Source organism: Rhinolophus sinicus, linkage group LG05 (genome assembly GCF_036562045.2).
Source record: "Rhinolophus sinicus isolate RSC01 linkage group LG05, ASM3656204v1, whole genome shotgun sequence".
In the NCBI taxonomy this organism is placed as follows: Eukaryota; Metazoa; Chordata; class Mammalia; order Chiroptera; family Rhinolophidae; genus Rhinolophus; species Rhinolophus sinicus.
The window spans coordinates 116,247,373-116,391,551 of NC_133755.1; the positions used below are offsets into that span (position 1 = coordinate 116,247,373).

At 36.3% G+C, this 144,179-nt stretch overlaps 2 protein-coding genes and 1 pseudogene across 3 annotated transcripts; 2 read left to right on the forward strand and 1 right to left on the reverse strand.

Moving 5' to 3' along the window:
• Window positions 1-15,758: 15,758 nt before the first annotated feature.
• Window positions 15,759-46,961, reverse strand: ELOVL4 (ELOVL fatty acid elongase 4). Its single transcript, XM_019729570.2, has 6 exons — window positions 46,546-46,961; window positions 25,992-26,179; window positions 24,749-24,829; window positions 21,318-21,489; window positions 20,269-20,396; window positions 15,759-17,968 (listed from the first exon to the last, which is right to left on the reverse strand). The coding sequence occupies exons 1-6, from the start codon at window positions 46,643-46,645 to the stop codon at window positions 17,696-17,698; spliced, it is 942 nt and encodes a 313-aa protein (XP_019585129.1). The 5' UTR covers window positions 46,646-46,961; the 3' UTR covers window positions 15,759-17,695.
• Window positions 46,962-47,046: 85 nt separating this feature from the next.
• On the forward strand, window positions 47,047-115,174 carry TTK (TTK protein kinase). 2 transcript variants are annotated; one of them, XM_074333224.1, is made up of 22 exons: window positions 47,047-47,321; window positions 81,163-81,303; window positions 83,697-83,919; window positions 84,281-84,387; window positions 86,704-86,844; window positions 87,481-87,595; window positions 87,762-87,834; window positions 87,928-88,022; window positions 89,387-89,471; window positions 90,493-90,610; window positions 94,098-94,246; window positions 99,158-99,291; window positions 100,647-100,773; window positions 103,418-103,510; window positions 107,351-107,508; window positions 108,162-108,313; window positions 109,397-109,521; window positions 110,532-110,612; window positions 111,702-111,878; window positions 112,807-112,891; window positions 113,232-113,329; window positions 114,767-115,174. In XM_074333224.1, exons 2-22 carry the CDS (start codon window positions 81,165-81,167, stop codon window positions 114,848-114,850), a joined length of 2,559 nt encoding a protein of 852 aa, XP_074189325.1. In that variant the 5' UTR covers window positions 47,047-47,321; window positions 81,163-81,164; the 3' UTR covers window positions 114,851-115,174. The 2 variants fall into 2 exon arrangements, with proteins under 2 accessions (XP_074189325.1, XP_019585128.2); XM_019729569.2 differs by lacking the exon at window positions 47,047-47,321 and adding an exon at window positions 79,361-80,004.
• Window positions 50,066-51,267, forward strand: LOC141571677 (annexin A3 pseudogene; annotated as a pseudogene).
• Window positions 115,175-144,179: the final 29,005 nt, after the last annotated feature.

The following is a 144,179-nucleotide window of genomic DNA, read 5'->3' on the forward strand; positions in this document are numbered from 1 at the left end:
AAGTCATTAGTTTCTATTATTGTCACAGTGTCTCATCATGAGCCCTAAATCTGATTATCTCTCCTGCTATTCTAACCAGAGCACTCTAACACTGACTGTCTAATAACAAGTGCAAATTAATTCATAATATGAAACAATAAGAGGTGACATAGAAAGCTCTTTAAATTTATTGTGCTAGTAAATGAACTTTGAAGTGCTTCAGTACCTGATTAAGAAGTCATGCTAGTTCCTTTATTCTTTATCTGAATTCAAATTATTGCATATTAATCCACAAGCAACAGTATCAGGACAGCAGAGGTACAATTAATACCCCCCCAAAACTCTTTAATTGGAAAGTTTCCCTCAGCATTGGAGATTTTACTTGTATCTCATTATAAATATTTTCCAAAAGGAACCCAAATTCAGAGCATCACTGTAACTGGTTTGTGATAAATCATAATATGCTAGCTATGCTGTAGAAGTAAAAATGCACTGAATCCTTTTCTAAGCAATTAATAGATACAGTGTATTATGTTATCTCAATAATGTTTAATATAATCAATTCACAAGAAAGGCTCTACCGTTTCCTAACTATAGCAAAACCATTTTAGAAATAGCTCCAAATTAACCTTTGTCTTATGTCATGTTCAAATATAAATGGCAATCATGGATTACACACCTCTGAGATTGAAAGACCGACAGTACATGAAAATTTGACCCTAAAGGAAACAAAGGTAATTCAGGGAACAAAAATAATTTTGAAAAAGTCTCTAAATAAGAAGGTTAGAAATATGTGAGAATATGCTGCACCCATAAGTCAAAAATAAGATTCTATGGGGAAAATGAAAATCAGAGAATCTGAATGTCCTTAGAAAGTTAAAATGTGATTGATAAAAAAACAATGCAACAGATGCATTGGAATATATAGCGTCAAGGAAGTTTTCCAGATTGTGGAATTATGAAATAAAAGACAAACAAATATTAGTGCAAACATAAGGGATTCAGAGGACCAATTCAGGTACTATAATGTTCAAATAATGGTATTGTTGGAAAGAAAGGTCCAAGAAAATAAAAGGGGAAGGAATTGTAGGAATATAGAAGAGAATTAAAGAAAGACCTATTTTGTTAAATTAAAAGAGATTTCCATGTGTGTAGAAGAATACATGAAAAAATAACTACAGCTAGAGAAATCAATGTGAAATTTCAGAAACCTAAAGAAAACAGACAAGAGAAAACAGGTCACTAACAAAGGAATAAAATTCAGACTGGCATTCAATTTTTCCTAAACAACATTAGTCATGTGAAGATAATGACATTTTTCCCCCAAAATTTGTAAGAAGAAAATATTGATTTTAAACCTAAAACTGTGCCCTTAGCCAAATTATTAAGCACATGAATAGACAGTTTGAGTGTTGTAAATACTCAGAAAATATACCACCCATGTAACTCATCTTAGGAGAAGATATAATCCAGAAAAACTAGAGAATAAAGCAAGGAAGAAGAATCTAGTGACTAAAGTAGAAGTTACAATCGCTATGAAAAATGAAGGGAATTACTAGAATGACAGCTGTACAACAGGCCTAGAGAGCAACACACTCTTCATATTTGAAGGTGTGAGAAAAGGAGATTCCATAGATTTTATAGTATACTTGAGTCTTTGAAAAATAGAGAGAAAAATCAAGAAACAGAAAGACAATCCAAAAATCTAAGAAAAACAACAACTGTCCAAGAAAGGAAAAATCTGGGCACAGTACTTGGTTCTGAAGATCACAGAATTGACATAGTGTAAACAGTGCAAATGCCTTCTATTGATTTGTCAACGTTTAGAATAATCTTGAAAACAAAGTATAGATGACAATTATGATAACTGAATAGAATGTAACAGTATCACTATTTACAGGATTGAATTAAAAATACACATAAAGAATACAAACTGAAAGGAGGGATGGAAAGAAAAGAAATATGGGAGCATTTATATTAGCATCTTACAAAGTGTGAGATCAAAAGACACTTTCTGTAGCTCATGGGAAAAGTAGAGGTACAAGTATATCGTTTAGACTTAAGCAAGGTGGGTGTAGTGTAACTGAGTTGAATTCTCATTTATGGTAGCAGAATTCAACACATAATGCCTCCAGTTGGTAAATCTAGAAACAGCAAGAAACACATATTTATTATTTAGAAATATAAATAAGAGACTACCAGAAGATAGAAGATATTTAGAACTACAACTAAGAGACTAGCAGAAGAAATCAAACTGGAAAGAGTTAAAAATGGTTGCTTCTGGGGAACACAAATGAGGCTGGAGAAGAATGGGGTGAGAGAGACCGTTGATGATTTCTATTATAAGATTCTGGATACTTTTTTATTTTTATATGTACACGCTTATAACTTAGAAATTTTTAAGTATTCAATTCTACCAGATTACTACTCTTGACAAGAAACAAATTCTTATAAAAATTCTCTAAGCAATCAGCTAATCATAACATCACTATGTAACTCTAAAAAAGCACCCTGGATTACACAATGAATTGTGTGCCTAGAGAATATTGTGAACAACTATACATGGTAAAGTAATACTGTAAACAGAGAGTAATCTTTAAAAAGGGAAGGTTCTTGAGAGCCAAGTCATATGTACAAGTGTTTGTTGCTCAGAACCACATTCCCTCAACCTACCTCTCATTTCAGCGCTGTAACGGAGTCCCATGAAAACTGGCAGTGTCCCATTTCAAGTGCTTTTGCTGCTTCTCTTAGTCTTCTATCTCAGGGCTGTTTGGCCTAAGAACAGGAATATCCCAGAAGTCAGGGGTGGAAGGTGCAGATACAGTTAATACTCCCCAGGGTAACCAGTGAGAGACAGAAATCTTAGTTGGTTGCCTCAGTCTTCCATTTTCCAGACACAAAATTCTAGCATTTCTTTATGCTTTGTCAGTGTGGGGACAGAGCCCCAGAGAGTAGTTTACAGGCTCTCGGCCTCACGTGAAGGGGTACTGGCTCGGGTGGTGAATGGCCGTCGGCTGTGGCTGATTGGCCGTCGGCTGTGGCCGGTTAGCCGATTGGCCGCTGGTATAACTGCTGTGGCTACGAAGGATTGCCGAGGAGCCGAGCAGAGCCAAGCAGAGCCGAAGAGAGCGGAAGAGGAGGGCCGAGGACAGCGGAAGAGGAGAGCCGAGAGAGAGGAACAGGGGAGAGAGTGGAGGAGAGTCGTCGGTCGGTTGGCGGAAAGGCAGACGGCAGGTCACGCGTCCGGTGGGCCCAGCCTCCAGTGAGACCGTGGTGGTATGGCTTCCCTACCTATGGCTCCGTGGGTGTTTCTTTTCGGCCTCACCATATCCTGCATTCTTGTGTGGGGAGCGGGAGCAGAGACCCCGCAGGCCGCCCCGCCTGAAAGATGGCGCGGCGAGAAGGCCTCTACGCACGACAAATGGCGCAGCGAGCAGGGTCTCCCGCAGGACAGTCAGAGAGTTCCCAACAGAACTGTATTTCAGTTGCCCCCGTGGTAACTAAACTCAAATACACCCTTTATTGCCTTTCCTTCTTTCCCTACCTTACTCGCTTCCCATTTTTACTCCTGCTTCCTGGAATCAATGCTCAAATTAACTGCCTCCAAGACCTTGTCTTAGGATCTTAAAGAAACTCCCAAAATAAGGCACAAGAAGTCTACGAATCAGGGCTGTGCTGAGACATGTGTGTGCCCAAGTCAGACCAATTATTTAGTACCCCTTCAAGTATAGAGAAATGTTTCTTCAATATTTAGCTAGAAGAATACTTGGGCAAAGGAAGGGAAAAAAGCATATCAAAGATAAGAATGATCATATTAGAATGATAGAGCCATATGACATTTTACTGCCATTGCTTTCTTAGAATAATACTATTTTATATCATATTGTACTTAATTTAGGTGCTGTGGGGACAGAGCCCCAGAAAGCAGTTTCCAGGCTCTTGGCCTCACATAGAAAGGTGCTGGCTCAGGTAGTAAATGGCCATCAACTGTGATTGGATGGCCATCAGCTGTGGCTATTTGGCCGTCAGCTGTAACCAGTGAGCCATTGGCCACTACTATAATGGCTGTGGCTACGCTAGCAGAAAAATGGGGGCTAGCAAGAAGATGGTGGCTGAGCCAGCAAACGGCGGAGTGAGGGTTGCGGATCGTGTGGCTCCTGCTTCCTGTGTCTCCAACCCAGCCGCCAGCGAGACTATAGTAGTACGACTCCCCTACCTATGGCTCCATGGGTGTTCCTTTTTGGCCTCACCATGTCCTGTGTTCTTATGTGGGGAGCGGGAGCAGAGACCCCGCAGGCTGCCCCGCATGACAAATGGCGCAGCGAGCAGGGTCTCCCGCACGACAGGTGCCTGTGAAATTTCTTAGTATTCATCTGTACTGTTCAGGGTTCCATGCAGGAAACAGAAACTAATGTTTTCAAGCAGAAGGGTTTTAGTAGAGAAAGTTGTGTACTTACATAACGGTGTAGGTCTGGAGGAACAGAAATCAAGAAGCCACCAAATATTTTGTAATTTAAGGAACCACTACTGTGGCTGGGAGTCAGAGGTCAGGAAACTGCTTCTGCCATTGCTACCACCATCAATGACATCACAGCTACTCCACACTAAGGAGGCTGATGATAAATGATGGAACATGGAATCCAGCTGCTTTCATTGTTAATGCTGAGCTGTTTCAGCTGCCTTCTCTCTCCAAAAAACTCACTTAAATGCAATTCATTGGCATAATATGAGCCAGATCCAGGACTCTAGCTTCAAGGAAGTCTGGAAACGTGGCTTTTAGCACTCCAACCCGTGCAATCTGTGTTCTGGGAGATGGGATAAGAAAGGGTGCACATGACAATAGACAATATCAGGCACAGTCTGCTGTGTCTCTACCCAGGATCCATAATCTTCTGCCCGTGTTTATCTTCCAAACAAAAACCAGAGCAAAAATAACATGCTCCCAATCTTGCATAATACAATTGCCCTTCATATAAACAAAAATGTGTTCACTCTCTCCAAAAAGAGAAGGTTCAAAGTCTATTCACTGCATCTAGTGATACTGTTCATTCCTCTTCCAGTTCAATTATAATCCCACTTTGATACCCTTTAAAGAATAAATCATAAATTTCACCACCATTAATATGCTTTATATCAAATAGGAAGGGAAAAAGAAAGGGGGAAATTTTAGGTTAAGTCACACAAATATAAACAAAAAGCAAGAAAAATTATGCAAAATGATCTCAGATCTTGTTCCTGCAACCAGTCATAAAACCATAAATAGCATGGTTAACTTAATTTTCCACAGCTCATTCTGTGTTTTGCTTCAGTCATAACTTAAACTGCACAAGGTTCTTCACATGGTAGTGTAACCAGAACCTTCATTGCTGAAAGGTATAGTCCTGTCTCTTTGGGATTGCTAAAGGCATCCATTAAATTTTATCACTGGCTATGTGATACTTGGAGGCACCAAAGAGGGTCTAGGTTACAGACATATACCTATTTTCCTCCATTTTGCAGCAATAATTGCCCCAGCTAGTACTGTGTTGTTCTCTTCTTTGTCTATTTGTGCAATGGTATAACAATCCCCAAATTCCAGCTGACAGTATCAACTTTAACTTCAGTAAAACCATTATTGTATCCCCCAGTGGAAACTTTCCTTGTTTGGGAACTAACATCTCTAAACCAACACAGCACAAAGTTGCAAAAATAAAAACTTTTAAATGTTGCATATAGGCGTAATAATGAAAGGATCCACTTTCAAATCTATCACTTGGTTCCCAAACCCAAGTGTTCTGGCTAAACCCTAGTGCCATATATCTGTGACTGATTTCAGAGCACATACTGCACCTTGTAGGAAAGCACTACAGCTTCTCAAACTGTTGTCTCCATGCTAGGTTCATAACAGTGTTCATAGGACATTTTACTGGTTTAAAGGTCACATGCTTCAGAGAGATAGACAGAGTATATGGTATGTTGCAGATAATGACCAGACGCTCATAAATACATTTCTTCATTTCCTGGAAATACACTTAGATTACAATTCTCAGTGTCCCTTCCTCTTAAATGTTGCAATTGAATGAGTTCCTGCCAATGGAGTGTAGGTTGTATTTGATGACTGTCATCTCCAAACTTCGCTCAGTAACAACTAACCCCCTCCATAAAATTCTCTGAGCAATCTTTCCCTAACACCATCTATGTGACTAAATGCAGACCAGTTGAAGGAAAGAGACTTGGGATCCCTGAATTACTGCATGGAGCAAAGCCTTCCATTCTGCCCTGTGGACCTCTATTGAACTGTGAAGTGCATCTGAAGTAGAATTTTAAAAATTGTCAACTTATTGTGTTTATTACAGTAAACCATTTCTTTTTTTTTTTTTTTTTTTTTTTTTTTTTACAGTAGTTAGCCTATCCTCACTAATACATGGATATATAATTAAAACCCATGGGTGCAAGCCCATTGCCTCATTTCTTTTATTGTAAAATGATTTTCCAGATCAGAAGCAATGTTCTGTGGCATACCATGTTGTTTAATAAAGCATTCTGTAAGTCCACAAATGGATGGTGTTGCTGGAAAATTCATTTCAGAGTAAGTGTTACTCTAGTAGGAACAAACTAATACCCTCTTCATAACAGGAGTTGCCAAGTGACTAGCTGTTCCAAGTATGGTTCCATATTACAAGGTCAGCATTTGTTTCTGCTGTTGGCCTTAGCCAGATCAGCTTTGATGAGAAGTCTGTATTGTTTGAGCCCCTGTATAAACTCCCTCTCTGTGTATATTATTTTCCTGTGGCTGCTGGAACAAATGACCACAATGCTGTTAGCTTAAAACAACAAAAATTTTTTCTTTCAATTCTGAAATCAAGGTGTTGGCAGGGCCATTGTCCCTCTGGACGTTCTAGGGAAGAATCCATTCCTTGCCTCCATTTAGCTTCTAGTAGCTGTCATCATTCCTGACCTGTGTCACTCCAATCTCTGCTTCTGTCTTCACATCACGTTCTCCTCTTTGTGTGTCTTTTAGCTCCAAATTATTAGAACACTTGTAATGGCATTTAGGGCCCACCTAGATAATCCAGGGTTATCTTCTCAAGATCCTCAACTTAATTACATCTACAAAGACCCATTTTACAAATAGGGTAACATTTATAGGTTCAGGCATTAGGCCCTGATATCTTTGGGGCCACCATTCAACCCATTACATTCCATCTTGCTGATTTTGTTTATCAACCCATTGAGCAAACATGGGATGGTTAGGAAAAGAGTCTGACTAAGAACCACAGAATGGGTCATGCTGTTCCTCTGTTTATTGAAAGCCTCTTCTACAGTGGGTGCCTTTGGTGGACATTTTCATGGAACACAAAAATGTCATATTCAGAGCTTCTCAGAACTTCTTGTCACCAATCCTCTATTTCACTCCTTCCAAATCCTTGAACATCTGGCCAAACCATTATAAATTTCCAGTAAAAGTGGGCAACCAGATGTACTTCCCACAGCGCTTTCATTGGGAAGATTTGCCTTCCACACAGCTTTCAGGGCCACTCGTAAGGGAAGCTATAATGCTGCCACAGTCCATATCCAGCTTCTGTTTGCATATTATGTGAAATAGTTTGTAAACCAGGCTCAATTATTTTCTTTCAGGGTCCCAGTCATGGAATTAAAATTTTATCCCAGGTGATTTAAATGAAGAGCTTTTAATAAAAAGATTGTTTTTAGAAGTGTAGGTAAGGTTAAAGGAACAGAGGATGATGAGTTACCCAGATACCAACAAGAGTGCGATGCTCTTATCACCCCTAGAAGGGAAGATACAAGAGAAGAAAACAGTGTTCCTGGACTTCAATAAGAATTAAAACAATGGATGAAAGTCTTTCCAGCAGGGCCTGTGGTTGTGGAGGCAGATAGCTAGGGTCAGAGATGCAACACTGAAGCAGGGAGAGAGCATGAAAGAGACGTTGTACCCACTCTCTTCATCCACCTGTTGATCTCCTATTTATTAGACCCAACTGGAAGCCAGCTGGCAACAGAGCCAAGGCAATGCAGTGCTCAAGTGGGTCAAGATCCTAGGACACAAAACAAGGCACAGTGGATCAGAAGTGTACAGACACAATCGGCTAACAAGTCATAGGAACTTTCAAGAGATCAAAGATGTGGATTGAGGAAAAAGTGGCAATGCAGCAGGAGTGATGCAATGGTAGTCTGAAGTACTGCTCATGGCACTTAATTGTGCATTCATAGCCTTCCACTTGATAGAGGAGTGCTGCTGTGCACATCCTAGTTTATGATATGGTGGATCAGATAATACCGAGTCCATGGCAGGCAGATCAATTTACAGGATCATTTGATATTCCATGGTCAGAACATATATTTTGTGGGGACAGAGTCCCTGAGAGCAGTTTCCAGGCTCTCGGCCTCACGTGGAAAGGTGCTGGCTCAGGTAGTAGATGGTTATCAGCTGTGACTAGTTGGCCATCAGCTGTTACCAGTTAGCCATTAGCCACTGATATAACTGCCATGGCTAAGCTAGCAAGGGCGGTGGAGTGTGGATTGCGGATTGCAGAGAAGTGGATGGCAGGTTGTGGATAGTATGGCTCCTGCTTCCTGCATCTCCAACCCAGCCGCCAGCGAGACTATAGTGGTATGACTCCCCTACCTATGGCTCCGTGGGTGTTCCTTTTTGGCCTCACCATGTCCTGCATTCTTATGTGGGGAGCAGGACCAGAGACCCCACATGACACATTTCTACCATGGTGCAAAAGCAATCCAGGATCTGTTTCTTAAAAGAATAATTACTTGGAGACTATGTCATGTCTTTGCTCTAAAACCCTAGAGGACTGCACTGTAATTCTAAATCAAGGCTTACCAGAGGTCCCCTAAATGGATTACTTTTTGCTAGACACTTCAAGCACCATTTGATCTCTTGCATCTTAAGGTTCAAATAACAGAGTAACTTGCACTGCAGTCCATAGTAGTAACAAAACCTTCTTTTACTCTGGTCCCATTCAGAACTGGCAGCCTTATCAGCTACTTGGTGAGTGGGTCAGTATAGCACTGTCACATATATATATGTTGTTTCCAAAGTCCAGTGAGATTTACCAATCATTGACCTCTTTAATGATGGGTGACAAAAGGTAGCAATTGTCTTTCACTGAGGAGGAAAAATCGCAACCCATTGCAGACGACCGGACTACCAAGTCACAACCCTGGAATTTACATTGTTGTTTTTCCCTCCCACTCTTTGGCACACATGTTCCTTACCAAGGAATCTGTGGTACTTGCTACCTCCTACTCACCACATCCAATCAACATGATGGACCAAAGCAATGTTTTATGTCATGATGAGACAAACAAGATTCCTAGATCATTCCAGAATATTGCATAATTGACATTATCCTGAGGTAAGACTGAAGGAATACAGGTGAAAGAAACTGTTCTTTTATCCCTTTATTGGAAAGGAAAAGAAAAACATTTAACAGATTGATAGCTGAATTTCAAATACCAAAATTATGTTGATTTGCTTCAGTTAATTGAAAAAATCTGGAATGGCCATTAAAGTTGGAGTTACATGATTAAGTAAATGATAATCCACTGTCATTCTCCAAGACTCTCCAATTTCTGCTCAGGTCAAATAGGAGTTAAATGGGTATACTATCAAAAAAGGACATTATCCCTGAATCGTTCATGTTTTTCATGCTGGCATGAACCTCTGACATTCACCCAGAAATGTGACATTACTTTTGATCCACTGTTTCAAGAAGGAGGAGATATGTTAGGAGCTTTAACTTGGCCCTTCATATCATAGTAGCCCTCATTCTATGAGATAAGAAACCAATGCGGAGATTCAGCCAGACGCTGAGATTGTCTAATCGAACTCTACAATCAGGAATTGGAGAGGGTAGGTTTGGGGACCCACTGGGCTCACTGTGCAATGGACTCTGTCCAAACTGCATTTATCATCTAGCCGACATATGCACCCATTTTGAAGGTGACCACAATAGCAATTTGAGTGCCCAATGATGGGCATGAAATCAGCATCCCTTCGTAGTCTGCTTATGTTCCTTTCCTTTTGGTGAAAGCTAAGAGGAGGATTTATAGTAGATTCTTGTGATATTTTCCCAGGGAATTTCCTCAAGGGAGCCCAAGATTCCATTTATTTAAGTAGCTCTGTGTCTATGAACCGACTTCGATACGGAAATTGGTGAGGGGCTATGCTTCTCCATTGTGGTGACTCAAGCCAGGCCTGTGTGCACTAATTTTAGAGTCAGATCCAGTAGGACTTGAGTAAGTTGCCTATCCATTTCAGTCCTAGAGACGTCGTAATAAATTAGCCACCACCATAAAAACTCATGGATTAAGCCAATCTAATAACCACTCTGACTCTGCTGCTCATTACTGTAACCATATGCACTCTGTCTCTGGCATTTCAGCACTGCCCTTCGCCCTCTGGCAATCTGTAATACCATCGTTCCTACTGAAGTCAGGGAACCCATGTCAGAGACAGCATTCTTCTTCCCTCATCATCCTGAAGGGGGTCAGAATATGTCACCCCCAAATATGCCACTTTGACATAAAGACTACTTTGAGCTGAAGGCAATTGATAAAAAAGAGGCACAGGAAGAGCTCTCTGCCCTGCCTCTATCTGCCTAACAGAAGGGCATAAATTTCCCTTGTGGAGCTAGCTGTTTCCCTCCCTTGTCACTGGCAATGGAAATGGCACTGAGTCTGTATAAATCAAACTTGTGAAATAACCCTTATCTACTATTAGTTTCCCCCATATATTTCCTACTTACTTTCCCGCACTTTATCAGCCCTAGAAGCCCAGACTTCCTTTACTTTTGTCTGTAGTCACTCCTCCACAATTTATTGCCTTTTATTAAAATGGTATATATATATCCGTGAGTCTAACCACTTCTTTGTGTTTTCACTTCTTTTCCATGAAGCCGCCATGTATGTAAAAATAAAAATATTAACATCAATAAAGGTTACAAATTTTCTTCCTGTTAATCTGTATTTTATCAGTTTAATTCACAGGTTTCGGTTACAAACCTAAGACGGTAGAGAAAAATGCCTCTAGCATCCCCAACCTGCAGAAAATATCCACTACAGAATTTTTCAAAGATGAATTACCAATGTACATTCACCAATGTATTTCTCAAAACAGTGAGGGGCTCATCAAATGAGGTGCACATGATAAATCATCTCCAACATTCCTAACTCCCTAAGCCTTTGGATTTCTCCTCCCCATTATTTCAAGGAATTTCTAAATTATATCTCAATTTAATGTAGGTTGCCAGTGATTCCAGGTTTTAGTTGAACAACTGACAAATCAATAAGCTATTCCTCACTATAGTTCTATATCCTCAAATTAAGAATTTCTCGTAAGTGCACCTCTATCAATAATTTTAGTCCAACTAAAGATGTTTCTTTCTGCTTTCTTAGCACTTTTAGACTCTATTCCTACACATTTCTACAGGTAAAAATTAGTCAAATTCTATAATTCTAAGTTATGGCCGCTCAGGGCAGATTTTGCACTTGTTCCCCTGGGGCATGCTCTATTTCTCCTTACAGACTTGATGGTATTGTAAGAGTAGAAGGCAGGCATAAGGAAGACCAGAATCCCTTTGGAAGGTAGCTACCTTGATTGAAGTCATTACAGGATCTCAAGCAACGAAGGATTAATGCCATCTGACAAGGGAAGAGGGCTGCTTTTCTTGGCTAGGGATATTCAATAGGATTTAGAGATTCAGGTTCTCAGATTCGTCCAAATCTACCCAAAGTGTCCCCATTCCAATTCTTTGGCTCCCATCCTTTCCGAATTAATGCCACAACTTTCACTTAGGAAATTATTGAGGCTGTGAACTTAAGTTGTAATTCTGCAAGCCACTTTGGATCAAACTTTGGACCTTGTTTTCAGACATTTCAGATCGGAAGCAATGAGATAGAGCTGGGCCTCTTAGGGTAGCCAAGAATTTCAAACAGAAGCTAATTTTCTTTCTGTAAGCTCTGCGGGGCAACCAGAACCAGCCATCTCACTCGAGGCTTTATATTCCTCATTTCCATCGCAATACTATAATGCAGCAGCCACTTGATCTGTCAAAGGCTTTAATTTCAATACCTATAGTAGTCCCCCTTTATCCACGGTTTCACTTTCAGCCCTTTCAGTTACCCATTGTCAGCTATGGTCCAAAAATATCAAATGGAAAATTCCAGAAATAAACATTTCATAAATTTTAAATTGCACGCCATTCTGAGTAGCATAATGAAATCTCACACGGTCAACTCCGCCTGCCCAGAACGTGAACCATCCCTTTGTCCAGTGTATCCGTGCTGTACATGCTCCCCACCCTGTTAATCACATAGTAGCCCTCCCGATTATCAAACTGCCTGTCATGCTATCGGGGTCCTTATGTTCAAACAAATCTTATTTTACTTAATGATCGCAAAGTGATAGTAGTGAGGCTGGGCAATTTAGATATGGAAAAGCTGTAAGGTGATTCCTTTAAGTAAAAGGGTGAAAGTTCTCTAATTAAGGAAAGAAAAAAAAAAATCATACGCTGAGGTTGCTAAGATCGGTGGTAAAAATGAATCTTCCATCTGTGAAATTGGGAAGAAAAATAAATTCCTGCTAGTTTTGCTGTCACACGTCAAACTGCAAAAGTTATGGCCACAGTGAATAATAAGTGCTTAGTGAAGAAGCAAAAGGCATTAAATCTGTGGAAGACATGAATAGAAAACATGTTGTAACTGATGACAACGTGTTGAGCAAGAAAGCATTGAGCCTATAGGAAGACTTCAGCAAAGGATTCCCTGAAACGAGTGACACCAAGCCATTTACTTTAGGTAAAGCTAAGTTAGGTATAGGTTTGAACTGAAAAATAGAAAAGTTACAGGAGAAAGCACATTCACATAACTTTTATTACAGTATATTTCTATAATTGTTCTACTTTATTATTAGTTGTTGTTAATCTCTTATTGTGCCTAATCTATAAATTAAACTTTGTCATAGATATGTGTATATAGGAAAAAAACAGTATATATAGGGTTCAGTAGTACCTGTAGTTTCAAGCATTTATGTTGTTAAATATAGTTTTCATGAGCACTTATTTGTTCTTTTGTGACCATATGACATCTTTATTATTCACTAGGAGAACTGAACTCAGAAAATATTTGAAATCCAATTGTTTGTGTTCAGCTGATAAATCCTAACTATATAGTATGCTTATTAAAATGTAAATGTTGTATTTCATTCCCAGATTAATGAAATTAGAACACAAGCCACATTCAAAGCTGAGGCGTGAATGTCACTAACATAATGCTACCTGCCATGCAAGACTCATAACCTACCCACCCTCTCATTACCAAATAGCTAGGTAATCATTATTCTTGAAAGACTGGTTCGTAGGAGAGCTTCCTCACAGGGAGGAGAAACTCAGTTTAACTATAATGCATCAGGGATGACAAAGAAGGAATTTCAACTAGATGTTTTCCTGTTTCCCCCTGGCAAATTCAAAGAAAAATTTTATGACTAAGAAAAGGAACAACATAACTGGCTTCTCTAAAGTTGCAGAAGAGGATTCGGGGATACCTGGAGACGGACGGAGTATATGGACAGACAAAATACTCTTTAACTCACAGTCTTGTAGTTAAATTGGGAAATACCCAATAATTTCAAGACCCAATCTTTTTAGAAATGGCTGTATTATTTAAACCTTCCAAGATTTTTTATAGAATGTCTTTGAATTTAAACATAGGCTCTGTGTAGATGTTCGATTACAATGTGACTTTCTGAGAGCTCATTAGATTATCATAATTAGGTAGACCGATATCAAGTGGTGTGGGTTCAGTATGTATTTATTCTCAAAGGAGATACTACTTTAAGGACACGTTCCCTGGGAAAACCTCACCTATGAGAATGGGAAAAATAAAATTGTAGTTGAATTTCTATTTAAGATCAGATGGATCTCCAAAGAACAAAAGTATGAAGAAAAATTTGTTCACATGTGAATATGTAAATATGGCTTTATGTGGTAAAATGAAAAAGACAAAGAAAAAAAGAAGACTTAAGACCTGTTTTTGTTTTTTTGCTTTTTTTAACAGGTAGAAAAAACATTTAATTTCTCAAAGGATACAGCAAAACCTAGACCTGTAAATCTAAAAGAACTCCAAGGGATAACTCAGATCACTCCTTGCCTACCTAAAATTCCTGTTAATTAATCATCATCTAAAGAAAGTTTTGACCACCTTCTTCATAAAGTCACAATGCCCTTTTAGTGATATATTCTAGAATCTGTGTTATTCTGGTAGTGATTCTATGTATCAATTATGTATCAATCTCCTTAAGGAACGTTGAGTTATTTTAAAAACTTGAAAAATACTAAAAAGCTGTGTCTTTTTATTCACAGCTGTGCCTTCCCTTTGTACTTTATATTAGGAAAACCAACTTCTAATACTTACTTGATTTATAGAGTTTTGAAACAAGGAATTTGTGTCTATTTCCATTCCTTTTCACAGCTAACGTTCAGATGTCATCTGCCTAGTAAAATACCTAAGATGTAACATGGATTCCAAAACACACTATCAGGAACTTGCTTTCCATGGTTACTTGTCAAAATTGCCTGCATGCTGAGTGTCAGGTGACCAATCTCATTCCGCAGGTTTTGTGGTTACTGCTCAGGTGCTGGGCTCCTGTGTACGGAGATCAGCATCACCGTGCCTGTCAAGTCTGCAGCTCTATTTACCATCCAGCAAGATTTTACACCTAAGTCTCCCAGGTCTGTACTGGGCATCCACTGTACACTCCGTACATCTGCAATCGTCTTTTTCTCAGTAAGGACAGTGTTATGAACATGGCTGGCTGAAATTAAGGCTATAATGAGGAAAGAGCTGAGAGAGTGTGAACAGCTCAGCATGATGCTGCATTCTAATGATGATGAGATTCAAAAGTTCAGCCCCAATGGTCAATACATAATGCCTGAATTGTTAAGTTATCAAATGGATAAGATAGCAAAAATCACTTCCACCTCTAGGTTCTCTTTCTTATTTATAGGGTAACTGAGGTGCATATATGAAACAAAACTGCAAATAAAAGTATTCCTAATAATCTATAAAATACAGCTAGACTCTATGTTCTAAAATGTGAGTATAACAATCCATGTGAAAATACTTTTGAATACCTAGAGAGTGTGTGGAGAGAAAAAGAGAATGACTAAAGTAATAATGCTAATACTGACACTAGTCATCAGTCAGTGTCCATCAGCAAAACAGAGTCAAGAGTAACACAGAAAAGAGGAAAAAAAGAACAGTTACAGTCATTGATTCTATTGGAAAATGCACTGTTACATACCTTAGGTATTTCTGGTCATTGCAAATATTTAATGAAGTCCTAGTTTTCTATGTTAAGAAAATTTTTCTTTAGTGACAAAGTTTTATGAAAAAGTGGATGCCATCCTACTTCACTGAATTTTTAGGTCTGAGGCATGCAACTTAGTGTGATGATAGAGAAATTCTGAAAGCTACTAGAAAAGGCTACATTTATCATGTCTTAAAATCATCTTTGATAAAGCACCTTAGGTACAGTGAGGACTGAATGATTTAAACATAAGAACACAAGAGCTTCCCCACTTTATTTTTTAGAACAACAAAAAAAAGCACAACATTAAAAAGTGTTAAAGCTTACATTTGAAATGACAAATGTAAGAATAGAAGAAAATGATATGTTTTGTGTTTGGACTCAAAAGTTCTTCCAAAGGCAACTAATATTTGAAGTAAAAATATGCTACCATAAAAAAATAAATTTTTACCAGAAATTGTAGACACCCAAGTTCTTGTTTAATTTCTTTTCTATATTAGAAATTAGCAGCAGAATTTAGATTAACAACTGAATCAAATAAATAAGCATCTAGCAGATAATTTACATTATAATAAACTGATTAACAAAAATATCATTTTCCCACTGCAGTAGTATATTTATTGTGCTGAAATCAGGTAGCAGGGAATTAATAGTTCTGGGGAACTAGTACAGAATATTCACAAAGATTTACAAGTCTCTAGTCATTACACACTGAGCAGCAAAAACAAAGGTGCTGAATCCTCTTAGACCAAACCACATAGGTGTTGCAAATTTTCTGTAGGCCTCATGACTGCATGCCTTTGGGGGGAAGAGGGGGTGTGTAATTTTAATGCACAATAAATATTTTATAGTTTACAAAATATTCTGAAATAGTTGGTCTGCACAAACAGCATACATTCTGCACATGAAGATTTGACATGTTGGGATACTTAGAAATATTCATGCTTTTTTTTCTTTTTTGGTCACATTTTCTCTTTCCATAATGATCCCTGTGCAACATCCCCTAACAATTTAACTTATGTAATAAGACACAGTACAAGTTCTCTTCCCTAGTGAATTTCCAGTTGTTCATTTACATTACATGAAATACTTCATTTGTACATAGCAAATTTAACTTTCTGGTTCTGACTACTCTCACTTTTATTCATTTTGTGTCTTAACGGTTAACACCTTTTAACAACCAAGCACTGAATTTAGTGATCTTTAGCACCAAGGAGTCAAGAATATTGCACCAAGATGGGTTTACACTTCACATCTCATTAATAAATAAGGTCTTGCAACGTTGTCACAAGGAAAACATTAGTCCAAAATTAAACACATTGAAAGAGAAGGATAGTTTCACAGAAAAGTATGCTATTTGTAAAAAAGCAAAAAACAAAAACTAGTGAATTTGAAAGTTAATATCAAAATTTACATTAGAGGACTCCTTGATTTTTTAATTAAAATTTATTTAATTTTAAATGTTCTTTCCAACAGAAGAGGTAGGTATATTTCCACATATGAAAAATCGGTAACAGCCACAAATCAAAACAAGGAAAGTCTGATAAATATCAACATATTGTCTTCTAAAAGCACATTAATGTAACTATTTTATGATGTTACTAATAAGGACATGAGTTGTTTTATGTTCCAATCAGACAATAATCTTAATTTTCATAATGTTTCTGGTATTAATAGAAGTATTGAAAGGCTGCCTTTTCGTCAAAAAAATTGTTTCCCACAGTGATTTGTGCCATAAGTCATGGTGACCTTTGGGTCACCAGACAGGATTTTACCGTAATTCTTTCTTATTTTCACCAACACCATCATCATCAAGCCTCTAAAAGTCTACAGAGATCATCAGATTTTTAAAAATTGAATTACAACCAAAAGGGTATATTTAGACTAGAGGTGGAGAGATTCAACCATTCCAGTCAGCAAATGAATTCAAATGTGCAAATTTTAAATTACCTGCATTTCCAGCTTTGGACCAGAAAATGTAAGGTAATGGATTTTAATCAGTAGGCAATTAGTAACTCAGCCAAAAAACTCATAAAGACCATGTTTCTGTGATCATCAGACTGAAGAATGACTGCATATAAGATGCATGAAAAAGCTCATGCGCTAGACAAACGGATGTGAGCAGAGGGAGAGCATCCAAAGTCACATAATGATTGCTTTGGTCTGGACAACAAAGCTAATTTAAAAAAAAAAAAATGTTTAAAATAAAAACTTCATAAATAAAACATCCGGGTACCATACTTAACACTTTACTCAATCTAAAGGTTACTAATACATAGGAGCACATTTGCCTTTTTCTCCCCACTCCCAAACCCTCATCTGCTTGTTTTCCCTGAAATTGTATATGAAATGGGATCTTCCTCACTGTCAACAACAGTTAAGGCCCAGTTCAATTTACTCTCCTTTTGCTTTTCCATTTTTCTGCTTTTTTCCATTTTCTATCACTAGTTTTTCTGATTTGTTCACACCATTGGCTGAGATACCATTCACAGCCGTTTTTCCAGTTTTTGATTTCTTAGGCTCGTTGTATGTCCGAATATAGAAGTTAAGGAAGAGAAATATGAAGCTGATTGTGTAGGCAATTAGAGCCCAGTGCATCCATTTGGGGAAGGGGCAATCAGTGTACAGAGACATTGCTGTGTGTCCAATGGTCACGAAGAACTGAACCTGAAAAGCAAATGAACAAAAACGCAGGATGTGTTTATTGGGAATAGTAGACCACTTTTAACAACATCAGAATCTTCTATTTAGCTAAGATGGGCCCCAATTTTGCCACATTATCCAAAGTTTAATAGTTCTCTGGCTCCCACACCTGGCTCCTTCTCATTTCAGGTCGCTGCTCAAAAGCCATCTCCTCAGCCAGGGCTCCCTGATGACTAGAACTAAAGTACTTCCACCCAGTGGGTCCTCTCAATCCCATTAACCAAAGTGTCTTTGTGTTGTGTGGGTTTTTTGTGTTTTTTTTTCTTTATAAGAGTTACAACTATCTGAAATTGTCTTTTGCATTTGGTGAGTTCTGGATCACCCATCTCTCCACTAGAATGTAACTCCAAAGGGCAGGGCCCTGTGTTGTTCCGATGATTCTTGAGTCCTTGGGACAACGTCTGGACTCAGTGAATATTCGTTGGATAATACTGAATAATATCATCTAACAAGAGGGAATGTCAATGGCCTAAGAGAGTAAACAGTATTGTAGGGACTCTTGAATTTCTGTTTTCCTCCCATATTTTAGACTGATTTGTTTCCACAAAAATGTCAGTAAGCTGGTATACATACTTTTAAAAATAAACTTATCAAAATGGTTCACTATGTGTTTGTTACAGAATGGTAGACAGGTAATGTACATTTAAAGTAACACTATCCTTTAAAAATTAAGATTTGGGGTAAAATTTAGTAGGTATTTGAGAATAACTGCAAAAGGAGACAATCATTTTTAACTTTAAGAGTTTTTAAAGGACAAAAGCCAAAATTAAGATCTTTTAATTAATGAGGCAAATCAGTTTAAATTCTAATATGTCAATAAATGAATGAGGTTCAAAATAAATATTATGAATTCCATGGTGTTAACAAGGGTTACCTTTTCACAAGATTAATTTACATGATAAATTTGTGAGAACTTCTGGCTTGGCAAATACACTATCCTTCATAAAATTAACATTCTGTTTGGAATGAGCAATTCTGGTTTCTCTTTAGGATAGCATTATCAATATTAATTATTATATTAAAATAATTTATTCCATGTAAGCCCCAAATTTATATCTGACTAAACAACTTAAAATTTTCCATGGCAAAATCCAGATTTTAAGAACATTGGATTTCACAATGGTTCTTAGAACCTGCATCACCAAAACAGGGTGTGTATGTGGGTGTGATTGCGTATGGAATCGCTCAAGGAGTCAGGTGCAGGACACAACAAAATAGATATAAATAATTCACGTGACTTTTGTCATCTCTTCATTTTCTCAGAACCACTTATTAATTACTAAGAGAAAGGAATTACACAAACTACAAACAGCTTACACAAAAACTGGAGGAAGCTTTTTGTAACATTTTAGTTACAAATGAATTCTTCACAACTAGCATTCCCCAAAAGTTGTGTTTCCTGTCTGGTTAGCCAGCTGTTTAGCAACTTAAAGCAGAGATGAATATTTCCAAATGTGATTCCACTGATAAAATTATGTACACACTATGATTAAAGTAAATTATAATAAATTCCGAGGCTTAAAGAATAGCTACCAGGTTGGTTTTGGATTTCCAGTTTGATTACTGGGTTAGTGCCTAGCTCTGAATGTTACACTGATGCACCCAAATCCTACATGAAGTCCTTGCAGGGGTATGTACTGAACATCATCTGCTCTAAAGACTAGCAATTGAAAATACGTAGCTCTGCTCTTTAAGTACTGTGTGTTAGAGAATTAAGAGGCGTTCTCTGGTCCTTCTTCCCTTCCTTTACCCTACCCCTTTCTTGGCTCTAGGCCTTTTCTTCAACTTTTATTTTCTAAATGTATGGGATCTATTAACAAGGACTGAAAAATAAAACAGCAAACAGAAAATTTAAGCAAGGGCAGGATGAAGGGTGGTAACAATAATATTTTAAGTTAACAAAAAGAAATTACCTGAGAAAGAAGTTATATTATTTTTCTGATTATATCTGAGTCTGTGTAGTTTGTGACGTGCTTAGATCTTAGATCTTTACTCATCCACTTCACAGATATTTTTAAAGAATGTTTCTCTTAGACAAGACCTGTGTCTAGCTTCTTAAGGATGTTTAAAAAGCAAGTGGCCATGACAACTATGTCTATGAGCAGGTAGCTCAGAGCAAAGCAGCCTCAACTCCCACAGCTGGGGCACAGAAATAGTCGACTTTGTAATAGAAAATTGTCCAAAATGACTCAGAACTTCACAATTAATAAACTCAAACATTTTCAGTATTATACCATAAGAAATTTTAGAAGCATTTAACTCACTAGCTGCAACATGGTCAAGTATCGTTTCCACCAAAGATACTTCTGAATCCATGGACCAAACGCAGTCAACCCGTAGTATGAGTACATAATCACATGGATGAAAGAATTCATCTGGGCTCCAAAAAATGCTTTAGGAAAACAGAATTACAAGACACAGAAAACTTAATTAGGCAATAAACCATTTGGACATGAAATAAATGAATCCATATTATTTTCTAACAATTTTGAATACAGATTAGGAATACAAATTATAAAATAGTACTAAAGGAAAAGTCTTCTCTTCAGATCATGCTAGGTATGCTTAAAGTTCAGATTTAGTCTTTTAAACATAAATAAAAAGGGCGGTTCTTCAAATGCAAGGGAATTTCAAAGCAGCAAGTTTTTAAATGGGGTACTCCAGTGGTTTAAGTAGGCCCCAATACAGAAGTATTACTTTTTATTCTATCATTCTTGGGGGGAAATGTCACGGTACATATAATTGTTTAAGTACATTTGTAAATGTCTCATTGCCTTTAGATGTGCCAATATACATATCTACAACAAACCAGTACTCACTTCTTAGGCTTCTAAATAATTAAATGGAAAGTAGCAAGGTGAACTTAAAAGAATGAGCCTCAACTGTGAATTCAGATGATTTTGAACATCAACAAGGCTATATACAATTTCCTTTGAGTAAGAACAAACAGGCTGACATAAGGCCTATTTTAGAGCAGGGGTGGGCTCTGGGCTGGGGTTAGGGATAGAGCCTTCAGACTGAGAAGTTCTATCTTGGTATCCTTTGGATCAGAATCACTAGAAGAGCTCCCCATCAAAATATTACTCTCTGCATTTAGGATTAGTTTATGCTCATCTCTGGGGCATAAACTTTTAAAGTAGTCATAGATAAAAAGCTAAAGCTTTAGTTTCTTCAAAATGAAATGAATATGGAAATAATTAACCAGGAAAGCAAGTTAAATTATAAACCAAGTCAAATTCCCAGGTTCTCATTACTTTGCACATAACACAGTTACATAATTTAAACATGCAGATGTGTTCCTGAAAATGCTCACCTTGTCCCCCTGCGACCCACTTAATTCCAATCCACCACAACGTAAACATTGTGCAGTGATGGTATACATGAAGGAAAGAGACTTGGTTATTTTTCTTCCTCAGAATAAAAAACACCGTGTCCAAGTACTCAATCCCTTTAGATACAAAGTACCACCACAGAGCACCAGCTATCTGTAAAAAGAAAAGAAAAGCATGCTATAAACACCAGAACGACACTGTCATATAGTTTTTGACCCACTGTAAATAAATCCTAAATAATTTTCATTGCACAAAATGTATGAGTCATGGAATCATTTTTGCCTAAGTAGGTGTCAAACCTAGGCATCTATCCATGGGGAAAAATGAAAGAAAAGAGTAAGTCTATATCTACTCTGTACCAACAATTTAGAGAAAATTTTGGTCTGTCATACAGTCGGATTCCCGTGCAACCAAACTGCCGAATACAGAGCTGGAATCACATTCTCACTGCTGTTTTCCAATTTCATAGAGAACCTGAGGTACTTACTTTGTAAAGGTATTTCAGTTGTTCATGTTTAGCTTATATTATACTTCAGATATTCCTGCAACCATGTTTATGTGTGGCAACTGGTCTCTGTTAGGGACTCTGTGTCATTTCAATATGTGCAGCAAAGTAAGTACCTAATCACAGTAGTTTGTACTGTGTTTCTCGAAAATAAGACCTAGCTGGACAATCAGCTCTAATACGAATTTTGGAGCAAAAATTAATATAAGATCCGGTCTTATAGTATATTATGTTAGATAAGACCGGGTCTTATAGTAAAATAAGACTGAGTCTTATATTAATTTTTGTTCCAAAAGACGCATTAGAGCTGACTGTCCGCCTAGGTCTTATTTCCGGGAAACACAGTATTTATTAGGCAGTAAAATCTTTAAAATGATAGATTGAAACAAACAAAAACAACAAATTTTTCCTAGGTCGTAAATATAATCCTGCTTACATGAATAAGTCTTTTCTTTTCCTGGGCTCTAATTAAGACACCAGATGGTACAGAAAGATTACTTAGTATACGTGCTGAGATTAAGGATACAAGGATCCAGTGAGAGGTGCCCTCTGCATACATGTTTAAGATATTTTACGAGAATCTTACTGTAATAGTAAGCTAAACTGAACTTCTTTAAGTCAAGTATTTTCTATCATATATGTCCTATGTACAAATAACAAAGAAAGCAGTACACATCTGAAGAAATCTCTGTATGTCAGGGGTTTGAGAGATTCATTCAGAGACAGGCTTACATGTTTTAGAGCTGATAGATCCCTTCCTCATTTTATACTTGTATATGTTGGATACCACGGGGTTTTGTTCGTTTTGGTTTCGGTTTTTGCTTTAAAAAAGCAAAATTATATTAAGTATGGGCAAAGAGGAAAGAGAAAGGCCAAAGAAAAAAATAAAGTCTTGTATTTACAGGTTGAGAATTATTTACTGAATTTGCTTGGGTAATAATATTGTTGAAAATGATAAAATAAGTTGAAAATAGGCTTGAATTAGTTAACTACTCACAGCAACACTGTATTTAATATCCACTATTATGTTAGTACTTTAAAATAAAGTAACTATAACCATTTTGGCATAGTAAGCTTTATCTAGAAGGTAAGAGATGTCTTATGTTTTTCCCCGTCTGGGCCTCTAAATTAGTCATGATTCATGCATAGTAATAAATAATTCTTATCTTTTGTTTTTAAACTGCATTAGACATATCTAAATAGCTACATCAAAGTGAAAAGTGATACTTCTTGTTTATGACAATGAATACAAAAACGAGTCCTGAGTCATTTATTCTACTACATCTAATGTTAGAGAAGAGAAGACAAAGGGATGAAAATTTCAAATGCAATCTGTTGTGAATCTCTGGTTCTTTCTTCTCCTTGATTAGTTCTCACAATAGCTAATTTTTTAAAGAACTGACTGTTTATGCATGCCAGGAGGGTCGGTTCTCAATTACCAGAGTGGTGTTTTTAAAACTTTATCCTAAAAACATTAGTATGTTGTTTCACCCAAGGGATTTTTCTAAGAGCAGTTCCGTAAAAGAAAGCAAGTTAAACACGTTTTCCTTTTCCTCTCCCCAAACCAAGTGAGACCACAGAAATCAGTTCTCCACTGAGGAGGTTCTCGGACAATATGGTTATCAGAAGAAAATTTCTCCTAGCCAGAAAATCTAAATAAAGTAGTCCTCTCGTTCTCTCTCGGTCATATCACACATTTCATTTTCTTGTTAACCATTTGTTTACATGACTATTGTCTGCCTCTCCTACCCTTCACTAGAATGTTAGCTCCACAAAGGCAGGGATCTCCTGTCTTTTCACCTTTGTCCCCAGTGCCCCTCACGCTATCTGCTTATGACTGATGTTCAGTACATATACAGTGAATGAATAAAACCAATATGGCAACCAAAAGAGTGATTTTTCGTCAGCACATAAGCTAATAGGGAAGTGAAGACATACAATCTTAAGTACATTAAGGCAGGTTGTTGGTCTTGGGTTTTGATGAACATTGGTACCGTGTTTCCCCGAAACTGAGACCTAGCCGGACAATCAGCTCTAATGCGTCTTTTGGAGCAAAAATTAATATAAGATCCGGTCTTATATTATAGTGAAATAAGACCGAGTCTTATATTAATTTTTGCTCCAAAAGATGCATTGGAGCTGATTGTCTGGCTAGGTCTTATTTTCAGGGAAACACGGTATTTATATTGTCCAACCCAAAAGACTATTTTTTTTTCAAGGGTAGCTAATACATATTATATTATTACTATATGTATAGTACATGTAACAAAAGACATCTATATGTTTTTTATATGTATTTTATGTGTATATAATTTTTAATATGAACCACAGTACACAAGAGGAGTTCAATGCATACTTAATCAAATAAAGTAATTTATTATTTCTTCCACTTGAGTAAAATGGTAATTTTACTAATATAGGTGACTGGAAGGTAAAATATGATACCATTATGTTACTAGTGATTTCTTTTTCTGCAAATATAATAAAAATTGAGACTATATCTATACAAATTGTGCTATACTTAATTTAAGAAACATTATACAGTTTATAAAATGTGCTTTCCCTCAAACTTTCTTAACAAATGAATTAGACTCTTTATGAATTTCAGTTCTTGACCCAAAACAACAAAAATATAAAATATCATATTTACACTAAACATTGAACTTTTTTTTTAAGTACTGCATTCTAGTAATCCAACACATATTCACTCTCACACCATCACACGAAAGACAGATTTCATGTATGAAAACAGATTTTCAATTATGTGCTTTTAAAAAAAGCATAGCTTTACTGACTCAAAACAATCCAGTACACTCTAACCACTACATTAAAGTACATTTTTCACAGATTGGGGACCATAAAATTAAACCCACTTCGACTAATTAAGAGTATTTTTAATGTACTTACCCTGACTTCGTTGACATTATCAGAATAATCCACACTCTGACAAATATAGCTATATCCTGCTCTATATGATGCTGTGAATAACTGGAAAAAAAGGGAATAATATTTGGAGTAAAATAGATACAGCATTTAAAAACACTAAATATAATATGCAATCTTTCAGATTATTTTAAAAAGCAATATTATCTTCAAAAATTTCAAATGCATTAAACATTTAATGTGTTGGAATTTCTAAAATGTACTGTCAATTTATTTTAAAATCGAATCTAAATTAAAAATCACATTAAACTTTTGGACTGAGACATCAGCTCTATCTACTTCATAATATTAGGAGAAATTTTGATTGACCATGACTCAGATATAGGAGTTGCATTGATTTCTATTCTTGATCCAGAGTAGTTTGCATCTAACAAATTAGATAAAAGTTTCCAAATAAATAGAAGTCTTTGTTTGTTTGTTTGTTTGTTTGTTTTTACCAAGTTAAGATTCTGTAGGCTAAGATGACAATTAAAGAAAATAATTTTTTTTTAAAGGAGAGTACTATTTATTTTCCTGGCATCGTCAGTGCAGTTCTCTGGGTTCATATAGAATGTTAATGAGGAGTCTTTTGGGAAACAAATGCCTTTCATTCTTAACTTAAAAAATGGCTGTGTCAATCTAGCCTTAGGATTTCCTTACAAAATATCACGAAAATTTGCTGGTGCCCAGAAAACTATATGACAACTAGTAGCACCGGTTGTATAACAGTTAACTCATTTTACTTCCAACCCCAATACATTATGTAATAAGATTTAACTTGAAATTGCTATTTTACATCTGTATAATTAGATCATTTACAAACCTGAAACTTCTGAATAGGAATTATAAATAAATAGCTGCAACCTTTTACTGAGTACTTAATATGTGCTAAACACTAAGCGAAAATTATCTCACCTTTATCTTTGATACCCTAACAAGATAGGTATTATCCTGTTTTGTGGAGGGAAATGAGTCTCAGAAAAGTCAACTTCCAATGTCAGAACAGCTAAGCATTATTTTAGAATCCAATCTGTCTGCTTCAAATTCCATTTTACACTGTCCTATGCTTTATGTATATTTCATATTTTTGTTATCCAAAAATGAAAAATGTCAATAATATAAAATTTACTTTTAGAGTAGCTAACAGTTATCTTAGGGTACACTATTACATTGCTGGTTTTACATATTCTCATTTTTTAATTTCCAATAACCCTGGGGAATTACCTACCTCTCTGAAGATAAAAAGGTTAAGCAAAACCATCCCAAAATTATAGAGAATGAGCACTAAGCGTATCTGAAAAGCTTCTCGGGCCTTCATCCATTTTGGACCCAGCCATACGAACAGGAGATAAAGCGTACTTATACAAAGTGTAGGCCATGGAGACTGCATCAGAGGCCAATTTTCCACACGTTTATCTACAGAGAGAACAAAATAACATAAAATTTCATTAAACAATACATGTTTTACAAAATGAACATTTCAACTGAGTTTTCCTAGTTTGACCAAGTACAGATCATTGACTTTTGAGTCCCAACAAAAATACACGGCATAAAAACCAAAGAAATGAGACCAATTCTTGTGAGTAGTTTTTGAAAATGAAGTTTCATTACATATGGCACACATTATGTTTACAGAGAGCCCAGAGAGTAAAGACAAGAAATACAGCTCACTAAAACAACACAGGACAAGCTTGGGATGAAAGATTCCATAGATATTATTGTAAGGAGAAACCTGTCTTCCATATTAAGCATGTGAAATATTTCAGTGCAGCTTGGAAGCTGCTCCCTCCTACCTATGCCTAAAGCAGAAATGAATTAATACACTGAAAAGGGAGGGGCAATGGAAGCCATTTCCTGGGATATTTCTGGATACTGAAGACAAGAGCACAGTTATATTTCGGGGATTATATTAGAGATCATTACAGTTCTGTGATTTATTTAAATGGTAATCACCACATTCAACACATTTTTCTAACTTTTTCCTCAAGAACATGGGTCTATTTACTTTTTACCCAAGAATATAACCAATTAATGTGCTTTTTCTCTCAAGCATATATCCTTTACCTTACATATATGTAAATATATATATAGTAATACATTATTTCATTTAAAATAAATCAACTGTCTTTAATATTCAAATATGGAACCATGAATCAATTTTATAATAGAATTTTGTCACAAGTAAAACATTTCTAAGAGAAGCATGAAAATGAAATATGGGGATAACAAAAATACATTACAAAAAGATATTGAAATTAAATTTTATATCTCTAAAAGCTAATCAGCATTTAAAAGGTTGTGAATCTAATGTCTAGTTTATTCTTGGTAATATAAAACATTTCTATGTTCTATTTTGAGGACTATCATATATTTTTAAAATAGTAAAAGTAGAAAAAAATGTTCTACCTTTCAGCCAGTTCCTAAACCTAGCCTAAATAAATTTAACTTAATTGCTCATTACAATGTCTCCCTACTTAAACTGACACTTTTCCTAAAACTATAAATGCAAAATAGCTTTGGATTAGATAATTGTGTCTCAAAATACTTTACTTAAAAATAAACCAATCTGTTTCTGTATATTGTCAACAGAAAATAGAATCTAAAGACATGAAGCACAAGCAGAACAATATTTAATCACCTAATCTCCAAACTCAGGAAGTGACATAATAACTGATTTCTATGAAATCAGAGTTGTTAGAAAGGTGGGATAGTGACTTAAAACACGTAGGAGAACATGAAAAACAGAAAAACTGTCTTTATTTCATAGTTTACAGAGGAGGCCTGCTATCCATCTATCCATGGAAATTAAGGTTCTATCACTTAAATCAAAACATATTCCAAAGTTAAACTCAAATACTTAAAAGACAGGAGAGAGAGTAAACCTCTCACAAGGAGGGAGTGGCCGGCTTTTGTTGAAGGCATTGTGTCGCCATGATCCCATCAGTGACTGTTCACTTTTCTTTAATGTTGTCCTATTATACTTCTATGACCCTATTTTTCCACGCTGAAGGCCCCCTTAAAACATGGGTTATTTATCTACTTTATTTTTCTTTATTATAGGACAAAACAAGCTGATACATAACCCCCTAAACTTTAAGGCCCTACTCTACTTCAGGTCACTAAAAAAGGAGTTGCTTGGCATGCATTTCCTATCCACAAACCAAAGGGCAAGTACTGTTTTTTCCATGAGATTGATACAAAGAGCAAAAGGACTCTTTTAAGGGATCATCTATGCAACAAAAAAAAGGAAGATAAATTCATCTGTAAGGAGATTCTAATTTCTAACATCATGTAGGTATTTGTCACTCTTACTACATAAAGAATTACTATTAACTTCAACGGAAGTTCTGAGCAGAAAGTAGAAAAAAAATTGGAGAAACAAGTCCAAAAATTTCCCTGAAATCAAGAATAAATAAAAATGCATTATTTTTTATGTATAATGGAGGTAACCTGTGCCATTCTCTCATTCAACAGAGAAATTGAAAGAGAGAACTGACAAAGAAAGAGACATGAGTAACAAGCTAAAGATCTGACAATATGAAACACTAACAGAGACCAATAGGAGAATAAAAAAAGTGGAGGGGAATAGATAAAGTGGAGGGCAATATGGCACAAATATAAATTCATTCTAGTAGATCTGTTTGTCAAATTGTCAAATTATCAGAGAAATCATGCAAGACCACCAGTAAACAGATGGATTGAGTTTTAATGCCAGCTCTGCTACTGTGCATAGGGCACAGGCTGTCTTCGTCCCCTACAAAACCTGGTAGAGAGAAGGTGAATTATGTTAGTGCTTCTCCAACTCTAAGGAGAAGAAGAATCACTGGTGGGGCATAGTTAAAATGCAGGTTCTGACTCAGTAGGTCTAGGGTGCAGCCCATTTTTAAGAAGATTCTGCATTTTCTTGGAAGTTCCAACTGATGCTATGCAATATTCCATCCCTAAAGTTTCTTGTGTTGTTTTTTTTTAACTTCTGAAAATTGTTACTTTTTCAAATAATAATTAGTAGGAAGAATGGAATTGAAAATGAGGGAAACTGGATCCAAAAAACAGACAATTTTCACTGATCAAGGGACCCATTTTGTGTTGCCAGAGTACCTGCATAGGTTTCTATTCCATTGCAGCACCAATCACACTGTCCAGTGACCTTCCTTTAAAATGTAATCACCCTGAAGGCAGAGGTTGGGTCTTTCATTCTTGTACTGCAAGGCCTATCGAGGTGTCTCAACATTTATTTGATGAATAAATGAGGAGGGGATAACTTTTTTTCATATTAGTCCTTTATTCTCTATCCCTTCAGTGAAATTCAGCGTACATTTATTGATATTCAAGGTTTCTTCAGTATATAGCAATCCTTTCCTACTGCTTCTTCCCAGAACCTCCTCTAGGTTGGTTCAGCTATAACTTCAACCTAAGTCAACGACACTTCATCCTGTATTTAGTGAATACATGTATGCTCTCTTAGGCTCAGTGTCTTAAACGCACTGCTTTCTCCAGGGACAGAAAGGCAATGCCCTCATTTCTTTGCCCAGCAATGCAAGTCATGCATTCATTCAGCAATCACTATACTAAGCCCTGTTTTCAGCCTATAGAAGCCCACATTTCACACCACACCCTTCTCAAATTAGCCCTTACAGTTTACAAGGGTCAGAGTGTTCTCAAAAAATTCCACCTACAGAGATTATTATGGAAATTGTAGTAAATAATTGTCAGAGACCTGAACCACAGCATAACAACTCCCATCCTGTGAAAATATTTCTATGAATTCTTCCAGCTCTTTGCAATTACTTGTGTCTTTTTGAACTGCTTGTAGTAGTAATATTTCCTTTAGTACTTCTGACAAGGTGCAAATATCCTATACTTCTTTTCTATGTTCCCTTTTCACTAAAGAGGACTGAGTGCATCACAATAGTGTTACACAATGATATGAAAATTCACCATTACTAAACAGGTCCCCCTACCCAAGTCTTGAATGAAAAAAAAAAAAATGAGGGATTAGAACAGCAAATGGAAATCATGAGTACTGAAGCTTTACATAATTTATAAAACCTTAAAATAATGACTATCCAGCTTTTCATTGATGCACTTGTTAAAATAACTTTATATGTTGCCTTCCTTCTAAGAAAGATGTGTGCATTTGCTTGTGTTTTTTTGTTTTGTTTTGTTTTTTTTGCTTGTTGCCCCAGTTTTAATGAGAAATAACTGACATATTTCACTGTATACATTTAAGGAATACAAAAAGATGGTTTGATTTTTATATGTATAGTGAAATGATTAGCACAATAAGTTCAGCTAATGTCTATCTTCTCCTATAGATACAATAAAAAGGAAAAAAACTTTCTCCTTGTGATGAGAACTCCTAGGATTTACTCTCTTAACTTTCCTATACTACATCATTAGTATTTATTTATCTTATAACTGGAAGTGTGTACCTTTGACCATCTTCCTTCAATTTCACATTTCCTCACCATCCACTTCTGGTAACCACAAGTCTGATCTCTTTCTGCTTGAGTGTTGTTGTTGTTTTTAATAACATTTTAAAGGTAAATTAAATGCCCCATTCATTTCAGTTGCACTGAATCTAAAGGTAGATTATGCATATTAGAGTTGGAGAAAATATATTTCAAGTATGTTGTCAACATCCTAATTGTACACAGGTATGGGTGGGAATACATACCATTAATCTATTGAGAGACAGAGAGAGAGAGAGAGAGAAACATTCTATTAAAACCCTATCCTTCCTGCCACCACTAGAGTCAAATTCTGTCATGAAGGAATACCAAGATTCAAATGGGTTTTATGTAACATTCTTGGAAATTCTCTGTTTGAAAAGCTTTTTTGGAGGGGATCAATATGGCACAAATATAAATTGATTCTAGTAGATCTGGTTGTCAAATTGTCTTATTTGTGTATTATTAATATGTTTATGACTTCGTATGTTAGTGATTTTGCTCTTATTTTGAACCTATTTAATTAAGTCTTTCATGTCGCATGTAAACCTTTATCTAAACTAGAGTTATAAAATTTTAGATTTAGAAATGATCCCTTTATCTTAAAATGAGATTCATAGAGATTTGCCCAGGAAGGCAGAACAATTGCTTTATGTATCCTAGCCACTATTCCAGTACCACTCAGTCACCATGTCTATTAATTTTAAGGGAGAAAAATGTCCCAATTTCTTCCTAAATTATAGGTACAAATGATATTTTAAAATAGAATTGTGACTATCAATCATGTTCCTTCAAGGGAAAGAAACAAGAGAGACCTACAGAAGTTTCTTTAGCAGAAAAAAGGACAAGAGATATTCAAACAAACCAAGTTTCACACTTCCTTAGGTGCTGTATCTGGCAGACCTATTCTAGGATCATGAATACTTTGGAAACCATGACACAAGGAGTTGTGGGAAAGGACTAAGGATGTTTAGCCTGGAAAAAAGAAAGAGACCTCATCAAATACTAATATACCTAAAGAGAGATCCAATTTATTCTCTATTTCTGGAGTATATTATTAGAACCAACGAAAAGAAGTTTTGGGGAGGTAATCATATCTAAATTCAGAAAATTTCTAACCACTGGGTCTTTCTTTAGCAGAAAGAGCTGTGTAAGCAGAAGGAGCTGTCTTTTTCATAATGAATTCCCTATCCTAGTTTTAAATTAAATTTAAGCAAATCTAAAGCTAAATATCAAAGCAAATCAAGTTCAGGAACCAGAGACTTTATTTTAATAATAATTACCAAGACAGATCACCTTAATCCTCTAGACCCTTAAGGGTTCACTCTTTCTCGGGAACTAGTTTCCATTTAGAACATTTTGACTGTTTCATAAAGCTCATGCCAAGTAGGACTGATGTATTTACAAACATTAGTTTGGTCAGCAAGCCCACAATTTTATCTGTATTAAAAGGCCATATATTGTTTACACAACTATATGTGTTTGTCAAAACTCACAAACAATTCACTAAAAACAGTTAATTTTATTATGTATAAATTATACCTTTATAAAACATGGGAAGAAAAATCGTCCACCTAAAGTGGGGCTGGTCTTGAACACCCTCCACCAATAGGTTTTTATTCTTAACCTGATTTGTATCTTAAAATCACATAGTCTGGTAGATAGAACAGTCAGACTCTTTACCTCTTCTCATCTAAGTGATTTGGGGCAGGTTATTTTGTCCCTAACCTCTCAGAACTTCTTGCCTATTAGAGGAGAAGACAGACATGAAAAAATCATTTGCTTTGCAGGAAAAGGAGTGCAAAATCAGAGGCCAGTCTTAAGAATAATGTTAGGACAGGAGAGAGGACAGAAGGCAGAATTAAGAACAGACATTTGAACTGTTTCTTGAAAAATAAAAGAGGAATTTGCCAAGCAGACAAGGAAGGAGGAAGGCCCTCCCTCTTACCTGAGAGAACCATCGGTAGGTATAAATAGCCCCAAAGCAAGAAATAAAACACTTATCTTAGAAACCAAGGAGGCCTAAAGAAAAAGAGACATACAATGAAAGATGGCAAGAATTACTGAAGATTTATAAGTCAGATCAGAACTGGGAGAGTCTTACAAACCATGGTGAAGAGGTTGGAATTTATCCTGCAGGTAATAGGGAGATACTTAATTGGTTAAAAATAGGGGATCACATTTGAAAAGTTCAAAAGTTCACTTTTAAGAGTTCATGGTGGAGGCAGTGGAAGAAGTACTGAAGAGGACATGTCAAGAGGGTGGGATCAGTTGCATCAGTGGTTCCCAAACATCTGTCTGTTGCCAGGCTGCCCACATAAGCATCAGCTGCTTATTAAAAGATAGATTCCTAGGCCCCACCCCAGATCTACTGAATCAGAATCTCTGTGGGTGGGGCCCAACACTATGATTTCAAAGTGCCCTGGTGATTCTGATGGGCAGCCAGACTTGGAGACCACTAGACTGCAAGAAATGATGGAAACCTGGATTCAGGGGGTTGTACTGGTGATGGAAAAGATGGGCAATATGAAAGTTACAAGAGTAAATCTACAGACTTAGATGTAAGGGGTGAGAGTGAAAGAAAAGTTCAGGAGAACTCCCAGATTTCTGGCTTGGCTGGTGGCACAGACGGTGAAGTCATGATCCAGGACAGAGCATAAAGGAAGAGGAGCAGATCTAGAAGGAGACGACCAGGTGAATTTTTAAACATCTTAGGTTTGAAGTACTTGTGGGACAGCTAGGTGGAGGTAGCCAGTAGGCTCAGCTGCAGAGGGCTGCAGGGCTGCAGAAACACAGAGGAGTCACTGGCAATGAAAACCACATCAGAGTTGGAGGTCATAAGCGGAACAGCACATACAATGAGAGAATAAAATGAGCAAGGACTGAACCTTGGGGACCACTTACAGGAAGAATGGGAGAAATGGCAGCAAAGCAGCCAGAGAGGAAAGAAGAGAAAAGAGAAAATGAAGTCATGAAGACCAAGGGAATAAGGTGTTTCAAAAATGATGGGGTAGGCAACAGATTCTATAGATGGAGAATCAACTGTTCCTTTCTTTTTAATGAGGAAATACTATCTTATAGGGTTGATGTGTGACGATTAAGTGTGAAACTTTCTAGCACACATGGATGCCACAAAGTCATTCCTTCTGCGATTCCCTCTCCAGTCTAAATCTTCACACAAATGTGTCACGTCTGGAATAATCTGAGCCCCTCCCATTAAAAGTCAAGCCCTTCAATGTCTTTTAGACCTTTTCTTCCTGATCTAGAAGAGTTCTCTAGGTTCTGAATATGGACTCTCTCACATCAGACTGCCAGAATTAGAATCCTGGCTCCCTTATTTACCTGAATAAACCTGAGCAAGTTATTTAGTCTCTTTGACCTTATAGATGATAACAGGAGGTTGTTGGGAGGAATAAGATGCTATATATACAGTGTCTGACAGAATAAAAGCTCAACAAATGTTGGCATTGTCAAATATTATTGATAATTATCCAACCACTAAATCCTCCTCTCTTCCAAGAGTTAAACCAAATTAAAGAAAAACTACCATCAATAATTAATCTTAGGGAAAGAGTTTAAACTGAGAAGACAGAACATTTTATAACTTACCTACTGAGAAGACAAGCACATTTTATAATATATTCACGAGAGCAAATACATAACAAGTCTAACTCTGAATTTTGAATTATTCAGAGAGGCTTGGAAAAAAACCTCTTTTTAAAGAAAATGTAACCCAGATTTTAATAAATAATAAAATACTTGCAATCCATCCAGTAGTTTTAAAGTAGTGCAAGTCTTTTAGAAACCTCTACTTACATACAAACAACTATAATTCTTACAACAAATTACCACTATGTATATGCATATACAGAATGGAACACTACTCTGCCATAAGAAAAGATGAAATAGTGCTATTTGCAACAAAATGGATGGATCTTGAGATTATTATGCTATGCGAAATAAGTCACATAGAAAGAGTCAAGAAACATGATTTCACTGATATGTGGGATATAAAACTGAAAGCAACAAAGGAACAAGACAAACAAACAAAGAAACAAAAACTTGCAGACACAGACAATAGTTTAGTAGTTACCAGAGGGTAAGGGGGGAGGTAGAAGACAGTGAACAGGGTCAAATATATGGTGATAGAAGGAGAACCGACTCTGGGTGGTGAACACACAATGTGATATATAAATAAATTGTACACTTGAAACCTATGTAATTTTACTAACCATTGTCACCCCAATAAATTTTAATTTAAATAAAAGTTACCACTAGGTACATTAAAGCAACGTCCTTAAAAGTCTCTAATAGACCTCTTTTTTTTTTTTTTTTTTTGAAAGTCTGATATCTTTTAACATTTTTTAGAACTCAGGATTTCCACCAGTCATCATGAGCCTTCTTCCCCAATTGGTCTAAACTGGTCATCTTCTCCCCTCAAAAAAATTAATAAAATGTTTAATTTTCCAAATTAAAAATTCCTAGAATTAACAAGAAAGAGCATAAGATTACAGTAGGAAATAATTCTAGTTGGGTGAGGACTTGGGAAGTCACGTGGATCAGAGGGAGTGTGGCACAGGGGCAAGGAACAGGACCCGATGGAAGAACAACTGGATTCCAGCTCTATCGGTCATTTTTGAGCCCAAAGATTGTGAACCTGAAACTCTGAACCACAATTTCCTCCTAGGTAAAATGGGGTTGGAAGAGTGATAATAAAATTACCAAACCACAAGAGTTGTTCTGAGGCTCAAATTGAAAACCCTCTGAAGGAAGCCCCTCTAACATTAACTCTTTTTGTACTTGAAAGTATTAAATATGTATTTCTTGTGAAACTTTTAAAGCTCACTGTGAGTATTTCTATCATACCATGCACCTATCCCGTCACTGTTTGCTTAATTGTGTCCCACAACTGACTGGGAAGAGGCTGTATCCCTTATCTCCATAGCACAAACCTGCGCAGTGTATGCACTCAGCAAACGGATGCACTCAACGGAGGACTAGCAGACTGAATGAAAATCACAAAGTATTTAGAAAATAAATTTACTATTATTATTCTATTAGTATTATTATAGCTGCTGCAACTATACACATTCAGGACATTTCAAAACTGCCCTTTTGATTCAGGTGAAAAAAGCAACAGTTATTGATCAATATGGTTCTAAAGGATATATAAGTCTCTGTTGGGGTGAAAAACAATAAAATGTTCTACAAAAAGCCATGTCATTGTTTGGTTTTATTAAATATATTTTAAAGTCAACAGCTGAAGATCATTTTTAAATTCTTCTTTTTCCATAGTAGTACACAGTAGCAGATTATCAAAGAAGTTAGGAATACTCCATTCACTTGCTATTCAAAGTGTGGTCCAGGCACCAGCAGAAAAGCGTCTCCTGGAATTTCACTAGAAATGCAGAATCTCAGGCCTCACTCCAGACTTACTAAGCCAGAATCTGTATTTTAATAAGATTCCCAAGTGATTTACACATTTAAAATCTAAGAACTGCTCTAGTCTGCTCAGAAATCGGGGCCTACTTTACATAATACATAGTCAAGTCATGAAAGTTTGACTAATTTGTTCCTAGAATCTACCTGAATAAATCAGCCACTTGTTTCTCTTCTAACAACATCTACATCTATTTAACCTACCATAAACAAAAGAAAAATACAAGCCTAACAACCAACTAGAGATAGTGAGTAGTTTCAGAGTATATTCAAGACATCAAGAAGTATGTATGACATATTATTTTCTAAAACGGTTCATCCTTCTTTAGTAAGTTAGCACCAACAGTGGAAAATCAACTCCATCTTTTCTTCACGCCAAGCCACTAATCACTAATGTACAAGTGGTATTGTTAAAAATCCATTTGCCTTTACTGATCACACAAAAATAATGGTAACTCAATGCCATATTGTACACTAAAAGCACCCCAAAGGTAAACTGCAGTCCTTTTTTTAAGGAGGTAGTCATGTCTTCCTCCATTTATTTTAAATAGGTGAGGACCAGGGCCAAAGCCCTTGATGTGTCTCTATAACAATACCTACCTAGTATGTAAGCAGCCTTAAACTTTTGTTAAAAGAAATTTTTAATGAAAAATGTAGATAACTGTTGTCAAGAAGAGTTTAAAAAAGATCTTATCTCTGGGAGAGGGATAAACTAAAGAATACCATAAGGCCCCTTCTAGGTTCCAGCCTAAATTATGGTGCTTCACATATTCTCCAAGCCAAGTAAGAGCGTGGGTATCAGTGAGGTGAAAAAGGCAAAAGTAGAGAAGAAAGGATCACACAACTCAGTACAATGATACAGGGAACAATCTGAGATATACTCTAAAAATAAAATGCAGGTTCTGAATGTGGTGGATAAATGAGAGATCGGTTTCCTGTTGAGTCAGGCTGATGAACAGGGGGAATTTCTGCTCTAACCCCCAATGTACTCAGGAAAGAGGATGATGGTTTGAGCTTGGAAGACAGCCTGGATGAAAATAAGGAAAGGGCAGTTCTTGCAGAATGCAGAGGTGAACCAGCCAGAAACTGGGTTAAAAAATGACCAAGAGGTCAGAGTGTGATGAGCAGACAGGAAGGAATGGAGACCTTCACCAACAAGGCCAGGGTAAGCTACGGTGTCTGAAGGTCTGAGAGAACAAATGGCCTCAGAGTCTGGGGCAGGGTTGGAACAAGACAGCAAAAATGTTTTATGTAACTCAGTTCTACCATAGTCACCCAAGACCCTGAAAGAATGAAGATGTTAAAAAGCAGAGGAAAAAATAATTTTGGTTCCAAGTTTGCCTAAACAGAGATCATGATAAAGGTAGAAAGCGAGACAAATTACAGAATTTCCCATAGAAAGAAAAGTAAATAGGGATGGAGTCAGAGGCTGCAAAGGAAAGACAGTAACATAGATGAGGTGAGGAAATCAATGCATAACTCAAGCTGAAAACTGATTACTCTGAGATTGATTTGGGGAGGGTTAGTACTAGATGAATAAGATCCAGGGAAAATCAGTTTACTCACTTGGAAAGTGGGGATACTAGTGCCTAGCCCAAAGGAAAATGAAAATTAAATAATAATACATAGAAAGCATTGGACACAGTGCCTGATACTCAGTAAGCATCCCATAAAGGTTCATTATTATTACTGGGCAATAAAACATTATTTGCTGGATGAATAGGGAGGCTGTACTGCTGTAGGAAAAGGTCACTCATGTGGGAAGGAGAAAGATCTTGAATCATTCCTAGATCTGTTCTTTTCCAGCCGTGTATTTTTAAGTCTATTTCTTCATCATAGAATGGTTAAATAATACCTACGTTGTAGGGATGCTATGAACATCAAATAAGATATGGTATATAAAAAATATATTACAGCATTTTATAATCCATAATGGTCCTACTAGAAGCTCAGTAAATAGCTGTGAGTTTCACCATGTGTAGATGATGTCTAAATTCATGGTTTTAAAAATAATGACATATTCATAAAAGACAGTTCATAGGGAAAAGGGAAACAATATCAATGGGGGGATGGAGCAAGAAGAGGTCTGGGGGAACATATTTTATTTAGATATATTTTTTATTACATATATTTTTATTAATGTATATGTATATATGTGTGTATATATATACACACACATATGCATATATATATACATACATATATACATATATGTATATATACATGCATATACATACATACATACATATATATATATATATATATACACACACATACATATATATATATATATAAAATGTTGTTACAAAAGAATAATGCCTCATATCCTGGAAGCCAAGATAGAATGCTGGTAAGTAGTTTCCTTCTCACCCAGTTTTCATATTTTTCTGGGCTTCTCAGAAAAAGCATTCGTAAAACTTCATCCCTGGGAGTTCAGAGTCCAAACACCCACTTTGGTGCTGCCAGTGATCTTAAGGCTTTAAGAAAATTGAAATGGTGTTTCCTTTGGCAAAAAAAAAAAAAAAAGAGACTGAGAGTACAGAGTATGAATATGTGTTCTAATGGGAACTTTGGCCAAAATCTTTTCTTTTGTTCTATAACAGTGAATTTATTCCTTTATACTAAGTAACAATAGTTTTCAGTTCTCATATTATGAAATTTGGCAAACACTTTTATAATTCACTTTGAATATACTTTTTTTTCTGGTGGTAGCCTATTCCATATATGGAGGTCAACTTCATCTTCTCAAGCTAAATACCCCTTTTTATATTTTATATGTAAATTATATATTCATATATATTTGTATGAATAAATGTATATAAATAAATATCACTCTTTAATCTCATACAACAGCCCTTACACTCCCTTTGATCATTTCAAATGTCTTTCTTTAGATTATCTCTGGTGGTATTATGACTCTTCAGATTTAGTATTCTAAACAGTGATACTATGTAGATAAGATAGCAGTATAAGATAAGGTAAAATAAGAGAAGATACATAGATTGGAGTATTGATTATTGCTTTCTAGCTTGCCTAGTGTAATGGGGGAACAAAACAACCTGTTTAGGCCCATTTCTACTATCGTGTTCATCTGCAAGTTATTTAGCTTCTGTGACACTCAGGAACTTCTAAACATATGGAAATAATGCCTGTCAGGCCTATCTCCCACGGTTGTTGTGAATTTCTTGGTAAAAACTGTAAAGCAAAATACAAAGGCAAGTTTGTCTTCCTTGTTATCTGCTACTTTCTAGCCCCTGAGAGACCTGATATAAGTGGAGTCATCAATATTTGTATTCTTGTGACTCTCTTATTTCACCTAGCATAACATCCTCAAGGTTCATCTACGCTGTCGCATGTGTCAGTGTTTCATTCTTTTTAAAGCCGAATAATATTCCATCGTATGTATATACCTCATCTTCTTTATCCATTCATCCCTCACTGGACATCTGAGTTGCTTCCCCCTCTTGGCTACTATAAATAGTACTGCTATGAACATGGGTGTGCTAAAACATATGAAATTCTTTAATAATATATATCTTGTGCCTAAGTTTTCATTTGACAAAGAAATAAAAATGAAAACAGAGAAGCTTACTCTTTGGCTACTCCCGTTCAAAATCATAAATGCCTCTATGTGAGGACACCTAACAGTAATTGACTCCTCAAGTGGATTAATTCATTTGCCTTTCAAATTCCAACATTTATATTCTAATTAAAATGTAAAACAAATAAAATACCATATTGAGGTATTTGTTTAAGAATGACAATATTCCAAGAAAAAGATATGATAAAAATAAGATTTTTAAACTTAGCCTTTGAGTTAAGGAACATACACCAAAACCATTTAGTTTCTTTTGTTTTCCCCATATTCTAAGACCTACAAATTTCTAGCAACTTTACAAATATTTTTAAATTTAAATTAGAAATGCTCACAGATAAAGTGCCTACAATTAAAAATGTTTTGTAATGATACATAAAATTTTGCATTTTTATAGAAAAATATAAAGATTAAGTTTAGACTATGGAAGCCACTGCTTTAGGAGATATGAAGATTCAATAAAGTGGCCTTAAGAGATCACGTAATTTCTGTGTTTTTTTTTTGAGATCATGTAGTTTCAATCCACTCACAGCACAGGTGTAAAAGTGAGACCTAAAGGACCATGAATAACTTGCCCAAAACCATGTAACAGGCCATCCTCAGAAGTTGCATATTATACGGGGGTTGCCAAAAAAATGTATATTCATGACTTGTATTCATCTTTTGTTATCAGTATATATTGAGTATTATAATTTTAATAGTTTTTTACTTTCTTAAAATGTGTATACATTTTTTGGCACCCTCTGTATATAATGTATAGTAAACTTATTCTTTAATGTTATTGCTACTACTTTTGACAAAATAGTTAATTTAAGGAATATTTAGATAATTAAATAGATAGAGTTTTATAACAACACAGTGCTATGTCAAAGCAGGTGTTTAAATATCTGTATCTCTTTGTTTTTCTATTCTTTTGCCTATTTCTTATGGAGCAGAAAAGAGAAAGTAAAAAAGACAAAATATGAATCTGTAATTTTTTTTTCTATTTGGGCAGCACTGATAACGGTTTTGTTGGGAAAGAAATGGAATTATTGCATAGAATGAGGTTTTTAAATTATTGATCAATGTGCGTTGATGTGAAATTGCTTTATCTATCTAAAGAACTTTTAAAAGTTGCACCTCTATCTAGAATTTTAGAGCCAGGAGAGACCTTAGAGATGACCTACTTTAAGTCTCTCAATGTACAGATGAAAAAAGTTGAGGTTGGAAAAGCAAATGGACTTGCCCAAACTCTCAAAGCTAATTAGTGGGAGATCCAGGACCAACACCTCGGTCATCTAAATCCAAGTCCAGTGTTCTTCCCATTGTCTACATCATGCTACCCCCCCACCCACGTCCACACGTATCCCAATGCTGCATAGGCAATGAAGGGAGAAGAATTATGTCTGATTTTAAAACTCTTAAAAGTAAGTGTTTTGTTGTTGTTTGTTTTTGCTTTTAAATAGACTTTATTTTTAGAGCAATTTTCACAGCAAAATTGAGTGGAAAGTAGAAGAGTTAGCATATACCACCTGTCCACTTCCATAATCTTACCCCACGATGCACAGCCTCCCTCACTATCAGAATCACACACCAGAGTGGTACATTTGTTACAATCGATAAACTTGCATGGACACAGCATAAGCACCCACAGCCCGGTTTTTTGCTAATTAATGATTTGATAGTTTGATTCCTTCGTTACATATAGTCAACATCAATTGAATTTATGGCTAAGGTGACAAAAATTACCAATTTTTTTCCTGTAATTTAGTGTGCTCCAAAACCTTATTAGTATTTAGCAAACAAAATACATCACTATTTGAACTTATGCTAGATTAAGGGGGTCATCTCTTGATACATAACAAATCAACAAATAGCTGTGCCATGCCTCAGTGTTGGGGAGAAAAATACAGAGATGTGAAAAGGTAAATAATAACGGTTTAAACAGTTCACGACAATAGAGTCACAGAAATAATGGCACAAGGAAGTACATGAGCAATTGCTAAAGGCAATGAGATCAGATGAAAGGATGAAGGTTCCAGGGTACCATGGCCAAGAAAGGCTTCATGAAGAAGGGAAATTGCACTGGACTCTGGTGAAAGGCCATCTGTAGAGTACACGGTGGGGGGAAGCCGGTGGGGGACAGAAGGCAGTAAACGCAAGGACAACAGTATGATATGAAACATAAAGTTAGACACAGTCATGTTTTACTCAAGGGTGAGCTTTCCAAGTTTGCTAGGACTGCAGGCCTGTGAGCAGGGAAATATTGACTGACCAGGTTAGAAAGGGAATTTGCTTTTGAAAGGCCATGTATTTCCTTTCTTCTCTTTTCTAAAAGTCCGAACTCACATGATTTTTAAAAATATAATACAATCTCATTCCAAGAGAAAATAAAACAATAGCACCTTGATTTGTTAAACAGGAGAAATGTCTTGATAATGAAAAGGAAAAAAAGAGTCATCTAAAGTGAGAAAAGACAAATTCTGTTACATAGCTCTGCTATATGTGCCAATATATGTTTAATTCAATATAATAAGTGACTCAAATCCAAAATAATATTCACGTTAACAATATTAAAGCATTTACTAATGACATTATCATATGACTTGAGGGGAAAAAAAGCAAATTGAATTTTAAAAGGATGACCAACTTCTTTGTGGCTCTTAAGATTACAAATGCATTGTCTGATATAATTATCTGTATCATTCTTAAAATCTTTTCTCCCTAAATCAAAGAACCTAACTGTATAAAACTGTCCTGACACCAGTTTTAGAGTCTGCATTGTTTTACCCTCTTGGAATTCCATCTGCAATAGGATTTCTGCTATATGCTCTTGGGAATGGACAAGAACATCAGCTATTAAAGTCCAGGAGTCTGCCACCAAAACAAAAAACAAAACAAAACAAAAACAAAATCCAGACTGTGATGAAGGAAAAAACAAGAACAAAGCAAACCAAACAACAAACATAAAAACACCATAAAATGGCATGGATCTCTTAGGGGCTCCAGGGAGGTTATCAGAGAAGGATAACTCTAGAACCTCATTAAAAACACTGACCAAAGGAGGTCCCATGTTAGGAACTGGTAATGGTCCACTTATTTGTCATTCATTGCCTAGAGCTTGGAATGTCTTTTCTCAGAGAAATATTAAAAATAGTGACTGGGTTTCCAGGCTAATCCAAACAAACAAAACCAATTTTAGACAATAACATAAATGAAAAATCTATACATTAACTGTGACAAATAATAAAGCTAATGTAAATATACTATACAATGATTAACACACATGCTCCTCAGGGGCCTAGCAATCTCTGGAACAGACCTGCTTTTAGCCCAGCTTATTGGAGTTAAATGTCCCCTCACTCCCCGACAAGCCCCCAGTTTCAGCAAAACAGACGACTCACTGGCCTTTAAGCACATTCCCAGTTTCTGTGGATTTTCAGTCTTTGACACCCTTTTCCTTAGTCTATTTATCCAAGTACTCTCCAATAGTATCCACATCATCTTCACATGAAGAAACAGCTGAAATATTCTAAAATCAGGGCTGGTATATTCTTGGCACAACTCGAGACTGCAGTAGAGGTGGAAATAGAGATGAGGAGAGTAGAGAAGGGCTTTTCTAACCTTCCCTACTCCCAAGCTAGGCCTGACTGACAGACCACATTGCCCTCAGACCATGGTCATTTTTCTCTAGGCTTCATAAGCTGTGTGCGGTCAACGACAAAGTGCCCTCATTCTCTCTCCAGAGCCCAGTACTGTGCCTGTACATGGCAAGTCATGTGGAAAGACCGAATGATTATATGAGCCTAAATTCCACATTTCATCACCATCCTCCTTTCTCTTGTACCATTCACTACCTTTTCCCTTCTGCCCCTTCTGAAGTGAATTTAAGGACCCAGCGAGGCTGGCCTTTTATGCTCTAAGTTCAACTCCCAAAATGTGAGGTACTCTATCTGTGAACAGAGAGCAATGCCAACTACCTGCACACATACACACATGCATGTGCATACATGCTCCACAAACAATGGCCATTTAAACATATGAAATCAAAAAGAAATATGGTGGCTCAGAAGACATCTGGCCTTACTACGGGCATGCTGGCTATAAAATCTTCAGGATGTTTTCATGCTACATGTTAGTTACACAAAAGGCTACTAATAATCATTTATTAAAATAATAAATGAATGCAATGGATGTAGATAAATTGAGTATTTACAGATTGGGGACTATTTAGATTTATCAGTTTACAAAATTTACATACAACTTTTCTTGATTAGCTATTCACTTGGAGTCTATGATGCCAGTCCTAATAGTTTTAATGTACTCATAAAGTAAAAGAACAGAAGAAAAAATAAATACAATGACATTAAAGTACCTACTCTTACCTCACCAACTGGTACAAAGTCCCATATAAGTCTATACTTTCCTATGTATTAATAATATCAACCAAGATTAACTTACTTGTTCAAAATATCTAAAATATAATATAGGAAAGTGGAAAATGTTTTATTGTTTGTCTAAAAGTACAGTTCTTCCAAAGTTTTAATTCCAATATACAAAGTAAAAGTAACATTTTCTGTGTTAATATACTATGGGCCATATTCTGTATTTGCTAGAGGCATGCTGTTGAAAAGCTCTGTTTTTATACAGTGCTTTGGACATGTTTTATTAAATAGCACCATTTGCTACAATAGCTCAAAGTGATATTTTTGCAGTAACTATTTGCCCTAGGACAAAAATATCTCAGATCATCAAATACACTCTACAAATCTGTAACTATTCCTGTTATGACAGTCCAAAGTAGATTCTAGCTATTTACACTCAGAAACCTCAGTGGAAAGAAATATTTAATGAACAAATAAAACAGAAAAATAGTCCTGAGAATGAAAGCACTCAAGGGCGCAGAGCCTCGCTCATTTCTTGTTCTCCGTGAATAATTTGTATCCATTCACGACACTCACCACTATTTCTCAAGACCATCTATCTCTCCACCCACTTTTATTTCCCCCTTCTTTCCAAACATCTGACTCATCAACTTTTTCTTCAGCTCATCTAATAAGCGACTTTTCTACTTTGAAACTCCTTCACCCAGATTTTCATGAAATTATAGTGAGAAGAGATCCTCTTGGAACTGGAGCAGTGTGAATGAGTCCAAGAAAAGGTATCTGAAGCGCATGGAAAGGAGGGGTGAGGCAGTGAAAGGAAATAGGACACCATAGGCGTCAGGTCTGTTCTGCCTGAATCTGAAAAGCATTCCTCCTCACACAGCAGCAAGGCAGAACAGACTATATCCCACTAAGCCTCTACGTTAGTTAAGAAATACCATCTACCTACGCTGGGTAGCTAGCTCATTACAGAAAGCAAGGAAGCAGTCTCAGGTTTCGTAAGTGGATAGCCAGAGTATGGGTGAATGCCTTCCCTCCGACCTGCTAGTGAGAGGTCACTTGTGTCCTGGTGGCTACTCCCACTTCTCAGGCTTGGCCCACAATATTATATTATTTTATATGCCTTCACAAAAAAGTAGCAAGCTTTCACATAAAGCAACCGTACAAGTTTCCTATTTCATTCGTGATGTATTTTACACAAACATCATTAGAAAGGAATTAATCATCACAGAAAGGTGTACTCTATCTTTGCTCTAAATTCTCTTTGAGACTCAAGAAGTGGGAAAGCTCTGAGCCAGGAAGGGAATGACAGAAACGAATGAGAACTCCTGGGTGTGGTTCTGGCTATATGGAGATTGGAGGATCTTGACAATGTCTGAACTCTTAACTATGCAGAGTGCAATTACCTGCCAAAGAGCTTGTCTGATGTTCAGCTCTGCACAACTGTGTAATTGCAAACCCTGATGCAATGTTTAAATAACCAAAAATCACTTCAGAGATGAAGGGAAGGGCATCTTTTCCAGCTTTTGTAGGCACAGTAAAACTTCAGTGTAACAGTACATAGAAGAAAGACTTAAAAAAAGGAAAACCTGTATTAAAAACTGTCTTTCAACCATTTTCAGTTGCAATGGCTAATTGAATAGCTTACTTCTCAGTATTTAATGCAAGAGCTTCTGAAAAAGAACACACTTTTCTAAAGAAGTTAAAGCCACATCAATGTCAAAGAATCATTTTGTTTCACCCAGAAATAATTCCAGCAACACATTTTCTCCACAACATATATCCCAGTCATTGTACGGTATTCATGCTGTAACCACTACCCCATTTACTCTAACAACAAACACAAAAACTACAGAAATATATTTTCATTTCTAGGGAAGGAAGGCAGAGTCATAACTGGTACCTTAATTTTCTCCCCTGCTGGAATGCAATGCAATACTGAAAAAGGATTAAAAAACTTAAATCATAACATAATTTCTAAAATCCTGTTAACCTAATTTTTATTACAAAAACTTTTAAATGCCTTAAACCAAAAGCAACAGAAACAACTGAAGAAAATAATGGTACAATGTAAAAATAACATCACCCTTGCTTCTGCTAGGAGAGCTGCATAACTCAACCAATTGCCAGTCCTGTCAAACTGTAACAACTAAAGGGAAAAGTTTGCTGATTTAAGAAAACTGTATATATGTAGACTTCCGGGGCAGCCTCTAGGTGCTGCTGTAGAGACCCCCTTCCTAAAGACATTTATTTCCCGGTGTTTTAGCCTTCCCCTCCCCGTGACTGCACTGCGCAAATCCATTATAGACAATCACTTCAAACATAATTGCTGTTGAAAAAGCCCCGGAAAATAACATTCTTCAAGGTTCAAGATGCCAAACGGTGGCGTTTTACTTTTCATTCTAAATTATACTATAGGTGGACAAGCTAGACAAAATATTAGCAGGTTAGCAGGTTGTGTCAAAGCAACGAGGAGGCCGAAGCAAAAGGACAACTACCATCGGAGTCCCCCCTCCCCCATCCATCTCTCCATACGGAATATTACTAAATGTTAAAACCAATCCTCTGCATACATTAGAACTGTCAGATGAGATAGGGAGATATGGGAATACAGGGTGGGGCGGTTTCTGCGATGAACTCTCAGCAGCACAGGCTCCATCTGATATGTCACCTCCAGCATCCGAGAAGCTGATGAGAGATGGTGGAGGCTCAGAGGGAAACCGTGCGAGCGTCGCGGGGAGGGGGAGGCCTTAACGTTCGGATCAGATTAACCAGTGCCCGACAGCGGTCCCCCGCCCCGGCACCTCGGATCCGTAGCATCCCAACAGCCGCAGTGGACAGGGGCTCTAGGGCCCGTGACCGGCGCTCAGAAGCCGGGGGCTGGTGTCTCCCGCAGGGCCGGGCGAGGATGGGGAAGCCAGCGAGCGGCGTTACCTGTGATGGACCAGGTCCAGCGGTAGAACTCCACCGTGTCGTTGAGTGCCGTGGACACCATGTTCAGGACACTGCCCGGCTCCGAGTCCAGGAGCCCCATCGCGGCGGTCAGCGGGAGCAGGCGGCGGCGGGAGGAGAAAGCACAGACCCCACCGGAGGGTCAACCGAAGGCGACGGCCGAGGGGGCGAGCGGCAGCCGGGGACCCCTGTAGCGGTTGCGGCCCAGCAGCGTCCTTTCCTCCTCGGGGCGCCGCGGGAGCACGGATGCGGTGGCGGCGGCGGCGGCGGCGGCGAGCCGGGCAGAGGAGATGGTACGGTCAAGGCTCCCAAGAGGAGGAAGATGAGCTCCTGCTGCGAGCGCCGAGCGCTGCACCACTCTGCCGCCTCCCGCGGCCGCCGCTCCAATCTCCTAGGCTGGCGTCACGTGGGCGCGCGTGGGGCGGAGGACCGGCGCGCCCCTCCTCCCGCCCCCGCGCAGGGACTCGGGAGCAGGGATGCTGCGTTGGGGGGCGCTGGGAGCCAGGTCCGCGCAGGCGCGTGTTGTACCGCACCCCTCGTCCCTACCCCTTTTCCTGGTTGCGGGGGAGCGTGACTCCTGGGTCGCTCCTTGCCGCCCTCCCCCGCGAGCCTTCGGGTGCTGCTTCCACGCCTCCCTCCTCGGCATCAGGCCCTGAGAAGGAATACATCGCTTTCCCACCGGTCACCTCGCATCCGCCCCGGATACATCTTAGGAAAACTCGACAGGGAAGAATGGGCATTTTGTGGGCAAGGATGAGGTAGGCCGGGAGCTTTGGTCCTTACCTGTCATTCACTTGGTGATTTCCCTTGGGTTCTGTTTTCTTCACTCCCACAAGCACATGTTTCTCACTACGACAAGGGAAATGCACAAGTTATCCTTCAAAATTAGTGACGCTATAGTGATGAAGAATGGATTTGGGGGTCTACTCATTAACAAATTAACAGATACAAGTTTTCCATCGTCGGTGGGTAATCCGCCTACACAGAGGGGCGACTTAATACACGGATTTTCTACTGCGTGGGAGGTCTGCGCCCCTAACCACACCTCCTTCCAATCCCTGATGTTGTTCTATGGTCAACTGTAATTTGAATGAGTGCTTGCATGTTTTGTAGAGTCTCTTAATACACATGGAGTAATCAGAGATATAATTATGGTAAATTAGGCAATTAGGAATTCAGAGAAGAAGGAGGAGGAAGAGAGGCCTTACAGTTAGGATCTGAAGGAAATGAGGTGAATCTAAAAAGATAATTGCTTAGGAGACAAGGGACAATCTAGGCAAAAGAAGAAAAAGTAATTTTTTTATTTTGAAAAATTTAAATAATAAGGTGGGAGGCAACAGGATAATCTACCTCAGAAAAGTGAACCCCTGAAAAGTAGCAGAGATACACTACATATAGTTCATAGTTTAACAATTTCTGACATCAAACAAGACCTTTGAGAATAGTCCAATAACCTTTTCAACTAGTTATTTAAACCTGTCACCTACTTTTTGTTTTACCTTATCTCCAATTGGTGTAGGATGTTCCATTTAAAGGTTACTGAGTCAAGTGTGTGATTGCTGCTCTTTGACACTGTTAAAACAGTGTGGATATTATCTTTTATCAATTATTTGATTTCTCTTCCAGTTGACCCAGTTATATATTTTTTGACTTTATTTTATATTGGAAGCATCCTAGAGGATAATAATTATTTGGGGTTTCTTATTGAGGACCTAACCCAGTGCTGTAAGTAATAATTAATAAATATTTATGATGATGTCAAAATTGTACCTTTTTCAGAACATAATAAAGTCTGTTGTAAGTGGCAAGAGCTTTAGAGAGAGAAGAGGTAATTAAAAATAATCTATTGTATCATTCAAGCAACCAGTCTTCATTAAGTGTTCTGTTCTTGAAACTAATCAAATAAAATATAATTTATCAAATATATTTACCAGATTGAAATTTTTTGGATTGAAATTATGGTTTCTCAAGTCTCAACCCCAAGTTAGGTGTATCAGTCAGATTCTAGTAGCTACATTAAAAAAAAAAATCCAGTCAAGTCTACATTTGGAGAGTGGATTAAGATCAGTGATCTATTCATGTCGTACTTCGATGACCTAGGAAAGTTCTGATTAGTTTGAACTTCATCTACAAAATTGATTACTGCTCTTATATTGTAAAATCATGGATGCTTTTTATGGAAAACAGATCTCCACCCTTATTCCAATTCACACACACAAAATTTCAACATCTGTACTTGTTTTATAAATGTGAAATTGTTAAAACAGCCTCAGATATCTCTCCAGCCTCTCTTTTATAATGCAGGCCAACTTAAGTCCCACTATTCACTAGGGGGCGCCTGTCACATAGAAAATCCTAGACAAGTGATGACAAATTTAAGCCAGGAATGGCACTTATATCTCCTCCATACTCTACCTGGAGAGTAGTGTGTTTATGTCCATTGATGAGATGTCCAAACATACACAAAAGCTAGAGCCCTAGAACTTACCCACTCTTGAGCCCCTTTACCTAGTGTGGAGACTGACAGTCTAGTACTCAATTCACAAGTGGTTTACAAATACCACTGACTGACCAAAACCAAAGCCCGCCTAGTCTGTTTGTGCAAAGGGAAGGAGATTTGCATGTCCACTCAGCTGGAGTGGCAGCCATTACCAAGACCTTGGTGGCATCATGACAGAACAAATCAAATACAAGCATCTGTAGTATTTTCAAAACTTTTGAGGACAGAGAGTTCTTTGTTGTGGATTGAGTACAAATAAGATACAGTTATCTGCAAAAACTAAGGGAGACTATATTATTAATATAATAAAAATGATTTTATATAAAAACAAAAATTAAATGCCTTACAGCCCATACAGAACTAACTATAAATCAAGCTATTGATTTTTTCCCTTAGTGTTCCACCTTTGCACATTGTCAATATTATCAGTAATCTATGCTTTCCAAGAAAAATGAATTTAGAAATCTGTTGAATTATGAGTGAAAGGAAGTAGTCTGATAAAAAGAGCTGTAGAAAACCCTAAATTTTACAGAAGTAAATTTTGCTAAGTGGATAATACTTATAAAAAATGGAGAAAATCATTGGTAGTACTAATTGCTCTCTATTATTTCCAGTCTTTTTATTCCCTTCACCACTCTTCCATCACTCCACAAAGATGAAAAATATGTAGTATCCATGATATAATACAGGAATTACAATCTTTGCCTTCAGCCATCTTTAATTAAAAAATATTTTATATGTTTATTTTTTTGTTATCTCATAATCAATTATTTTTATTCTAGTAAATGGATAGAGTCTCCTGATAATTCATGAGTATTGGAAAAGTAATAATCCATCCGATGAAGTGAAAATCCCCCATAATCTCATCTTTCATTCCTAATAGAGAGTATTTTTCCAGATTTTTCTTGCTTTTGTGAACTCCTTTTTTCTTTACACAATGGTTATTTACTATAGTGCTATTCTATAGCCTGCTTTTTAAAAACTTAACAATAGGGAACGAGCTTCAAGCTCCAAAGTGCAGCGCACACACCTAGTTCATGGTTCTTTGGCACACCAGTCCGGGCGGCAGCGCTTCAGAGTTAGTATGATATGAATTTAAGGCAAAGGTGGGAGGGATATCATGGCATCTCTCTGGATTAGACACAGAAGGAAAGTGCGAGATTATCCAGGCCTTAGCCCATCAGGGGATGCTGAAGCAATTCTTAAGGCAATCAGAGGAACTGGAGCCGATGAGAATACACTCATCAGCATTCTGACTGAGAGGTTGAATGCACAGCGGCTGCTGATTGTTAAGGAATATCAAACAGCACATGGGAAGAAACTGAAACATTTTCTTGAAGGGCAATCTCATGGTGGCCCTTGTGACTCCTCCAGCAGTGTTTGATGTGAAGCAGCTGAAGAAATCCTTGAAGGGTACTGTAACAGATGAAGATGCATTGATTGAAATCTTAACCACCAGGACAAGCAGACAGATGAAGGAGATCTCTCAAGCCTACTACACAGTATATAAGAAGCGTTTTGGAGATGACATTAGTTCTGAAATATCCGATGACTTCCAGAAAGTTCTGTTGACTCTGGCAGATGGTAGAAGAGATGAAAGCCTGTAAATGGATGAGCATCTGGCCAAAAAGGATAATGCTGGTGAGAAGGGTTGGGGCCCAGACAAAGGTAAATTCACTGAGATCCTGTGTTTAAGGTGCTTTCCTCAACTAAAATTAACATTTGATGAATACAGAAATATTAGCCAGAAGGACATTGAGGACAGCATAAAAGGAGCATTATCTGGGCATTTTGAAGACTTACCGATGGCCATAGTTCATTGTTCAAGGAACATGCCTGCCTTTTTAGCTGAAAGACTGCATAAGCTTTGAAGGGTGCTGGGACTGATGAGTTTACTCTGAACTGAATCATGATTTCCAGATCAGAAATTGACCTTTTGGATTTTGGAGCAGAGTTTAAAAAGTGGTGTGGCTATTCCCTACATTCAGCAATTAAATCTGATGCTTCTGGAAACTATGAAATCACACTCTTAAAGATCTGTGGAGAAGATGACTGAGTCAAGAACTTCATCTCCAAAGGTTGCCTGCTCCCATGATGGACTTTTCCAACAGTTCTGCTTACTTCTTTCTCACCAGATTTAAATGTACAAGCAAGTGTAAGCAGCAACCTGTTTTCTTAACTGAAATTTTCATTGTTCCATAACAACAATGAAATTATGTTAGAGCACCTCAAAGTGATTATGTTAGAGCACCTCATCATAATGTAGTAGCTTATAAATGAAAATTTAAAATGGTATGTATAAAGCATCTGCTAATATTATCCAAATGATATTTCTGCTTAGGAAGTGAGAATCTTTGTACAGTTCTAAAACATTAAATGCAAAAGCAAGGTAATAAAAGTTGTTGCCTTTGTTAAAAAAATAATTAAAAAAAAACTTAGCAATAGATCAGGAGCACTTCTCAATGTAAGAATAGCAACTGCTTAATATTCCATTATAAGGATATACCATAATTTATTTAGCCACTGCAATATAGGTATATGGGCATTTACATTATTTCAATTGGAGCTGTTACATCTTTTTGACTGTTAATATTCCTGTCTATACAATTTTGTGAACTTGTCTAATTATTTTCTTGACATAAATTTCTACAAGGGAAATTTTAGGGTCAGGCAGTTTTGTTTTTGTTTTTGTTTTTTAAGATGAAATTTACTTATTTTATTTTCTATCGGATTATTTTGTTCTTTTTGTTCCTTCTTTTACCTGAATGGTTAGTTATTTTGTTTTCAGTATTTCTTATCCAGTTTTTCTTAATTTCCATTAGCTAAGATGATAACATTTTCTAATTTCACTGCTTCCCAGAACTTTTGAAAACAGTATGAGATATTAGGCTTGATATCCTTTGATATCCAAGTTATTTAAAAGGAAGTATTAAAATATTTTCTGTGAAGGGGATTTTTTTTTTGGCTCTCTTTTGATTGTCACTTTATAGTTTTGTTACATTATGATCAGAGAATAAACATTCTGATATTTACTTTTCAGAATTTATGGACTTTTTTTCCCTTGAGGATCATTGCATCAGTTTTTGTAAATATTCTGTAGAGTTTTACTATGATTGCCCTGCATGATTTGTTGATTAGGTTGTTTTCCACTATGACATTGATTTGTTAATACTTCTTTATTCCTCTAACAATTTTAACTTTGTATATTACTATCTAGGTGCATACAAATTCATTAAAATGTTTCTACCTTTTGCCAGTGTATTCTTTCTTTGTCGTGTCTAATATTTTCATTTTGTGTTATATTTTTGGGATGCCAATACATCTAGTTCTTTTTTTTTTCTTTTCCCCCTTTAAATTTTTTCAATTAGAGTTGATATTCAATATTATTTTATATTAGTTTCAGGTGTACATCATAGTGGTTAGACATTTATATAATTTACAAGGTTATCCCCCTGACTAGTACCCACCTGTCACTATACATAGTTGTTACCATATTATTGACTATATTCCTTATGCTTACTTTACATTCCCATGACTATTTTATAACTACCAATTTATATTTCTTAATCCCTTCACCTTTTTCACCCCGTCCCCAAGCCCCTCCCATCTATCACCCCGGTAGATCTAGCACCCATCTGACAGCATACATAGTTATTACAATTTTATTGACTATATTCCTAATGCTATACCCTACATCCCTATAACTGCTGTGTAACAACCAATTTGTACTTCTTAATCCCTTTCCCACTTTCACCTACCCCCCAAGGTCCCTCCTATCCGCCAACAATCAAAATGTTCTCTGTAACTATGAGTTTATTTCTGTTTCATTTGTTTATTTTCTTCTTTAGATTTCACTTATAAGTGAAATCAAATGACGTTTGTCTTTTGCTATCTGACTTACTACACTCAGCACAATACCCTCTGGGTCCATCCATGTCATTGCAGATGGCAAGATTTCATTCTTTTTTATGGCTGAATAATCTTCTATTGTATATGTGTACCATCTCTTCTTTATCCATTCATCCATTCAGGAACACCCAGGTTGGCTTCATATCTTGTTTGCTGTAAATAGTCCTGCAATCAACATATGGATGAGCACATCCCCTCACAGTAGTGTTTTGGGTTTCTTTAGATAAATACCCAGAAATAGGATTACTAGGTCCTTCTTTGTCTCTTGTTATAGTCTTTGTTTTAAAGTCTGTTTTGTCTGGTATAAGTATTGTTACCCTAGCTTTTTTTGTTTGTTTCCATTTTCATGAAATATATTTTTCTAACACTTTACTATCAGTCTCTGTGTGCCTTGCAATCTGAAACGAGTCTCTTGTAGGCAGCATATGTAAGGGTCTTGTTTTCTTATGCATTCAGCCCCTTATGTCTTTTGATTGGAGCATTTAATCCATTTATATTGCAAGTAATTGTTGATAGATATGTAGTTATTGTCATTTTATTATTCATATTTTTTTTCTCATCTCGAAGTCCCTCTAAGATTCCTTGTAATACTAGTTCAGTGGTGATTAACTCCTTCAGATTTTCCTTGTCTGGGAAGCTCTTTGTCTCTCTGTCAATCTTAAATGATAGCCTTACTGAGTAGTGTAGTCTTGGTGGTAGGTCCTTACTTTTCATCACTTTATATTTTTTGCTAATCCCTTCTGGCCAGCAAAGTTTTTGTTGAGATCAGCTGACAGTCTTATGGGAGCTCCCTTGTAAGTAACTAGCTGCCTTTCTCTTGCTGCTTTTAGGATTGATGCTCTCTTTATCTTTAACCTTTGACATTTTAATTATGGTGTGTTTGGGTGTGGGCCTCTTTGGATTCATCTTGTTTGGGATTCTCTGCACTTCCTGGGCTTGTGTGTCCATTTCCTTCACCAGCTTAGGGATGTTTTCAGTCATTATTTCTTCAAATAGGTTTTCAATCCCTTGCTCTTTCTCTTCTCCTTTGCGTACCCTTATGATGCAAGTGTTGTTACGCTTGATGTTGTACCAGAGATCCCTTAAAATATCCTAATTTTTTAAAATTCTTTTTTTCTTTTTGCTGTTCTGCTTGGGTGATTTCTACTACCTTGTCTTCCAAATCACTGATTTGATCCTCTGCTTTGGCTAATCTGCTGTTGATTCCATCTACTGTATTCTTCATTTCAGTTATTGTAGTCTTAATTTCTGAGTGTTTTTTTTCCCCATGTTTTCTATCTCCTTTTTTATGTTTCCTATCTCTTCATTGAAGTTCTCACTGAGTTCATCTATTCATATCCTAAGTTCCTTGCACATCCTTATAACCATTGTTTTGAAGTCTGTATCTTATAGATTGCTTGCCTCCATTTCATTTAGTTCTTTTTCTGGAATTTTCTCCCATTCTTTCATTTGGGACATGTTTCGTTTTTTCCTCATTTTGGCTGCCTCCCTGTTTGTTTCTATGTACTAGGTAGATCTACTATGTCTCCCAGTCTTGGCAGTGTGGCCTTATGCAGTAGGTGTTCCGTGGGTTCAGTAGGGCAACTCCCTGTTCACTGGAGCCAGGTGCTCCAGGGGTGTCCCTTGTGTGAGTTGTGTGTGATCTCCTGTTGTAGTTGAGCCTTGATAGCTATTGGTGTGTCAGTGGGTGGGAGTGACCTTCAGGCTGACTGGCTGTGAGGACTAGCCATGACTTCAGCAGACAAGCTATTCTTCAGGGGCTGACCCCATGGAGTAAGATTTACTTTAGCAGGGCTCAGGTACTTACTGAATCCACTCTTTGGGTGTGTCATTTGTGGCGCTAATTGGGTTATACTCTGGTGTGATCTGAAGCTGGCCACCTGGTGTGTTGGTTCTGGGGCCTCTTGGGAGGGGCTCCAGCGAAGGCTATGGTCAGCCACTATCTGTATCTAACCTGGGGCCACCTGGTAGACCTACAAAGTGTTCTTTGCATGGTAGCTGCTCTAACAAGTGGTCTTAATAGGAGAGCAAAAGAGGTGTTGCACAGCAATTTTCAGCTTCCCAGAAGCAGCAGACATGAATAACAGTCCTCAAAACGAGCCTTGATCTGCACCAGCATTGAGGAGAAAAGGGCAAGCGGATGCTCACATTTTAGAAGAAATAATTGGGAAAGAAAAGAGAGGAGATTGCCTTAGATGTGAGTTTATTCCTAGACAGGAATAAGAGTTATTTAAGGGTAGAGATTGTATCATACTCATCTTTGTATCTGTGGTACTAAGAACAGTGTCTGGGAATGAGTAGATGTTCAATATAGGTAGCAAATGTTGGATGGATAGATGGATGGATGGATAAGTAAATATCATAGATTTATTTAGAAAATATAGACTAAAGCATGCATCACCTGGAAAGCCTGTTAACTTGGCAGGATTGAGGGTCAGGTGGAAATAATGGCTGGGCACTACACATACGCACACAAGGCTTCCTATCTTTTGTCCAATTACCAGTACCAGTCTCCACTCTCCTGATAATACTTTGGCAAAAATCAATAAGCCAAAGCACCATAAAGGTTGCTATTTACAATTCACTAAGTGTTGTTAATTTACTTGCTAACAAATAGTAGATTATAGGGTGTGATGGATATTAATAAAAATCTTTATTCACTATAATTGATACATAAAAATGTGATTTAAAATTTTGTAGCATTACTGATGTAAATAAGCAGACATTTATTTCCTCTAAGTAGGAAAGTGGGAGCTAAAGAGGAAAGCTGAATAAAAAGGTCAAAAAGGATAAGTCGGCCAAAAATAAAATATTGTGACTACCAAACAACTAGAACCAGGAAATTATTGCTTGAAATGTGCAACTTCTGAAATATACTTTTTATGCCCTGACTGAATATGAATGTTAAAGCATCTGTTCTCCTTGATATCATGCAACAGAAATGGCGTGTGAGTAGCTGCAAGTGAGTAATAAGAAAAGACGCTAATGGCACCATACCCAGTATTTTGGTATTTCCAACTTAGTGCTTCCTACATCACAGACTTTATTATGCAATGAGAAGATATGAATAAATGGAAGTAGCTTACATTAGAGGTAGCAGAATAAAGCTTCCATAATTTCTATAAAAATTAATGTAAATGATACCATATTTGTATCTTTTGACGCAAATGATTACCAACAAATGTAGATGGAATAAGAGTGAAAAAGCCATGATTTTCCAACCACTGTAGTAATTCTGGCTAGAATTGTCAATGAATGTTAAAATTTTTGGCCGAAGCATTCTTAAGGAACAGGATATTCACATAATCTGAAGCATCACTCCACAGATCGTATCAATTACATAGGAGAAAAGGAAGTTTCACAACGGAACATTGACAGATGGTATCTTAACCAAATGATCAAGTTAACATGACCAATAAAGGGACAAACTGATGTCATGGTCCTCCTGAAGTGATGCAGTCAGAAAGGGCAAGCAGAAAGCTACTACATAGTTCCTCTTCACAAGGCTTTCAGAGAAACTATTAGGTTGAATCCAAAAATGAAATGCTGGTAAAAGTTTTGGGAGTCAGTTTCAGCAAAATGTATTGATAGATTCCAATTTAGTATGTCTGGCATGGTGCCTAAGATTTCGTATTTTTAACAAGTTCCTAGGTAATGCTAATGTTGGTCTGCAGACCATACTTATGAGTAGCAGGGTCCTACACATCCCATTCCTACCTCCACAAACAAAGTGACTACCAGTAATCATGAAACAGGCCTGATTTAGCCAATTTTAATAAATTGGCACTAAATTATAATCATTCAGGCTAAAAGACTTGCATTCAAGTTTTCTTGAATAGCTTTTAACTGTATAACTAAAACCAATTTTATGCTTATCACTAATGAATATGTATATGATTCTGTAACAATCTGCTGTATGGTGATCTTTTTTCCAAATTACATTGAGAATTTCATTTTGAAAGTGGCAGATGGTGGAAAACATTAATATTCTAAACTCTTTTAAGACCTATCTGGACAAAATTTGGCTTGTTATGCTAAAATACTAACTTTAGCATTTACTTTTATTTGGAGCCAGAGTTTGCAAACTGAAAGCTCTTAGGCCCAGTTTAGTCTATAGATGTGATTAGTGTGGCGTATGCAGTTGTTGTTTGTTTTCTATTTTTGACATAGTATTTTAAAATTAGGACCTTGCCCATAAAAATTGTTTTAAAATATTATACTTTCCTTGATCTCTGACATGAATAACTTTCTTTACTAACGAAAAAATTTTAAAGTACTAAAACATTTGACTCACCATGCAATTGTTATGATTATACTGTTAAATTACTTGCTTACATTTAATGAAATCCTGAAGTAGAGTAATGTAAGAAAAGAAAAAAACAATGCTGCTTTAACAGAAATCTATAAATTCAATGAAACACAAAATAATATTGATAATAAATGGGAATAATATAATTAAATGCAAATAATTATGTCAAATAAGATAGTTATATATTACAATTTTCAAAGACCTTGTGGTGGATTGTCACATTAATACCCCATAAATCATTCCTCCTAGCATCCATGCCCTTGTGGATCCTCTTCCAAGTTCACACTTGATTTGGCCATGTGTCAGATTTGGCCAATGGGACATCATCCAACATGGTACAAACAGATGCTTATTAAGGATTCGTACATTGTGCCTGTAGATCACCAAATAGCCTAATTTACTGAAATACCACAAATATCTCTAACTGTCAAGTCAGACTAAAAATAATAATAATAACTAAAAGAATCTGCAGTTTGTATCTAGATATTTGGCTACTTTGGAAAATTTTTAAGATTAGCAACATGTAATGTGCATTCCAAGTTTTCACAGTCTGCCAACGATATCCACGCATTCATGCTCTGGCCTTGCCACTCATCGAATTCTTAGACCACTGCTATGGTCTCATGAAGAATCCCATTTAGCTTCCTTGAAGATGAAAGACCGCATGGAAAGAGAGGCCAACCATCTCAGCCTCCTAGCCAAGCCTAACCCCTGTGGACTCATGGAATGTAAATATGTGAGTGATCCCAGGGACCAAAAAACTACTTTGTTTTGTTTGTCATTTACAGGTTAACTGAGTACCCTTATGGAACAACCTGTCAATTAAAGTATTCTTAATAAACTTATACAGAACAAACCTATAAATTAAAATATTCTTAATAAACTACAAAACATTGCTGGATTGCATATTCTAAAATATGAACATAATAATATGTATTAAAAGTTTTTGAGCGGCAAGAATGTGTGGAGAGTGAGAATGAATAAATGAATAATATTAAAGCAAAAATGCAGTCTATCACTCTAAGATTTAAAAAAAAGTTTAAAAACTAATGACATGATAAAAGCAATAATTTTTTTCTTTTCTTTATTGAATCTATTGGGGTGACATTGGTTAGTAAAATTATATGGGTTTCAAGTGTACGTTTCTATAATACATCATCTATATATTGCATTGTGTGTTCACCACCCAGAATCAAGATGGAAAAGGGATCAGATATATGGTGATGGAAGGAGAACTGACTCTGGATGATAAAAGCAATTTTTATATTGCAGGGTATTGTAATATTTTTAAAACTCAGAACAGTGAAAGCTGGAACCTAAAAAGAGATATAGAAAGATGGTTATGTGTGTTTTTCTTTTATAACTTAAAAATAATCTATTTCAGGTTTTGTTTCATTTAAAGTTTTGATCAATTTTATAAAAATTAAACAAACAGAGTTTACAACCTATATTTTGGTGAGATAAAACATATTTAACATGATTATAACTACAGATAACATCTTTCTGCCAGTTTGGAGCATATCAACTTTACAATATGGTATATACTTGCTTTTGGTTTTGGTTTTTCTTAAAATATATTCCCTTTGAGTATAAAACTGGAACAAAGCCAAAGGTATCACACTGCCTGACTTCAAATTACACTATAAAGCTACAATAATCAAAACAGTATGGTACTGGCAGGCAAAAATGCATACAACAGACCAATGGGACAGAATTTAGAGCCCAGAAATAAACCCATACATACATAATTTTTGACAAAGGAGCCAAAAATATAAAATGGAGAAAGGAAAGCCTCTTCAAGAAATGGTGCTGCATTTCTTGCAGCATTATTCACAATAGCCAAGACATGGAAACAACCTAAGTGTCCTTTGATAGATGATTGGATAAAGAAGATGTGGTACATATGTACAATGGACTACTATTCAGCCATAGAAAAGATGAAATACTGTTATTTGCGACAACATGGATGGATCTTAAGAGTATTATTCTAAGTGAAATAAGTCTGATGGAAAAGGACAAGAACCATATGATTTCACTCATATGTGGGATATGAAACAAACAAATAAAAAACAGACCAAAACAAACAAACAAACAAATACAAACAAAAGAATGATAGCTACCAGAGGGGCTAGACGGTGGGGGAGGATGAAGAGGGTAAAGGAGGTCAAATGTATGGTGATGGAAGAAGACTAGACTTTGAGCGGTGAGCACACAATGGGTAGTATACAGATGTTGTATTATAAAGTTGTATACCTGAAATTTATATAATGTTATTAACCAATGTTTTCTCAATACATTTAATCTTTAAAAAAGTATAGAACTGGCTGAGTTTAAAATGTTAGGGAAGTAAATTGACTTGCCCAAAATCATGATTCGATGACAGATAAGATGAAAATGAAGATTTCTAACTACTAGTCCAATATATTCTATTTTACCATTCCATGGCCTTCTTTCATCATGTTCCTGAATATTTTAGAGGTTTATACTATTTTAACAGGTGGTTTATGCTTTGAATTTTAGTTGGAAAAAGAAAAGGATGAATGTTACCTAGTGCCAGAACAATAAACCCCATGGATTTATTCATTCAATAAATAGTTACTGAGTAGCTTCTGTTAGGTTAGACCCTGTTTTAGGTTCTAGGATTAAAGCAGTGAACAAACTGGGCAGCAATTCTCATTGTTGTGGGGGAGTTTATTGGAGAATAGGAAAAACTAAAAAAGTAAAAGCTACACTATTTCCGGTATTAGTAAGTGCTGTGGAGAAAAACGAAGGCAGGGCAGGCAAATAGGCAGTGTAGGAGTTGGGGTGACAGTGGGGCACCTGGTGATTCAATTTAAAATATGATGCTCAGAAAAGGCTTTACAAAAAAAGTGACCTCTGAAGAAAGAGTTGAAGGAAATGAGTCATAAATGCAAAGGCCTTGAGAAGCTCTGATTTCTTCTCAACTTAGAATCGACGTGCTTCTGTTGAAGTGGTGACTGACACAAGACCTGGAACCTGGGTGAGCAGTTGTTTATAGAGAGGTTGTGGATTTCCTACGATCGGAGCATTCTGTCTTACCACTATAACAAACTTTTACTTGTGGTTTATGTTTTATAGAACAGGGAGATAAAGGCAATACAATGCTTTCTCCCCTGGAGTTGTTTGTATATGTGTGTGTATGATAAGTGAGGTATATGTGTGAGAGAGAGAGCTTGAGGGTTGGTGAAGAAAGTTGGATCAGAGGCATTATTTCTTTTTTCATAATTTTTTATTAAAGTTTATTGGGGTGACAATTGTTAGTAAAGCTACATAGATTTCAGGTATACAATTCTGTAATACATTATCTACACCTCACATTGTGTGTTCACCACCCAGAGTCACTTCCCTTTCCATCACTATATATTAGACCCCATTTACCCTCTTCTAGAGCCCTCTGCCCCCTTACCTTCTGGTAACCCCTAAATCTATGGCTATGAGTTTTTGTTCCTTCATTTGTTTGTCTTGACCTTTTGTTGTTTACAGTTTTATATACCACATATCAGTGAAATCATATGGTTCTCTACTTTTTCTGTCTGACTTATTTCGCTTAGCATTATAATATAATGCTAAGATCCATCCATGTTATCATAAATGGTACTATTTCATCTTTTCTTACCGCCAAATAGCATTCCATTGTGTATATATACCACAACTTCTTTATCCATTAATCTATCGAAGGGCATTTTGGTTGTTTCCATGTCTTGGCCACCGTAAATAAAGCTGCAATGAACATTGGAGCACACATGTCCTTATGGATAAATGTTTTCAGATTTTTTTGGTAGATACCCAGGGAAGGAATTGCTGAGTCATATGGTAATTCTATTCGTAATTTTTTGAGGAACCTCCACACTGCCTTCCATAACGGCTGCACCAGTCTGCATTCCCACCAACAGTGTATGAGGGTTCCTTTTTCTCCACAGCCTCTCCAACACTTGTTACTATTTGTGTTGTTAATGATAGCCATTTTAACTGGGGTAAGGTGATATCTCATTGTGGTTTTTATTTGCATTTCTATGATGATTAGTGATGTTGAGCATTTTTTCATATGTCTATTTGTCATTTGTATGTCCTCTTTGGAGAAATGTCTCTTCAGGTCCTCTGCCCATTTTTTCAATTGGGTTATTTGGTTTTTTGTTGTTGAGTTGTATGAGTTCCTTGTATATTTTGTATAATAGCCTGTAATCGGAGGCACTGTTTGCAAAAATCTTCTCCCATTCAGTTGGTGGCTCTTTGTTTTGTTGATGGTTTCTTTTGCTGTGCAGAAGCTTTTAAGTTTGATATAGTCCCATTCATTTATTTTAGCTTTTACTTCCCTTGCCTTTGGAGTCAAATTCATAAAATGCTCTTTGAACCCAAGGTCCATATGTTTAGTACCTATGTTTTCTTCTATGCAGTTTATTGTGTCAGGTCTTATGCTTACGTCTTTGATCCATTTTGAATTAATTTTGGCACATGCTGACAGCAGTCCAGTTTCATTCTAGAGTCATTATTTCTTATGCATCTATAAAAGATGTCTCACTCTCTTCCATTCTTGCTTTTATTCAAGTTTAATCTTGATATTGAAGCCAATGCTTCAAGAAGCGTAGCATAGGGGGAAAATATGTATGTGAGTATCCTCAATGCCAAACACTTCATTAACTCTCAGCGCTCTGAGAAACTAATGTGATCCTGGATTCGCCGTCTGTCATCTAGCACAGTCCTGAGAACGCTGGCCTGTTTCAGGGCCTTCCTATTCTGATGTGCTCCTGGGAAGCCTGACTAAGTCGAGGGCTGCACTGTCCTGTATCTACCTCATACCAGGCAAGAGCAGCCACTCCCCTGATCCCCAGTTTTCATAAACACATGAACAAATAAATTTATTAGCAAACACATTGGATCTGTGTTAACTCATTGTCTGGTGCTTAGTACTGCACAGAATGATCTATAACCCTAAAGATCCACTGTTATTTCTAACCCCATTCAGGCCCCAAGGAGAACCTAAGAGGCTCTTCAAGCCTCTTGTCCTATGTCCTTTGAAATAAAGGGTACCTGCACCTGTGAAGGTTTGTGGGTTGTGCCACTGCCTACATTGGAGATGGATACGGATTCACAGGATTAGAGTGATAGAAGTCCTTGGTAAGAAGAAGATAAAATAATTAACACACCAAGTTCTTCCTCTTAACATCATTCCCAGTAGTGTGGAGCATCCACTTTCTTGCTTCTCTTTGTATTTCAACTTGTGATTCTGACGGCCCTCACCAATTAATGTAGCATTTGTAATAGTTTACATGGCAACCAAGGCATACTCACTGTCCAGTATGGTGGCCTTAGCCACTTAGCTAGTGGGCACATGAAATTGTAGCTACTCCAACTGAGAAGAGCTGTAAGTGTATCTACACACCGAATTTTGAAGACTTAGTATGAAAAAAAGAATATAAAAGACCTCATTAAGTATTGTTATATTGATTACATGTTGGAATAATATTTAATATGTTAGACTAAATAAAATATATTATTAAAGCTATCTTAACAATTTTAAAAATGTTTACTTTTTAATATTTTAATTTAGAAACATTTTTAATGTAAAAGAATTAAAAATTATGTATGTGGCTTGCACTATATTTCTATTGGACAGTGCTGATCTAGACAAAATATATATAAAGTATGATAGTTATTCTTTATATAGCACAATTTAATGCTAGACTTGTGAAGTTTTATTTTTCTGAAAACGTCTAATAAGATTTAATAATGTTTTTAAAATGAATTTAAAAATTCAACTTTATTTAACTAATTTGGATTAACATTTTTCAAATGCATTAATTAGAATTCGTATTTTAACTTAATTTTAATATATCATTTTTGAATATTTTAAAAGGAAATAACTTTTGTAAAAGTATGTGTAAAATAATTTTAAGTTTTATATTTATCTTAATTTTTGATGAAAATATTTTCAAATTTTTTATTCTGAATAGTTACTATTAATTGTTAGTTATTTGGCTCTCTACTGTCAGTAGAGCACAAATTATGTAAAAGTCTTAATTAGACCAATATAATAAGTGATCTTTCTCTAGTGAAAGTAAGAAAAATTCATGGAATAAATCAATTTATAAATAACTAATAAATTATACACTTTTGTTATTATTCATTCAAACATCAGTGGCCCATCAACAAAAATGCCTATAATTGTAGAGTAATAATTAAATCCAAATATCTTTTATATTTTGCCAACTCTCAGTAACAAAGAGTCATAGCATTAAGCACGTACTTCAATTTTGTTATTATGGACATACTGTTGTTGCAGTAGGAGGAGAGAAAATATTTCATTTTGCAGCTTGTTAGCCTGTGCTATAACCTTTAAATATTTAGACATGTGGTATGTGGACTTTTATTTATACTCTTGCCGTGGATCTCACAAATGTTAGTAGTGGACCTTTTCTGATCATAAAGTGGTCTCAGGGTAACCAGAAAGTTCTAAGTGAAGCAGGGTATTTTCTGTGGAACAGAGTCACATGTGGAGCTTTCATGGCTTCTGGGGATCCTTCAGAGCTGACAACATTTATATGCCTCTCTCAAGATCTGTGTGACCCAATAGAGTCTCCAGCCTAACCCATCAGCACGTTGACTCTTGGGCCTGTATGGAAAGAGGTGGTTCTAGGAAATGGATGGGGAGACAATGAATCTGACCATGTCCTTGCATGTATGACTTCCTACTTCTGCCCTTTTCAGAGTGAGTTAAATAGCCTGGTTGAAAATTGCTGAGACAGGTTTAAGCAAACTCAAAGCTTCTGCAATATATGCAATATAATAGCTGTAGTGCCAACTTTTGGTAGAAACTGGGTCAAAGGGTGGAGTAGGTGCAAGTTATCATTTTCTAATGGTGCACTCAGCCATCTGCCAATGAAACTGTGATTGAGGACTAAGGTTCGTGGAGAACCCAAAGGAAAGTTGTGAACTGAGTTGTTTCTTAAATTGATTCATATATTATTTTAACAGCACATGAAAAGGAACAAACACAAAATGCATCAATCCAATATGGGTAAGTATCACAAATTATACCTATCCATGGACAAGCTTTACTCAACTCCGGAAATTAATAGCTATTTTCAGTGACAGAAACTAGAGAGCTATGAATGATCATTCCATCAGAAATAAAAATGGACTGGGAAGAAAAGTCCAGAGTTCTAGTCCCAGTTTTGCTACTTCCTAGACATATAACCTAGGGCAAGTCACTTATTCTAATCTTTAGTCTGCTGTCTGCGAAATGATGAAAAAAATTGTGCTGCCTGTCTCATAACCTGATGTGAGGATCAAATGAGACCATTTAAGTGAAAGAACTTTAAAAACTATAAAGTTACTTACAAAAATAAAACATTATCATTTTTGGTTTTACTCTTGATATTCCTTCAGGAAGTTAGGACTGATTACTATTATTACTATTACCATTACATGTTGATATAGGTTTATTTGATATATTTCTTTCCCAAGTGACTACAATTCAGAAGTCTAAATCACTGATTATTTAGTATTGAAACTTTATTAAAGTACCATTCCAAAGAAAATTTTTTAACCTAATCGGTTTTACTCACTAATTTGAGTGCTGCATTTCCCCCCTTGAATTCCTATTTCTCTCTCTCTCTCCTTCCATTTTTAAAAATCAGACGACTTATTATTTATAAGATACCTATACCTATGCTGTCAAAATAAACATTGCCATTTTACCAATGTCTGCGTTTGTTCTATTTGTCTCTCCTTCCTGCACTCATCTATAGAGTCAATGGGAAAGGAGCCTCAGTGTTTCTCATGTTGACTGCTTTTAGAAGAAAGGGACCTTGTAGCTGCCTTCTTCGCCCCCGAGGCATTTGTGGGTTCCATTCTGACAAGACTAGTCCATCTGCTGGACACACCCTGTGCAACCTTGTCCTATCAGATAAAGCAGGGAGTGAGCCTCTGACAGGTGCCTCAGTCAATATCCTGGACGTCCATGGCGCAAGCGGAACTCTAATCAGACCTGTGTGTATATGTGGTTGTGCAACGCTCTGCGTGTGGGTGGGTGACTTTATCCCCAGATGAACACCTTGTTTCATATGCGTGCTCTGAGTGAATGAAATCCTTAAGAAGCTTTGAAATAAATAACAATATGAAAGTGTTAGGACATATCACTAAAAGATGCACATGTAATAATGTAAGAAGAAAATTTCAGGACCCAAATTATTAGAATAAAACAATGTATTAAATTTTTTTCCTTAACTAACTGAAGAAAGGTCTTGAGCTATTTTATGTATTCAGCTAACAAGTTAATTCAGGCCCCTCAAGGGAGACACAATTAGAAGATAATTTTAGGTAAGATTAAATAGATAGATCGATAGATCGATAGGTAGACAGATAGATAGAGACTCTAAACCATTCAGCATCTTATATTTAATCTGCAGAAATTATTTTAGAATATCAGAATACTGCTTATTGTCTCTGTTTATTATCACATCTCTGTATTACAAAGTTAATTGTTTGTCTTTTAATTGTTATAACTATTCTCTACAAATTAATGTTGATGGCTCTTTTGGAATTATTCATTCCAAACAGGTGGCCTTGGTATTTCCTTACCTCAGAGGCAGGAGGTGGAAAGACCCCTAGAGGAGCTTATTTCTCCCGGGGCATTGAGAAAGCTGTACTTTCAGCACAGATACTATCAGCCTTACTAATGATCCCAGGACCCTGAACGTGGACAAAAGCAAGAGGTCCCCTGGAAATACCTTGGCACTTCAGCGGTAATCAGTGTGAGCAAAGGCTTGAAGTCAGGGGCCCTCCAACATCCTAGTCACACAAAAAACACAAGGTATAGCTTTGGGTAGGTGGAGCCCCAATTATTACTGAATGTTCCACCAGCTTATAAGAATGGGACATAGAAGTGGATTTCAAGTGATTTATAGCTTATAAACAAAAATGATGATTTTTGTACTTTTGAATTTGTGAACTGAGATTCTGTTCTTCCTATGTTATGGCTTTTAACACATACATTCACAAATTGAACAAGGAATTAGAAGTAATCATTAATTCTTGGTTTGAATAAGAGGTTGTTGCTGTGCTGATGATCTTAGAATAGTTAGGCTCACAGATACTCAGAACAGAAACCTTCACTTTTCCCCCCTTTCGTTTTAATTGTGAAAATAGAGTAAGGAAGTATAAAAGCTAAACTTTATTTAGAAAAAGCACGACAATTCCGTCATCCAAATATAGCAACTATTTTAATGCTGTTTGTATCCTTCCAGTCTGTATACCTATACGTTAACAAGTAACCACTGTCCCCAGTTTTGGGAGAATCATGGCAGAATTTCAGCAGAATTACTGAAAACCCAAATTCCTCCTTGCTCTTGGCAGAATATGTTGTGTGGTGATTGGCATTTGTGTTCTCTTTGGTGACCTTAAATTGCTTTTGCTGCCACCTCATGGACTCTGTTGCGGCTGGCTGCCTTTATTGCCAAAGGTGTGGGATGGCTTTGTGTAATTTGAAGGTTTGTCACTACGGAGTTCATTTGAAGATTTTCTTGTGCATCAGAATAGCAAAGCTTCAGTTTGAACCTGGGCTGCAATTCCTGCAGGTTCAGGCTGGTACAAGCTTGTCTGGAGTTTGTGAAGCCAGAGTGTTTTCCCGGGGCCTGAAGAAACTTTTGGGAAAAAGCTTGACTTTTGTCTCCTGCTGGAGCTTCTAGGTACTTGGGGTAAATTATGAGATACTCTGACAGAAGTTAAACTGAAATGGGACTATAGAGTCTTCTTGGAGAGAACTCACTCTAAGGGTGGAAGGAGGGAGGTGCAATCAGCTCCCCAGTAACAAACCCTTAGTTATCAGAAGGGAAAAGAGATTCTGAATGTAGCTTTGTTCCCAGCCCAGTCTCGTACATTCATGTCTGAGTTCTAAGTTAAATGTGGGCAATACACAAAAACTAAAAGAGCATTGACTGGACTCCATAAAACATTAAGATACACATGAGATCTACCAATTAAGTTCGCAAACTTGCCACTGTGCACTTACATTGGCAGCACTGTACAAACAGCTTGGTAAGGTTTCATAACCTTGGTATATCAGTGTCTCACAGCAGTGTTCCTGTCGACGTGTGGCGGTGTCTTGCTGAGTGGCGTTCATTATTCCTGTTGCATGTTTTGTGTGCCATCATGAGAATGTCTGAGCTTGAATTAGAGCAATGAATAAACAGTAAATTTCCTGTTAAACTTGACAAGAGTGGAAGTGAAATCAGGGACATTTTAGTCCAAGTTTATGGGGATAATGCCACGAAGAAAACGTCAGTGTACAAGTGGATTAAATGTTTTCCTGAGGGGAGAGAATGTGTCACTGATGAAGAGAGGTCAGGGCGGCCAGTAATGAGCAGATGAAAACATTGCAAAAATTTGTCGAATCGTGCGTCAAAATCATTGGCTGACTGTGAGAAGCATAGCAGATCAAGTAAACATCAATAGAGAAATAGGAAAATCTTAACTGAAAACCTTGGCATGAGAAAGGTGTGTGAAAAAATGGTCCCAAAATAGCTCTTGCATCACAACAATGCACCAGCTGACACAGCACTGTCTGTGAAGGAGTTTTCAGCCAGTAAACAAATAACTGTATTGTTACACCCTCCCTACTCACCTGATCTGGCCCCTAATGACTTCTTTCTTTACCCAAAGATAAAGGAAATATTAAAAGGAAGACATTTTGATGACCTTCAGAACATCAAGGGTAATATGACTACAGCTCTGATGGCCATCCCAGAAAAAGAGTTCCAAAATTGCTTTGAAGGGTAGACTAGGCACTGACATCGGTGCATAGCTTCCCAAGGGGAGGACTTCGAAGGTGACCATAGTGATATTCAGCAATGAGGTATGTTGCACTAGTTCTAGGATGAGTTCGTGAACTTAATTGTCAGACCTCGTGCACATACTGCATGTTTTTGACTTCTCAGATTGAAAGTTATCAAAGAAAGAGGTAGACCCAATTTGCTACACATCACCAAGTTAATCACTGTGAAATTTTAAGAGCCACATGCTGTGTTGTAAAATCCTTTGTGCTCAGTGGAGTAGCAACAGGGTTTGTGGAAAAACGACATGCTTGGAGGAACAGGATCTGAGAGAGCAGTGGTGATCCTTGGAAGAGATATGTGGTGTTCAGTGAGGTTAGATTTGTTTCTGATTACAAGTAAGAAACCCCCTGCAACTTTCAAGAAATGCCAAAGGGAACGACTCCGAGGCTGAGGACCAGCATTCTGCAGATAGGGGATATAAGTCCTGAAATTTTAGAAGTCTTCAGATGACCCTGATGGCGAGGTCCTGGGAAAACCTGCCTACCACTGGCATTTTCATGGTGTCTTCAGAATGAGATGTAGACTCATGTACCCACAGATGGAAGATGCTGCTATAGTTAACTACAGTAGCCCCCTCCCCCGCCCCTTATCTGCTGTTTCACGTTCCGTGGTTTCAGTTACCCGCAGTCAACCAAGGTCTGAAAATATTAAATTTCCCCAATTATTGACCATTGATAAGTTCAACCATTGACACCATCTACTCCTGACATTCAACCACTGACATTGTCTTGGCTTGATGATCCAGGCTCACCCCAAGCAAACGATCCTTCTTCTTCTGTATCATCACGTCAATAATAGTAGCCAAACATTATGTCACAATGCCTACGTCATCACCTCACTTTGTCTCATCATGTAGGCATTTTATCATCCCAAATCATTACATGAAGAAGAAGGATGAGTACAGTACAATAAGGTATTTTGAGAGAGATAACGTTCACATAACTTTTATTATAGGACATTGTTATAATTGTATTATATTATTAGCTGTTGTTAATCTCTTACTGTGCCTAATTTACAAATTAAACTTTATCATAGATATGTATGTATAGGAAAAACATTGTATATCTAGGGGGAAAACATTGTATAGATACTATCCATGGTTTCAGGCATCCACTGGGGTCTTGAAATCTGTCTCCCATGGATAAGGCAGGGACAACTATACTATCTGGTCAAAGTGGTTTAGCCTCAGGTTTTTAGTGGTGCCCCTTGACATTACTTTTCTAGCATTTTTTATTCAGCACGTAACCATTATGTACATCCTCTGTGTGGGGGGATATAGCAGTGAGCAAAATATATTTTGATCTAGTTCTTGTAGACCTCATAGCCTGGTGATCAAAACAAACAAATTCATTCATTTGTTTATTCAACAATTTTTATTAACTACCTGCAATATGCTAGATACCACTCAATGTTTTTAGCATAATGATGGACAAGTATGCAAGGAAGAAATTTAATAAAAAAGTGCTTACTTGATAGGAGGAAATAGGTAATAAACACATTGATAAATAAATGAACAGGATAACTACGGATAGTGATAAGTACTGTGAAGGGAATACGCCTGATGACGTGATGAAGAACAACCGACAGGCCTCAGTGAAGAGGTGATATTTGAATGGGGCCCTAAAAGATGGAAAAGAGCCAAACACTGAAGATTGCACATGAACAACAGTAAAAGGTGGGGCTCTTAGGTAGGAAAAATTTCAGTGTGTCCAAGGAACTGAGAGGAGACCAGTGAGCTAGAGCTTAGTGCGAGAGAGAGGAGAAAGAGTGTAACGAGAAGGGCTTGGAGAATTAGAAAGGGCCAAACCATGCACGCATTAGAGACTCTGGTAATGAGCATTGTTTCCCATCTAAGTTACTAGGAAGGCTATGAATGTTGTAAGCAGGTGACTGTCATGATCTGAGAAATTATACTTCTATTTTCTAAGAGCACTCTCCCCCAATGCTCAAGAAACTTAAATTTTTTAGAGCTGGTCCTTAAAAAAAATGTTAAGTGGCGTGACTCAGTGACCTACCACAAAGCTCACTCTTCACACTAAAGTATGATGTTTCCACTTTGACTCAAATATCTCAAGTCCTGTCTACTCCGGGGGACATAAGATAGGACACTTTCTAAGACACTGAGGTGGCTTTGGTTTCCTCCTCTCTGCTGGAGGCTTTCCATACCAAGACCAGCTATCTAGCAACTGCCTCTCCCAGGAGGTTCATGGAGGTCAAACTTCTATTGTCCTACCTTTCACATTAGAGCAGCCCTGTGATGAGGAATTTAGCAAACACACACATCCAACCCATGATTTAACAGTGTTTCAGTCACAGTAATAAAATGGGGGGAATGGCAGAGATAAACTGCAGACCTGATAGGATCCTGAGAGGAGTTTAAGCAGAGTAAGGAAGACAATTACAATGCTATGTAGTAGTTGCATGTTCTTATACATGAACACATGTGCAAAACTAAAGGGACTCTCAGAAATAGTAGAGGAATGTAAAATTTTCAAAGAAATGGAAGGCTGCATTAGCTGGTAGAGAAGAGTGAATCACACACAGGCTAAAATAAGGAATACCATTCCATCTTCAAAATATCCTCAAACATTTTCAAAATATTTGGTTCTTCCCAGTGAGACTACTCATTTGATTTTTTTGCTTTCATTTATTCACCCACCATTAAATGAGTGTATGTGTTTACATAGTTTTATATATTGTTATAACTATATTAGTCACTATATATACTAATATATAACTATATTAGTCATTATATATTAGTCACTATATATTATATATGTACACACACACACACACACACACACACACATATATATATATATATATATAGTTGTTATGGATGGAATGTTTGTGCTCCCCTAAAATTCATATGTTGAAATCTTAACCCCCAATGTCATTTGTGCTTATAAGAGGAGAAGATACCACATATCTCTCTCTTACTTTCCCCACCTGCACACAAAGGGAAGGCCATTTCAGGACACACTGAGAAAGTGCCATCTGCAAGCTGGATAGAAACCAACCCTTCTGGCACCTTGATCTTAGGCTTCCAGGCCCCAGACGTATGGGAAAATAAGTTTCTGTTGTTTAAGCCAACTGTCCATGGTGTTTTGCTATGGCAGCCCTACCAGATTAATGCAGATTTTAGCACTGTGCAGTGGGATGCTGATGCAACAAATATTTAAAAATGTGGAGAGAAAGCTTGTTTTGAAGAGATCACCAAGCCTGTGGATGGACAGTTACTTCAAATAGAGGTTCCCCACAGATGTAATCAGCCATCTCTGTTGTGGCTAGGACTAAGAATCAGATAATACTAGCAGCCACACTGTCAGCTAAGACAGAGAAAAGAGAAAACAGGACAGAATGAAGGAAGGCTGTGAAAATTCCAGGATTCTACAGGACAAAAAAACAGAGCTATTCAGCTGAAAAGGGAAGAATGACCCATTCAGTGATCATCATGGCCACTCTAACCACACACCTGGGGGGCAAGGGTTTATTCCTCTCACCAGATACCAAACTCTGCTGGCACGCTGATCTTGAACTTCCAGCCTCTAGAACTGTGAGAAAATAAATGTTTGTTGTTTAAGCCACCCAGTCTGCAGTATTTTGCATGGAAACCCGAGCTAATACACATCTGTACCCTGAAGACAGCTCTTTTTTCCATGTTCCTTTGGTTCATTTGAAGTTTTGATCACTTTACAATACCAAGAAGGGCTATCATCTTAGCTCTTTCCTTGACAGAGTACATAATAGGAGGGCATTTTATGTGTTTATTTTCCTTTTCTCTTTCTTGTTTTACTTTCTCTTCTCCTCTCCAGATCTATGACCTGAGGTCATGGTGAATAATGGTGGTGCTGGTAATCAGAGTACTTATTCCAATAATGTGGCAAATTATTCCAATTAAATCCCGTTTCTCTGTTGTGAAGTTTTGGCAGAGACATTTTAGTTGTTAGCAACTCTGAACCATCTAAGCCTGCTTTAATAGATTTTGTATTCAATCCATTGCTTTGAAATGTGTCAAAAACTACTCTTGATCATTAGAGAGAAACAGGTGCTTATTTTCACAGCTGTCAGTGACTCTGGAACAGTTTTAAAGCATTTGGTCTAAATTTCCAGCAGATGCACTTACTTCTGCCAAGTGTCCATTCTGGATCCTTATCTGAGGACATATTCAAAAAACATTCTAGATCAGAGATCAAAGATCATTTACGTGGATGACCAAAAACTCTTAAATCTGTTTTCACAGGCCTCTGCCAAGTTAGGTATTGTTGGTTCTTATTTAGTAATGTAAACATGGTATATCTTTTTCCATTCTTTTACTTTCATCCTATTTGTGTCTTCATGTTTAAAGTGGGTGTGTTGTAGTCAGCAGATAGTTGGGACTTGCTTTTTTTTCAATGTGAAAATCTCTATCCTTTTCAGGGGATGTTTTGATCATGTACAATTAATGTGATTATTGATACAGTTGGATTTCAATCTATAATTTTCTATTTTCTTAATCTGTTCTTTTTATCTCGTTCATAATTTTCTGCTTCATTTTGATTAATTGAATAATTTAATTTTCCCCTTTTGTTCAACGATTAGCTATAACTTTTTATTTATTTGCTTTTTTGTTTTTGTTTTGTTGTTGCTTTTTAGTGGTTGCTTTACAGTTGCTAGTAACACTATCCAATAGATATAAAATGTGAGCCACGTATGTGATTTACAATTTTTCTACTAGCTACATTAAAAAGACGTTAAAAGGAGACAGTACAATTAATTTTGATACAATTTTTATTTAATCTAATATACCTAAATTACTATTATTTTAACCTGTAGTAGTATTAAAATATTAATGATAAATTTCACATTATTTTTCACACGATGTCTTTGAAATCTGATGTGTATTTTACACATACAGCATATCTCATTTTGGACTAGTAACATTTCAAGTGCTCGAGATCTATTTATAGCTAGTGGCTACCATGTTTCCCCGAAAATGAGACCTAACCGGAAAATAAGCCCTAGCATGATTTTTCAGGATGACATCCCCTGAACATAAACCCTACTGCATCTTTTGGAGCAAAATTAATATAAGACCTGGTCTTATTTTCAGGGAAACACAGTACAATAATGGACAGTAGGGGTTTATAGAATGAGTTTTTAACTTATCACAAGTAACATACCACTTTACACATAGTAGAAAAACCTTAAACGATATACTTCCAATTCCCACCTCCTGGTCTTAGTGCTATTATTGTCATATGTTTTACTTCTGTATATGTTATGAATCTGACAATACACTGTCATTGTTTTTACTTTAGTCATTTAATATTTTAAAGAGACCTTTTAAATAAGAAAAATGTCTTTATTATGTACTCACATATTTACCATTTTCAGTGTTCTTTACTCTTTTATGTAGATTCAGAATATTTCTCCCCGAAGGACTTCCTATAATATTTCTTATAGTGTAAGGCTACCGGTAATGAATTCTTTTGGCTTTTTTGTGTCTGAAACCATCCTAATTTTTCCGTCATAGTGAAAGATACTTTTACAGCGTATATAATTCTAGGTTGATAATTTTTTTTTTCAGTCTTTTACAGATATTGCTCCACTGTCTCCAGGCTGATATTGTTTCTGCTGTCATCCTTGTGATGGTTCCTTTTTATGTAATGTGTGTTTTTTCTCTGGGGGCTTTTTAAGATTTTTCTCTTATCATAGTTTTGAGCAATTTGTTTATGCAGCTGGGTGTAATTTTTATAAAATTTCTTGTGTTGGGATTTGTTGTTATTTCTTCAATCTGTTGATTTATAGTTTTTGTCATATATAGACAAATTTTGGCCGTTTGATTCTTCAAATGTATTCTTCAGTTTTCCCTCCTTTCCTTTGAAAACTCCAATTATGTCTATGTTAGTCCACTTTAAGTTGTCCTAAAGCTTATAGATGTTTTGTTTACTTTTTGTGTATCTTTTTACTTTGTGTTTCATTTTGCAGTTTTTATCGCTGTTTTTAAGTTTGTTGATCTTTTGTCATCCAATGTCTAATCTACTGTTAATCTTATCCAATGTATTTTTTTATTGCAGACATTGTATTTTTTATCTCTAGATGTTTGTTTTGGGTCTTCTCATATATTCTATATCTCTTCTCGGCATGTTTGCATTTTCCTCTCACTTCTGGAACATATGGAATACAGAAATAATCACTGTTTTTGTGTCCTTTTTTGTAGTTACATTTTACAGCTTAGAATACCTGCTAATGCTTTCAATTCAATGCCAGACATTGTGAATTTGACCTGGTTGAGTTTTCTTGTATTTCTATCAACATTCTTGAGCTTTTTCCTGGGCTGCAGTTAAAATTATGTGATCTTTTTAAGGCTAGACTAGTACAGCTTTTAGTCTAGGGCTAATTTTGCCCCAGTACTGAGGTAATATCATGTGTCCTTTGCCTGATGCTCTATTGAGGAACATGAACTCTTCCTTGCCCTTTATGGGCTCTATGGATGATTCCCTCTGATTCTTTCAGCTATTATTTTCCTCTGGCTTTGGAGTAGTTTCCTCAAACACATGTACTCATCGGTATTCAGTTGGAACCTCAAGGGGCTTCTATGTAGATTCCCAGAGTTCTCTCTGTGCTGCTGGTACTCTGCCCAGTGAACTTTCCTGTCTTGGCCATCCCAGACTCCAAGCTCTATCTCCTTAACTTAGGGAGAATGCCAGGCAATGTTTGGGTTCCCCCTTCCCACACTGCAGCTTGGAAATTTTCTCCAGGAAATAATCTAGGGACAATCTCAGGGTCCATTTGTTTGTTTCTCTGCTTTCAGGGATCACTGCCCTGTAATGCCGGATGTCTAAGGCTTGAAAATGCTTGTTTTATTTATTTTGTACAGCTTTTGTTGTTGTTTCCAGAATATAAATCTGGACCATATTTCTCCAGTCAGCTGGACTCTAATTATATATTTGAGAATTTTTTTTTGTAAACCGTAATGTGTGGTGTCACATTTATCCCTATACATTCCATGTTGTTAACTTTGTCTTTATTCTCTTCTAACATATTTGTCTTGCTTTAATTAGTATGTGCAAAATTAATAATCATTATTTGTATATGTTTGTCACATAGATAAAATGCGTAGTTTAAAACAAGACCGAGAACAGAGTTCTGAGGCCTTCCACTAGGGGTCAACCTCAGGTTCTCCTCAAACTCCTAAGCAATGTTCTTTGAGAATTATGGTCTATAGAGCTGCAGAATCATCCCACATTAACAGCGCAGAGCTTACATACTCCTCTCTTTTTCAGAAAAACAATAAGTGAGTCTTTATCACTTTCTTTGACAGAGTTAAGATATTCTATATTTCTGGCCTTCCCTAATTTTAGAAAAAAATCAAAATGAGAATTTAGTATATTCTATATGGGTTTTTCTTAATGAATCATGCTGGTATATAGAGATCTCTGCTTCCAATCAATTCTATAAGCTACTCCAGAATTGGGCTAAAAGTTCACATTATAAAGACCTAGAGCTTCCAAGTGTTACATTTTCTAAAAGAAACATTTCTCCATTTCTGATTTTCTATCCCTGTTCCTGTTTATCATGACTTTTCAGAGACTGCCAACAATGTTTCTGGGATTATAAAGTCAATTTTTTCAATATTCAGTTTAGTTTTTCAAGTATATTACACAGCTACATGAGTTTCCTTCTGATAGCAGAGATTAAAACATGGCTAAAATAAAAAAAATAATTCGTGTCAGATAATTTGAAATTTAAATGCCTTTCCTATATAGTCTCACATGACAAGAGTTTCAACATATTCATTTTAAGATTGACAGTTTGAATACTATTCTCCATGGTGGAGAAAAAAAAATAGGAATTCTACTTTTCTTTTGTCATTTGTTAATATAATCTGTTGTCTGAATAACTAAACAATATCTGATGTCCAAGTAGTGGTCCCAAACTATCTCTGCTGCTTTTCTTGTTTTCTTGTTATTTCTTCATAATCTATGAAGTGCTTTGTTGTCTGTCCTTGGCATTTTTTTTTTTCTTTTGGGTAAGGCTTGGTCCATTCTGTGCTATGTAGCTTTCCTGACATTATTCATTAAGGCTCTCACCATTCTTATAAGTTCACACCATTCCTATATGCACCAAAATTAGGTACATGAATAACATATTATCCCTGAATAAATCACCAGAAAGCAGTGCATAACTTATTACATGCTGTGAGAACTACATTTATTATTAATTAGAAATTTAACCTCTGCACATGCACAAAGTAAATCCAAGTATGGGGAAAAGTTTCTGAAACTAAAGTTTTGGACTTAGTGAACTCATAACAATGACTTCAATAACTGAATTATAAAGGCAACTGTGTTGACAGAAAATCATCAGATTAGCAAAAAACGTGACATGATGATCAAGTCAAAGTTACATGGTCCAAGCTTTATTTATGTAACAAAAAAAAAAGTGAAACTTTCCCATCTTCAACATAAAATCAAAATCCTTTGGTGAATTGTATTTTTTTATGGAAGGCTTGCCTCTGAAAATAAACACGTTTATTCACTGTCAGATGAAGCTGGTTTTAAACCAAATGAGTAATTGTAGTAATAGTATCTTGAGTAGAACAACTTCACTTCCTTATTCTCTTTGTTGGTGGCTCCTCATTGGTCTATTATTGAAATGGACTCCATGAGCAACAGCTAAGGATCAAAATCTATTTGGATAGACGAATCATAGGCATTGATTCTGCATCAAGTAGGAGAGCTATGGCCACCCTACAAGTAGAGAACTAAATACTACAGTGAAACTATTCATCCCAATATGGTATATTGTTACATGTCTCACATGTATACAATCAACATAATACTTACCCCAAAATTGTACCTACTGTTTCTAAACAGCTTGTAATTATATTCTCTGTCGATAAATAGTTGCTGAGTGTGTGTAAGACACAGTACAATGATTTCTTGAGCATTTACAAGAAGTATAAATGGTTAAAGTTTCCTCCTCAAGAAGTACACAAATATGTTTTATATATTTCTTGGAAATAGGATTCTGAAATACTCTAATAGTCATAAAGGTTAGTATTTGGCTAACATTGATTGAATGCCTACAATGTAGCAGACACCATTCTAAACACTAAGGATATTTTAATGAACATAGTAGACATAAATTCCTGCACTTATGGAGTTTACATTTTAATAGAATAGGCAGAAGAGAGTCAAATAAATAAATACAATAAACAGGTCAGACAGATAAAACTACAGAATTTCATAGACCATTGTGGTCCTGTGGACATACAGTGGAAGCCACATATGTAATTTTTCAATACCCAAATTAGAAAAGTAAAAAGCAACAGGTAAAATTAAATTTTAATCTATTTTTTTATTTTGGAGTAATTTTTTATTTACAGAAAAGTTTAAAAGATAGTACAGTTGGCGTATATCCTTCACTCAGTTTCCCTACTGTTAAGATCTTACATTACTGTTGTACATTTGTTCAAATTAAGAAACCAACACTGGTACATTACTGTTAACTAAACCTCAGCTATTTATTATTTGGATTTCATCAGTTTTTCCATTAATGTCTTCTTTCTGTTCCAGGATTCAATACCACATTGTATTTAGTTGTCATGTCTGTTTAGTCTCCTCTAGTCTGTGACAGGAGATATTAATTTTAATAATATATTTTGTTTAACACAATATATCACAAATATAATTTCAAACTGTAATCAATATTTTTAAAATTACCAATAACATTATTTTACATTATTTTTTCATACTAAGTCTTCAAAATGCAGTGTGGTATATATTTATATTACAGTATATATCAAACTCAGACATTTTCATAGGAAGTACTTAATCTGCATTTACAAAATTTACATTTGAAAAAGTAGATTCACATACCTGGATTTTTCCAAATATACTTAAATGTCTTCCAATAATTGTACTTAGTATTCATTTTTAATTTTAAATTAACTTTAAGCTTAATTAATTTAAAAAATTCAGTTCCTTGGTTGCACTAGCCATACTTCTAGTGTTCAATAGCCATACACGACTAATGGCTACCATATTGAACATTGCAGCTCTAGACCATTGTAAGGACTTTGGGTTTTTATCCTGAGACCAGGAGCTCTGACGGGTTTTGAGCAAAGAAGTGACACAATCTGATTTAAGATTACTCTGCTATACTGGAGAATAAATTGAGGTGAGGCAAGGTCAGAAGCAGAGGAGACCAGCCAGGAAGCTACGGCAGTAATCCAGGTGAATGATGAAGGTGCCAGAGACTAGGGTGGTAGCAGTGGAGGTGCCAGAATTCCAGGAATAGCTCATTAGATCTGACACTATTTATGATTAGATGTGGAGTCAGTAATGACACCAAAGTTTTTGGCTTAAAAATAGAACAATGAAAGTTTCCTTTGCAGAGATTTTGTAAGAAGCAGGTTTGAGAGAAAGGGGGGAAAATCAGGCACTCAAGTTTTGGACATTTTGAGTTTAAGATGCATTTGAGACGTTTAAGTGGAGATGTTAAGTAGGTAATAGGTATATGAGTCTGGAGTTCAAGAGAAAAAACTCAGCTGGAGACATAAATTTGGGAGTCATTAACATATAGATGATACTTAAATATGTATGACTGAAAGAGATCACCAAAAGGGTGAATGTACAAAAACAAGTGTTAGGGTGAGGTTACCAGCAGCAATAGTTTCAGAAAAATGAGTTTTGAGATCAGGCCCCTAAGAGATCAACAAAAATTGGTGAGATGGTAAATTCCTTCCGACTAAAGGCCGTGTTAGATGCAACTGCGCAAAGGTGGTGATTAGCCAATCATGATACCGTGTAGCAAATCATTTTGCTCTACTGAAGCAAAAATACATAGCCAGCAGGTACGGACAGGTGCACTAAGTGACAAAGGGCTTTCATGCTAGATAAAGCTGGGAACGCGAGGGCTCTGAGAACAGCTTTGTATTAAATAAGTGGCAGCTGCAGTTAATTTCCTACACATACACAAAAGAAAACGTGTCCTACCATAGAGCATGTCAGGATGCTGGTAAAACAGACATCTTGTTGTCCTGGATCACAAAGCCACTTATCAGAGCCCCGCACCCGTGTAGTTTACTCGAGAAGTGACCTTTCACAGAGGACACTTGAGCCCTTACTTGGGACTAGCTCGGAGGGAGGGGCGCTGACAAGCCGAGTTCAGACGCGTCAATCGTGATGAGCATCGGAGTTCTGCGCAGAATCCTGACGAAGCAAGGACCATGGAATCACTTAAGGGTAGAATAAGGGCACAAATGGGAGCTCAAGACAAAGCACTGAGATTTTTGAGCTGGTGGCAGGGCTGAAGGTAGCTCTGTGAACCAGCATTTCTTGCCACATCCTCCCTACGCTCGGCAGTGAGGAGCGTGGAAGACGCAGGAGTGGGGTGGTGGTCGGCGTGAAGGACCAGCTCACAGGGCACCTTTTAGGTCCAGATGCTGAGAGCAGCGTTTCCGCCCCTGTTCTCCTCTCAACGGGTGACTCTGCCCAGGAATGGCTCCCTCCCCGAAAAAGACTTGGTCTGGTTAAACTGGAAAGTGCAGGAAAGGCGGCTCCTGGCGCCGGTCGAGTGCCAGCTGAGAGCCAGCTAACCCGGACTGAAGCGTTGCGCAGGGGCAAATCGCGAGACGACCCTTCCTGGGCGGGACTCGCTAGTCGCAGAGGGAGGGGCGGGGCCGACGCACACCAACCAATCACAGCAGACGCTTCCACTTGGCCAGCACCGACCAATAGGAGGCCGCGACAGTAGCGGCGGGGAAATTCAAACGTGTTTGTGGAGAAGGGTTCGGATTCCATTTTTCCTTCTCAACTCGGCTTTCTGGCGGTGAGTTCAGCCTCGCAAGTGCACCGGGAACGGCGGCAGCTCGCGGGACGGTAAGTGGTGGGGGCGAGGCCGGAGCGGCTCAGAGCCGGGTAGACGACGTGGGGCGCGGCTACACGAGCTGCAGGGGGAGGGGAGCTCTCGCCGCCTCCGCCAACCCACCAGGTGTAGCCCGAGATTTTGTTGAGGATCCGGGAAGCAAGAGGTGGGTGTAGACCTCGCTGGGAAGAGGGTCTGGGGGGCACCTGGGGAGAGTTTGGGGACAGGAGATCGTTTCCCTAAAGACACTTCTTCTGTTGTCTGCTGTTTTAGAACAGAGAAAGGAGATGGTGGCTGTGTTCTGACAGTTACCTTTCGAACATGACTTGAAGAGGTGATATCTAGATGCCCATTTTATCGCCCCTTTTCATTGTTAAAGTCAAGGCCAGTGGCGGCATTGATACCAGCGACACTGGGTTACTGGGTTGATATTTGAGAATTACAAAAATGAGATTGACAGGAAGACTGCAGACTCTTTGTTGACCAAACATTACCACGATGCAGATGAGCAAGTGCTTGGTATTATATGACTACAGTAGTCTTGGTATTAGAGTGATCAAGTTAGCAAATCATTAATTCTGCCAGATATGCGCAAGAACAAGCCTGCTGAGATCCCGCTTATCAATCAAGGGCTGTGGTGGTGTATATATTCTGCTTTGAAAGTCTTTGCATTGTGCAGGTTTACTCACATAAAGCAGGTGAATAAAGGAATGGTTATTCACATTGCCAAAAGGATTCTTTATGTCTAAATGTCACTAACAGAATCCAAACAAACATTCCATCACATTTTTTTTTTAAATGGCAGAATTTGCAGATGACCCAGAGAAAATAAATGAAAAAGAGTGAAAGGGAGGTGTTCAGTGTGTAGAAGAAAAATGGAAAGCTTTAAAGGGGGACAGCAATTTCTGTGTCATACAATGGCTTCATGGAAGTTCTATTGGGAAGAAAACATACTTAGCCTATTGGAAAGTTTGATGGACAATTTTCAAATATGTGCAGTTGTTTTTGTGCACATAGCTTCACAAATACTACCTTACTAATATTTGCATTAAGATGTGTTCATATAACTAATGCTTTAGTTTTCTGGATTCTAAAAGGCTAGTTGCAAGTTTTTTTTCTGTAATGCTAGTAAAAATAAGAATTATGACCAGTTCAGTTATTTTTTTTCTTAGAAATGGAGGCCGAGGATTTGGGTGGCAGAGAATTGACAATTGATTCCATAATCAACAAAGTGAGAGATTTTAAAAATAAATTTAAAAATGAAGACCTTACTGATGAGCTAAGCTTGAATAAAGTCTCTGCTGATACCACAGGTGAGTTCTTTGGTTTTTTTTTTTTGTTTGTTTTTTTGAGTGCCCTCTAAGGTAAAATAATGAAATGTTAACCACTGGGTGTTTGCATGATACATTTTCTCAGTAATTGATGCTTACCAATTAGAGTACTGTACACACTTTTGTATGGAAATATTCCCACAATTTTCTGCTTTCTGAAAAAGGAAACATTTATTACAGTGTACTCAGAGGTAGTTTTCTTAACTCTTCCATTATTGTCAGCTGTTATTTCTGCTAATATGCCTGCCATCAATAGATATGCTATTTTTTTCCATTCCTTTCTTGCAGCAAACTGAGAAATCCTCACCAATCTTAAAATTATATATAAATTCAAAGTCAAACATTTCGTTTTTTATTTGGAGAGTGTTCCTATTAGTCTCTTGGCCATTTTTTCCTGTTCTGGCTCCGTCTGTTCCAACCACAGCGATTTCCCTGCTACCTCCTCTTTATGCCAGACCACCTCCTACCCTAATGTCTTTTCTCTTGCCCTCTGCTGTGAACACGGCTCTTCCAGATATCTGCCAATTCTTACCTCCTTAAGGTCTTTGTTCAAATGTCATCTCAGTGAGGGCTTCCCTCACTCACCTATTTAACAATAGCAACTTGCCAGGGTGGGAGTGTGCCCCCTATCTTCCTTTCCCGTATTGTTTTTCTCCATAGCACTAATCACCTTATATCTGATTTACTTGTGTTTATTCTCTGTGTCCTCTGCTAAAAGGTGAGATCCATGAGAGCATAGTTTTTATCTGTTTTGTTATATCTACACAGCTGATAATGGTACCTGGCATATGGTAGGCACTTAAATATTTATTGAATGATGAATGGGTGAAAATGCTCAAATTTTAATACTTAACCTTTATGAAAACTATTAGCTCAGAAGCCTAAATCTTTACTATATTTCAGATTGTTATGGTTATTTGAAAGATGACCTTTGGATAAGTTTGTCATATCTGTATAAGCATTAAACGGATGAGGAATTGAAAATAAATGGAAGAACCTGTAATCTAGTCATAATGGCAGATCATATTCATTTAAAACATCCCACAAACTAATTATTTTCTGGTTAAGCACATTCTTGAGTACCACCATACTTTGTTATGTGTATTTAACGCTTAAAAAAGCTTGTATACTAAGGTAGATGGATCCTTATTTGAAATCCTTAGCTCACTCAAAGCTGTAAATACCTAACATATATTGATAATTAGGATTATTATATTAGATTGACTATATTAGATGGATTAATTATATCTAATTCTATTAGATTAAGTATTGAGGAAGATTCAAAGATGCTTAAAATCATGGTTTCTAAATGAGAAGCATTTAAGAATCCACTGTGTTACATTATAATGTATTTGACAAAGGGATACTAGCACAATAAAGACACAATGCTTTAAGTGTTGAGTAGAGGGAGAAAGGAGTACTCAGAGGCACGAGGAATAGATCTGTGAAGACTTTGTTAGACACTGCAGATTAATTTGTTAGGAAAGCAATGGGATATAAAACTGGAAAATGAAGTTAAGATCAGACCAGATTAAATGTAAAATAAAAAAGCAAAATTATGAATGTGCTATGTTTTAGTAGAAAGTAGAAACAGTAATTTTGTTTACAAAAGTAAGGATTTAGTCCTTACCGAAGGTAGCTGAAACCAATGGAAGGAATGATAGTTTCTCTGAGAAGGAGGAATTTAATAATGTTTAGTAATGACTAAAATACCGTATATAGGAGACCGACATTAATTCAAGTTGTTTTTTTAAAAACACTTAACACTAAAGAAAGTAAAAAATAAATCACAATGTGAAAATTACAGGGAAACTTGGGTAACTTGGAGGGAAAAGAAAATGACCATATCAGTTGCTTATCTTTTGTAAACTGATTTTGGTTGGTTGGTTTATAAGTTTGAGTTATATGGAGATAATGTTGGATTAAAAAAGGTTATGATAGGACTGGGATTATAAGTTTCTAAGTTTCTAATGAATAACTTATTAATGAATTTTCTAAGGAATTTGGTACAGGTGGTGATGGGAGAGGCTTAAGTTTCCTTTGAATAGTTAGAATACTGAAATAGAATTATGCTATTACAGCATAAAATTTTCTTAAGACTATATATGTTTTATTAAACGTATTTATAAAAAGCATTTATTTCCATCTTTTTCCTTAAAAATATATAGCCTTTTGGGTAAAATTTACCCTCATAAATGATATATATGCAGTAAAGGAGTTGCTTACATTTACACAAATTGTTAAAGTTTTTAAAAAGTATTTTAAGGGGTTTAAGTACATTGAGAGTATAACTAATTTATAGGAAAAATTCAATTTGATGTTTGTTTTCATGTTTTTCTTCCCTTTATTATGGCATATTTGTTTCTTTTATTCAGATAATTCGGGAACTGTTAACCAAATTATAATGATGGCGAACAACCCAGAGGACTGGTTGAATTTCTTGGTCAAGCTAGAGAAAAACAGTGTCCCCCTAAATGATGCTCTTTTAAATAAATTGATTGGTCGTTATAGTCAAGCAATTGAAGCCCTTCCTCCAGATAAATATGGCCAAAATGAGAGTTTTGCTCGAATTCAAGTGAGATTTGCTGAATTAAAAGCGTAAGTATTAGCATTTTAACTCCATTTAACTAACTACATCACATAATACGTAACTACGTTACAAAAAGGTAAACTGAGAACATGTCAGGATTACTTACAAGAAAGTAAACATTTTTTGCGCAAATCCTTTTGCTTATAATTCTCAAGTGAATAATGTTAATTCTCTTTATGATACATATTTCCACAAGCTTCCTATTCCTGACTCAGCCTAAAAAGGTTTTTAAAAATATCTTATTAGTGTTTAATTTTATATACAGAAAAAAAAATACCCCATGTTTTTTGGAAAATAGATGAGGAATTATCAAGCTTAGTTTAGCTGTGTCCTTTTTCTTAAAATTTGACTCTAAAATCTTTATTACAGTATTCAAGAGCCTGATGATGCACGTGACTACTTTCAAATGGCCAGAGCAAACTGCAAGAAATTTGCTTTTGTGCATGTATCTTTTGCACAATTTGAACTATCACAAGGTAATTTGAAATATCAAGTCCAAATTTTAAGTGAAGGATAACTTCCTATTATAACTTATATTCTAATTAAATCATAGATATGAAGTAGGAATCCGAGGCAAAAGGCATAAAAGTTGATCAGAGGAGACGGGAAGTGGAGGGTGGGGTCAGGGAAGAATCCCACCTAAATATAAATGCAGAGAATATTTGTTGTACTAGCTCTTCCACTTGTAAGGGGTAACCTCAGGAAATATGTATGAACGTGGTGTTTGTGCTTAGATTCAGGAAAAGTCAAAAAGAAAGTGGCTTCTTTACTGAGTATTTGTGGGATAAGGATATAAGATATTTAAGCTAGAGCTTAGGTAAGCTTTTCTTATGCTATAGCTTCGGAGCATTTCATAGCACCGAAATACACATCAAAATATAATTGTAACATTAATTGGTTGTTCCCCTTTTTAAAGAAAGGAAGGAAGGAAGGAAGGAAGGAAGGAAGGAAGGAAGGAAGGAAGGAAGGAAGGGAAGGAAGGGAAGGAAGAAAGAAAACTTGTAGGAGCTTTTATTTCTTGCTTACCTGATTCTTTGTAGTATGAACTTTTGGATAGGACCAGTTTTTTCCCACATTTTTAGCCTGGCCAATCATAGTCTTTTCTCTTTTTCTCATTTTCTGGGGCCTCTGGTCCACCCTCAGTCTACTCTCTTGGCTATGTGTTCTATTTTCCCTCAGCCTTGCTTCTGCTCTATCCCTGATCCCATTTACCACCAGATACAGACATTACCATTATTGATTTGGCTCAGCCAGAATCCCCATGATGGTGCCCAAAGCAGGACTCAGTCAGTGGAGAGGATTCTCAAGGATTGAGATTGGAGAAACGCATTGTACAAACTCAGGAAGAGATCCGAGAACCCTGAACTTTACAGATGATTTCTGAGTCTTAGTTACCCGACCCATCTCTAATCTATATCCTGTGCACTGTCATGCACTATCAGGTGACTTGTTAAAAAATCGTCCCTTTCCTGCCTAGGAAAATTGATTCCTCCTTCTTGCTTGTTAAAGTAAGTTTGGCCAGGCCTTTAAGATCCTCTATTTTTCTTTCATTCTACTTAAGAAATTTTTTGAGGTATTAATGGCCTATGAACAGCAACTATAAACTTCATATCTTTAGAACACATAAATGTTGAAAATATTGAAAATCTCAAATTGTGACCTGTAAAAAAGAAATGTACTTTATCTGTACCACTGCAATGTAGTAGTAGCCTCAAGATCAAAATTATGATTATTTTGAACAGGTTTGATAAACAGGCTTTCAGGAAATATGCAACATCTTTGAAATCTTATGTGCAGTTTTGTGTGTATGTATATTTTTATAGGAGTGGAGGACATTCCATAGTTTTTATCAGATTCTCAAAGGGATCTATAAGCTTTCTAGTTCCTGGTTCATATCTAAGCCTTTCTTTGTTTGCTGTCCTAAAATGGTCAGTACATGAAATTCTATCACTACTCTCAATAAATGTACACTTAATCACTATCAAGAATATTTATAGTCTTAAAAATTGTAAACTGTCCGAAACTGGAGGCTATCTCTTAATCATCTTTATACCCTAAGTGCCAAGTACTTTGATAGCATAGCTCAGTGGCTCCCATAAATGCTGAACATATTCTATAATATACTACATGATGTGCACATTTACTATTTATAAACATGATACTGGGCTAAATATATTGGGTAAGTTTGCAGTTGAAATAAACTTTGGTAGTTTATCTGTAGTCAAAAAGGTAATTGTAGTTATTTTTGCATTTCTCGGGTGGTGTTGCTAAGTCTGATAGCTAAAGATTAATCTTTATCATTACTTTTTTTTAAAACAATACTTTTGATGGAGGGTTCCCTGTAGCAAAAGATGTCAACCTTAATGACTAAATGACACGAATGACAATTATTATATACATTGTAACAGATTGATGCTCATGGGACTATTACAACATCTAGGGCTTAGTTTTTCCTTTTACTAAATTCCCTGAGGTTCCTGAGTGTTTTTGTTGGCCTTTGCTGTCCCCAGTTTGTAACTACTTTGTTACACTTCTTTTACTTCTGAAAATAGTCAGTGGTGATATACTAATGCATAGTTACATCAATTACATATTACAGAAGTAAACTATTTGACATGAATTATTTATCAGAGATGAGGTTACTTATTTGCTTATGAAATAAAGCACCTGAGCCATGGAATGCATATTTTTGCCTAAAGCTTTAAAAAAATTTTTCCCAGGTCCTGATGAATAAGGATCTGGAGAGTGAAGATTGCTGCATTAAAATGACAATTACTTTTTTACTTTGTTAGGTAATTTCAAAAAAAGTAAACAACTTCTTCATAAAGCTGTAGAATGTGGAGCAGTGCCACTGCAAATGCTGGAAATTGCCATTCAGAATTTAAACCTCCAAAAAAAGCAGCTGCTTTCGGAGGAGGAAAAGAGTTTATCAGGTAAATGTATTAATGCGTGCTAATACTTTTCTGGGGTAGATTGCCTATAAAAAGATTCACGATAATATTTTATAGAAAAATGTGTTTTATGTAGAATGGTCAAGATCTAAGTTTAAATTTCAGATTTAAAGGAGAAGAGACATTTGGAACTAATAAAGTTTTTACTACGCATTGGATATTTTGTTGTTGATCAAACTCTCACTGGTAGCACATTAAAAACAACTGGATAAATGGGTCAAATATATGGTGACGGAAGGGGAACTGACTATGGGTGGTGAACACACACTGTGATATATAGATGATGTATTATAGAATTGTACACTTGAAACCTATGCAATTTTAACTAACCATTGTCACCTCAATAAGTTAAAAAAAACACACACACAACTGGATCAGGAGAATCACTTTTTGCTTGTAGAAATAGGGCATGTGCCTTTACTCTGGGGAAACAGTTATGTGATTATGAAACACTTATGAAGTGTAGAGAATTATCTTGAACATCTTCATGTCTGCGTATCTTATTTAGGGACAGATCTGTGAATTGGTTTTTTAAATAGTCTTATTTGTGAGATTACTTTTTTGCGTATTTTTTTATGTCTTTACACATTTAATCACAATTGCAATTATTTTTTACAGCATCTACAGTATTAACTGCCCAAGAATCATTCCCCAATTCACTTGGACATTTACAGAAAAAGAGTGTCAGTTGTGATTCCAGAGGACAGACTACGAAAGCAAGGTTTTTGTATGGGTGAGGAGACTGAACCAGTTTTTTAAATACTCATCATGCATTTATATTATCGATACATTTACATGTATATGTTCATGTAATAGTGGTAACAGTGTTTAGCAGTTAATGGAAATACATATGTTAATATTATTGTTGTAAACATTGGGGATATTTTCTTTCTGTTTAGAGAAAATGTGCCCCCTCAAGATGCAGAGATAAGTCATCGAAATCCCTTAAAACAAACAAGCAAAGCTAAACGGGTAAGTCAGTTTTAATCTACTTTGATTAAGGTGGTAGTGGTGAGGTCTTTGTTTATTTCCTAGTTGGTTACTTAACCTTTCTAACATTTTTAGTCATGCCCATTCGGAAGAGTTCCAGTTAACCTTCTAAATAGTCCAGATTCTCATGAGGAGACTGGTGGTTCAGCTGTGCCAAGTTTTACGAAAAGGTATGTTTGGGTTTTAATTTTTTAATTTGCTTTCAGCTTTTGAAGATTGGTAACAGAATGGTCTTAAGCTCTTTCAATGTATGATAGTACTTATGATTAAATTTTTATTTAGTATTGAAGGTTACTGAGCCTCTCAATGTTGTGAGGGACAAAGGAATGAATGGGGGAATAGGACTTTATTTTGCTTTTCAATCATTAAAAGTATTCATTAAAGGAACTATTAAAAAATAGGAAATACGGAGGGAAAAATACTAAGTCAACCTGAAGCTTAAAAGATTGCAGATATCCCCAAACTCCTGTTGTTTGAACATTCCTCACTTGGTAGGTAGCCTCTCTTGTAAGAATCTCTTCTTAGTGTGTACATAGAAGGCTTCATAGCCGGGGTGAAGAGGGGTCTAGGAATGATTTCTTTTCCAGCTTATTCAAGGAAAAGAGTGGTTATCAGTGTGAAAGGTGATTAATTCATTAGTTTGCTTAAGAAGCTAGGGCATCAAGAAGTGGGGCAGTCAGTAGAGATACAGTATTGTTTATCACATCTGGTGTCTTTTCCTTCCTTCAACTTGGGTGCTTATTCCCTTAAAAGAAATGGGAATCTAGTTTTCTAGCTTAGCTAAGGGAGTTTTTCTGGCCTATTCGTAACTAATCACTATATAACATAATTTCTATTGGAAAAATCTCCTTGGATTCCAGAGAACCACTTGGCAAGTAAACTTTAGAAAATACAACTGATTGTTTTTAGTTGGTGTCTCCTACACTTAAATTCCTGTTATACTTAGGGCTCAACTAAGCATTGATATGAAAAGAGCATTTTGGTTGTCAAGGTTAAGTTCTAAAGTGTTATGAGAGGACTTTTACCTTGTCATCTTCATTTCAATTATCTAGCTGAAGAATAAAGGAGACTTTCTCACACTCCAAGAAAATAAAAACAAAAATAAACCAGTCATTTTCTTGCTTGTTATGACAGTGTGTGCCAGGCATTGTGGAGGCCCGCGGAAGGGTTATACTCTAGTTCTTGTCCATAAGCTATTTGTGACCTGAAGTGTAGTTTCACCTACATACTGTTGTTCCCTTCTTCTTTCCCACAGTCATACCTTAATACCAACTGTTATTATGTAATTTATGTAAAACTATGTAATGAAGTAGTCAGTCACCTACTACTCATCTTTATCACTTTTGTCATTGCTCAGTACCTAATCACATATTACTACAATCATGCTATTTTAAAAATATTCTTTTTAAGAGATTTTTCCAATTAAAAAGCGTGTGTATTGTTGAAAAGCCAACTTTAAAATGGAAAACAATAATACATTGAAAAGATTAATTTCGAATTAAACATTAAAATTATTTTGTTTTGTGGGTAATAGACAGACCTCTAGATCAGAATGCCGAGAGATTGTGCCTGGATCTAAATCAAGTGGAAATGATTCCTATGAATTGAGAAATTTAAAGGTATTTATACTTTTTAAATCTTTTTATGGAGCAAGGGTTCCTGATCCAGGGTCCATGGAGCCTTTTCTGCGGAAGGGACTCATAGTTTATACAATATCTGTTAAATATCTATCCTGAAGCCCCAAAAGATAGAGGACCACTAATGGGAAGGTGTACAGAAGTCCTAAACTGTTTTTCTGAGATTCAGGTGGTAGAGCAAAGATCACCCATCTCCTGGGATAACTGAAGTAACACTTAGTATGCATTTTTTAAGCAGATTCGTTGGGCTGGGGTTGGGAACAGCTTCAGTTTCCTGGGGTGTTTAATCATATGATCTTAGCAGGGCATCTTAGAAACAAATGAGAAAATAAATTGTGAATGGTAGAGGTGAGGGCTTAGTCTGATATTCTGAGATGGCAGAGCAACTTTGTGTGAACTTCAAAGACAAGAAACAGTTGTAGTCACTGGTGCACTGATTTTTAGGGATTATACTATTGTTGGACTTGAGTTAGTCCCCTGCCATCACAATGTGTATATTTTCAAGTTTATGTTCTTTATCATTCCTTTCTTTCATGGTCCAGTCTTTAAAATAATTTTAACTAATCACAACTACCTTAGAATAGTGCATAGTTGTATTAAAATTTTACTTTCTGGATTTAGAATAACTACTGTTTTAGACTTACACAAATCTTGATTTTGACTAATGCTATTATTTTGGTGATAAAATATAATCATAGTAACAAAATAATGAGGCGTGTTGTACGTTGGATTCAAATTTTCTAACCTCGCTTGTTAAGTGAACATATTTTAGCAACTGATTAAATTCCCCATTGAAAGCAAGTTGGCCATATTTATAGTTATGTCCATTCCCTTTGCCCTAGTCAGTAATTCAAGAAGTTAATCTTTGATTGGAGTTTGTGAGTCTACGTGTAGTTATAATAGATAATTTTCCTAGTAATATTTTCACATTGATAAGACTTTAGTGTATTGACCACTAAGACAAATTAGTATGAGACTTAAAAATCTTATTCTTTTCATATAGTCTGTTCAAAATATCAATTCCAAGGAACCTCTGGTGTCAGATGAGAAGAGTTCTGAACTTACTACTGATTTAGTAACCGTGAAGAATAAAATTGAATCAAGTCTCAGAAAATTAGAAGGTAACAGTGACAAAAGTTACAGACTTACTTCTTTAATTAAGAAAACCACGTTGTTGCTTGTGTTGCTAACCAGCTACTTAAGAATTGCAATATATGGCTATGTCTATGTCCCTTTATCTTGTATTTCAGTTGAAATATATAGAATGTATAAAAAGTATTGAATTCTGTAGCAAAGGAAGTTTATTTGCCTAAAAGGTGCATAAAAGGAAGAGTGGAAGGAAAGTGCAGTGGATCTGAGTGACATTTCTCCATTGGCTTGACAGATACTTTCTGGAAAGGACACAGCATCTGTGTTTATATGACAATTCTCCTTTTCCTTTGATCAAACATTTGATTTTCCACTATAGGAGTACTATGATAAGTGTCCTAAGGATATGTAAATGAATGAGCCAGGGTCCCAAGCAGGTTACCATCCAATGTGGGAAATACACTGCTCTAAATACAATGCTGGGTACAATGTAGAAAGTGTCATAAGAACCACATAAATAAAATGCTATGAGAATTCAGAGGGAGGAGAGAAATTTGAGGAACTAATTTGGGTTAGGGGAAATAAGGTAATACTTTGTGAAGTAGAAGAACATGAAGAATTATGAGGGTTTAAAGGAAGGAATACAGTGATAGAGTATTCCAGATGGAGGGAAGAGTGTAATAAAAGGAACAAAAAACAGTCTAGTTATGCTGGAAACTAACACACGTAGTATAAAAATGGGAGATAAGGCTTGTAGACTTGGAATGGCTGGCTTAAATGTTTTATTCTTTTAGATGTCACAGTACCATTAAAGATTTTTGAACAGGATCACGAATTGGGTGATCATTGTCCAAACAAAGATTGAATGTAATTTTTTCTTTTAATTGGACTGAGGAGGGGCACTGAGACAAAACTGGTCTTGCCCCAGACTCATTTTGGTTTATCCTGATCTTTCCTGGTTCTAGTCCTGAAAATCCCATGTCTCAGGAAAGCCCTCAGTCCCTGGCAAACTGGGATGGTGAGTCACCCTACAATAGTCTTTTTTGCCATTATTTTGATGGGGAATTGATTCTTAATCCTAGCATTTGGGGGAAACTTATATTTTATATTTTCATGGGATCTATTAAAAATGGTATGATTAAAAAATTATCTTTATTGAATATGCTTTTTAATAGTACTAATCTGACATAATTTGTTTTTAAATGAAGACTTGTGCCAGTAATATTTTGTACAGTAAAACTTTCAATCAGAAAACTGCCCAAATCATAAGGGTACAGTGCAATGGAGGAATATTTCATTCATATGCATTCCTATGGAGTGTGTTCGAGGGTAGGGTTGGGTCACAGAATGTGCATATGTTCATCTTCAGTAGGTAGTGCCAGACAGTTTACCTTTGACCAGCAGTTGTGTCACTCTTGCTTTATATCCTCAGTTGTTTTATTGTTGATTTTTAGTTTTAGACATTCTGATGCTGCTAAGTGATACCTCATGGTGGTTTTAATTTTACATTTCCCCAATGTCTAATGATGTGGAACTTTTATTTTGTATGTTTATTGGCCGTTTGGATATCCTTTTGTGAACTACTTGGAGTTTCTTGCCAGTTTTTCTGTTGGGGTTTCTTTCATTTTCTTGTTGATTTTTAGGAGATATTTATATCGTCTAGATACAGATCGTTTTTTTGGATATTTGTATTACAAGTGACTTCTCCCATTATGGTAAAGAGTTGATGAAAAGAAATTCTTAATTATCATGCATTTTAGTTTATTCATTTTTTCTCTTGTGTTTTCTGTTTCTTTAAACAAATCTTTTCCTACTCTAAGATCATAAAGATGTTTACATATATTTTAGAAGATTTATCATTTCCCATTTAGACTTATATTCTACCTCAATTTAATATATGTAAGATGAGTGTCAAAATTTTTTCCCCATGTGGGTATCCAGTGAATCCAGCAGTATTTATTGAAAAGACCCTCTTTTCTCTCACTGAATTGTTGTAAATTAGGTGATCCTGTGTGTGATACCTGTTTTTAGATTCTTCTTTGTCCCATAGTTTTTTTGTTTTTTCTTGTCTATCTTTGTGCTAATACAGTACTGTCTTAATTACTGCAGTAAGTCTATATCTGTCCAAAAATCTTCCAACTTTGTTTCTTCATATCTGTGTAAATCTTCCAACTTTGTTCTTCTTCAAGGCTATTTTAGCTATTCTAGGCCTTTTGGATTTCCATATAAATATTAGAATCTATCAGATTCCATTTTTTAAAATTGGATTTTGATTGCAATCTAAAGGCACAAGTTCACATCTTAACAGATAAGTTTTCTACTTCACTAACCTGGCATATTCCTTCATTCAAGTAGTCTTTAAAACATTATTGAGGGAATCATTTTCTGTGTAGAAATTTTGCTTTTGCTAGAGTTATTACTAAATATTTGATGTTTTTTGATGCTATGATAATGAGTGGGATCCTTGTAATTTTCTTACCTTTCTTCGTTGCTGGTATGTAAAAATACAACTGATTTTTTAGTTATTGATCATTGATACAGTGACATTGCTAAATTCACTGACTATTTCTAATATTTTCCTATAGATTCCTTCATGTTGTTTGAAAATAATGTAACATTTTTTTTCTTCCAAGCCTTTTAACTTTCTTTTCTTTGCTATAGTGCACTTAACACCTTCAGTATAATGATGAATAGAAGAGTTGATAGGTGGCATTCTTGTCTCCTTCCATCTTTTAGAGGGAAGCTTTCAATGTTTTACTCGTGTATGATAATTGCTGTAGAGTTTTGTAGGTACTTTTCATCAAGTGTCAAAACCATGAGTTTTGCTTTATACCTAGATTACCATTACTTTTTTTGTAAATGGTTGTTGAATTTTAGCAAATGCTTTTATCTGTTTATTGAGTTAATATATTTTTCTTCTCTGTTCTGTTATGGCAAATTAAATTGATTTTCAAATGTTAAACAAACTTTCCATTTAGGAATATACCTAACTTGGTCATAATTTGTTATACCTTTTGTATATCAATTGCAAATATTTTGTTTAGGATTTTTGCATTTATCATCAAGCTAGAAATATTGATATTCATAGAAGAGTAAATATATTATTCGGAGACCCTTAAGAAATTAAATAGCAGGCCAGTTTAAGGTAAATTTCTTTTGTTAAAAAAGGAAAGGTCTATGAAAAGTGGTGAATTATCTTCTTTTTAGTAGTAAGAATTTATGACATATATATGTTTTTTAAATTTTTACTTCTTTACTTACTTTCTGGTAAAGACCACAAAAATTCAGAATGGTATCTTATAAAACTAGTAAACAATTTAGGAAAATGTCTGCATTGCAGCTTTGTAAAACTGACATGATAAAAGTAAATTTTCAATAACTGGTTTGAAGTTTTTAGTTTCTCTTTGTTTTTAAGAGTAAAATGCTAACACAGTATGCAACAGGTTCTATTGGTTAGGTTTAATTTTGTTACTATCAAATATTCTTGCATTTTAATGACAATAACAAAAACACTTTCAGAAACTAAAGAACATCAAGAACCAAAGGTTCCAGAGAGTAACCAGAAACAATGGCAGTCTAAAAGAAAGTCAGAATGTGTATACCAGAATCCTGCAGCATCTTCAAATCAGTGGCAGATTCCAGAGGTAACCCCAACAGTTGATACAGAGGTAACTTTCTTTTCCCCTCAAGTGTAATATTGCCATTATTTATAATGTGATGATCACATTAAATGTTTTCTTATTTTATTAAATCCTTATGCACCATATTTAGTGGAATAGGTTACTTAAGGGCTGTTTTTATTATTTATAAAACAATGATCAGTAACAGCCATAGGTTCTGCAAGAGTAATGTCAACCAGAGTTCTATTTTCAATAGTGTTTCTGGATTGCTGGTAGACAGGTGCAAGGGTCAGCAAACTACAGCCTATGGGTCAAATCTGGTTCCCAGCCTGTGTAAATAATATTTTCTTGTGACACAGCCATGCCCATTCATTTACTTACTGTCTTTGGCTACTTTCCAACTGTAACAGCAGAATTGAGTAGTTAGAACAGAGACCGTCTGGTCTACAAAGCCTAAAATGTTTACTGTCTTTCTCTATATAGAAAACAACATGCTGATCTCTGACCTAGTACAATGCATATCGAAGCATTTGACAATTTTCTATTGTTATCCTCATGGATAAAATAGAAAAATATAGACTAGACAATCTATATGAATTTATAGCAGGTAGAATGATCATTCCCAGTGGTTAGGGGCCATTTCAGAAGGAATGATCTGGTAGACTACTGGAGAGCCAAACCTATTTTAATACATGGCCACAGCCTCACTTTTTCTTTTGTTATATTCTAACTCACTGGTTCTCAAATATTTTGGTCTTGGAACTCCCTTTACACTCTTAATTATTGAAACCCTGAAAGAGCTTTTATTTACATAGATTATATTTATCTGTGTTTACTGTATTAGAAAATAAAACCAAGAAATTTAAAAAATATTTGTTAATATATTAAAAACAATGATAAACATGAATATAGATACACTTATGAAAAATAAGTATTTTGTTTTATTGATGTATAATTGAAATACAACATACTTGTTTCAGGTGTGTATTTGTATATGTTGTGAAATGATCACAGTAAGTCTAGTTAACGTCTGTCACCGTACATAGCTACAAATTTTTTTTTTGTCTTTTAATGAGAATTTAAGATATATTCTCTTAGCAATTTTCATACATGCATTATTATTAATACAATATAGTCGCCATGCTGTACATTACATCCCCCTGACTTATTGATGACCTTTTGACAACCTTAAACCTTTTGACCATGGCTCCCCTCCCCCACTCGTCCTTTGGCAAACACCAATCTATAAGCTTTTTTTCCTTTTTTTTTTTTATTTCTTTTCTTTTTTTTTAAGATTTCACATATTAGTGGTACTATGCATCATTTATCTTTGTCTGGCTATTTCACTTAGCATAATGACCTCAAGGTCCATCCATGTTGTCACAAATGACAAGATTTCATTCTTTAGGCTGAATAATATTCCATTGTGTGCATGTGTGTGTTCATACATCCATCAATGGATACTTACGTTGTTTCCATATCTTGACTATTTTAAATAATGCTGCAGTGAACATAAAGGAAGGTGCATATAACTTTTGCGTTAGTGTTTTCATTTTTTTCAGATAAATGCCCAGAAGTGGAAGTGCTGGGTCATATGGTAGTTCTGTTTTTAATTTTTTGAAGAAAATCTATACTATTTTTTATAGTGGCTGCCAATTTACATTCCCACCAACAGTACACAGACATTTTAACAATATTAATTTTTCCAATCCATGAGCATGAAATATCTTTCCATTTAGTTGTCTGAAATTGTTTTCATTAGTGTCTTAGTTTTCAATATACAGGTCTTTCACTTCCTTGGTTAAATTTATTCCTAGGTATTTTATTCTATTTGATGAAATCATAAATGAATTGTTAATTTTTTTCTGATAATTCATTATTAGTGTATAGAAATGCAGCAAATTTTTGTATATTGATTTTATATTTTGCAACTTTACTGAATTTGTTAGTTCTAGCAGTCTAGGTGGAGTTTTTAGGCTTTTCTATATATAATATGTCACCTGCAAATAGTGACAGTTTTACTTTTTTTTACAATATGGATGACTTTTATTTCTTTTTATTACCTAATTGCTCTGACTAGGACTTCCAATCCTGCTTTAAATAGAAGTGGCGAGGGTGGGCATTCTTATTTTATTACTGATCCTATAGGAAAAGCTTTCATCTTTTCACCATTGAGTATGATCTTCTCTGTGGGCTTGTCATATATGGCTTTTATTATGCTAAGTTATATTCCCTCTGAAAAATAAGTATTTTTCAAAACAAAATGATAATAGTGAGAAAAGTGGCATTGTTTTACAATTTCTTTAATGGTTAGCTTACCAGAAGAGTGGATTTCTTATATCTGCTTTTGCATTCAATTTATTTTATTACCCCATGGCTTATAGCCTCAGGAAAACTCCAGTATATACTCAAGAAAGAATGAAAATTAAAAAGACAAATAATGTCTTAGTATAACTAGAATAATAGTTTTAAGTTCTCAGATTCCCTGAAAGGATCTTATGGACGACCTTCTCCCTACTTTCCCCTGGATTACTCTTTGAGAACCACCAATCTAAGTAAAAAAGTGGATAACAAATGTTGGCTGCAAAGAATCTTGACAGGTTGAATCATGGATTATATTAAACAGCATCTCTTTTTTTCTTTTTGAAACTTGTAAATCAGTAACATGTTAAGGAAACTCAAAACAATTTATTTATCATTAGAGAAATGCAAGACAAAACCACAATGAGGTAGTATTCCATACCCACTAAGACGGTTAATTAAAAAGAGACAATAACAAGTGTTGGTAAACATATAGAACTCTCTTATACCGCTTGTGAGAATGAAAAATGGTGCAGTCACTTGGAAAATGGTATGGCAGTTCCTCAAAAGGTTACACATAGAGCTACTATATGATCCAGCAATTCCACTGCTAGGTACGGTATATATTCAAGAAAATATATATCCACAGAAAAACTTGTACATGATTGTTCATAGCAGCTTTATACATAGTTGTCAAAAGTGGAAATAACCCAAATATTCATCAACTAAAAAGTTAATAAACACAATATGGTACTCTTATTATTTCATTTTATTCGTAATACAAGTAATGAAGTACTGATAAATGCTATAACATGGATGAACCTTGAAAACATGCTAAGTGTAAGAAGCCTGTCACAAAAGGCCACATATTGTATGATTCCTTTTATAAGAAATGTCCAGAATAGGCAAATCCATACAGATAGAAGGTAGATTAGGGGTTGCCACTAAGACTGGGAGGAGTGGAGAATGGGCGTGAATGCTAATGGATATGGAGTTTCTTAGGATGATGAAAATGGTTTATAATTAAATAGTGGTGATAATTGCACACTCTTGTGAGTATATTAAAAACCACTGATAAGTATACTTAGGAAAGAAAGAAAAATAAATTAGGTGGTTTCTTGGGGGTTACTGCTTCTCCAGCAGCCCTCTCAAGTGGAGTTTGTCTTTGTCTCACATCTCACTTACCTTACAGCCGTGTTTCCCGTTGCTATGTCCAGACCATTCTCTTGCAAAAGCCTGCCTTCTTGAGGCTTCTGGCTTGTGGATATACCATTCTGGTCCTTGTTCTTTGCTGTCATCTCTGAACATCCTCGTGACTCCCCATCATTGCTTCAAGATACCTACTTGCTTCACTGCTATCTACTTCAACTCAACAACTTATCTTTCTTTTCGTTGGTTTCTATAACCCTATACATATATCACTAGTCCTATATCTAGCATCCAAATTCACAACTTTTTCCTCCTTAGTGATCATTTCCTTGATTTCACCTTAGCTACCCATTCCTACTTGTATATCCTCAATTCTGATCTCCAATATCTCAAATGCAAACATTCCACTCAGTGACTACAATATTTTCACTTTCCTTGCTTAATAATCTTACTACAACAGTTTTTCAGTACCATCCTGACCACTAATCCAAATATATATATGAGGAACCCTTAAATGAAATGGAAAATTTATCCAGGAAAAGAGATAGTGGCTACCTAGCTATCTTTAGAAACTTAAAGGATGGAAATGTAGAAAGTAGAAGAGATTGATCCGTTGTGGTTTTCAAGAGCATAATGTGGACCAGTGGATTAAAATTCTAATAGAGAAACTGATTTAATCTAAACACTTGTGAATCCTTTCTAAGAACTAAAGCTGTCCCCAAATTGAAGCGAATCTCCTTAGACAGTAGTGAGTGCTCAGTTACTAATAGTGTTCAAACAAAATCTGGTTCTCTATTTGGTTGAGATGCTGTAGAATAGGAGTTGGCAAACTTTTCTGCAAAAGGTTTGTAGGCTTTGCAGGCCAGAGAGTCGCTGTTGCAGTTACTCACCTCTGCCATTATAGCATGAAAACAGCAATAGACAATACGAAATAAGTGGGCATAGCTGTGTTCCAATAAAACTTTATTTACAAAAACAGGTGGCAGGCCAGATTCAGCCTGCAGGCTATAATTTGCCCATCCCTGCTGTAGAAGATGTTCATTCATCTTTGTTTTGGGATTTGTATGAAATAAATTCTATTATACAAGCTCTATGTCTCTTACAAGGGAGAAGAACACTAGATAGGTATTTGCTATTCCAAATTTTGCTAAATAATTAATATTTATCCATTTCCCCTCAAATATATAAGTGGGAAATGTGATTTTATTGATTAAAGAAAGTCTAGCTTTTAGAAGCACAGGGCACTTAACTTAGATTCTGAAAGTTCAATACTGGTTATAAGAGACCTGATGGGAGAGGACATTAGATCCTGTTTTGTTAAGTACTGTGCTTTCCCTCTTCTGATCCCTTGGAGCAGAATATAACAGGCTTTAGAACTTAGAGTGAAAGAGCTGTATTAAAAAGTTATTTAAAGTCTGGAATACGTATATCTACATATTTTAGCATGCTTTTGTATTTTATATTTGTATTATTTTCTTAGAAGTGATGTTTTTTATTTTGGTTAAACAGAAACAAACCACTTTTGAGCAACCTGCCTCTTCAGTTTCAAAGCAGTCACCGCCATTATCAGTACCTAAATGGATTGACCGAAAATCTGCTTGTAAGACACCCAGCAGCAGGGCCGTAGAAGATTACATGAGCTGGTAATTTTTTGGCTCTTTACTTGGTGTAATAGAAATAACATGGTCTTTAGGGCCAAATAGATCTGGAGTTGAATCTTGCTGTTACATTATAGCCTTTTTGAATTCATATTTTTCTCAGCATCAGTTTTTTTCATCTGTAAAAGGTGAGGGGAAGTTGGCTATCATATGTTTGTAAGGATTGTTGTGAAAGTCTCTGTCATATTGTAATCTATACCTACAACTTAGAAATACTTTAAGTATGCAAAACTTCTTGATAATCATGCATTGCCACATGGATATCTCTGTAAATGAGAAACATGTTATAGTTACATTCTTACAACAGTTAAAGTGTGGATACATTGTATATCAAAGGAGGTGTTAATTGGAATGTGATAGTTTCTGAAAGAGGTTGGTTGTATAGGTCACATAGTTCTGGGGGTGTTCAGAGGTATCAGACAAATAGATGGGAAGGAAGGATGAGTGAAAAAATTGGATGGTCACTGCTGATTGATAGGAAATGGGATATTGCAAAAGCAAATTAAAGATATTCAAAGAAAGGAAATAAAGGATGATACATCATATTCTTTAACCAGTGGCTATATTTTTAGTATTTTTTTAATGTGTTAGAGGATAACTTAAATTCATGATGATTTTTGCTTTTCATTTTTATGGTGTAATCTTTGATGTTAATTAGAACTGGCCTTAGAAGTATTATAACCTAGTCTCCTACCTATTTAATACAATTTTGCTATATATTACCTCGTTTTATTATACTTAGAATACTTTAAAGAATGATTGCTAATGGCAATAGTTAATGTAGTTATTTATTGTGAAATTAGATTATCTTTGGTCAACAAATATTTGTGGAACTCCTTTGTGCCAAGCACCATTCTAAGTACTGAGGATACAATAGTGAATAAGACAAGCAAAGCATAAATGTGAACTGAACATCTTTAAACTCAAAGCCTAAATTCCTCTGATGTAATTGGCTTCTGCATCTTTCCAGCAGGATACCATAGGTCATTATTGTTAGAAAGCATTCTTAAAAATCTATGATTATCCATAGGCTGATGTTTGCCTTGGCTAAATTCTTATAAAATAGCTCCAAGTCCATATTTTAAATGCCATCTTATTTATTTTGCAATAAGAATATTTGGGGACAAAAAAATTACTTTCAGAAAGAATTTCCCCAAAATAAAATTTCTTGCGATGGTGTAGCTAGAATAAATTGTCCAGCTATATTATGAAAACTGTCTTGGATTCTATTTGATGTAACACGTTTAAGCTTCTATCCACCTTTTAAAATCACATAAAAACTGAGTCAGAATCTTGTTTTTAAATTTTTAATGTTTTAAATTAAAAAATATCTTTCCTAGTTTTAGAACTCCAGTTGTAAAGAATGACTTTCCACCTCCTTGTCAGTTGTCAACACCTTTTAGCCAACCTGCCTATTTCCAGCAGCGACAGCAGCAAATACCTGTTACTCCACTTCAAAATTTACAGGTTTGATAAAAGCTTTATATATGACGGTATATGTTAAGGTATGACCAATTTCAAAGATTTTGTTTTTACAGGTTCTAGTTGTTAGGAAAAGTCGTAAGAACTTGTCTATTCTTAGTCCCAGTAAGCAAAACTCTTCTGATAAGAGTGCCTCTTGACTTGGAGAGGTTAGTTATTGAAGAAGCTAGTGCAGTTTTTTTTTTCATTAACTAGGCCAAAGTATCCAGTTTGAATAGCTAGATAAAATTTCTCTTGTAATCTAGGTTACTTTTTATTTCATTAAACTAATTAAGCCATCTGTTAGTGAACAGCCTCATTTCATTGGCTGATAAATATAAATTTTCAGGAATATCAGAATAGCAATATGAGATGTTACTAGAATATATTGTCATTATTATAAAATAAGATAAAATTTTTTTTGCCGGTGGGAAGATTGCATTGCCATCTGGAGAGAAATTAATTTAGACACTCTCCTGACCTCAATACTAAAATTAGTTTCTAATGACTGACTAAGAGGCAGCTTAATACTAGTAGAAAGTATGGGCTTTGAAGAGAGATTGCCTGGCCATGAATCTTATGAATCTTGGCCTCACTACTTACCAGCTGCATGACCTTTTGCAAGTTACTTAAACTCTCTGTGCCCATTTCATCATCTATAAAATGGAGATAAAGGAGCTACCTCTCCCATAGGATGATTGCGAAGATTAAATTAGTTAATGTATATGTAACTCTTAAGGCAGAGCCTGGTACTTTGTAAATAATAAGTTAGCAGCAATTGTTATTTAAATAATAAAACAGCAAGAAAAAAACCCCACAAGTTATTGTACAAATCAAGAGACAAGAAAATTAGCTGACAGAAAGTAGAATAATGGTTATCTACTAGATAACCTAGAGGGAGGAAGGAATGGGGAGTTATTGTTTAATGGATGTAGAGTTTCAATATAAGATGATTGAAAAGTTCTGATATGGTTGGTGGTAATCGTTGCACAACAATGTGAATGGACTTAATACCACTGAATTGTACACTTAAACATGGTTAAAATTGTAAATTTCATGTTATGTATAACTTAACCACAATTTAAAAAAATAATGGAACAAAAAAAAGTTAGCTGACAATAGATTATACTAACTATGGAAAGAGGTAATAGTGTTTTGAGGGTTGAAGCAAATAGTAAATTACAAAGGAGAAAGAGAAAGATGACCAGGTTTGCTTATACATTGTTTCACAACACACTTATTGAGCTATTACTTAAGTCAGGCCCTGTTTAAGTTGAAATCTAGAAGTCAGGTGAAACATGACTACGTGAAGGGGCTAGGAGGATTGCAGAACAGGTCAGTGTCAAGAGGAAACTGAAAAGAAGCCAGGTGTGGCTCGAGGTCAGGAAGGGACTGGGGTGATCCTTAGGGTCCTTCAGGGGCCCTTTAACTTTTACCCCAAGAGGGATGGGAAGCTGTGGAACTAGTTAAAACAGGGTAGTGAACTTTTTTGCATTTTGAAAGTTACTCTGGTGACTGGGGAGGATGGACTAAGGGGAATATGGGTCCTGTGTAGGAAACTGAACTTCACATTGATATTTAATCAGAAGTAAGTCAGAGTTACTTTATTCTAAAAACTGTCAGCAGTTAGGGGGAAAGGAAATGCAACTGCTTTCTTCTCTCTCAGAAATTTACAGTTTAAGTAGGAGAGGAGGTTCCAAAGAGGGTGGGCAGTGAAGAATCTTGATGAAATTACAACTTAATGAAAGCTAACAGGTATATATTTCAAAGCCTAATACTTTCTTACAGAAAATGTATGTCATGACTCAACAGTGCCTTTCAAACCTAGAGGTTAAAGACATTAGAATCCTTATCTCGTATAGTATGTAGAAGGAAAGCTTTTGCCATTTGCAATCTAAAGCTGGACTTAGTTAAACTGAGATTTATTCAGACCTTGTTCCAACTTGGTTAATCACCTAATGAGGTGCTCTTTGTGTCTTCAGCTTCCTTGTCAGTTCAGAATAACTCTTCTCGTACCACGCCATCTGTTCAAAGCGTGTATAGGTCCACAGAGAGCTCTAGTACAAGGGAGGAAGGAGCACGTTGCATAGATCAGTTGTAAGTTTGCTGAGGAAAATGCTGAAGTTCACGTTAAGTGACTTGCTGAACATCACCCAGCAAAAAGGGGCATTGATAAAATTTGCATTTGTCAAATTGACTTGAAACTCTTAGCACCTTAGCACACTGCTTCCTTTAGAAGGTAATGCTACATGAGAAAAATTGTGTGTTTTTGTACGTATGCATGTATGTATATGTATGTATGTACGAGTATGTAAGAAAGTAGAGGTTTATGTAAGAAAAAAGAATAGATAAGAAAGGTGGAAAATGATAGCTTATGAGTTTGTGTGTTGAACATTAAGTGATTTTTTTTCCCCCTTAAACCTTCTATGTAAGTGGCAAATTAGACCTTGGAAGTTTGTATATTAATTTAATAAGTGTATTTCTTTAGCTAAAGTATGTAAATTCCTTTTTTAAAGTAATTGTGACTAATACCTAATTACTTAAGAGTTAAGATAATTTCAAAATTGGAGTCATTTCACTATATTAAATGCAAGCTAGTTTCTCTGGCATGTTCTTTGAACCTTTGACTCTGTATGTCTTAATTATTTAGATTTCAGCATCCTCTTCAACAAACGAATGCATTTCAGTTAAAGGAAGAATTTATTCCATTTTGAAGCAGATAGGAAGTGGAGGTTCAAGTAAGGTAAGTGTTTTAAATATTTAAGAAACAAATAAAACTATTTAAAACTTTCTTTGTCTTTTTCACCTTTTCAGTCTCTCTGTTTCTTAACTTCTAGGGACCCATATTGCCCTTGAACCAAAAAATCCCTTTCATGCCCTGCTCCCATTTCCTACCCCCAACAAATGACGTATCTCTTTAGACCCGTTTCTTAATTCTAATTCGCTTCTCTTCCCTCCAGTGTCCTATATTTCCAAAATTCTTCTTGAAATAACATTAACACTGACTTGGGCGGCAAATGACAGCTGTGTGTTATCACAAAAGAATCTTTCTAAAAGTCAGTCAAGACCAGGATGTAAATAGCTAATATGCTTTGGATGATTCAGCAAGGTTTTTGACTAATAGATTTTGTTTTGATTTGAGTTTTTCATTTCAAAAACAGACTTTAGTAACAAATGCGTTTCTGGAAATAGAATAGATCATTTCCTAAGTTTATCTGCGTTCTGAATTTATATGGTTCTAATTCTCTGGATGGAAGGCATCTCAAAAGAGTTGCCTAAACTTACTATTTTCAGTTCTTCTCATTCTATTCTCTTAAATCCACTTAAGTCAGATTTTTACCTTCATCACTCACCAGAATAATTGTTATCAAGATCACCAATAGGCTCCACATTGTTGCCAAATTTAGTTCTTAGCTTTGATTTTGGGTTACTTGGCATTTGGGATAGTTGATTATTCTTTTCTCATTGAATTTATTTCTCCCCCATTTGGCGCTTCTCAGTTTTCCTCCTCTGCAACTGGCCGTTCCTTTTCAGTCTTCCTCTATCTCAGTGGGGCAATGCCCTAGGACTCAGTCCTCGACCTCTTCTCTCTATAAACTCACTCACTCCTTTGCTGTTCGTATCCAGCTTCATGGTTTTAAATACTAGGTATATGCTGATACTTCCCAAACTTAGAGTTCCAGCTCAGGCCTTTACCTGAATTCCAGACTTTTATATCGACTTTGACTGCTCAGCATCTCTTCTTGGGCATCTATTAGACATTTAAAACTTAATATGTTCCAAAGATATCTCTTGCTTCATAGTCTTTCCCATTTCAGTAAATGGCAACTCCCTTCTTCCAATTGCTAGGCCAAAAATCTGGAGTCATCACTGACTCTACTTACTGTCACACGTATGTCCAGCCAATCAACAAATCTTGTTGGTTTTACCTCAAAGTATATCCAGAATCTGACTATTTCTCTCCACCTCCACTATTATCGCTTTGGTCCAAGTGATAATATAATATTGTCACCTGGTTTATTACAATAACCTTCTAACTAGTCTCATTGACACAGTACTTGCTCTCCTGATCTATTTGAACACAAGAGTCCATTTTCCTCCAGATATGCTCACCACTTTGCTCATGTGTCTTAGTCAGATCTTCCTTGATCACACGCTTTAAAACCACAGTTTTCGCCTCCAATTGCTGATGAACTCCGTTCCCCTTTCCTGCTTTATTTTTTTCTGTAGCTCATCTAACATGCTCTGTAATTTCCTTACTTGGTTTGCTGTTTGGGTCTCCCTCACTTAAATGTGGGTTCCATCAACATAGAGAAGTTTGTCTAATTTGCTCAGTGATGTTTGCTCTGTTATCTAGAACTTAAGATAAACTGAAGTATTTGTTAAATGAACTGTTTCCCCTCAGCTGTTTTGCTATGATAAGTTGTTAAGGATGAGATTATGAAATAAAGCATGTTGGCTTTATATAATTTTAACTTATTATAAATAAGGTACGTATATAACCATAAGTAGCAATTGTTTAATAATATTAGTTTCTTTTCTATATGTATTTCCATTAGTCTTTCCCTCGACTCAAGTTTCAGGCATGGAAATAAAGGGATAATACAATTGATTTTTACCAATATATTTAAATTACCTGATTTTGTTACTTTAACAGAAATTCTTTGGTTAATATTTATTACTTATTAGTTATTTAGCTATATTTTAATAGTCAAAGTAAAATATTTGTTTAGTAGCATGTTTTCAGAGGATATAGAAGAATCTTAACAGTGTTCAAACATTTTTCCCTTGGAGTATAATGAAGATGTAAGCTTACTTAAGTCAAGAGTCAAGTGATAAAGCCAAGACGGGCCCATATTTTCTTAGTGTGATTCAATTATTGTTATTTAATTATTATGATGGAGTTGGCAAAATTAACATGCCTGGGAAAAAACATGCTTTATAAAACTAACACTGTTTATGCTCTTTCTATTCTAGAGTTTAGACAGTGACCAACTTATACTATATTAAGAGCATTTCAAAAGGTCATGGGTCTAATAGGCATGTTCAAGACACTGGCCTTAATAGTTCTTTCATTAGCGTTCCACAAAATTGAAAAATTATAACTGACACTTGCTCTGAAATGGAAATAAGGGCTACCTAACCCAGCTCATCAGTTATGGCAAGAGTTTTGCCAGAGCAGGGACAATAGAGAAGTAAAAGCACACATATGCAAAACGTTGATTTAAAAGTTTTCATTTGCTCAAAATTTTTGAGATCTTATTACATAGGTTTAATATCCTGGAAATCTTCTGATATACCTGACAACTTTAATATGTTTTTAAATGTCCACTTTATTCTGCCCTAATTGTTTTTAAGGGTGGCAGCTAACATTTGCTACACTCCAAACACATCATCCCTGTTATCCTTCCAAACCTGTGTTGTAGGTACTACTAACAACATATTTGTTGTGTTATAACAGAATTGTAGATATGTCCATTCTCTGATATTTGTAAAGCTGTTTACCTTATACGAAATGGCTTTATGCTGTTTTAAAATTTCTTTTATCTCTTTCCTTGCCATTTTCTGCTGACTCTTGCCCTATCACTGTTTTATGCCCCTCCCCCTGTAATTTGCTGTGTGTGCAAGTAAATCCAGTAATACTTTGTTAGAATTTTGTGTTTAAAAAGTTTAAAGTAACTAAACTACCTGACTGCCTATTGGATGCTCTTTGTTAGTTCGATTGTAATGCATGAACCTTATATACACTTTAGCTCTTTTCTTATTCTTTTCCACTATCTGCTGGGTAGTCAACGTTAAATGGCTTTTAAATAAATGATATTTACTTCAACATGTCAAGGGGGACAAATGAATACAATTTTCTTTGCTTATACTGGCATTTTTGTGTTTTAATTCTTTCATTTTAGAAACCTTTGCATGTTTGCTGATGGTAAGAAACATTAGCAATGTTTTCTACTTTTCCAAATGAATCATCTGCCCTTCCAGTATTGCTTAGAAGTTGATTGTCATTATAGCCAGAGCAATTTGACCGGGACGTCAGAGATCCTAAACGTGCTTACAGGATCTTGTTCCTGTAAAGTTAGTTGACTTTGAAAATTAGACCTAATTTGCTTTTCACAACTGAATAATGATAGCTTACAATTAGTGCATATTTTTAAATATTCTCTGCCACATGCATGACATTGTCTATTCCAGGCACGATGGAGAAAACACTAACATTATCTGTGAAATGAATTGACTATTACAGCCTTTTGCCTTCCTTAACGTTTCTGCTTGTCTTTTTCTTTATTTCGCTAGGTAAAATAGCCAACAGTGTTATGAACATATCATATATGAAATTTATGTTACCTCTCTAATATGTTAATATAGAGACTTTTTAGAGTCTATGCTTTTGAGTTACTGAGTGCCCATTGTCATAGGTAGTTGAGAATGGACCATTACTCTTCTAACATTTTTTTTTCCTTCTATACTCAAAATAAGCACAGACACTTTTAATTATTCATATCAGTGTTCCTTAACCTGTCTAATAAATTTAGTTTTGTGTTAGTACATTCTAAACTTTTCTCTTTGTTCTACTATATAGGTATTTCAGGTGTTGAATGAAAAGAAACAGATATATGCTATAAAGTATGTGAATTTAGAAGATGCAGATAACCAAACAATTGATAGTTACCGGAATGAAATTGCTTATTTGAATAAACTACAACAACACAGTGATAAGATCATTCGACTTTATGATTAGTAAGAAACTTTTTTTTAGTTTAAAAAGTACCGCATTTTGCCATGTATAATGTGCACTTTTTTGGCCCAAATTGGTGAGGAAAAAATAAGGATGTGCATTATACATGGGTAGTACTAATTCTGTATCTATATAGATGTTTTTAATTCTTTTATTTAAGCTTATGAGTTAAAAGTATAATTCTAGAAATCAATAACGATATCTGTATGCAAAATAATACCCTGGAATACGATAATCAGTTTTATTGAACTTACAATGAACTTGGAATGGCGAAGAGCTCTTGGCCTTCTATGATGTGTAAATATCATAAATTTGTTACCAGTACCTAAAATTTCTTGTACCTTGTATCTGTTCTTGTGTTTTGTAAATATTTGTTACATAAAATTTCTTATACTATATAATATGTTAAAAAATAAATGCTAAAAGTCCTTTATAATACAAAAAGCAAATACCTAAATGTAAACAAATAAAAATTTGAATTAAAAAATTAAACGGAAGGATAGCTTTTCCCTGAAAGTTTGGGGCAAAAATATGGGTGCACATTATACACGGCAAAATTCAGTACTTCTTCAGATAAATACCTTGTAAATCTTAATAAATACCTTGTGACCTAACCATTTATTGTTTCATTGTTTGTATTTGTTTTGAATGGCAGTGAAATCACAGACCAGTACATCTACATGGTAATGGAGTGTGGAAATATTGATCTTAATAGTTGGCTTAAGAAGAAAAAATCCATTAATCCATGGGAACGCAAGAGTTACTGGAAAAATATGTTGGAGGCAGTTCATACAATTCATCAACATGGTATTTTAAAATCTCTTAATTATGTAAAGTTAAAATATTCATTAATAGTGTTAGAGAAATACACCTATAATTTTAAGGTATTGTTTATTGGCACCTTTAGACTAGATAAATTAAACTTTTGGGCTTATTTAAAGATGAAGGGACCATTTCTTTAAAACACTGTTAAACCAAAGAATATAGGGCATGAACTCAAGTCCCACATCCATAAATCTGTCAATGCAAAATTTATTTTTATCAGTATTAACATAGTCATAATCCTATGTCTCCAAATACTTGGATTATAGCAGATCTGAGACTGCGGTTCAGGCATCCTAAAAATCTGAGATACTTATTTCACTCTTTGTAGTCATTTTGTATTGTGTGCCTTCTGTGGGAATTGGTTTTTGTTTTATTTTTTATAACTGTTAACCTTATTTTTGAATTAGATTTTTACTTCACTTGCACTTGGTTCTTTTTAGGGCTTCTCTGCCTTTACAATACCCTTTTTAAAAATAACTGTTAACCTAAATATTAGGTTGATGCAAAAATAATTGTGGTTTTTGCAATTTTTAACCTTTTAAACCACAATTACTTTTGCATCAACCTAATTATAATTTGTCTCCTCATGTCTCCCTATAGGTTCACTGGTGACCAAAATAAGGCTATAGGGATGGAGGTATCAGGAGCACAAGGGTCTCACCATCTGGCAGTATAATTTACAATGCTTTTTAGTGGGCCTGTGAATCACAGTAGCTAAGTATAAACTCTGCGGCCAGCTGTCTGGGTCCAACTCATGGCACTGTCACTGTCACTTAGGCCCTGTGATATTGAACAGATGACTTAAACTCTTTGCCTTAGTTTCCTTACCTAAAAATGGGGATAATAATAGTACTTAACCTTAGCATTGATGTGAGGATTAAATGATTCAATACAAGCAACAAACTTGGAATAGTGTCTGGCACATAGCAGGTGCTATATGTTTGTAGGATATATTAAAAATGAATATTTAATCTGACTTAAAGGAATCAATTCAGCTGGTAGATTGTGAAATTTTTTGTACTTAGAATGTTTGACGTTGTCTAATAATGGATTTTTATTTTGAAGGCATTGTTCACAGTGATCTAAAACCCGCTAACTTTCTGATAGTTGATGGAATGCTAAAGCTAATTGATTTTGGGATCGCAAATCAAATGCAACCAGATACAACAAGTATTGTTAAAGACTCTCAGGTAAGACTTAGTGAATGGTTGGTTACCACTCAGTAGCGTTTAATTCCTTTTCGCCTATGAAGTATTTGCTAATGGGGATTTTATTTTTATCTACCTCATTCTTCAAAGAACTTGAAGCCTTTTTGTAAGAATAGATATAACTATAAAATCAGATCAAAACCATGATTAATACAATTTTGTGTGGAAAGTCAAGATCTGGTAGAAATATATCCAGCAATTTTGAATGATTTTTTAATAGTTGAAATAGAGAAGCAGTAATACATACCTATCTTGAAAATCATCTTGGTTTTGATGTAACATTCACCCAAAACTTGATCTCGGTTTCCTAACAGCAACCAAAGAGGGAATTGCTGTTATATGTTTTGTATTGTCCATGAGGTAAGAGTATTTCATTCTTCTAGAGAAGTAAAGCTTTTTCTATCACTTATATTTGAAAAAAATATTTAAGCGGGCCTTCATATTCAAAAAACCATGATAAATATTGTACTCAACTGCATTTTAGAATAAAATGAATGCATTACATAAGGTTTGCATAATCCTACCATGAAAACTCTTGCATAAGATTTAGATATCTATCCCATCTCAGTATGGACATGGGCCCAGGAAGTACTTGGAGAAAAACTAGACTGTTGTTTGGTTGAATTTTTAAAAAGCATTCTGAGTCTATTCCAGCATAGAAATAAGTGACTGATCAATTTCTTCAAAGTTTATGACCATTGATATAATTTTATCCTGGACAGTTTTATGGTAGTTGCCCGTGATAATCACAGAAAAAGCGCAGCATTCTGAAAGGAGTCAATTTGCTGATTATGAACCCAATTTATTTCACTGTAGTTGTGAAGAAATATATGTTTTATTATTGTTGTCGGTTGTTTGAGTGTTTTAGACATATTACTGAAATCTGTAATTACCCAAGTTTCTAAGAATCTGGCTGGCATTCGTGTTTTCAAAAATCTAAAGCAGAATGTAGTATTTTCATTGATTTGTGTTTTCTGTGATTTGGCAAATAGGTTGGTACAGTTAATTATATGCCACCAGAAGCAATCAAAGATATGTCGTCCTCAAGAGAGAATGGAAAATCCAAATCAAAGGTACTATAAAGGTTATTTACATCCCATTTATCTGGCATCAATAGGGAATGGTCTAGTCTCTGAATAAACTTAACAGATAACTGAAAGTTATTTCAAGTTCTAAACTAAAACTTTTTAGGCCATTACAGAGACTTTGCCTTTTTAAGTAGATTGTCATGGGATTTAATTTCACTCTTCTTTTTTGACTTGAGATTGTTCTTTAATATTATGCTTTTAATATGGTGATACCTTACAGTGTGCTCCTACACGAAATGCACCACGGATACTTTTTGAGTTTTAAAATTAAAGAAAAAAAGTAAGACTAAATTAGCTCTGATTTGGACCCCTTAAATAACACTGAATTGATAACTAACTTTTGAAGTCTTTTTTGTTTCCTCTGTAATTCCCACATTTTATTTCTTACCATTTATTCATTTGTGAATTCTGTATTTCCAAGTACAACTCTAGTATATAATTTTTCTTGGCCTGCCACTGGCACTTTCCCACTTCTCATGCCCATAATAACGTACTTTTATTATTTTATTTTAGAAGTGAGGAGACAGATGCGCAGAATTACCATCTAGTGATGAGGCCAAGATTCATGCCCAGCTCAGCCTAGCTCTATAGTTTGTGTTCTTGGGTTTAGGAGAGCTCAACTTATCTTGGGTTTAGGAGAGCTCAACTTAAAGAACCTCTAAAGAAACCTATGCATTCTTATACTATAAATTTATATAAATTTATTGTAATATACTAACTTTGGAGAAGACAAGTAAATTTAAAACTTGCAGTTATGTATTTTAGTTTTGTATTTTCACAAGCTGACAAGAATGTAGTATTTTGTTTTAGTTTAAATGTTTTAATTATGAGTTTGTTGAAAGATTTAAAGTGACGCTCATATTGTGATAAAAAACACCAAATATAATAAAAACTAGAAAAAGATGTTTTGTCATGTAAACATAATCTAAGACTTGCACATTCATTGAGGTTTAGTTATGGTTTTAAATATAAGAGTATGTATATATGTGTGTGTATAATATTCTTACATTTAATTTTATATTAAAATAATGCCAACTTATTATCGCCCCCCCACCTTTTTTTTTTTTAATTTAGATAAGCCCGAAAAGTGATGTTTGGTCCTTAGGATGCATTTTGTACTACATGACTTATGGGAAAACACCATTTCAGCATATAATTAATCAGATTTCTAAATTACATGCCATAATTGACCCTAATCATGAAATCGAATTTCCTGATATTCCAGAGAAAGATCTTCAAGATGTGTTAAAGGTAACAATAATAGTATATGGATATAGAAGAACAATATATCATATACAGTAGTTGACCCTTAAATAACTCAGGGGTTGGAGGCACCCATTCTACCCCCATGTAGTTGAAAATCTACATATACCATGTTTCCCCGAAAATAAGACCTAGCTGGACAATCAGCTCTAATGCATCTTTTGGAGCAAAAATTAATATAAGACCCGGTCTTATTTTGCTATAATATAAGACCGGGTTTTATATAATATAATATAATATAATATAATATAATATAATATAATATAATAGTTTAATATAATACCAGGTCTTATATTAAATTTTGCTCCAAAAGATGCATTAGAGCTGATTGTCTGGCTAGGTCTTATTTTCTGAAAAATAGGATAATTTTTGACTCCCCTGAAATTCTACTAATCGCCTACTATTGACCAGAAGACTTATCAATAACATAAACTGTCGATTAACACATTTTGTATGTTATGTATATTATATGCTATATTCTTACAATAAAGTTAGCTACAAAAAATAAAATGGTAAAGTCATAATTTAGAGAAAATACATACACAGTTTTTATTGAAAAAGATCTACTTGTAAGTAGAGTGCACAGTTCACACCTGTGTTGTTCAGGGATCAACTGTACTTAATTGTTTGTTTCAAAAAAATAGCTGAAATGATTAAAATTATGTAACTTGATATAACTGGTCCACTGAAAGGAATTGCTAGCTGAATTAGCTGTTGAAAGCATGTTAAGTTTCTTTGAAAGTTAGTTTTGAAATGCGTGCTTGGGGATTTTGCAAATATGTTGTGAAATAATCTAATTTCTGAGTAGCCTATCTAGAAAGCAACTTCTGTAATACGATGCAATCTGAAAAAGATATCAATATTATGTAAGAAAACTTGCTTTGTTTTACAGAGAAAATTATCTTTATTTTTGTAGTGTTGTTTAATAAGGGACCCTAAACGGAGAATATCCATTCCTGAGCTTCTGGAGCATCCATATGTTCAAATTCAGACTCATCCAGGTATTTCTTTAAAAATCAATTTATTACCAGCTTACTAATATAAACAGACTTTTGACTATAACAAAACAAAACAAAACAAAAAGAAAAACAATCTGAATAGGCTGCTCTTTTCCTGACTGCCTCCTTTCTTAAGGAATCTCCTTTTATGCTAAATACTAAAATAAATGAAATCACCTTTCTTTACTTGTTAGCATATATTTTTACTTATCCTAGGTAAGGGGTTATGAGCAGTGATAAATTACAAGAATGCCAGTTATTGTACTGTTAAACAGAATGTGTATTTGTGTATGAAGTTTTACTTTTTTATTTAGAGTCTGTCATTGATTGTATTTTTTTGCAGGTAACCAGATGGCTAAGGGAACCTCTGAAGAAATGAAACATATTCTGGGTCAGCTTGTTGGTCTGAATTCTCCTAACTCCATTTTGAAAGCTGCTAAAGTAAGTATTTATATTGTCTACCTACATTATTTTAATTGTTTTGTATAGTTTAGTGAGTTAGACACTGAAATGGGTAATTGAAAGAGAAGTTGTTCCAGTTATCAGATCAACAGAACAGATGTACATGTTAAGTACCTGTAGATACTTACCATGTTCTTTTGACAAATGTAGATTTATTCGGTTTATTCTTGTACAGATAGCACAATTGAAAGTGGATTGTCATATAAAGTTCATTCAAAAGATTGCTGTCAGTTCTCAACTGGAATAAATTTAATAAGAAATCTGTCTTTTAAATTAACACCATTCTTAACACAGCTTTTGAATTCATTTCTTCTAGCCAACTTTTTTTCTTAAACCGTCTTGGAAAAATCACAGTAGTTGTCACATGTAGTGACTTCTGTGAAGCTAGTAGCAGTCAGTACATTTTTCAAAGCAAATGTCTCACACCTTTCAGTCCCCTATTGCCTGTTTATATCTATACCATAATTTTTGGATCTCACGGCCATCAAACAGCTCGTCATTTCTAGAAACTTATATGTCCTTGTTGACCAACTTGTTTAGTCACCAACCAGTTACTAATTATATATTTCAATCATAACATAAAATTATGGGAGATTTTAGCTCCTGGGTACGGGTAAAGCCAATCTACGATGTCAAGAACTTGGACACATTTCTAGAGGAGTTAACCATTCACTATTATTTTGTATTCATATAATATAAGGTACATTTCTTAAATTTTCTCAAATGCTAATGGCTAAATCAGTGGCTTTAGGAATTAACAATTGGACAGAATTTGTTTTGTAGTTTTGCTCTGTATTTCATATCTCCATATTTTAAATTTCTACCACTGTGTTGTTTAAAAACTTTTATAAATAAAATTGAGGTGCATTAGTTACCTTTATCACTAAGGTTATGTGTTCCTTGATGGCAAAGATGTCATCTTCATAAATTAGAGGTTGGCTTAGCCTTAAATCCGTTTTTAAAATATAGATTTTAATAAAGCTAATTATTAAAATAAAGCTAATTATTAATGTAACAGTTTGTCTGATTTTTTTAATGTTTTTTGTTCATTAGTTTAAATATAATTGGAAAGTACATTTCCTGATGAATGTATTTTCCAGTGTAGGAATTTGTCTGAGATTGGCTTTGTTTAAGAAAAAGTAACCGAGATCAGGAAGACCTTGAATATATATATATATGCTTATTAATAGCATGTTAACATTTCTCTTACAGAAAGATTGAGCTGCATCTCATAATAGCTGACTGTTAGGCCAAGCTAGGTGTTAAAATTCTTAATTGTTTCCTACAGTTTGTAAAATATTTTCCTAATTATAAGAACAGAGAGAAATTTATTGCATATTAAAATATTATCTTTATTAATCTGGTAATACATTGAATTTTAAAAATTACAAAACAGATGTGTGTTTTTAATTTCAGACTTTATATGAGCACTATAGTAGTGATGAAAGTCATGATTCCTCTTCTTCCAAGACTTGTGAAAATAAATTGGGGAAAAATTGATTTGCAACTACTCAGAAACTCAAATATCACCTGTAAAACACGTTGGACTATTACACTCTCGATTCTGTGGAAATCCACTCTTGAAGACAAGTTCACTCTGAAATTTCATTGGTAGAAAAATTCACTGGGTTATCCTTGAAAGAAAGCTGTAAAAATAATAACCACTATCGGCACTATATATTAAATTGTAGAAGTGTTTTCTCTCTTTTATGCTTTCCCATAAGTCTAACCTATTTGATATCATTTCACACTTGGAACAGTGGGTGGACAACTGAAATATGTTCTGGAGAACTATGTAAATAAAGCTTTGTAGCACAAAACTGACCATAAAATGTGAAAGTTGTAAAATTATTTTCTTTAAGCAAATGTATTGGTGCGGTAGCAAAATTCTTAATAAAAATTGGATTAAGGGAAGATGCAAAAGTAGGCCTTAGTGAATGAACTTTGGGAGGGTGGGGGGAATTCCAAAGGGTTTGAATTCTGAAATAGATTTCCTAATTGCTTTATGGCACTGATATAGTCCAGAGTTTTAGGGCTGCACTCGGCTCTTTTAATTCTCCCTTTTGGTTCTTCATAATGTCTATTGTATTTGATGTTTAGAATATCATTCTAGATTCTGTGGTGTAAATTGTATAGGACATGCCCTCATTGTATGACTTGCTTTGCTTGGTAATGGGTAATTACAAATGTGGTCCCAGAGTCTTTGGAATTGAATCTAATTCCCCGCCCCCTCTTTTTTTTTTGTTAGACTTCAGTAGACTTTTTTATTAAGACCTTTTTAGTGCAGTTTTTGATTCATAGCAAAATTGATGGGAAGGTGCATTAATTTCCCACATAGCCCCTGCTCTCACTTATGCACAGCCTCCCCCATTATCAACATTCTTCACTAGAGGGGTACATTTATTACAATTAATGACCCTACATTGGCCTACCATAGTAATCATCCAAAGTCTGTAGTACAGTATACATTACGGTTCACTCTTGATGACGTATATTCTATGGGTTTGGACAAATGTATGATGACATGTGTCCATCATTATGTTATCTATTATACAGAGTATTTTTACTGTCCTAAAAATTCTCTTCTCCGTCTGTTCATCCCTTCCCAACCCCTCAACCCCTGACAACCACTGATCTTTTTACTGTCTCTATAGTTTTGCCTTTTCCAGAATGTCATATACAGTTGACCGTTGAACAATACAGGTTTGAACTCTGGGTCCACTTATATGTGGGTTTTTTCCATTTGTGGTTGGGAATCTGTGTGTGTGGAGGGTTGACTATATGCATTGATCTACACCATTTTATATAGATAGGGGACTTTAGCATCCATGGATTTTGGTATCCATGTGGGAAGGGGGGCATGTCCTGGAATCAATCCCCCTTTGATACTGAGCGACAATGACGTTTTTGGAGAGTAAAAAGTTATATGTGGATCTACTGAAGAAGTTGGTGTCCCTAACCACTGCATTGTTCAAGAGTCAACCATAGTTGGAATTATATTGTTTGTGGCATTTTCAGGTTGGCTTTTTTCACTTAGATATACTGTGTTTCCCCAAAAATAAGACCTAGCCGGACCATCAGCTCTAATGCGTCTTTTGGAGCAAAAATTAACATAAGACCAAGTATTATTATATTATATTTATTATATTATATTATATTATATTATATTATATTATATTATATTATATTATATTATATTATATTATACCTGGTATTATATTAAAATAAGACTGGGTCTTATATTATTTTTTGCTCCAAAAGACGCATTAGAGCTGATGGTCCGGCTAGGTCTTATTTTTGGGGAAACATAGTATGCACTTAAGGTTCTTCCATGTCTTTTCATGGCTTGATAGCTGATTTCTTTTTAGCACCTAATCCATTGTGTGGATATACCAGTTTATCCATTCCCTTATCCCCCATGGCGTATCATGTGAAGCATCATATGCTTACTTATCATCTGATACCTTCTTGGATAAGATACCTGGTAAGGTGTTTGGCTAATTTTTTTAATTGGGTTGTTTGTTTACTTAAGGTTAAATTTTAAGAGCTCTTTATATATTTTGGATAGCAGTCCTTTATTAGATATGTCTTCTGTAAATATTTTCTCGCAGTATGTGGCTTGTCGTATTTTCTTGACATTACTTTCGCAGAGCATAAGTTTTCAATCTTAATATAGTCTATCTTGTCAACTATTTTTTTGTGGATTGTGCCTTTAGTGTTGTATCTAAAAAGGTGTCACATGCCCAAGGTCATCTTAAGTTTCCTCCTATGTTATCTTCTAGGAGTTTTGCAGTTTACTTTCAGATGTGTGATCCACTGTGAGTAGGGTTTCCAGGCAGGAATTCCTGCCCATTCTCAGGAATTTTTTTCGCTTTCCCGTTCACGGATCCCGAGATATAAACTGTTTTCTGTTCACCACGATGAATCGTTTCCACAAAGTGACAGTGGATACTACCAACCACCTGGGTTCAAGGAGCCGATTTGCCCAATTTCCTGACCAACTTTTCTCGGGATTCGGGAATGGGAAAGTGAAAAATATTCCTGAGAACGGGCAGAAACCCTAATTGTGAGTTAATGTTTGTGAGGAATGTAAAGTCTGTGTCTAGATTCACTATTTTGCAGGTGGATGTTCAATTATTCCAGCATCACTTGTTGAAAAGACTATCTTTGCTCCATCGTATTGTCTTTACTCCTTTGCGAAACATAATTTAACTATATTTACGGGGATCTATTTCTCGGTCTTCTGTTCAGTTTCATTGATTTATTTGTCCCTTCACTAATAACACACTGTCTTGATCACTGTCACATATAGTAAGTCTCTTTTTAAGAATGTTTTTATTAAATTTATTGGGGTGACATTGTTTAATCACATCATGTTTTAAGTATACAATTCTATAATCTGTGTTATCACATTGTGTGCTCACCACCCTAAGTCTAGGCTTCTTCCTTCACCATATGTTTGACCCCCTTTACCTTCTTCAGCCACCCCTTCCTTACCCTCTGGTAACCTCTAAACTATTTTGCTAGTGAGGCCTTCCTTAACACGTTGTGTACGGTGGGGTTTAAATCCCTCGTGAAGATTCTCGTGATCCGTACGCAACGTGTTAAATAGCATATTTAAAATCACAATTCCCTACTCCTTGCATTCTATAATCCCCTTGATTTATTGCTTCTTATGGGATTTATCCTTCTAACATTTTCTGCAATTGATTTAGTTGTGTTTTTTTAACAATTCATCCCCCCATCTCCTTTGTAATACCAGTTCCCAGAGTGCAAAGCTTTTCCTAGGTTTTGTTCAGTACTTTGTTCCCAGTGCCTGATATAATGCTTGGAGCTTAGTTGACATTTGAATACGTGAGTACAAGTTTTTCTTCTTGGAAAGAATTATAAAATATTTCTTACAGAGAAACAATATTATCCATATTAGGAAACTGCTTGCCCAGCAGGCTGATGTAACCCCTGGAGTGCTAGACAAAATGAGATGTCTTTTATGGGTATCACCCATTCTAAAAGACCTGGTTTGCAGCACTGGGATTTTAGGCATGAAAGATATTCACAGAGGCAGACTCTTTTTCCAGACATACCCGTGACAAGGAGGATTACATACAGAATTAGGGATTTGTCTCCACAGAGGCATAACATGATACGTGGTCCTAGATGAAGTTTTTCTATGTTCAAATAAATGAAGTAAATTGATGTTTCTGCCCTCTAGGTGCTTATTTCTGTGTTTCTCCTCTTCCTGTGATATGAGGGTGGAAACTTTTTTTTTTTGGCTATAGCCCAGATGTCTTGGTACTGACTTTCTAGTTCTTGCTGATACCATGCATGGTAGAGCAAATGCATGGAAGTGTTGACAGGACACGACAGACAAGCTGTCTGCCTGTGTGTGCCCACAGCTTTAGGGGCCTGGTGAGGGCCGGACAGCAGGAAGTGCTGTCCTTCCCCACTGAGGGGGATCCCCAGCTTCCCTCTCTGGCTGGCACTCCCCAAGGGCTGACTGTTATAACCGGATATTCTCCCCACCCCAGTTTGAAGGCCCCTTCCTTTCCACACCCAGGCTGGCCTGTATCCTCCACAGGGCTGGAAAGGGCCCCCTTGTGGTAAAGGTGAGAGGTACTGAAGGTGCCGCCCACCCCAGAAGTTTGGCTGCTGGTACTCTAGTGAGTCAAGGTTCACTTGCCCCAAGGTGGGTGGGAGTGGCAGTGACAACAGCCGTGGTTCTGGTTCGAAGCAGGAATTTCCGGTTTGGGTGTTAGTCTGATTTGAAACAAAGCTACAGGGCTTGGCCAGGGGGACAGGCTTGCTAAATGGGTCAGGTCAGGTTGGAAGACATTGTCAATCATTGCGTACTCAATCTATCCAATGGGCGCCTAGAGCATTTTCCTTGCACTATTGCAAATCTGCATTCATTTCGTCCTGACTAGCTGGTCTGTGCTGCTTAACCTTCTGTGACCAGGGGCAATGTGGAACAAGGCAAGGAGGATTCAACTCGTGATGAAGACAGTTTTTCATCATCTTCCTATAATTAAGATGACTCTACATGCAACATGCTCTCTTTTTTCCCCCTTGCCTTTTCGGTCCACAGATTTGAACTCTGAATAAATTTGTCTCCCTTTTTTTCTTCTATTCCTGTACCTATTCCAACCACATGTCAATTTCTTTCACGAGTCTTTCTATTTTTTTCTCATTTTTAAATCACCACCCTTGTCCTGGCACTCCACCCTCCCCACCTCACTCTTTATTGTGTTCTCCAATCTATCATGTACAGCATTCGTTCTCAAAGTGTGGTTCCTGGACTAGCAGCAGCAGCATTGCTTGGGAACTTGCTAAAAATGCGAATTCTCAGGCTTCATCCCAGATCTTTTGAATCAGAAACTTCAGGTGGGACCCAACAATTGTAGTTTAGCACGGTCTCCACGTGAGAGCCACTGACGAACATAACCAGGCTCAGCAACTAAAAGGATGTTTCATTGGTTGTCTCTTCAGCTCAGACATCTTAAATGGCTCCCCATCCCTATAGGATTGGGTTTGATCGTATCGACTTCTAGTCTGCACTTCCTTTGCCCTAGTCAGACTCCCTGTTCTCTGACATTTTTGCCATCCCAAACTCTCCCCTCCCCGCACGCTCCCTTCCCCGCACTCTCCATACTTACTCATCTTTTGTGTCTTCAGCAGCATAACCCAAGTCTTACTCCTGAGCTCAGCCCAGAGTTTTTTCGTCTTGAACTTATTCTGGTCTTCTGCACTTGTATGGCCTAATGTACTCATTTAGCACTTACGCTATGGTATTGACAACCATCATTTTATGTACATGGATCTTGTTTCCCCAAATAGATTATAAGCTTCTTAAGGTTTTATAATATTAAACCTCTTAGTGTCTCATCACAATGCCTGATTACTTTTTATGGGGACAGAGGCCCAGAGAGCAGTTTCCAGGCTCGACCTCATATGGAAAAGTGCTGGCTGGGTTATTAAATGGCCATCAGCTGTAATCAGATGGCCATCTGCTGTGGCTGGGTGGCCATCAGCTGTTACCCGTCAGCCATTAGTCACTAATATAACTGCGGTGGCTACGTTGGGGGGTTGGATGGTTGGTGGAGAAGTGGACAGCGGATTGCGGCTAGCAAGTGCGGTTAGCAAGCAGATTACATTGCAGATCGTGTTGATCCTACTTCCTGTGTCTCACCCGGCCACCAGTGAGACGGGTGCAGGAAGACCCCTCGTTGGGGTGCTGGCGGATGTTTGCTTTTGTGTCTCGACCAGCCGCCAGCGAGATTATAGTGGTATGACTCCCCTATCTATGGCTCCGTTGGTGTTCCTTTTTGGCCTCACCATGTCCTGTGTTCTTGTGCAGGGAGTGGGACCAGAGACCCTGCATTACACTTCTTTATACTTTGTCAGTCTTTCTAAAATTGGCCTGATAATGAGAATACCTTGTGCATTTGTGAAAGACAGGGATTCTCAAAGTCCCACCATAGACCTGGATTGGAATCTTCCCAGGAGGGTCCTGAGGACCCATTGTTTGAGTAAGTACCTAAGTGTTTCCCATTATCAAGCATGTTTGGGAAACACAGCTGTAAACAGTAAGTACTCAAACATTTAATTTTTTTTAAAACATGACTTTTTGGTTAAAAAATGAATGGGAAGGAAAGAGCCTTTGTAAAACGCACCCTGTGAGCACATGGTTAGTACTTGCGGAATGCCTGAATCTATAGAGGGAGTTGGAGAAGAACAAACAAAGAAGGCAAATGGGGGTCAGACACCAGGAGATAGCAGCAAGAGGAAAGACAGGAAAACCCAGTGCACAGTGATTCAAATGCCACCCTGCCTCTGGGAGGGGCATGCCACCCTAAGGCCAGGTGATGAGTAGGAATCCAAGTAGTAAGGTGGTCATGTGAGCAGGAATAAAAGGTAGATGATGATAATATAAAAATTCCTTTGGAGTGTCTCACTGTGAGCTGAGTGATTTTGACATTCGTGAACCACCAGCAGCCAGGGAATTGCTATCTCCATGAATCATACGTTCCAGGAGTCCCTAAGAAGCAGTCTTTTTTAGAATGATATCACTCAGGCATATCTGTGTCACTTTCTAGTTGAAACTGAGCCCAGAAAGTTAACAGCTTGCCCGACAATGTATTGCTGTTTATTTTCAGAACGGAAGCTAGGATCCCAGACTTCCGACTCAGCCGTCCTTGGCTTCTTTTTAAAAAATAATTGTGAATTTTTAAGAGACTATATCTTATGACTCTTTATTTTATCTAGACAAGAATAAGAAATACCTAACTCGATCCAAATTTTCAGATGGAGACTTAATCCTTAAAGAATGTTAATAACTAAGAAGAACTGAAATAATGATATAAAAGCAACTGTCACAGTGACTGGCATATACTGGGCCTTTCGTGCCTGTCTATTCTTCTAGTCTTTGAATTATAATTCAGATTCTTACCTGAAAGTTTACCCATTTTCATTGTTTGCATAATTAAGGGCATTAGCTTTGGAGTTATTCAGAATTTGAATCCTGGCTCTGCCATGCACTGTGTAACGTTGTTCATAATTGTTTAATCTCTCTAAGTGTTGGCTTCTCTACCTACAAAATGCAAATAATACCTTGCGTGATTGCTCTGAAGAGTTAATGTAATGATGCTTGAAAATGTTTAGCACAATGTCAGACATTTAGTAAATACATAATATGAGCTATTTTTAATATTGATTTGTAAGAAAACTTTAGTCTGATCTATCCCTTCCCATAAAGAGGCAGTAATGTAAAGAGAGTGGTATCTCAGCCAACTACTGGAATTTGGATTTTGGTCCCACCACTCAACTGCTTGTGGGATCTTGGAAATATTTTTTAACTGTTCCCTGCCTCAGTTCTTATCCCCATTTTATAGATGAAGACCCTGTACCTAATCTGTGGGATCAGTGTGGGGAATGAATGAGTTAATATATGAAAAGTGTTTAGTGCTTGGCACAGCATAAATACTCAAAATATTAGCTGTCATTAATATGTTTCTTCCTACACTTATTGGCCTTGAGATTTTTCTGACTTTGAAGAGAAGATCTCTTCCTCTTAGCAAGGCTGAGCTTTCCTTTTTGCCTAATTCTATTAATATGTTAGAGTTTGCACCTGGTGGCCTATACCTCCAAGTCTGTCATTTCATCCCTTCCTTTCTTCCTTTTAAGGTTGGAGGAGCTATTTGCTCAATAATCAGAAATAAACCAATACACGTGAAAGAAATGATCAACAGTAAAGGAACAAGAAGAGTTCTGGCAATACACTAGGTGTTTAGAGCAATTTTAAAAATGAGAAAAAACTACAGAAAATTTTAGGGGATATTAAAAAATAAGTTAGTGATCTAGACAGAATAGAAACTATGCTAAAATCCTTGAAATTAGCCCAATTTTCCTGGTGTGAGAAGGAAGTAATATAGCATATTTCTCCTTGCTCAAAGATAGGTTCTTCTATCTGTTCCTTTCTACTTTCTGTATTTTCAACAAGTAGCCCTAAAAATTCTCGTTTTGGTCTGCTTACCTGTTGATCGAATCCTGTCCCGATTCGTACTTTATGTCAAGTTCCCAGAGCGTTGCCACCTCCCTAATTTGTGTGTACTGTAGCCATGCTAATTGCCTGCACACAGTACTTCCCTGATTCTGCCTCGGGGCAGGGTTCTGGTTCTACAGAGGTGGACACCCCTCTTCCAAGGGACTCAGAGAAGAGTGGCTCTGTTCCCTGCCCTGCGGATCAATCCTGACTGGCCTAAGCCCAACTTGGTGATCTCATTGTTCTGTCAGTGATTGGCTTAGGCGTGGGCACATACCTTGATTCTAGCAAATGAAACATGAAGGGATGTCTGCTGGGGGAATAAATCCTTGTTCTTAAAAATAAATTCATGGAAAGAAGCAGTAGCTATTCTACCTATGGTCATGTCTGTATTTAATATCATGAACTGCCGTAGCTTTCCTGCAACCATGAAGGAAACTAGGATTAGGAGAGCAGACAATGGGGGTGGAAAAACCTGGGTCCTTGGTGATGTTCTAGAGCATGAGATTAATCCTGAAGTCATTTTATCCTGGGACTTCTTGTTATGAGAGAACAACCTTTCCTTAATATTTAAGGCATGTTAACTTATAGGTCATCTGTTATGTGTAGTTGGAAGTATCCTAAGTAATATGCAGGACCTCATTCTGCTTAGGCAAAGACATTTCTCTACGTCTCATACCTTTAAGTTCTACCTACTACCTCTGTGAAGCCTCCCAGAAAGTCCCAGCAAGAATAAGAATCCTCTCTCAACTGTGTTATACACTCAGTTTGGCATCTCTCCCTCTCCCTCTCCTTCTCTATCTCTTCCTGTAAATACAAGACCTATGATAACTTTTCAATATTCCCAATTTCTAGGACACCTTCTGAGAATCACCAACACTTTAACATATGTTGGTGGTACTTGGGATGGAAGGAGAACAATTTTGGCCTTTGAAGTCTGCGTGTTACTTTACACTCATCTGCATGATTGGCAGTATGTTTTAGTGTAAAGACTGTAGATTTCGGGGCTGACTAACTTGACTCCAAGTTTCATCACTTACTAACTACAGGTTCTCGTACAACTTGCTTAACCTCTCTAAATTTCTGTTTTCTCTTATGTAAAATACGGTTAATAATGACTTGCAACATTATTTTGAGGATCAAATGAAGCAATGAATGTAAAATGCCCTGGACATAGTGGACATTCAATGACACCACATACAATAGCCATCTATGTGTATCTAGATACACAACTTTTCCTTAATTTATTTGGGATTGCTGAAGAAGACAATTCATGCAACGAGGTCAGTCAGCAGTGGGCAGTGGAGGAAGTAGAGAAATAGGAGATATTTAGACATCATCTCACTAATATTCTCATTATACAAAAGAGGAAACGAAGGCCCAGAAGTGTTCTAAGACTCACCCAAAGTCTTACTATTCTTTGGTGCATTTTAATATACGCAAATGGGCTTCTTGCCCCAGCATGCATTTTAATGATTAAGATACATCTATTCCCCCACTTTGTCCCTTCTGCTTGCATTGAGATTTGGGTCAGTTGACAAAGAGGGAGATGGCAATGTGAAACACTTTCAAGAGCAGGCCAGGTGGAGTTGAGTAAGAGAATACCCGCCAGGGGGATCTACAAAAAAATCATGTCCTATTACCCAAGAGACGCAACTTGAACAATGGGAATGTAAACTATTAACCAAAGCAAGAGTACGGAAGATGGGGATTATCTTTATTCTAATTTTGATACTAGAATAGATGTTACAACCTGAGCAATTTGATTAATCTTATTTTCCTCATCTATAAATGGCTTTGCTCTCTAAATCACATTTTTTCCTTGTTATTTGAAAAAATCACAATAAATGGTAGAGAAGTTGTGGAAGTAAGGAAAATAAGAAGGTGAAATGCCTTGGTCACCACTAAGTTCACCTTAAATCAAACACTAACATCCCACAGAACTCTTGACTTACTCAAACTCATCCCTCTATTGAAATTTGTTCAGAGTAGCAATCAGTCCTCTTTTGCAATCCAGGTGTAGAGGAATATGTAGAGGAAACAATGATTTGCTTTTGGTGTGTTCATTTGCCTATATATTTAGCAAAGCAGATGTCCCTAGATGAGGAGACTGAGTATATTTTCCAAACTCAGAAACCATGACAGGAACATTATATCCTGAGGCCAATCATTGCTCGAGTGGGGAAGGAAACTAAAGCCCAAGTAGGTCTTGGGTTCCCAAAGCAGAAGTAGAGGAATCTTGGCAGTTGCTGCACCAAGGTGCAAGGGAAAAGGAAGGGATGTAGCTATTGTATGAGTCAGTTGTGATACATGATTATGTGGGTGAGACAAGTATATGATAAAATGAAACAATATTTATACTTGAGTTAAGAAATCAATTTCAGAAGTCAACCATGGATCTTACCGATCGTTCATCTTCCTTACTTCCCACTGCACGTACCTCAGAAACACCAAAAGAGAAATGAGTGTTCCTATAATGCAGCCAGTTTTCCCCATACTCTTTCTTGTACTCGCCATACGCACATGTATATTGAGGATTCTTCTGTTCTTTAAAACGCATTGTTTTCATTTTAAACTCAACCATTTGCATTCTTCCAATTACCCCCTTCTTCCTGCCTTAGACAATAGAGCTCATAGTTCATCTATTTTATTACAAGGAGAATGTCTCATTTAAATTGTTCCTCAATAATTAGAATTGTTAAGGCTTATGAGACTAAACAATATTCACAGTTCCAATAAATATAAAAGTTCCAGAACTTTTATGTCAGCACATTTATGGGCAAGGAATTGGAGGCCATCTGGGCATCGATCACAGGGGAAATGGGGAAGCAAATGCAGGGAATACTGTCAGCAGTGGGATAGACATCCATGGGCCACCATGTATAGACCTTCAAAACAGTGCAAAGAAAGTAAGAAACAATGGAATCTAGAGCACAGTAGCGTTTATGTTAATGAAAATGAGTACACACAGGAAAATACATATTTTATAAGGAAACAAATAAAATGATACATGTCAAATATTAAAATGGGTGCATATTTGGAGGGAAGGGAATGATAATGGAGAAAGAGGAGAAAGGAATAAATTGATGTAAAAATCAAGAGAAGATATTTGCATGTGCTATCAATAACTGTGCCATAAATGAGACAATAATGTCATGAGTATGGATGCACTCAGCTCTTTGCACTTGAGTTTCCTAATAAACATATAAATAAATAGCAAAAGAGAGGATTACCTCTGGTGGAAGAGGTGAGAGATGTTTTTGACTGGGCTGGTATGGATCAGAGATGCAGTTTCTATACAAAGGCAGATAGTATGTCCCAGGAATTGTACTATTTGAAGCTAGGTCAGTGACAGTCCTGTGGGATGCTGGCGTTTGATTTACCAAACTTGGTAAACTGATGTGGGCGTCAACCTGCTTATCATGGTGGCAGGGATCACTACTGAACGTCACGCGATTTTCATCAGTGTAGACAGATAGCAAATACTTCTAAGGCAATTTTTTCAATGTTCTGTCAAAAATAATGCCTTAAATTTGTATGACGTTGTATATTATTCAAAGCACTTTGATTCTTTTGAAGGAAGTTAAGTGAGATATTATACATTTCACAGATGACGACTGACACACAAAGTGGCTCAGCTACTGTCCCAAGGTCACACAAGTTAGTAGAAGACCTGGTCTAGAATCCATGTCTCTGGGGCAACTGACATGGTGTTCTTTCTCCTAGTGAGAAAATATGGCTGACTGGGACGTACCCCCTTTTGCTTTGACTCCCAGGAAGCTCTTCTGAGAGAATGATACCTGCTCTTATCATCGGCATATTTGTGTTCTTTTTTTCCCTTGATCTTTAACTATTTTTCCCCATTTTGCTTGATTACAATTCTTTATTCCTACTTATATTTTATCCTTCTTTTACTCTATAGTCTATAGAATATAGACTATAGACTATATTAAATAATTTATAGAAGAGATAGGAGTACAGGTAAATGCATAAATGTGAAAAGGGAGAGAAACCCCACAACACTAAAACAATACGTATTTTCCTGGACAGATCAAATCGCTGTCTCTGATGAGGCTAGGCACATTTAGAAAATCCCTGTGTTTGGATTACATATTATTTGATTAGCATTTTGAAAACTATGGTTAATAAGGGGATGACATCTACAACATTGAATAAAAAGCATGATTCTAGATTTTGAAACTTAACAAATCAAATGACCCTAGTTCAGTATTCCATTGCTTCATGGGTAAAGAATGGCCTTCCAATGAAATCACCCATTCTGGAGTGGCCTGGTTTCTGAGCATCAAATTAGGGTAATGGATTTGTGACTTCCGTCCTCCATTCATTATTTAGATTGACCTTCACACTGGATCATCTGTCCCCAACCTACTTGTCTCGCTTCATTTCCTTCATCACCCTCCACACTCTTCCTATTTGGCACCTTACATTCTACGATTCACAAACTTCCTTGCCAATTCTCAGACTGCGTCCTCTGATGGATCCCCCTTCATGATTTCCCCTTAAGGCCCAGTTCAGGTCACCTCTCTAGTTTCCCTTCATTTGGGCTTGTTGGCCCCAGCACTCGAGCAGAAGCTCCTTCTCTATGTTCCATAGCATTTTGAATATGCCACTATATTATAATAATTAATGGCTAATTTATTTGTCTCACTTGCTAGACTGAACTCCTTAAGTCAAGATCTGTTTTATGGTGATCTAGGTCTTCCCGTGACCTAGTACAGTGCTTGGCACATAGGAGCTACTCAGTTTAGCTATGAAAATGAGTGCAGCTGGTTGAAATGATGGCCAATGAGTTGCCACATGCATAGGTCCACAAGCTATTCCACCAGGTCACAGCTATGCCTCGTTCAGGTATGCCTTCCTTTGGCCTGGTCTCTACTCCTTGGGCTGCCAATCACAACAGCTCCCTGCTTTTCTTTTGGTCTCACTTTGGTCCCCTTTATTCTCAGTGTTCCTAACGATGAAACGTATCTAAAAGTCTAGATGCCTGCTTTAAAAGTTAATTTTTAATTGTCACTATTTTATCAAAAATATATCATTTTTTTAATCTGGCAAAAAAGATGCAAACATCAACATGTTTATCGTACTAAAAGTATGTAGGTTTTAGGAAATAAAATATTTATATTTTATAAAATATGTCTGTGTGTATACATACACACACACACACACACACACACACACACACACACATATACATACATACATATATAGTTTAAAATGTAGTTTCTATGATCAGTTCCTATGTGTCCAAATCGAGCGTTAGCTGGACTTTGAAGTTTCACTCACAATCTGAAATAAATCTGAATCATTTATAGAAAACCTAGAGCAAAAACTTGTTTTTTTTTAAGTTCATGCTTGTTATTATGCATGCAGGTATTTCTTGATTATGCAAACATTTATCAAATCTAGGAGTGGGATAAGTGCTGGGAATTCAAAAATAAATAAGACAGTGCCTATGTGCAAAAAGCTGGTGGGGGCACAGCAGGAACTGAAGCAAGAGTGGGGAGCAAGGGCCAGACTGGAAGGACAGTGTAGACCACGCTAAAGAGTCGCTTCTTCTGCCACAAGCTGGGAATCATAAAAGGTTTAACGCAGAAGGTAGAGCTATGACCCTCTCTCTATTTGCACTTTAAAAAAATGGCTCTTTAATTCTTTCAGAAAAATGGAATTGTGGGGACATAAGCAAATAGATTATTGCTGAAGGCTGGAGTGAGATAGTTAGGGCTTAAACTATGACAGTGGATTAAGGGAGGCGAGAAGAGGATGGATTCAATTGATAAGAAGTAACTCAATAAAATGGTCACTTTAATTGACCATTTTAATTGGAGAAAAGTGGAAAAGGAAAAGGGAAATTGTAGGTTTCTGGTTTGGGCAGCGTGGGAGCACCATTTATGGGAAGAGGAACACAAAAGAAGAATCCAGATGTAAAGTACCTCTCAGAAACAGCTTCATTTGAAAGTGAAAGTAAAGTCACTTTAATGATTAAAGACAAGATCCTGAAAACAGCACTTTAAACTATGCTTCTAATTGGACTGTAAGAGAGTGCATTGTATTTCTTTGATCAGGCTGTTTTTCACACTTAGATCCTTGGACACAACTACATTGCTTGAGTGAGAAGCTGAGGCTGACCAGTGGCTTTGGTCCAGCCATTCTGAATTGCAGTGCGCTATGCTACTTGGGTGTCTGTGCTGGTTACTATCAATATAGTGATCAATGTTTGGTAATAAACCAAACATTATTGGTTAGTGGGAAGCAATAACATTTATTTCTTCAAGTTCAGTGTTTTAAATCCCTAGCTCCTATTCCTGGTCAACCATTTTGTAATCATTTGTCACACAGAGAAGTCCAAGTTGAATAAGTAGTGTTAAAGAAAACACTTACCTTCCATGGTTGATAGCCTTTTGAAAAGAAAGGGTTTATGGAGCCACAAGGTAGCCAGAAAAGGACCAGGTCCTTTTAGCTGATATATTGTCAGCTGAACTAAAGGACCGGAGGGTGGAGTCACTGTGTGCCCGTGTGTAAAGCAGTGCTTTAGACTGTTTTCAAACTAATGTCACCCCTCAAAAAGCATAAATATACAAAGGTGAAGTCAAAACCTCCACCAGCAGCAGGGCGAGGTGGAGGAGGCCACATGTCCACTGTCCTGGAGTTGACACGTGCTTTTATGCATTATGGTTTGGGGAAGAAAGATGTTAAGTTGTTTTGAAAGAATTTACATTGGCTACAGATAAAAAAGAGCGGGAAAATGTGAAGTGGGGGCAGTTCTATGTAGGAGCGCAATCTGCAAGGAAGAAATATTTACTATTTTTGATGGGTTACAGACAACAGTCCTGAAAGTTCACGCATATGCAGGAAGCAGCAGTAGATCTAGTGGTGAACTAATAGAAGCCTAGAGATGGATTCAAAGTTCCAACATACATTCAAGAATGTGGGCCGTCTTGTTAATTGGCCCATAACTGTTAACTGGGTAATTATTCCTGTCTCTTTCACTCTCCGGCTGCTATAACTGAATAATTGAATGTAGACATCTCAGAATTATTCTCTTGTCCATAGTAATAGCTAAAATGTGTTGAGCACATTCTATATGCCAGGCGCAATTCTAAATCTCAATCATCACAACACCTCGTGGAGATAAGGACTACTGTATTACTATGACCATTTTGCAGATGGAGAAACCGAGTCACAAATTTACCCAAGGTCATCTGCTAGTAAGCGGTTCAGGCTAGTACAGCCGGATACCAGACCCTTAACCATTGTACTCATTATGGTGAATATGAACATCTAATAAAAAAAAAAAAGCTGAAATTGATCCTTATGGACAGTAGCTCATCATTTTATTATTTAAAAATCCAAGGAAAGGAAAAACTCAGCATATGTGGGCAAGGGGCAACAAGTAAATGGTAGGCACAGTTAGTGACAGAACTCGGTTATTTATAAAACTTCTAACATCTGTGTTAAAATTTTAGGATTATTCATTGAATCACAGCACTTTAAAGCTTGGAGGAGCTGATTGCTTTAATTACAACCAGTTTACTTAATACTTATCCATTTTGGGAATAATCTGTCTTTCACTTAAGGTTAAAATATTACTTATAAAGGTTGTGGGTCTGTTGCCTGCTGTCCATTCACTGTGAGGACCAAGAAGAAGACAGGCAAGAGCTCCAGTAAACTAAAATGCCCCACGAATCATAGCTTTGGATGATGGAGAGTGCCTTCTGGCCCTTCGCCTGAAATGATTTCTAGCTTACATGACCTCCTTTGGAGCCACACTGGGCATGAAGTGTAGTTAGGCTGATCAACAGCCCTGTCTTGCCAAAGACCTGGTTTTAGCACTGTCACATCCTGGGAAACCTCTCAGTACCCGATAATGCTTTGGACCTGAGTAAACCTGGCCAGTTGGTGTCCCTTGCACCGTAGCTTGGTATGTCTTTACAGATAAAGGTGAGCCAAGTCCTGGTGAGATGCCAGGAAGTGTTTCTCTCTCTGGAGTCTTTGCTTTCTATTTACTGTTCTTCAGTGTTTAACCTTCCCTTTCTCCTCAGCTTCCTTATTTCTAGTTTTTGAGGTTTTGTCAGTTCAAGCAAAGATCTGAGACCATCATTTACATTTCAAAGTTTATTCATATTAGCATGTTAATTTTCCCAGGTTTTGGTTTGAAGCCCTTTGCTCTCAATTCTGAAAGACATTTAAGGGAGTTAGGGCAGGTGTGTTTGGTCATTTTCTAAGGGTAGGCATGCCCTGGTGTGTGGAATCGCATTGTAGTAGCACTTGATACTTGTAGAACTCTCAAGGGAAGAGGTTCTGACAGATTCCCACTCCATTCTTTCCATGCTCTTGACCTTTTCTTACGCCTGTAACTATAGGCCAAACTAGGCTACTCTCAGCCTGAAGAAATAGAATCAATGAGAGTTTTAAAGGATTAAAAACACAAGATGCCAAGATCCCTTATTGCCTCACTGCAATTTTAAGCAACAAGGCAAGATTAAATGGGCACAGGTTGATTTACTCTTGAAGGTCTAGATTCAAGGAGTCTCTTACACGATCAAAGGCTTTTCTTGTTTCTAGTGCGGTCTGGGTGCCTTTAGAACTTCAGTTACCTTCTTGCCCTCCTTTTTTCAGAACTGATATTTTCAGGAGGAGGAAGAGGAGAGGACAAAGTTCCAGAACACTGAAGAGCGTGCAACCAAAGAGACTGACTAGATAGGAATGTGGAAGAGGGTTCAGGGGAGGTTAAATTAAGAGAAAGGTAGGGAAAGTGTGAAAAGCTTAGGAATTCTAGCTATTGGGGTTCAGGCTATTTGGTACTGAAAATGTGTGTTTGTAATGAAGATGATAAACATGGTATTGGAAAATAATTGAAATTAGTTGAGCAAAAGTGTAAAGTAGGTTTAGTATATGAAGGAATTCCAATTATAATCACTTAAGTGAGTTGCTTATAGTTTTAAGAAAAATAGTATATGATTATGCAGCCTAATCTCTCTACATATCACATTAACCTGGTTGCTTTTGTGATTAGAACAACAAATTTTATTTGTGTGTGCTCTTTAAATTTGTATTCGTGTATCATGGCCCTTTATGGCACTTGAAGCAGCAAAACAGGAATTCCTCAGGATTTATTTTAAACACAATGTATCTGTAATGCTGAGCATTGTGTTGCACACTTTATAAGTATCAGCCTATTTAGTCCTGACAACAATCCTGTTATATACTATTATGAAACCCATTTTACGTATAAGAAAATGAGACACAGAGAGGTTAAATCACACAGACCAAGTGAAAAAAATGAGTAAATGGTGGCAGAAATGGGATTTGAACCCAGGCAGTTTGACTGTAAGGTCTGTGCTCTGCTTTTTTTTTGGTATTAAAAATTGGCACTTTTTATTTCAAGTATGAGTGACTGCCAGTGAAGTTAACAATTTTCTTTCTTTAGAAAATAAGTATAAACCACAAAAATCAATATAAATTTTATCTCTTAGAAATTTTCCTAGATAGTACTTGACCAGTGTGATTTTTTTACAGTGAATAATACAACTGCTTTCACTTATTTTAATGTTGAGACACTGATTCACCTGACAACACCTTAAATCAATCAGAAATGCGTTCCTATGTAAAGTAAGAAATTAAAGTCCAAGTAGAAACACAAACAACCTTTTTTTGAAACAACAAATAACCCTCTGGAGACTAAGAGCTTATATTCCAAATATTCAAGATTCAGTCTTTCTAGTTCATATAAAATATACATGAACTTTATGTAAAATGTACATGTCAGGTCTGAAATTACTTTTTGGTGCATATTATTTATGTCTTTCAAAATGAAGCTAGATGTTTTGGGGATTAGGTATAATACATTAGAGGTATATTTCTAATTATGATTAAAAACACAAGAATAAAGAAATAAGTAAGTAACTCATCAAATAAATAAACATAATTAGTTTTAACTCCTATGTAAATTTTAGAATTATTTATTCTAGTTCTGTGAAAAATGCCATTGGTATTTTGATAGGGATTGCATTGAATCTATAGATTGCTCTGGGTACTATGGACATTTTAATGATGTTAATTTTCCCTATCCATGAGCACGGTATATGCTTCGATTTATTTGTATCTTCTTCAATGTCTTATAATTTTCTGAGTACAGGTCTTTTACTTCCCTGATTAAATTTATTCCTAGATTTTTTATGCAGTTGTAAATAGGATTGTTTTCTTAATTTCTTTTTCTTAATTTCTTGTTATCAGTGTATAAAAATGCAACTGAATAGTAATTTTGTATCCTGCTACCTTACTGAATTCATCTGTCAGTTCTAATAGTTTTTTGGTGGTTCTCTCTATATAGCATCATGTCATCTGCAAATAATGACAGTTTTACTTCTTCCTTTCCAATCTGGAATGCTTTTTATTTCCTTTTCTTTTCTGATTGCTGTGGGTAGGACTTCCAATACTATGTTAAATCAAAGTGGTGAAAGTAGACATCCTTGCTTTGTTCCTGATCTTAAGGAAAACACTTTTAGCTTTTCCTGTTGATATGTTAACTGATGTTTTGGAGTGAAATGCTCTAAAAATATCATCTAATCTAGTGTGTCATTTCTTTGTTGATTTTCTGTCTGGAAGATCTGTCCATTGATGTCAATGAGGTATTAAAGTCCCCTATTATGATAGTATTACCATCAATCTCTCCCTTTAAGTACGTTGATATTTGCTTTGTATACAGAGGGTGACAAAAAAATGTATACACATTTTAAGAAAGGAAAACTATATTAAAATTGTAATACTCAATGTATACCGATAACAAAAGATGAATACAAATCACGTTTGACTTCTACAATTACAAGAGGTGCTCAAAGTGGTTACCATCAGTGTCCAGACACTTCTGATTATGGAGAACCACTGCTTGAGCAGCGTTGATCAAATTATCCCCTTGTATAAATTTTTTTGGAACCCCTGGTATTTAAGTGCGCAGATGTTTACTAGGGTTATATACTCTTGTTGGATTTATCCCTTTATCATTATTTAATGTCCTTCCTGTCTTGTATTATAGTATTTGTTTTAAAGTCTATTTTGTCTGATATAAGTTTTGCTACTTCAGATGTTTTTTTTTGTTTCCATTCACATGAAATATCATTTTCCGTGCCTTTATTCCCAGTCTGTGTGTGTCTTTCAATCTGAAGTGGGTCTCTTGCAGACAGCATATGTATGGGTCTGTTTTCTTATCCATTTAGCTACCCTATGTCTTTTGATTGGAGTATTTAATCCATTTTCATTTAAAGTGATTATTGATAGGTACATAGTTATTGCCATTTTACTATTCATATTTATGTTCTCTCCCCCCCCGACACACACACACACACACACACACACACACACACACACACACACTTCTTCTTAAAGAAGTCCCTTTAACATTTCTTGTAATACTGGCTTCGTGGTGATGAATTTCTTTAGCTTTTTCTTGTCTGGGAAGCTCTTTATCTCTCCTTCAATTTTAAATGATAACCTTGCTAGACACAGTAGTCTTGGTTGTAGGTCCTTGCTTTTGATCACTTTGAACATTTCATGCCAATCCCTTTTGACCTGCAAAGTTTCTGTTGAGAAATCAGTTGACAGTCTTATGGGAACACCCTGGTAAGTAAGTAGTTGCCTTTTTTTAGGATTCTCTCTTGGTCTTTAACCTTTGGCATTTTAATTATGATGTCTCTTGATGTGGGTCTCTTTGGAGTCATCTTATTTGGGACTGTCTGCACTTCCTGGACTTGTATGTCTATTTTCTTCACCAGGTTAGGGAAGTTTTCAGTCATTATTTCTTCAAATAGGTTTTCAATTCCTTGCTCTCTCTCTTCTCCTTTGGGTACCACTATGATGTGAATGTTGGTATGTGTGACACTGTCGTGTCTCTGACTAGAACCAATGTCAGAGACACTGGGTCCCTAGTCCTCAGTGGAGTAGGATCAGCACTAGAAGGTAATGGTTGCTCTAGGGCTGAGAGCTTGTAGCTTAACAGGAAGAGATGACACAAAAACAATATAGTAAAAAGAGAACAGATTTCAGAAAAGCCAAGTAGTCTGGGGTCATTGTGTACAATGCTTTTGTTTAAAGCGTTAACTGTCTTTGGCGTGTTTGGGGTGTTATTTAGCATTTACAAAGCCACTTCTAAGAAAAAGGTTTGAATTTCTGCTGGGTATACTATCCTTCAACTGCCTTTAGTCAAGAAAAGCATTACTCACAGGATAATACAATAATAACCAGGCATAATGATGACCCTGAGTCAATAAGAAATTTCCCCCTCTCCCATACACATATATGAATATACACTCATATATACAACTAAATCAGTCAGAGATATGTGAGATCCACTTTAGAACATTTCCATGAACTTAAATTTAAAGATATTTTGATGCATCCTTGCGTAAATATCATATATGTACAATTCCTTAATTCCCTGATTCTTTCTAAATGACACTCTGAACTGACAAAGTATAATGTCTAATGTCTAATTAGTCTAGACATTAATTAGTCTAATTAATTCACTAGACATTAATTAGTCTAATTAATTCACCTGTGCCAATCCATCCAGCTTCAAAAATGATCAACATCCTACCACTCTTGTATCATTTGTACCTCCATCTACTCTCCACCTCTTCCTGATTATTATTATGTATAGTTATTTTTTCATGTAAAATGTATAGTTATTTTTAATGTAAAATGATTGAAATGTGCAAACCTTAGTTGTACAGTCTTGACAAGTGTATGCCTACATGTAACCCATATATTTATCATACTGTAGAGTATTTCCATTTCACCATATAGTTTCTTTGCAGTCATCTCCTACCCCTATGGTAGCTAGCCTCCAAGATGGCCGACAAAGGTCACCATGTACCCTTGTACAGTCTCCTCCCACATTTCATAGGTTGACCAAGGCAACCCACTGGATACTGTGGAAATGATGGAGTATATTTTTAAAGACATCAAACATTTCATCTTGCCCTCTTTTGGGTCATTTGTTCTGAGGGAAGCCAGCTGCCAAGTTGTGAGGATACTCAAGTAACCCTATAGAGAAATCCCGTGCCAAGGAACTGAGGCCTGCTTCCAACAGTCAGTGGGGAACCAAGGCCTTTTGCCAACAGCCATGTGAGTGAGCCATGTTAGAAGTGAATCAGCCTGTCCTGGTTAAACCTTCAGATGATTGCAGTTCTGGTCAGTGTCCTGATTTCAGTCTCATGAAAGACCCTGACCCAAAACCATTGGGTTATGGCACTCCTGAATTTCTGACCCACAGAAACTATTTGATAATAAATGTTTGTTATTTTAAGATGTTAAGTTTGGGGTCATTTGTTTTGCAGTAATAAGATACTTCTATACCTCCACAATCTGTGTTTTGATTTTTTATGTTATTAATTTTGCCTATTTTAGAACTTCACATAAATGGTGTCATACTGTGTGTCATTAATAATTGATTTTAAAATTAATTTCATTTATAATAGTTTGATGTTTTTCATGAAAATTTTCTAAAGTAATGATTTGTTCACTGAATTACCAAAAGAGCAATATCTAATGGAGAAGCACCTCATAATTGCCTTAGAATTTCTTATTTATGTGTGTATATGTGTGTGTGTGTGTGTATGTTTGTGTGTTCCATTATTTAGCCTTTTCATTCCACCATTTTCTTTAAGAAAAATATGTATTTAATCCTTAGGAATGAGCCTTTTGAAGTATCTCATACAACCTGGTGTCCCACTAGGACCTAGCTCAGGGCCTTGGACCCAGTAAGTGTTCAATAAATACACAGTAAGTAAATATATAACTAAACCAAACAGTTGTTGCCAACATTTGCCTGAGTGATAAAGGATTAGATTGTGTGGGCCTTCCTATCTATGCTGCATTTTGTCATTCATGTTTTCTGACCTCTATAACCCATAACACAAATCATAACAGAAGTAGGTGTTTGACAGCTCCAGTGTGAACTTTCTGTAAACAAAAAAAAGCGTCTTGCATCACTGGGGACCTGAAGCGCTGCCCACCTACAGACTTTCACTGGTAATTCTGACTTCAGGAATGTCAGGATTAAGTCACAAAGATGGGCAAAGCACAGTCTCTTTTCTGAATCCAAGTTTTAGCAACTTCTCTGAATAATGATATTTCTTTTGGAGAACATATACATTGTTTAATTCCAGAGATACCATGTACCTTCTGAAAACCTCCCTGAGGAGGATACAACATCATTTCTGTGGCATTCTTGGCAAAATAAAATGCATAACTTGAATTTAACCATGAGCAAACATCAATCAAATCCAATCTGAGGGGATATCATTCAAACAATAGTCCTTACTCTTCAAAAGTGTCAGGTTCTGAAAAGACAAGTGGAGGATATAAGAGAATTCTTTGTATGAATTTTGCAAGTCCGTATATGTCTGAAATGATTTTGAAATAAAAGGTTTTTAAAAACCTAAAACAACCCCCTCATTTTTTGTTTTTCATAAACTTAATATTGCATACGTAATCAGGTTGAAGTTGTGCCTGAGCTATGAATGATCAGAGAAGTTACCCCAATCTGAATTGCTCCCTGAGTCATGAGGAAAATTCCATTAATCCCCAGCATTACAGAACAAGCTTTAACCTATGTGTCAGAAAGTGATTTCAACTTGTCTCCAGATGGAATAAAGTGAAAGAGGCATTTTCTCTAAATTTAGATGGGGAAAAAAAAGCACTCACCTCCAATTGGACTCTCAACTACAGCTCCTTGTCAGGAGATACTGCTTTGTGAGGAGCTTTCATATGCAATACAGTACTTGATTGGCTTATAATAAGTGTTTTCTATTATTATTTCTTCTTATTGTTACTATTATTGTGAAATCCTCAGACTGCCAGCTAGGGTCTTTGTAAAGCCCAAAGAAGCACTTTTTGGGCCATACATCAGGCTATACCTACCTCAGGGAATTGAGTAGCATGGAGATTCAGAATTGAAAAAACTGTTCAGCTTCAAATACACCCCATTCCCTGTGGACCCCTATAACTGAGTATTGTGCTCATTTCTTACCTCTCATTATAGACGGCAAGAGGGATGCATTCTAACTTCCTTTCTCTTCTACCCCAAACCTTATTAAGCCATCACTGATTTTTTTTTCTGAGAACAAAACAGTTCAGTGATTTATCCATACTAAGCAATAGCTTCAGCAATCTAACCTCACACAAGTTTATATATATATATGAAACATGGCAGTGTGCATTTTTTTTCCTCTGGGTCACTTTTCGCTTTTAGTTTGCACTTGAAATTTCACCATGGTGTGTCAGACCTGGTACTTAGTCGTGTCTTAGGCACTAGATCAAGTAAAAGCTCCCCTGCGTGAAAATGGAGCTCCTGACCAGCTAACACTTTCTTCCTTCTCACTACCATGCTTTATGGGTGACCCGGGACTAAGTTTCAGTCCTCCTGAAATTTTGTGACCAGAGATAGAAAAGAAGTGGGCAGAAGTCACACCTACTCCAAAATAGGATGACAGGGATAAGAGGGGAAGCCAGATGAAGTCCTTGGAAGCATATGCCCTCTACAGCCTGTCCCTATAGGATGATATCTACTGTGCACATTTTCTCTAGTCCTCAATGTACTAACACTAATGAGGGGTAGGCTTCAGTCCCCATCCCCCCGGTGAGGAAACCAGCGCCTAAGGATGAATGACCTGCCCAGGCTATACAGTAAGTCCCAGCTTATGCAGAGTTAGCTATTTTAAATAAAAGATTATAGGTGGTATGCTAGGAACCCTGTCATAAATACCAACCAAGTTCCCTGATCTTCACAGCTTCAGTCAGGAGTGTGAAATCTTTTCAACCATCCCCTGCTGTTTTATTTCCTTTTCCATACAAATCAAAACTTCTAACAATATGCACGTACACAGGCACACATACTTCAAAGATTTGGGAAATGACTTGGTTCCCCGAGTCTCTTCTTACACATTTCATGTCTTCTCCCATTCCAGTCTCCCTCATCTAAATGTATCTTTGGAACAAAAAACATCCTGCCGTATGGCTAAGGGAAGAGGGTTTGCTGGAGAGGGGCAGAGATAACCTTTCATCGGGGGAGTGGGCATTTTTGTTTGGAGGAGAACTGGCTGGCTGACAGCTTCACATCACATGGCAACTGATGATACCACTTGCAAGCACTGGAAACTGTCAGGGTCACCGAACATGTGGAACCTCTGCTTTGCTGGACTTGAGGGCATCTCCAGGTTTTCAAGGAGTTACTCTGTGTCATTTCAAAATAATTTCTTCATGAAAATCAATTTTTTCATTAATTTAAATTTTAAAACATCAGTGTAGGAATTGAAAATTTTGTTGTGTGATAATGACAATACGCTTATATAAGAAAATATAAGTATTTTTAAATTTTTGAATCTGGGCCATGGATAAATGGGTGTTCATTGGACCATTAGCTCTAGTACTTCTGAGTGTATTCTTGAAATTTTTCATAATAACAATTTAAAATGAAAAAGGGTGATATTTGAAGAAGATGTGTGGAGGAGGTAAAAGTATGATTTCCGAGGCTCCCCAGGCTACTTTCCTGAGCAAGGCTGTTTTATACTGCAGGCCATGGGGCACCTTGCTCTGCCTGTGTGAACCGCAGTAGTTCACCTAAACGCTCTGAACCTCAGTTTTATTCATCGCCTGTTTTAAAGTCACTTGTGTTTCTAGGAAGTAGCAAAAATATCGTGGAATCCAACAAACAATGAGAAGGAGTGCAATGCCTAAAAGACTGGAACTCTTATTTGAGTCTCTGCCCTATTGCTTAGAGCAAGAATTCAATTATGTTTTAAGCATTAAATAAAAAGCTGATTGTTAGGTAAAAAAAAAAAAAATTAAATGTAAGGAACACTTTGGTATTTATTATAAACAATATAATAATAAATAGTGACATACTATGTTATACCACATATAGCGTAACATAAAATAGTAAACTACAGTATTACCAATAATAACTATTATTCTCATAAATTACTATAATTGTTCATTATACCTATAGATACCCCACTACCATGATGCTATTGATATCTCTGTGTATAATTGAGGAAGCAGCAGTTGGCCCAGTGACCCTCAGCCTTCTATCATTTGTTATATTAGAACAGGCTGGGCTGTGCTGTGGTAACAAATCTCACTTGCTTAATCAAGCTGTCCTCCATGTCTTTCGTGTCACAAGGTCTTGTGACACGAACATCTAAACACATAGATGTCAGGTTGCCACACAAGGAGAAGAGAAAACTGAAGGGTCACTTGGCCCAGAAATAGGATGTATCCCTTTCACACATTAGTCCATTGTCTAGATCTATTTACAAGGCTCCATATAGTTGCAAGGAAAGTGGGAGTGAGGCATGGCTATTAATTGAGCAATAAATTTCTCTGCACAGGTGCATATGTGACAAATATAGCTGCAACCTAGATGTGAATTTGAGATCACTTCTATCTGGGAAGATCCAAAAAGGCTCGGGAAACAAGCATTGTTTTTGCTGAATCTTCTAGAACAGTCTCTGGAGAGGCAGTTTTGGGAGTAGGTAGGTACTCTACAGATAAAGGAACAGCACAGAAATAATAAAGTACTAAATGTTTCAGAGATCTAGTTTGCTAGAAAAGCCAGACCCTCTAAGAAGTTCTGGGAATAAAGTCTGGAAAGCATAGTCAATTATATAGAGCCATATATACCATCCTAAGGGGTTTACAGTATAGACAAATTTACTGAAAGGTTTTTGAAACTTGAATTGATATTATAGACTAGGAATGAATAATCAACCCATGCCATGCTCTGTATGAGGATTCCCTAAACCCGGGAAAATGAAGTGACTTGCTCAGGGTCATATAGCTAATTAATAAAAGAACCAGGATTATAATCCTTGTTTCCTGATTTCACGTTCTGAATTTGTGTAGCTATCCCATGGTTATGACATCATTTTGGAAGATTAATCTGGAAGTGGTGCACAGAATGGATGAAATGGTAGGAAGGTCAGAGATGGGAAGACCAACTTAGGGAATATTGTGTTTTTTTCCTAACTGAGGGAGAAAAGACTCTGAACTAGGCCAGTTATCAAGAGGTATGGAGGAATATGTGCTTCGAGTTAGCGAGAGAGGAGTAATTTCCCACTGCGGTTGGAGAGGATTTTCTCATTTCTTCATGTCTACGTATACTGGGGCTTCAGCTAAGTTTATCCTCCTATCTCTGGTGAGGTAGTGAGGAGGAAATGAGCATGTGTGGCTCAATTTCATCCTCTCTCCTCTTCTTTCTCTGCTATGCAGTGGTGGGGCACTGTGGTGTCAAGCTCAGTCTTTGACTAGTGGGTGAATATCATTCTATGTTGGGGGCAGTGTTAGCATGTTCATGTGGCCATGGATTCAAGATACATTTTCAAACTCAACATTACCAGTAAGAAAGCTATTCCCTTGATTACCATTTGTCTTTCTAGCATGTTTTATCTCATAATTGGTTCTAAACTCAAGGAAAGAAATGGTGGTTGCTTATTATCCCTCTTAAACTGCAACAGAAGGAATAGAGGCTATAAAAAGAGAATCATAACTTTTAAGTGGAAAAGACCTCAGAAATTTTCCAGGTCAACACTTTCTATTTATTAGAAAAGGACCTGGGTTCTAGAAAGTTTGGTCTACCTGAGGTCACAGTTGCAGTTAAGTGTTCAAAGAGCTTTCTCCTACTTGATTATGGAAAGATGGTGATGCGAAGATAGCAAACTATTAGCACACATTAGATGACAGCAGTATGGATAGTGGAAAGGGGGAAATACAGGCCTGGAGCTATAGATTTAAGACATTTCTTTTCCTGTGGAAATTTTGGTTTTTGGTACCCAAGTCTCTCACTAATTGATTTATGCTTTTCACCTTCAGTAGCATTTATTGAAAGTCCTTCTCTACATTCAGTAAACATGTACCTAGGAAATACAAGTAAATACAGAAAACATAAGTAAACATATATGACATGTATAGAAAATTTAAGTAAATATTTAAAGTTATCTTAATCCAACTGGAATGTTGATATATTTAAATTTTAAATTTAAGCTTAATTAAATTGAAATTTTGATTAAAATTTTCATGTCAAAATATCTTTTCTTGGAAAACCGATCCTTTTCTTACTGATTTGAAATATCACTTGTATCATACATCACCTCACATATGCCTGGGACTATTTCTAAACTTTCCTTTCTGTCCTTGATCTGTCTGGCTCTACCTTTGCCAGTCTCACTCTGTTGGAAGTAGTGTTGGACTTCACATGACAATCAGCATGGACAGTGTGGGAAAAAGTCAGGCATTGAGTTCCAGTTTACTTGGGTTTGAATCCAAGCTATATCACTTGCAGATGTATATCCATAAGGAAGTGAATTAACCCTCTGAGCTTCAATTTATTCATTGAACAGTGACAAGAATTGTCCCTAACTAACAGAATTGCTCTGAAGGTCAGGGAAAATACTTGTAAAGCACTTACCACTCCTTGGTACACAGTAGACCCCCAAGGAGGAGAGTTGCAATTACCATTGAGTGATAGTGGAAAGAGGTGAGATCTATGAGATACAGAAGTAGAAGCCCAAGATCTTTGAAGGATACTAACATTTAGAAGGATGGAGGAAGGAAAAGGAACCTCTGAAGATAATAACAGAGTGGTAGGGGAAAAGAAAGCGGCAGCCTCAAGGAGGAAAAAGATGTTTAGTCAATAGTGTCAAACGTTTTGTATCAGCCCAGAAAGATGAGTGGTGAGAAGAAGCTAGTGGTTAGTATGTCACTTCTTATTTCATTGAAGATGACAAGTTCAGGGATATATCTGGGCTGCAGCCAAATATATACGAGAAGGCGTGTCATCATGGTTAGCCCACTTGCTTGTTCTTATCGACCCATTTCTTTTAACCGACACTGTGTGACATCTTCACTGGGCAATGACTGTTTGCTTGTGGGAAGCCAATGTCAGTTCAAGGTCAGGTGTCATCAATTTGAGAGTCTTCCTGTCTTGTTTACCTGGAGTAGCTTGCTATATACCTTTGGTTTGAATGAACTGATTGATACATCTATTTTAAAAGCTGTATTATTGTAAATATAACTCTATAGTATTTTCTATAAAACTGCTTAAAATTATTTTAAATGTTAGCCACTGATGTAGCTTCACCACTTCTTCAAGTGCTAGATTTTCTGCCGCTTCACCACTTTTTGCCAGAATGATTTTCTTTGTTTACTTATCTCTGTTGAGCTCTATGCTTATCATTCTGAAGAAAGAGATCCGGTCTAGAACAACTGCACCCTCTGACCTTGTAAGGATGGGCTGACACTGCAGAGTCCCTGGATGACAACTGAGCTGCCCTCATGTACCCTCTCATCCTTGCATGTGTAGCTTTATCTGTGAGTTAATTGCGCTGAGGAGGGAAAGGAGGCTGGAGAATTATCTGCTATGGCTGAGAGCTTCCTTTGTGGAATGAGATTTTAGGCAAAGATAAAAATCTACTGAGATGTTGTGTAGTGCGAGATACAGGCTTCCAGAGTATCATTGGGATCATATGTAGAAGAATTTTTCCGTAACAAAGAGATTTATAGGAATACCTACTAAAGAAACAATGAAAGATCTCATCTCTTTCAGTCAGGACCTGTGCCCCCTCCCCTTTGGAGTCTAGCTTATTTAAAGCAGTTTCTTTAAATTCTGGTTAAACGAGGAGATCCAGAGCCCCAGTCGACTGGCCTCCTGCATGCCACCAGATTTTGCAGAGCTTAGTTTGAAGATTATCATACTTGATAATGTCTTTTTTTTCTCTCTAATGCTTTATAATATTTTTAAACAAAACAATTCCCTCCTTTGAGTTTATTAAAGTTTGAGAGAATTGTGAAGATGGAAAAGAAACCAACAGAATGTTCTCTCTATATCTTCAAGGCCCCCTTCCAATGCCACTCCCTTCGTATAACTCTCCTTGATTCTCTTGGCTAAAATAAATCTCCAAAATTTAATTTTCAAACTTTACACCATAGTCACCTAATGAGCTGTTAAAAAAGCAATGTGAATTCCCAGGGCCCACCCCCACCTCGGTAGGTCTGGTAGTCATGGACTCCATGTCTTGACACACAGTCTAGCTGATAAACATGCAATAGCCAGGGAGAACACTGAGAAAGCTTGCTGTATTTTTTAAAGGAGTTATTTCTTTCTAGTTTGTATTACATATTACATGGATTGCGTAATGGTCTCTGGAATGGCTTGTCTATATCTGTCCTAATTTACATATGTTGCCAGTGAATGGACATTTCTGTGCACTAAGATTTTTT

Bases quoted from the DNA above. Each gene is read 5' to 3' on its own strand.
- ELOVL4 (XM_019729570.2), bottom strand. From the start codon at position 46,645: ATGGGGCTCCTGGACTCGGAGCCGGGCAGTGTCCTGAACATGGTGTCC. The intron at 24,830-25,991 runs GTAGGTAATTCC...CTTTTTTTCCAG, and splicing joins ACCTTTTTATCTTCAGAGAG to TTATTCACAGCATCATATAG. The intron at 17,969-20,268 runs GTGAGTTAAATG...TTTGCTTTTCAG, and splicing joins ACTTGACCATGTTGCAGCTA to GTTCAGTTCTTCGTGACCAT.
- TTK (XM_074333224.1), top strand. From the start codon at position 81,165: ATGGAGGCCGAGGATTTGGGTGGCAGAGAATTGACAATTGATTCCATA. The intron at 86,845-87,480 runs GTAAATGTATTA...TATTTTTTACAG, and splicing joins GGAGGAAAAGAGTTTATCAG to CATCTACAGTATTAACTGCC. The intron at 107,509-108,161 runs GTAAGAAACTTT...TTTGAATGGCAG, and splicing joins ATCATTCGACTTTATGATTA to TGAAATCACAGACCAGTACA.